Source organism: Hydra viridissima, unplaced genomic scaffold (genome assembly GCF_058129835.1).
Source record: "Hydra viridissima isolate aposymbiotic clone 2 unplaced genomic scaffold, HvirCarnegie_v1 scaffold_3, whole genome shotgun sequence".
In the NCBI taxonomy this organism is placed as follows: domain Eukaryota; kingdom Metazoa; phylum Cnidaria; class Hydrozoa; order Anthoathecata; family Hydridae; genus Hydra; species Hydra viridissima.
The window spans coordinates 6,278,885-6,423,063 of record NW_028324302.1 but is presented as its reverse complement, the minus strand read 5'-3'; the positions used below and the strand labels follow the sequence as shown (position 1 = coordinate 6,423,063).

Sequence of the window (144,179 nt, the reverse complement as noted above, 5' to 3'; positions counted from 1 at the left end):
ACTTAAGAGAAAGACTTCAAATCTTTATCCCGATATAACTGCGCAAGATAAATATTATTCAAGACAGTTCTCATATGAGGTGGCAAATTCGAAACAATCATGTACGTGGCTGAAATTTGATGTTTATTTCTTCCGGAACCAAGAGGATTAACTATTTCAAAAGAATCTTGATATAAAATCAGATGTAATGAATTTGGATGCTTCTGAAAAAAAGAGTTGTTTAAAAATGCTTCTCCATGAAATTAATCTGAATATACACAAGAAATTGGATTGATATTGGCCTGTTGAGAGATTAAAGAAACAAATTTTGAGTTTTGACTATTTCTTTTCAATGTTTCTTTTATTGGAACATAATATGCGTAGCATTCAAAACCATGTTCATTTCTTCCTTAAGAAACTTCTATAGGTAAAACAAAATTCATATTTTTTCTATGGTATTCTTTTCTGATATACGCTGATCTCAATAAGCCTTTGTCTTTTGAAAATCCAATTACAAATGGATCTTTCATTTTTACTGCTTGAATAATATTATGTACATCTTTTTCAGGAATGTAATTTGACAATTTCATGATTAATATTTTTTCAGTTTGATATTGACTTAACGTGCTCAGATTTAACATTTCAGTCACAAGAAACTGAACTGTCGTTGATGGAATATGATATTGGTATTGCAACTTTAGTAAATATAAACCAATGTTAGGAATCATATCATATTTTTATTCATATTATTAAATTCATTTGCGTCAATTTTTTCATCAATACTTAAATGGTTATGAGTAATTTCTGAAGATGAAATATTTATTTTATTTTGCTCAAACGCTACCTTGTGGATTTGATGATACCTGGATAAATGAGCAGTGAATGAAGACATAATTTTGTAACAGCGAGCTCATTCTTCATATGGGCATTTAATAGAAACCTTATCTTTAATATGTAGTTTTAAATGCACTATAAGTTGATTAAAAGGAAGTTCAACTTGGCAAGTCACAACTGAACATATTCCTATCTTTTCTATATTAACAAGGTTATTAATTGGTTTTGTAATATTGTTAACATCATGGATTCAATGTATTTAGGTAGTAAAAGCTTTTTGCATCCAATAATTCCGCATGGAATCTTATAAGCACTACTGTGTACACTGTAATGTTGTGCATAATACTGCAAAGAAGTAGTCTTAAACTGACATAAACTGCACAAAAGCATAATGACATATACAAATTAATTATATTATTCTGAAAATAGAAAAAATTTGAAAAACAAATCAGAAATATTATTTGCTAATGTTATTTTAATATAGAAATGTTTTACATTAATTATTTTTTATTTTCATTAAACAACATAAAAAATTATTAAAAAAAAGAAGAAAAAATATCTCTCAAACTATATTATATATAGTATATGTATAATATAGTTTGTAATATAGACTATATGTATAATATAGTCTATGTATAATCTCTCTCTATATTATAGAGAGATATAATATATTAGGGTGGGTCAAACGCCCCTAATTTTCGCAAGTCAATAGGCACTGTTTTCCGTGTGCTGTGGGTGTACTCTGTAATTAATAAAAAACAAAGTTTAACTCATTTACACAATTTTTAGACCGGTTTCTTAAAAATATGACCGGTTTTTACTATACCTTCAACTTGCCGGTCTGTTTATTTCATTAAGATCGCAAATATTTAAGACGCTTTTAAGCTTTATTAAAGTCGAAAAATTGATTTTTTCACAAAGAGAAAAATCAAAGAAAATTTTAATTTTTATTATTTTCCTGTTTTATGTTTTACTTTAGCAGAAAAAATAATATATCTACATTAACAGTAGAAACAAATATAATGTAATATTTAAAATAAAATGGGAAAAGATACAAGATCGAAACATAAAGTTTTGTTGATCAATGATACCATTACGATACTACCATCATCTCAATTGCCTACTGGAGAGCAAGTTCTGCAATATTTACATGGCAAGCTAATTAAAGCGAGAAAAGAAAAATTAAAATATAAACTCAGTGATATAGTTTCTTGCAAATTTCCCCATAGGAGTTTTGAAATTGGTTGCAATAACCCTGGAGGATGTAATTTTCTTAAAAGCACTTGTGTTGCTTCGTCACTGAAGTAAATCTGGAAAACAAGTTCAATTACAATAGTAGCTGATCAATATATTTGGTAAATATAGCAAATTTTAAATTTTGTAAACCAATAGCTTTTCATCATGCAAAATTTTTATCAAAAGCTACTGCATGACAATAGAACTGCTTACATTTGATTTAAAACAATTTGATATAATTAGTGCAGAAAAATAGTAACAGTTCATCAAGTTGCTGAGTTTACTGGGCTGTTTCATGCAAGAGGTTTCTGAAAGCACCATTAGCAGCCTCTTCTCCTTGCTTAGATTTATATGCAATCAGGGACATGATCAAATATGGGTCATTTAATAAAAGAATTTCAACTGCAGCAATTAAGAGTTTTAAAAATCATTTTTGGTTTCTTACAGAACGAAATGTTGTACTTGCTATATGCAACGAAATGCAATAACACAAGAGAAAAAATTACCAAAAAGTTATTTTTATACCCTAAACCTTCAAGAATAACATTGGGAAAATCATCTTTTCCAAACATTAACATAACAAAAGTTCCAGATTATGGGAACTGGTTGGACCTCAAAGTTGGATTCTAATTCAACAGCTAAGTATATCTGCAATAGAAACAGAATGGATGCAAGTTACTTCAAAGTAAGTTTTTCTCTTAATTGATTTAATTTATTAATTTTTTTAGCAAATAAAATAATTAAAAATGCATGTATATATTTTATTTTAGAGATTGGAATAATTTTTTAAGAACTCATAGAAAAGTTAACTGTAGTAAATGATTTTGCTGAGAGAGGAGTAAAACTTATCCAAGACTTTACACACATGTGCCAAGATGAGGATATAAAGCAATGTTTGATGCTTTCAATTTCAAGTCACAGACAAAAATTTTCAGCCAATACTAAAGACAAGTTGTCAAAAATTATTTAAAATGTGTTGTGTAATTATTACAATGTTTATGTGATTGTTAAATTGTAAAAAGTTATCTAATTTCATAAATTTATGTCAAGTCATAAATTTATGTCAAGTCATAAATTTATGTCAAGTCATAAATTTATGTCAAGTCATAAATTTATGTCAAGTCATAAATTTATGTCAAGTCATAAATTTATGTCAAGTCATAAATTTATGTCAAGTCATAAATTTATGTCAAGTCATAAATTTATGTCAAGTCATAAATTTATGTTAAGTTAATTGATAAAAGAAAATAGTTTTTAAAACGTGATTTTAAAGTAAAAATTTTAAAGAATTGTAACTTTTATTTTTAAATGTGCTAAAAAAAGCTTTCTAAACCCACAGATGTGCATAACTATGCATAACATAATAAGAAAACTATCCCTAATTGTATATATCTTCTGTTGTCGATGGCTAGATGTAAAGTCTAATATTACGTAAAAACCGGGTTTTTTTGGGAAACCAGGTCAAAGTTTTAAGATAAAAAAACTAACAAAATATTACCTAAAGCTGTCCTAATAGTTTCTATTTTGCTGAATTATTGTTTTAATTGATCACACCAATGTTCCTATTCACTACAACAAAAAAAAAACAAAAAAAAAATTAATTAAATTAAAAATTAATTAAAAAAAAATTAACTACTCATAAAATGACTTTTTGGGGCAAAAATAAACTTTTTGAGCCCGTTGAGCGGGGTCTAAAATTTGAGCAAATAAGTTAAATTTTGTTTCTAATTGATCATAGAGTACACCCACAGCACATGGAAAACAGTGCCTTTTGAATTTCAAAAATAAGGTGCGTTTGACCCACCCTAATATATATATATATATATGTCGCAACTAAATATTGTATGCGTGGTCAAGATCAGAGTGCGATCGCACGCCTTTCCCGACTAAGCCTGTATATATATATATATATATATATATATATATATATATATATATATATATATATATATATATATATATATATATATATATATATATTATTAATATAGTAAAAACTTTTCCTTAGTACTCTAAGGAAAAGTTTTTACTATATTAATAATATATATATATATTATTAATATAGTAAAAACTTTTCCTTAGTACTTAGTACGAAAAATAGAGTATCTACAATTTATTTATAAAATACTTAATAATATTTGCTAATTTATACACAAATTTCAAATTAGCAAATCTGCATATATATATATATATATATATATATATATATATATATATATATATATATATATATATATGCAGATATATATATATATATATATATATATATATATATATTAGAGCGTCCCAGCCGCCCCAACCTTTTGCAAAGTCGCTGTTCAAAATTTTGCAACTGTGTTTCATCATATATACACCGGAAATATATGTGTTTTTATGATTTTCAAAAAATTTAGCCAGCACAATCAAATTGAAGATTACGTTATATTATTGAATTTTCATCTTATTAGACTAAAATACAAATTAAAGGATGAAAAACGAAATATTTTCCATTGAATGATGTAATATGATGTACAATGTTCATTGTTTGTTATAAAAATCGAAACCTCATTTATCTATTTAATCATCAATCATCATCCAGTGCTAGGAACTGCGACTTCTCTTGAGAACAAGATGATAGTTTCCGCTGATCTGGAACTTTTTTTCGCGAACTTTCCACTACTTGGAGTACATCTTGAAACCTTTCTTCGTCAATTGTTACACCCAAGAAATCATGACTTTACTCCTCTTTATCATAGCTTTACTCTTTATCATAGCTTTACTCCTCTTTCAGCAGCTTCGTTGACTAATTGAAGACTTTAAACAATTGTCTTCAGTTCAAGAAAGTCGTCCAGTTTTGTCCATTCATTGGCTGGTGTTTGAAGAAACTCATAGGGAGCATTCACAATATTGAAAAACCTAGTTGATTAAGGGCCAATCAAATCACTCAGTGACTTAATCTCCGCTGAAATTGGTTTAAGTTTAGGCTTTCCGACGGATGCTCCAACACGATCTGTAGTACTTCCAGCACTTTCAAATTGGAGGAGCCGGAGCCTCATACTTTCTTTGTCTTAGTCAGATACCATTTGTGAGAAAAGAGCCAATGGAACAAGCTCTTCATTCATATACCAACTATGTCTGCTAAGAGCTTTTATTCCATTGCCAGCAATTATAGAATCATGGTATGCAAACTGTTTCAGTTTCTTGACTAAAATCAAATCGTTGACTGGGGCATCAGTTGCAAGTGGGCAATTAATCCACCATTGCACGTAGACACTTACTGCAAACACACAGAAACGTTCTAATTTCTTGATTTGATTTTTGGTTGCAACTTCTGAATTGGGAAACTGCTCAATTATCTTTCCGGACAATAATACAATTTTCATAGTGTACAGAAGTTTTGCCATCCATCTTGCTTTGTGCAATGCTCCAGGGTGCTTCATGCTAAACTTCTGAGGTTCGGATCCTTTTGTAACTAATAACAGGCTGAGTTCAATAAGTTCTTGGTAATTTCCTCGAGTGAAATTTAATGTTAGGAATTGATGGAAGCAACTTGTTAAGCTTTCTTGTTCCTTTTCAGTTGCTCTAGGAAGTTCAGGATAGTAAGAGTTTGCTTTATTAACTGGTGGAAGTTGTAAGTAGTGGCAAGAGCCACTACTTACAACTTCCACCAGTTAATAAAGCCAGATTAAAGCAAGTCTATTTAATCAATTAAAAAAATCTTTTTTTACAATGATGTTATACCTCATTCTCCAGGCAATAACATTTGAATTCTTGAGAATATCATGTGGGACAAATATGTGTTCACCAGATTTAATTTGCCTTTTGTGTCGCCGTTCAATTTCAGTGCAGGCTGAGCTGGGTCCAGCAGTCCCCCAACCGATTCATCACAAGAACTACTGGTTAACTCAAACTCATCAGTTTCTTTCAACATTATTGAATGGTCTCTTTTGGGAAAAGCTTTATCATAAGTTCTTTTCTGCATTTTCTCAACAACTTTTGAATGGGCTTTGTCAATTCCTGAATAAGATGTTTTCCTATCAGTTATCATGCTTTGCAGGAAAGCAATGTCTGCATCGATGGTTTCTTTTTCCTTTGTTGTTTTATGTCGTTTTTGAAGTTCCATATCTTGGAGAACAGATTTCTTATAAAATTTCATGGTAGCATCTAATGTTGACATAAATTTCTTGATTCCTGGGTTATCCAAATGTCTTCGATTTTCATTGTATTTCATTAACTTCGTAAATTCATTTTATTCTTCTTTAATTATTTTGCCAACGTTGTTTCTTCCACTTAATGGAGGGATATTTGACTTCAAATAATGCTTCAGGACATAATCAATTGTAAGAGATAATGCATCATTAAAGTTTAAACCCTTAAGGTTTGCAAGCAGGCCAAGAATTGCTTGCTTCTTTGTTGGTAGTTTATGTCCCTTAATTTCCTTGTCGTTGATATCAGGAGTGGTCCCTAATATCATTTTTATATATCGATCATTATGTCTAGTTTCCATTATGATACATTTATATTATATATTAATCATTAGTAATCTGAAAAATAATCAAAGTTAGTTAAATAACAATACTAAACAAAGATAAAATAAACATTCATAAGATATTATTACGAAAAATGCATATTTTTCACAGTATCAAACTTTATGTCGCTTTTGCTAACTCATATGTGATCAGATTGCAGAAAAAAATTAATAGCTGTTGTTTTTAGGCCCAAACGCCTTACCAAAAACTTGAACATATATATATATATATATATATATATATATATATATATATATATATATATATATATATATATATATATATATATATATATATTAACATATATATATTTTAATATTTGTATAAAATAATATATAATATTATTATATTTTATAAAAAATTATATTATAAATATTATATCTATAGTGAAATCCAACTTTTGATAAAAGCATTACAAATTTTTCAGTAAATAATCGAAGAAGAAGAAGATGCAATCGTCAACTTTTGTAAAATTTTCTATTTCTATTTGAAGCTAAATGTGTACCCAAAAATAAGTTTGAAAAATCATCACTTATGGCGGTTTAGCATGTTAAATATAACTTCAGTTACTAATACAACGGAAATTTCCGTATTTAAAAATTTAGCCGCAGATACGGAAAATTTCCGTACATAATATATCTGTACATCCCATGCATGGATATACGAATACTTTCCGTGCAAGTAACAGAATATTTTTCCGTTTTTTAACGGAAATTTTTAACAGTGTAAGCTTGAACTAAGAGAATCAGGCTAAAAATACACTGAGATTAGTCAATATTAAAACGAACAATGACACTAGATTAAAACTAAGAGAGTTAGGCTAGAAATACCCTTAAGAGAATCATAACCTAATCCGAAATCCGAAGTTTGAATTTTAAAACGAATGGTGACACATGTTTAGAACTAAGAACTTTAGGCTAGAATTGCACTATGGAATAACTTATTCCAAGTCAAAATATTAATATTAATGTGAATATGGACTCAATTCTAGAACATAGAGAATAAAGCTAGAAATACCTTTAGGAGATTCTTAATTCAATCAGAAATTTAATCAGAGCCATCCATTTTAAAAGAGATAAAAATATTAGGGATAACTTTGATGACTCTGAAGTATTAGGTAATATTGATTGAGGAAGGGCTGTTTATCAATCTTGTGAGTGTGCGGCATTGGGGCATAGAAACTTTTTCATCAGCATAAGTTTTTCATTTCTTCATCTGCTCAGTCTTGACCAAGCAATACAAAACTGTTTCCAGAAAAGAGAAAAGGAAATGATAAATATGAAAGAATACCTTTCATTATAGACATTAATTAAATCGAAAAAAAGAGATTAAACATATTATCTGGTTTTTAATTGTAATGATATAAGTCGTTTATTTAAAGGGGAGTTTCTTGGCAATTCTTTGTCGTTCAAAAAAAAGAAAAAAATATTTAAAACATTTTGATAAAAACTGAAACTTACATTATCATTAAACGATTTTCTTCGTTTCAAGTAATTAGTGATTTCAAAATAATAAATCCTGAATTCGAATTAAGATAGTATGCTCTGTGAAAATCAAATGCTGCCTCTTACACCTAAAGTATAACTTTTCGCGCCTTCGTCTTTGCAAATGCATCAATGACTCCAGAAAAATTAAACTTTCTTGCCAATAAAAAATTCAAAGGTTTTTTCTTGACTCACTGTGGAGCGCATGTAATTTTTGGCTAGTTTTAGTTTGCTGAACGATCAGCAATAGGAGCAAAAACTGAAAGTGAACAAAAACCTCGCAAGGCAATCATCTCATTTCCAAATATTTCATCATAATTTAATCCAGAAGTTTTGTTAAATAATTGAAATGGTGTTCAGCTCCAAGTTTTACAAAACCGATATAAAAAACAGGGTGTTTAATAACTTGTAAACGGAGTAAAATATCATAGCGTATGAAGGTTTGTTTTAAAGGTGGACAAATGCTCTAGCTAATTTATTCATGTGCAACACCCCGGGTGCCTTAAGAGCCTTAAAGAGGCCTTGTCTCCCCCCACCCTCCCCACCCCAATTAAAAACAGTTATGTAAATTTTTATGTGAAAAAAAGTTTTATTTTATGAAAAAATTGATTTGTTTTCGAGAACAATAAAAGTTGTTACCCGTCTTCTAAATCAACTGTTAGAGAATGGATTTGTGACTCTATATGCCATTTTTTGTTTCGTGAAAATTTCAAAGTTTCTTTTGAAAAATGAAAAGGAATAGGTCGACAATATCGAGTTGAAGAAGGACATTCGTTTTCGGAAATAATTTCTGCATCCTTCATAATACAATTTAGGGCCATCGAAGTAAAGCAAATGCTATTGTCGTACTTAATTGTGCGTTCGTCAAAGTCACGTGCCTATTTGAATTCACTATGCCCAGTGTAGTCATCAAATCCCCATTTGCAATAAATTTTCAAGTTTGTTACATGGTCTACTAAGTTAAGTCCCTGCACCAGTCTTTAGGAAGTGTGACCAAGCTGGCAATAGAACTTTGTTTCGGCCATGGTATCAGTAACGATTATGATAGCAAGATAACATTTAATGACTTTATGTACTTCAGAGATCCTTTAATTTCAGTTTGAAGTTTAAAACTAAAAGTTAGTTAAGGTACTCCTTTCAGAGCCTCAGCTATTTGGGGTAAGTACTTGGAAAAGGGACGCATATTGTTAACTTTTTCAGCCAACTTTGTCCAAGAAGTCCATGTGGAGATTAAAAGATGATACGCTTGAAGTCTTTGACCTTTTTTCTGAGACTCCTATACTTATTCGAAATGTTCTTTTAGAATCGGATAGTAAAGTGAGATTAGTTAAGTTGGTCTCAGAAAATTTCCATTTTGGGAACTTCCAATAGCTTCAGAGCGTCCACGGAAAGCCGAACCACACATTCTTAAGAATAAAATAATATCTAAAATGCGCTCCAAAAACTTCCATTATTATTCTGCTTCTGTAAGAATTTAAGCATTCAAAAGACAATCCATTGATGCATCCGTCTTCATTCAAAGCTCCTACTCCATGCCAGACCATGTAGCTATCTTTGTTAGCATTTGATCGTTCGTGTTCTGGTATTCGAGCGACGAGATTCAACCACTTCTTCCGAGTTCTCCACCCAGCTTTTGAAGCAAGGGCAAATTACAGATAAAATTAAGTTTCAGATATAAGTCAGCATAACAAACAGAACAGGGCTTTCTTTGTTCTGCTAAATACAAACAGTTCCATTAAAATTGTTTTCTACTCAATCATTTCCTTCTAATAACGGACATTAAAAATGATGGATTTTTTACATCACAAGACATTCGGGTCAAGATTTCCAAATTGTTTCCAATTCAATGTATCAAATGTTGAATGGATGTAATGAAAATATTTCAACCGGCCGAGCTGCCAAAGCCTCTCCCTGATTAACCTCAAGCGAGGGAGGTTTGACTTATCTTTGAAGAAGTCCAGTAATATGTCGTGACGAAAATTATTGTATATGTATGGCTTAGGTAATAAAAATAATTTACTCAAAGTAGTAGTCGAGTTTAAACTTGAATTCAAATTGTGAGGGCGTAATATTTTTGTGCTTAGAGCAGAGATGTGAGAGGCGGCATTTTCTAAGTGTGACGATTGTGGGGGCGGCAATTGTGTGAATGCACAGTCTAGAGATGTGTGAGAGGCGGGAATGTGTGAGGGTGGTAACAATTTTTAATAAAAATATAATTCATATTGTAACAGAAATAATATATGATAATACTTACCACTGTTTTTTTTTTTTTACTAAGTTATATTACTTAATAAATATTCTCAGCTATTATCTCATGAATATATTCTTTTTATAACATATACAAATAAATATATATTTATGCCGATAATAATATGCAAACAAATTCGGACTCGTCTCCCTAAAAAGAGAATCAACTTAAAATCTCTTCTCATAAAGATGATTTTCCACAAACATAATCTCCTAAGCAATTTTTCAAAATCCATGAGATTTTCTCAACCGTTCTTTTTATATGTCCGCAGATTTATCTTGAATCAGATGTTGTTCTAATATAGACAACTAATTTTCAAGTCCGTTTAGAATTATTATTTTAATTTCTGAACCATCGTTCTCTAAAACAGGTTTTACCAGTTATCTTTTCATTAGTGTTTGTCTTAAAATGGCTGCAGAATTTTCGCGAACTTTATTAATTGAAATATTATCAATTTATCATAGACGGTTCAATTGAATTTCTGGTCGTTTTTGCAAAAACAGTTTTAAACTTTAATGATGCGACTGATTTATATTTCATGGAACTGTACATGTGTCCACCTGGTGTTTTGAGTGTCTTACTCTTTTTTTTTTTGAGTTGGGTAAAACTTAGATATGATGTTTAAAATTTCCTTTGTTTTCCTTTCTCACCAAACTAATAATTCAAACGGGCTATAGCTTGACATCCATTCATGTTTTCACGCGCCAACAGGGTGGCACAAAAAAGGGACCAACTTTTGCTTTTAGAATATCTCTTGAGACCATTGTCACGAAAACTTCAAATACAAGTAAATGAAGGCTTAATTACTTGTCTTTGAACATCTGGCACCAGTGCAGTTCATTAGCATCCTGCCCGATTCTAGTTCCAGCCATATTTTGGTTGGAACCGAATTTCCTGCTTTGGTTCAAACTAGAATAGAGATCTCGATTTTGGCCATAAATTTAAATCAAAATGCTGCCAAAAATACAAACTCAAAAAGGATCAAATGCACATTCATCATCTAAAATAATAAAAGAAGTGTTAAGTGACTTTTTAGATTGTCGATTGGTTTCTCGAAGCCTCGAGTTTTGGAAAAACTATGAAAAATATGCTTCTCACAAAAAAATTGGAAAACTTTCTTTTATATCAAGAAAACCTTCTAATTTTTAAATTCCGATATTAATACCTTTTTTTGAGTATCGCGTTTCGTATATGTTGAAAATAAACGTAATGTTTATAAAAAATTGAAAACTTTTAAAATTGATTTGCATTCAATTTTTAATGATTTCTAAAGAAATTCTATAAACAAAATAGTGTAATTTTTTGAGCCACCCAGTATAGAGAATTCCAGCTAATTACAAACTTTTGTGTTAGTAAGTTATTGATATATTCATGTATGAAAAAACGAAAAGTACAATTGAATTTGTTTGGTTAGCTTCAATTTCATGGAAAAAAACTCAGAGAGAGCTGCACCTCTTTAATAGTGTAAGGTTTTAAATCATTGTAGTTGTCATTACGATCGTTTCTCTGTTGTGAGGCTGAACTGGTGCATGGAGAACACAATACCGCAACATCTAAGGATCATTTGAGAAGATAATTACAAATTTACGTTGGAATTTTCATTTATTTACTACCTATTCTTTTATTTTAGTAAGAAAGGGGAAGGGTGGGGGTGGGGGTGGCGGTGGGGGTGGGAGGAGAATCTTTTGATGTCACCTCAACTTGTGAAGTATTTGAAGTATTTTATAACATGTGATTTTCTTAATTAGTATTTTATACATTTTTGAAGAGCAGTTAAAATCTTTACATCAATCAATTGAATGAAAAGTATTATCCGTATTCATTTCGTAGAAGTTGCCCATTAGTGATAATCACTCTACTTTCACTTTTATAACTAAAAAAAGAATTTTTTTGAAACTTTTTTTTGTTCTAATTTTATTTTACTTCGAAATCAATGAATAAAAATAAGTTAAAATGTTAAGAAACATTCTCCTGAGGAGAGCAACTGGTTCAAGTGCGAAACTATTTCAACTCGTACTCCTCATTCCTAATTCTTTCATATTCTCCGTTTAGTCTTTTGCTTAACCTTACACTTCGTACTGTTTAAATTGTACATCCGTCATACAATGCAACCCACTGTAAATGGTAAAAATGAGTTTTAATGAAACACGTTTTATTGAGAAGCATGATTGATACCTTCTTTTTCTTCAAACTTTAATATCAACGCAAGGTGTTTAGAGGAAACTGTTTATGAGCGTTATAGCAAAACCTTTGCCACGCAAGAACATAGAAAGATGTCATTATGATCCTGTTGTTGTTGTAGCACTGACTAGGGACTGATCTGGTGGACCTGTAATTTTATGCAAATCTGTAATAGGACATTCAGTTAAGAAAACTTTCCTTTATTATATATTTAGTAATAATAGACAGTTGTCTCATCTGAATGTCCTAGAACGGAATATATGGAATATTTGAACGAAATATATTCCCAATTTATCATCCCGAATTTTTATTAATAATATTAGACTTTAATCCTGAAAGTTACACTCATTTAATGTAGTTAAACTGCTTTAGCAGTTTTAGCCTATGTTATTTATGAATTTTGTCTTATATCATTGATCAAGACACTCCTTTAAATTTTCTCTACTATTCCCATGACTCCATGTACAACAGAATGTAGCTTCAGTGCCATAAATATTCTAAAAAACCCTTTTGCGCAACAGAATCAAGGATGACCTTTCAAATTTTCAGTATTGCCTCTACTCATACTTTTTTTCACATTGTCTGTCCAACGGGACAATAATCCCAAACACACAAAGTAAAATCACTGTAGTTCAATGGCCTGCACAATTTCCTAGACCCAAATCTTATTGAAAATTTGTGTATACAATTTAATGATAAAGTGTATTGCATGGTAGGATCAGAAAGGCTGAGCAGTTGTGTCAGAACTTTTTACCTGCCTGGTGACAAATTAAGCAAGTTCAAATCAACCAACTTATCTAGCCTATGCCTTATAGATGTGTTAAAGGTGTAGAGGTTTTTATGAAAAATGGATATCCCATCAGTTCCTGATCTAATATTTTTTTGATGGTATAAACTAAAAAGTTCAATAGTTTTGGAGTTGAAATAAAAATCCTTTTCATGCATACATAACATACATTTCGTACATACAATACTACTAGAAAAGGAGAGTTCTGGGACAAAATCATTTTTTCATCTTTGTTGCGAAAATTTTGATAATCGCGGGGTGAAAATTTTCTGGGGCAAAAAAAATTTAAAAAAAAAAAAAAAATTTAAAAAAAAAAAAAATCAAAAAAAAATTCAAAAAAAATTCCGGTGACAAAACATTTTTTTTTCATGACGTGATAACGCGTATTGAAAAAACTTTAATTTTTGTAAAGGTGTTTAAATCTTGCCCGAAAAATTTCTTTTTTCACAAAATTAAATTTCAAAAAGGTTTAGAATTAGGCGTAATAATACGCTTGTCCGAGAAGAAGGTAAAAGCTTCCGGATTGACCGGCTTGAGCGTCGCCGGAGTTGAGCGTGACGACGAGTCTTCTTCCGGCTGCAACGCTGGGCATGGAATCTGCATTTGAAAAATTTCTGTAAAAGGAAATGGTTGTGGTGGATCCGATGGTGGAGTTGGATTGGTACAGCAGTCCCGTCGATGTGTTCTTGAACGAGGATATGTTTGATCCGTTCCACGAAGACAAATAAAAATCTTCCAATCCAGACGAGGAAAAGATGCATTTGCTGTCACCGCCATATCCAGAAAAAGTAGCGTAATTGTTTGAATTATAAGGTGTCCAAGAACTGAGAACGGTTCCGTTTCCAGGAGGCAAATTGCCGTCGTACATTCGGACTCTCGATTCCCAGCAGCTTCCAGAAGCTCCAACGATGTGCATCCTGATGCATTTTAGAAAAACTCCATTTCCTTTTCCATTTGTGTCCAGCAAAACATATTTGTTTCCGTAAGTGGTGCTTAAATATCTGAACGTCCTGCCGTACAATTTAACGGATGAAAGGAGAGGGGAGATGGAGGTGAATGTGGAAATGAAAGGCTGAATCCAGTAAGTGATGGAAGAGGTTTTTTGTTGATCAATTGGATGCTGATTTTTGTCCTGAACGGCATGTCAAGAGTAAAATATCCTCCCAACGAAGTGTTGCTTAAAACGTTGCATCCTTGCAAAGAATTGGCGTAAAAAGGGCCGCCGATAGGAAAAAAAAGCAAGTCGCAAGCAAGTCCAGTGTTGTCCACTCCTATTCTTTCCGTGGTTTCGGAATAATTTCCAACGTTAATTTCACCATCTGTAAATATTCGAATGAAAACATTTTCAGGAAAGTTTCCATTGAGGACCAACCATAACCTTCTCAGAACTCCAGGTCCGTCCGATTAAGTGAAAACTGTAAACGTGGCGGCTCCTGCCACAATTTGAGACTTTAATCCCAAGGACGAAAAGCTTGAATTTGGAACAAAACCTAAAAAGTTAGATCTTTGTAACAAAGTATCTGCGTAACTTTCCGTCGCCCCGTCTTGCGCGTTTGACGGATAAAGAACATTGATCAATTTGTGGGAACTTAAATCTAAGTCCGCAGTGATGGTGCTCGACCAGTCAGTTTTGATGCGCATGCTCGAGCTGACGTCGATGTACTTTTTTGTCGCGGCGTCATGAAGATTGGTCGGTTCGTTCAAATTGATCGCTTTGTGAAAATTCAAATCCAAGTCTGCGGTTCTAACAATAGTTCCGTCTGACGCATGCGTGTCCACGTAATTTTTTGTTGCTTCGTCGTGTGAGTTGGTAGGTTCTGCCAAATTGATTATTTTGTTTAAATTGAAATCTAAATTTGCAGTAATAGTGCTGGATCCGTCCGTTTTAATATAAACGTTGCTTGTTGAGTCTGCTGCAAGATTGTCGAAATAAACGCTGAATTCGCTTCTGTTGAATTTGTCAATCATTTTTTAAACGGGCGAAATTTTTTTAAAATTCAATTTGCAATCACCAAAGGGTGTTGACGACGTCTTGAAAGCTGTTTCCCTCTTCACATTTTTTCAAGACGTAAAGAGACAAGTGGCCGCAATAAGACGTGTTTCCAAATTGGACCCTTTCGCTGTTGTAAAAGACAAGGCTTTTTAAATAGTCGACGAGCTCGATGAGAGGGGGTTGAGCGTAAGAGTCAAAGCTGAACTTTGCGTCTCCGTCTTTGTACCAGCACACCCAATGAAATCCTCCCTTGCTCGAATCCCCCATGTTGATAATTCCGCATTCTTTTTTTCTCGGTTTTTTTGGCAATATGTCTCTGACAAAAACTCCACAAATGTTTTTTATTTTTAGTTTTTTTGCTGCTTCCATTAACTGAAAAGTGGACAAAGCCTCGTTTGGCAAATTAATTCCATGCGCCAATTGAAAATTGGTTAAAATTTTTTGCACATTTATTTTCTTGTTTCTCATTTTTTTATTTTATTTTTTTTTTTTTTTATTTTATTTTTTTAATTTTGTTTCTTCCTTTGTCACTTACCTTTGTTTTTTCCTTTGTCACTTACCTTTGTTTTTTCCTTTGTCACTTACCTTTGTTTTTTCCTTTGTCACTTACCTTTGTTTCTTCCTTTGTCACTTACCTTTGTTTTTTCCTTTGTCACTTACCTTTGTTTTTTCCTTTGTCACTTACCTTTGTTTTTTCCTTTGTCACTTACCTTTGTTTTTTCCTTTGTCACTTACCTTTGTTTTTTCCTTTGTCACTTACCTTTGTTTCTTCCTTTGTCACTTACCTTTGTTTTTTCCTTTGTCACTTACCTTTGTTTTTTCCTTTGTCACTTACCTTTGTTTTTTCCTTTGTCACTTACCTTTGTTTTTTCCTTTGTCACTTACCTTTGTTTTTTCCTTTGTCACTTACCTTTGTTTTTTCCTTTGTCACTTACCTTTGTTTCCTTTTGATTTGTAATACCGATAAGCCAACGTGTGAATTCCATCTTCCAAAATGATTCTTTTGTCGTCGTTGGAGCTGAGAGAGACTTTGTTGATTTCCTCCGTGTAAATGTTGTGCAAATTGGATCGGATGACGTTCATTTTGTTTACTTTTTCTTTTTTGGTTTCGAGACATTTTGTAATCGTCGTGGGTAATGTATTTTTCGACGACCTTTGTTTTGACACCTTTGCATTTTTTGCATTTTTTTTCTTGTTTTTCTTGATGTATTTTGTAAGAGTACAATTTTGACCGGAGGCCGACAAACTCTTCAACCTGTTTTCCTCCGGTTTCTTCTTTGAACATCCCAATGACCTTTTTGTTTAAGCCAACTTTGAACCCAACGCTTTGAACGGCCGGATGGCTTTTGCTAAAATCACTCGTGTCGAATTTGCTTTCCACATCGTCGGAAATGTCTTTGTAAAAATCGTCCGTTTTTATTTTGTAAACCAGCGAGTCCGTGTCCGTCATCAATAATTTTGCTTTTCCTGGATATTTTTTTCTAATGTAATCGTAGTGGAATTCAAACATTAAAGTTTTGCTCAAATCCAAAATGGACATTCCCAAATAAATTGGTTTGTTGAAAAAAAGATTTGTTCTATTAATGTGAACTGCGAGCAAGTTTTTGTCGAAAATCGTGTGCCGGGTGTAATTTGGTTTTGCCGATAATTTTATTGCTTCTTCCTTTTTTGTAACCAGTCTCACGTCCACTCGCTTTTCAATGTTTTCCATTGTTTTTCCAAACACCGAGTTGTTCATCAGCTTGAAAAATTCCTTCTCAAATTCGCTGGTGGCTTTTGTTCTTAAATCAGTATTTGGGTCAATGTACGGTTTCATCCAATCCCGTTGCTCAAATTTTATGCCTCTATGCACCTTTGAAACTTTCATTCCCAATCGTTCGTACAATTTTAGGTTTTCGCTGTAGAGGACATATTTCTTTTTGTCGTTTAAATTTGGAACGAGTTTTTCCACTTTTTCAATTTTCATTCTCTCAGGAGCCAAAGGGTAATCGTTGTGTTCGTCGTGAAGGCTTTCCGGATAATCCAAATCAACCTCCAAAATGCACGGAATCGATTTCCAATCGGACAGTTCGTCTTCGGACATCCATTCGAAACCGTGAGTGGGAAGAGGTTTGCACATAGCCCATCCGTACAAGTTGTTGGCGTCCAAGTATTGGATAAATTTAGACGGTTGGCTTGGATCGTTCGAGTCGCCCATGTATTTGCTGTTCGATTTTCCATGCCGGTTTGAAATAATGCTGATTCCTCCACTGGTTCCTTTTTGGACGATTCGAAGCATGTCAGGATCGCTTAACAATTCCAATTTTATATTTGTCATTTTCAAACAAGCGTCCCAAGCCATTCCGGGAGATGTGTATTACCAGGCGGGGTCGAGCTTGTAATTTTTCATGCAAACGTCCCTGAAATTTTCAAAGACATCCGCCAGAATCAAAACGTCTGACCGTTGTACAAATCGTGATAATAAAAGTTACTCGAAAAAATCAACTTTTTCAATACCGGTTTTGATCACGGGCATTTCATCAACTCTTAATCTGTCGGTGTTTATCATTTTTTAAAATGAGGAAAAAAAAATTTTATGTCATTTTTAATTCGTCAAAAAAATTCATGCAATCAAAAGTCCGCTCCCCATTTTGACGAGGTCTTGAATTCTGACACAGCTTTTTTCCTTGTTTTCAGTGGAATATAAATGAACACCCAGCGCTCTCACGTGCTTGTTGTAAAATTCTTTTCCTTTGTCCACCCACATTTTGACAAACTTTCTTTTTTCAAATATTTTTTTCAACGCTTCAGCCACTTCAAGACCCATTTTGCTTTTTAACGGAACGATCCATCCATACTTTGAAAACACGTCGATCACCGTGAGCAAATATTTTACGCTGTTGTTAAATTTTGAAAACGATTGCATGTCAACCAAATCGGCGGCCCATATTTCACCGATGTCATTTACAAACACTTTTCTTTTTTTGAAATGATGAATCACCGGTTTGTGAAGCTCCTCTGCAAGCTGATCCGTCCATTTTAAACTTGAAATTTTTTTTTTTTTGCAGAGACACCCAGTCCGAATATGGCTTTGGCTATGATGATTGGCGCGATAAGTTTTCTTTCGTTTATTTCTTTTTGAGTTGGGTTTGGAATGGAGTTCATTTCTTCAAGCATCTTTTGATCCGCCAAATTTCTGCTTTGAACGTCGTTTAAATATTTATAAGCCAAATCGTGGTGGTACGCTGCATTGTCCACTCGATCTACCGGTTTGCTCCACTCCTGGTACATGTCGATGGATGTGAGCCTTTTGTCCAGGTTTGTGCCAGGCCCTGCAAAATTCATTCTTGGAATGTACATTTCTCCAGGAAATTTTGCCTACGGAAGCTTTATTTTTTTTGAAAAATTGTTGATCGATTCAACCAAGTCTCCCCCTTTTGCCGTCGAAGAAAAAAACTTGCATTTGTCGTTCCGCAAGAGTCGCAAGTCCCTTTTATCATTTTTCTGTTGTTTTTTGAGATTTCGTTTCTCAAATGGATCGTTTCGGTTTTCCTTTTGCATTTAACGCAGTACATTTTTTTTATTTTAAAAAAAATATTTTTAAATTAAAAAAAAAATATTTTTAAATTAAAAAAATATATTTTTAAATTAAAAAAAAAATATTTTTAAATTAAAAAAAAAAAATGGCAATGATCGATTTGAGATGTATTATTGGAAAAAACAAAAGAAACAATAGCGAGCTTTTACCGAGAAGCATTCGAGGAATCATCGTTGGAAAATCTGGTTGCGGAAAAACAACGGTGATTCTCAATTTGTTGCTTCAGCCTGGATTGTTAAATTGAAACCATTTGCAAGTTTTTGGAAAATCTCTTTTCCAACCCGAGTACAAAATACTGAAAAGTTCGTTCGAAAAAAAATTACCAAAAAATATTATTCTCGATTTGCTCGTGATCAAGTTACAAAAAGAAATGGAAAAATTAAATTTAAACCATGAATACGTTATCAACAAAAAAATTATTCCGAAAACGAAAACGAAGTCATTTTTTCGAAACGGATGACGATGTGCCTGACCCTGCAGATCTCGATTTAACCAAAAAGAATTTAATGATCTTTGACGATTTGCTAAAGACCAAACAAAACAAGTGCGAAAATTATTACATGCGAGGAAGGCACTTCAACGTCGACTGCTTTTACCTCTCTCAAAATTATTTCATGCTCCCAAGACAAACAATCCGAGAAAACACCAATTTTATTTGCCTGTTTCCTCTAGATTCAAAAGTATGGACCACATTTATCGAGACCATGTTTCAAGCGACATGAAAAAAGAAGAGTTTCAAAAGTTTTGCGAATACTACTGGTCTGAACCTCACAGATATGCTGTAATCGATTTGTCTTCAGAAAAATACAATAGAAAATATCAAAGCGGACTTCACAATTTTTATTTTCGAAAATTAGACATTTAAAAAAAATTTCGTCCATTTAAAAAAATGTCAGGTATAATCATCAACGTGGATGGAAATTCCAACGTAATCATAACAGAATTTTTGGACAAAATCGTTTTTGAAAAAGGGAAAACTTATGAGATGGCTTTTCTCGGTCTGGAGACGTACAACAGCTTTCCAAACATCACCAGCAAAAACGATTCTTTCCGTTACAGCATGAACAACGGAGGCAATTGGGAAAATGTCGTCATTCCAGACGGGAGCTACGACATCATCGACATCAACAATTTCTTGCAAAAGTCCGTCTCAAACACAATCAAAAATTACGCGTCACAAAGTGCAAGCTACGTTGCCGCAAATAAAATCAGCTACTCCCCGGAAAACATTAAAATCGGATCCAACTCAAACACTTTAAAAATCCACCATCAAACTTGGCTTGAACTATTTGATGGACTTGAACGTGGAAAACAGCATCGCCTCGCTTTTGGGATTCACAAAAAGACAATTGGACTCCAATTCAGAATACGAGTCCGACGACATTTTCAGAATTTCAAGCGTCAACACGATCAGAATCATCAACAACAATATCGGGTCGGCGTACATCAACGGATCGCAATTAAATTGCATTTATTCCTTTTATCCAGACGTGGGTCCGGGTTTTAAAATCATCGAAAGACCCACCCATTTGGTTTACCTCCCTGTCAAAGTTCCAGAAATTTCCACGATGATCACACGCATCGTCGATCAAAACGGAAATTTAATCGACTTTCGCGGCGAGGACATCACGATCCGTTATCACATTCGAGAAGTGAAATAAATATTTTTTCCGGCATTTAAAAAATGAGCAAATATGTTAGTGTCAAATTAAATGTGTCTCAGGGTCAGATCAAAAAAATAAAAAAATCAATAATGGAAGGCAAACCCGTGAGCATAAGGATTTCAAGAGAGGATTTTGACGGAAACGATGTTTTGCTTGTGACGGAAAGTCAATATCGAAAAATTGTTGACGCTCTCCATCGAGGAGTTGGGGTCACCATTAAAATGAGCAAAACTCAAGTGGAACACAACGCAAATGTGAAAGGAGGATTTATTGGAGCTCTTTTGCCTTTAATAGGAATGCTTGCGGCTCGAGCCGCTCCAGTGGTTGCTAATGGCTTATTGGGTGGGGTTGCCTCTTCGCTCGGATACATTGTGATCAATAAAATTGCATGAAGAAGTGTCGTTTACGTCAAAAAAAAAAAAAGGAAATGGAATGAAAATGGGGACTCACAGAGAAACGGGCTGTTTTTAACACCTTGGGTCAAAGGAAGCTCAGTCAGAGATGGACTTTACGTCAAAAGCGGAAGAGGATATAAATCTATCGGCGCCGGATTGCTTCTCGGGCCAAACTCACCATTCTCAAGCGTCCCTTTTTTAAATTTAATTTTGTAAAAAAAATTTTTTTTGAGTTAAATAAATTTCTTAGCGTAATAAAATGAATGGCAAAACTAGAATCTTACGAAATGAGGACGGAAAAATTAGAAGTTTAAAAACACTTGACCGAATTGAATATTTAAAGAACAAAGGATTAGGATGGCGTGAAATTGAAAGGTACAAATTAATTCTCGAAGAAAAACAAGAACAAGAACAAGAACAAATAAAAAAAGAAATTTTTCGGGCAAGATTTAAACACCTTTACAAAAATTAAAAAGTTTTTTTCATTACGCGTTATCACGTCATGAAAAAAAAATGTTTTGTCACCGGAATTTTTTTTTTTTTAAAAAAATTTTTTTTTTGAAAATTTTTTTTTGCCCCAGAAAATTTTCACCCCGCGATTATCAAAATTTTCGCAACAAAGATGAAAAAATGATTTTGTCCCAGAACTCTCCTTTTCTAGTAGTTACAATAGAATGCGTTCTCTCTTTGGCGGACAGTATTTAGCAAACCTATTCGCTACCGACTGCGAGTTAACACTTACCAACCTTCTTTTGTTATCTACTCCGCATACGATTAACACCGTAGTATATTTATGTTCTATGAATCGATTGACAAAGCGAATGATAAATATTTAGATAAAATAACTTACTTTTAAATATATATTTCGTAGTTTTACATAACAATAACTTTATAAAAACTATTTTGCGTGGTGGAAATGTCGCTCGGCAGCAAACCTGTTGAAACCATTTTATTAGCAGTTTTTGTTCCAACTGAATACCTGGATCATTTTCTATGGCTACCAATATCTGAAGTGTTCTTTGGCCGAAATGCACAGCATCTAATTTATAAAAGCTGCTGAAATTTATTGATTAAAAAATACAATTTCATTTTAATTAACACCATATAAGATGAATTTTTCCTTTTATCAAGTTTGTCTAAAGTATTCATGACTCGAAGCCAAACGGTGAACAAATTTTACCTATATCCCTTTACTTTTTTTCCTCGTAAGATAATTACAAGCAAAATTATAAATTCGATATCCCTAATTTATTTTATTACGATACGGTTGTGATAAAATACAATAGTGACTATGACAAAAAAAAAAAAAAAAAAAAAAAACTTTTATTCAATAGCGTGAGGTCAAATAAGATAAAGGTTTTCTGTAAAAGGTACATCAATCTAATTGGAGTTCGAGCATTAGATGTGTCTTGCATAAATTAGAGCAACAATGGTTCCCACCGATATCATAAGCTCTAAATAGTTCAAAAATTGTTCACATTCTTTTTGGTTCAATAAAATGTCATAATATTCTCGAAAGTATTTTCCACTCACTAAGACAGATGACGTCAGTCCAATATTTAAAAACTAATTATGTACTTATGTATTACAAAAACTTATGTACTTATTTTTAAAAACCTTTTAAATAAGTAAAAATTTTGTACTTTTTCATGATTTTTCACTTCCAAGTGATAAAAAATTCAATAAATTCATTTCAGAAAATCAAATAATCTTATTTGATAACATTTTCAACGATTTTTTAATATTTTTTTCACAACACTTTATCGTGTGATAAAACATAATCAACATCTGGGAATCTGATGTCTAATTGTCTTCCTTTTTGAAATTCGGCACTTACACGAGGCACCCGGTTTCGTTAGAAATCCCTTGTAAAAATAATGAAAATAATTGCTTATAACAAAAAAATCCAATCAATTTTTAATGCAAATGTATCAATATGATTGAACGTCTGTGCAAAGTTTTGACTGAAACTCAATCATCTTCCATCAGTAAATGGAGATACATTTGACCGAGTAATTTATTTATTAATTTATTATATTTAATTAATTTATTTATTACAGCTGGGCATTCTTGCAAATTTGTTTTTGGATCTGTTTCGATTAATTGCGAAATTCTCCTCTAGCGAAAGTTATCTGTAGTTAGGTAAATTACTTTGCGGATGTTGAGACTCAAAGTGCATCAGTGAGCTCTTTGAAATATTAGTCGATTAGAAAACGCTTTGTGTGGTAATAACTAATTGAAATAAATCCTCATCAGTCACTTAGACTTTATAGTGACTATAGTACGTGAAGGTTGTTAATTTATGATTATATGGCTTGAAAGTTATGAATATTTTACTACGTTGCCTTTTTTCATAGCCTTTACGAGGTAGGGGTTGATTTTTCCGAAATAAGACAACTTTTGTCGAACAAAAATACAGTTTCATCTTTTTTTTTAAAGGAAAGAATAAAAAAGAAAAAAAAAATAAATAAAGTTAATATTACTACATATATAAAAAAACAGCATTTGAATGAATACATAACTGTTCATAATTTCTCCTGCACCAACATAAAGTATAAGAAAAAAAAGATAAAGAACGTAAGGAGAGAAAACATTTTGTGACATTCAGTGATAAGAAATTGTAAAAATATTTACAAACGATCGAGAACTTGAGGAAGTAAGTCAAAGCAAAAATAAAAACCTTTTTCAAATTTAAACAAAATTTAAACACAATCTTAATAAGTGTAGTAAAAATATTTATCTTCACACTTACACTGTACGGTTGTCAATCAATTTAACCTTATCGTTAGAGGAGAAATTATCGTAGGAAACCACGGGAGCATTTGGGTAAACTGGTGGGGCGCCTCCATAAGGCATATGCTGGTTGAAGATATAGGGCTGTTGTGGATGATAGCTTTGATTGGTCTGAGCATTTGCCATAAAAACCATAGCTGGAGGCTGTTGAACAACCATTCCAACAGAACCCTATAGAGGAGATTTGTTAAATTATTAGTTATTTAAATATTAGTTCTTACTTTTAATATTGTTTATTATTAGATCAATCTGAAATGTACAACTTTTATAGTAATGCCGTAAACACAATGGTTACCATGATAACTTACTATTGACAAAAAATACCTGTTCTGTGTTACAAAGTGCACAACAGCTGACATAAGAAGATATAAAAGCAACAAACCCACAAAAAGCCACACCAACTACTATTCCCAAAAGAAGAGGCTCAACAGATGACATTTCTTTGCAAGGGGCATTCACTTTAAAAGAAGAGCTTGTATATTATTCACTTTAAAAAGAACTTTTAAAATGTATAAATGTGTGTATGCACCCATGTATGTTTGTATGTTTTTTTGTTTTTTTGTTTGTTTGTTTGTTTGTTTGTTTGTTTGTTTGTTTGTATGTATGTATGTAATATATGTATGTATGTAATATATGTATGTATGTAATATATGTATGTATGTATGTATGTATGTATGTATGTATGTATGTATGTATGTATGTATGTATGTATGTATGTATGTATGTATGTATGTATGTATGTATGTATGTATGTATGTATGTATGTATGTATGTATGTATGTATGTATGTATGTATGTATGTATGTATGTATGTAGGGGAAGGTTGCCAATATTGTACCCCCTAAGACAAAACTTAAAAATGTAGGTAATCTACTTAGTGAAAACATGGATTTTCAATCAGATTTCATAATTTAGGGATTGTTTGTTGTAAAGATGTTAAAAAAACTCAAAATTTAAAAAGCGTTAAGTCTCGAAGAATCAAATTAAAAAAATAGCGCTACGAGTATAATTAAGGAAACTAGATCCTTAATTGTACCATTGTAATCCAATATTGTACCACTTTCTTGATTTCAATTACTTTACAGCTTTGCAAATATTTTATGATTTTAGATTTAAGGGATTTAAAGAACTGGTTAAAAGGAATGGTTTTTATAGAATCAGCAATTGGAAATATTCTGATATAACATAACATAACACCTAACTGCCCCTAATATAATGAAATGAAGTTTTTTATTTAACAAACTCTATGCAGTTTGAATTTTTTTTCTTCTGGAAAATGCCGAAAACAGGTATCACCACATATGGTACAATTTTTATTTAAATTGTATATTTACCAATGGGTTAGCTAAGATTAGATTAGAGGAGGAAGGTAGGTATTAAAGAAAGTAATACTAAATAATGCAAAACAATATATAATATATCTGTTTTAAAAACAACCACACTAAATATTGTAAAATAAAATACATAAAAACATTATTTTTGGCAAAAGTTTCAGATATATTGTGTCTGTTTGTGATTAACACCTGCACAGCCAACATGACACCAGCCTTGACATATTGGTAAAACTGAACTAGAGAGTGCATCTTTTTAAGGACTGCTTGTCAATACAAGAGTAATACTAAAATTTGCATGCCTTGAAGTACAATTTACGCAACTAATCTGACATTCAGTTTATTAAAAAATTTGACGACTAAAAATAAGATATTTTAAATTCTAAGTATTTATTTTGAATTTAGATAAATTATGCTTTAACATAAGTACACTGAACAAATCATATCTTCTGCTTTTTTAGTGAAATACGCTTAGCCATAAAAACTTAAAATAAGAAATCTTCAATAACAAATCAACAAGAGCTTATTCTGGGCTTAATGAAGTTGGATGACAAAAAAAAACAGTTGACTACTTAATTTCATTCAGCAAAGATAAAAAACAATTTAAAAAATTTCTTGTGGGTTGTAAAAATAACGAGTTATGTTAAAAGTACAATATAGGCATCGGTACAATATTAGCAACCTTACCCTATGTATGTATGTATGTATGTATGTATGTATGTATGTATGTATGTATGTATGTATGTATGTATGTATGTATGTATGTATGTATGTATGTATGTATGTATGTATGTATGTATGTATGTATGTATGTATGTATGTATGTATGTATGTATGTATGTATGTATGAATGTTTGTATGTATGTATGCAAGCATGTACATATGAATGGATGCATTTATTTAAATGATAGATACTTTAAAAAAAAAATATGTATTTTTTAAAACATTTTTTGTTGCAATTAGAATAAGCCCTTTGCTTTCAGAAACTATTTGAAAGTAAAGTTGCTCCTCGTCTTGAATGAGTTTTCTATTTCTTGCATAAATGCTACTTCTCCTTCAGCAATATCACTAGCCACACAAAGATTCTTGAAGAGTTCTTTTACTACCAAGTGACTTTGAGAATTATTTCACTGTCACAACAATATTTAAGAACTCTTTTGTGCCAAACGATTTTACTGTTTTCATAATATTTCTATTTGCAAAATCTTTAAGTTGCAAATGTTGGTTATTCTTTTGATCAACTTTTGATTGCACTATATGAATTTCAAGATAAAGTTTTTGGATCTTCACATAAATTACCTTACACATTACTCCTTAAACAACATTTTTCTCATAGCATAGCATAGACCCATAACTCCTCCAACAAATATCCTTTTTTAGTGTGGCCTTTGCAATTAGTGATTAATTATACTGTACCAAGTCCTTTATCAGGTGGAAGTTGTTGTTTGGAGTTCATAAGGCTAGTAATGCTGTAAACCAAACTTCTATGTAGATTGTCACAGTAAAAATGCAAACTTCTTCAGAATCCTTTTTCTTCATTGTATTTAGACCAAATTGTTTACTAAGCATGAACATTATCAGTAAGTAAACAAACTTTGACATCAAATGACAATGACTCTGTAGCACCAGATATCAAGTATTTCATTCCCCTGGCAGGTTCCTTGCAATAAAATTTAATTGATAGTTCTGATTATCATAAATACACAGAGGCAAAAATTGATAAAAATCAACAATACTATTTCCATTTCATTTGTTATCAAAAAGAGACTTGAGGGGTGATGATATACTGGCTAATCAATATTAGACCGATATAGCCAAAAGTGGACAAAAAGTAGTACATCAGCTTCAGATATAACTGTAGGCAAAGCTGCTTGAAATGCTTCACCTAAAGCATTTGGTATTTCAAAAGTATGTTGTCTGCATGAAAGCCAAAAAGGATTTTTATCACTTTAAGAGCACACATGGTCTGTTCTTGTTTCCTGTGTTTGCTATTGTTTATCATCTTGAAGTGTATACTAAGAGAAGATCTGGTTTCAGTTTAGGTGTAGATTAAGAGGATCTGGGTTCAATTAGTTGAAGTGCATACTGAGATGGTCTGAGTTGAAGTGTTTGAACATCAGATTTTTTAAAGTGAATAAAATAATTTGGCGAACTTATGCAAAAAAAGCATAGCTAAAGCAGTTTTTGCTTAGATTTTTTAACATCATAAAATACTCCAGCATCTAATGATTGGAGTATACTTGAAGGATGCAAATATACCAACCTGATGGGGCCTTTTTTTTTCTTACAAGGACACTTCTGATGCAAATCGTCATGCTTTTGCTTAAGTTTTTACTTTTAGAAGTAAACAAAAAGTATTCTAAACCAATATGCTACCACAACCATAGATTTAATGGATAAAATGAGTATAGTATTACGAGTAGGGGAAAGCCTCAATGAATGGGACAATTTTTGCAAAATGCTTTTTAAACGTAGATAAAATTGTTTAATATATATATTTAATTATGTTTGATAACCACCGACTCTTGCTCAATGATATAGTAAAACAAAAAAATTAGATTTGCATTTATACATACATACATACATACATACAACCACCGACTCTTGCTCAATGATATAGTAAAACAAAAAAATTAGATATACATACATACATACATACATACATACATACATACATACATACATACATACATACATACATACATACATTGGAAAAAAGAGAGTTTTATTGGAGCATGACATTTGTCCCATTCATTAAGTATGTCTCATTGAATGGGACAAACATAAAAGAATTAAAAATAAACGTATTTAATTCAATCATTTTTCAAATTATTTTGTTAATTGTAAATGTTGTTAAGTATATAGATACATACATAAAGACCACACAAAAAATATTTTTTAATCTAAACATTTTAGTTCTAATTAAATATCAATCAAAGCAGAACTTTCTCATTTTAGAATATTATATTGAGTTATTTTTATTTAAGTAAAATATTGCAGTATAAAAGTGTGTAAATAATACCCATTTGCCATGGGGATAAAAGTAAGGGACTGCAGCATCCCTCTGCTGAGCTGTAAATAATACTTTGTTAAATTCATTCAATAGGTAGTACTTTGTCCCATTCAATATGCGCATCACTTTATCCAAAAATGATTAGTCACACCAAAAACACCATTAATTAAGCTTGAATGTTATACTCACTGTAGTACTTTAGACTGCTATCTATTTAAGCATGGAATTTTATTTTCCGTAACTTCAAAAATTGCTGCAAAATCAGAAAAAAAAAAACATTTTTAAAAATTACTTATTAGATTCGAAAACACAATAACATCTATTGTCATTACGGTCATAGAGCAATAGAATGGATGAGTCAGCCAGTTGAGTTCTTGTTTTTATCACTCTTTGTTACAGGAATTTGAATATCTTTACATCGATGCTTTTATAAGAATTTGAGTTTGTCCCATTCAATAATCATCCCATTCGTTAAGGTTCTCCCCTATAGTAAGCTAATTAAACATGACAGATAGACAAAAAGCTCATTATAAATGTTGCTTAAGCATTTTAGCATATACATATACAAGGAAAAACCATTGTCTGTTGTTCAGGAATGTTACTGTTAAGAAACTTACTCTGATAGAACTTCACATTTTGATCGAAACAAAAACAAGAACCAATTAATGTAAAACACTCTGAGTTCAATTACCTGAAGTGTATATTGAGGTGGAATGGGTTGAGGTAGTTGACTATCAGATTGTCAAGTTAAAGGTGAATAAAATGTTTTAACAAACTTTTGTTCATTAATTTTGCTCATACTGAAAAAACCCATACTCAAAAAATGATCTGATAAACATGCCAACCTGATGGGTTTTTTTTTTTTTTTAATACTAGCTTGCTTCTAATGCAATTATCATGCTTCACTAAAAGCTTATATTTTTAGAAAGAAGTAAAAGATTTTTCAGACCAATATGCTCCACAAACATAGATTATATTGATACTATGAAATTTTAGTAGGCTAATTAAACATGTTAGATTGAGACAAATTCTTCATACATGCTATATAAGCACATTAGCATACAATCATACAAACAAAAGCCATATTGCATTGTTCAACAATGATATTTTTAGGCTCTAAAACTATATTATAACTTACTAGAATAAATATTCTTGAAATATTCACTTGGATCTGTACAAGTACAAGTATTAAGTAATGAAACACACTTATTTTCTTTAATCAGTGTGGCTAGAGGCATCCATACCACCAAAATTATAGCAACATATACTGTACATCCAATGGCAGCTAACATACCAATAATGTTAAAGATCAGAAATGCAACCATCTAAAAACAAAACAAATAAAATAAAAATCACATGTGGATGTATTGAGGGTGAAAATAAATTTACCATTGTGCATATTTAAGCTGTATTTTAACTTAAAAGAAAAACAACCCAAATATAAAGTAACAAGTGTAAAAAGTAAAAACAAGTGTAAAAAGTAAAAAGAAGTTTACTTTTTGACTTCCACTAAATTTACTTATTTTTTGACAATACATTAATTGTGCATGAAAATATTTGGCATCACATGCTAACATAGTAATTCCAGAAAAGGCTTATATAGTGAAATTTTAAAAATATTTGGTCTAAAAAGCAAACCATTCAACATGTTTTGATGAATTTTTGTTCTACTGGATTTGTTAACAAAGCAAAGAAGTCTGGATGACTGCAAATAAAAGACAGAAAGAAAAGACAAACTGCTATTTCATTTGTTAAAAGCTGAATATTCAAAAGTATGGTGATGAACCCTTTGTTTTTGTTATTGACAAGTTGTTAAAAAATATTTTTTTGGAAAAAACTAAGTAATTTAAACCTATATAAAAAATTTGAAAAACATTTGTTCTAAAAAAGCAAGCAATTCATTGAGTTTTGAAGCATTTCTTACATACAGAATGTCATTTGAATGCAGCAAATCTACTTGAAAAACATCTGGCAAACAAATATTTTTCTTGTAATTGTTTTGGTCCAACTCATCAAATTGAAGACATAATCGATGGAAATGGATAAAAAAACATTTTTAGAAGAGTGATGCTGGCACATGTAATTATATTCCAACAAGATAGTAATCCAAAACAATGATTAAAAGTTGTGGAGTTTTTTCAATCAAAAAAATTCAGTTCTTGAATGAACATCTCAAAACTTACACTTAAACTCTATCAAAAAATTTTAAAAATTGATTGCATAAAAAACATTGCTCAGCTAAAAGTTTTGATATTTTTAAATATGCACGTTCTTACAGTAATTGTATTTTTTGATGTAATATTAGTTATCATTTTGTCCTCATCTTACTTTAATCTATAAGTTATCCATTATGTAGGCAAAACTTTTGTAATTTAACATCTCTTTTTAATCAAAATGGTTTCATCTCTCTCTAATAAAAAATTGACAAAATAATTAAGAAGTTTGCTTGATTTGTTGCGAAGATATTCAAGTAAAATGTGATATTGTTAGTTATTTAATATTGTTAGTTAGTTTTTTATTGATGAATCTGATAATAAAAAAAAGATGCTTCAAGTAAAGAACTTTTAGTCAAAAGATACAAACTCTTGTATAGAAGAAAAGCATAACAAATATTTGGTAAAATTCAAGAACTTAGCATGATTCGTAGCAGTGTTATTCAAGAAAATGTGAAATACTGATACTAATTTAAAAACAATTTGGATTGCAAACTGTAGTAACTTAACTACAAAGCAAATCTACTTTAAATCATCTGGCAAAGAAACCATTAATATATAGTTTAGATAAGAATTGAATAAGAAAATAGATAAGAATTGAATGATTGAATAATAACAATAGCAATATAATAAGAATTAAAATGGAAGAGTTAAAGTTTTAAAGAAAGTACATTAAAGCAATTAATCTAAGTTAATGATATTTGGTTCTCATGGAGAAAAATGTCATAATATCACTGATTTTGATCAAATGTATCAACTGCTAAGCATGGTGGTAGAAAATGTAATGGTTTGGGGATGTTTTTTGTATACAACTCATAAAATCGAAGGCATAGTGGATTCAAAAGCATTTACAAAGATATGATGTTGGCAAACAGAATAGAAAAAGTGCCTAAGAGAAGGATCTTCCAACAAGATGATCCTAAACATCCATCAGAAGACTTGAAAGAGTTTTTTCAATCAAAAAAAAATTGAGTTCTTCAATCCCTACCTAAAAGTCTAGGCATAAATAGTATCAAATATTTATGAAAACCAATCAATAAACAAATTCCCAAAAAAATCCTTAAAAAAAAACAAAATTAATATTATTCAGGACACTTTGAAAAACATCATATATGTCATAAAAAAGCTTGTTAGTTCAAAACCAGCTCATTGTCAGACAGTGATTGATTCAAAAGGCTATGCAACACAATATTAAAAATTAATTAAATGAAATAATTCTCTTTTTGATAAAAATCATTAAAATTATTTGAAATTTTTTTGAAATTTTGATTGATATTTTTGCACCAAGATAATTTGAATTTTAAGTTTTCTATTACACAGAAAAATCTTTCATAATTTTTCATCTCATATTAATCAAATAACAAATTTAACAAATAATTTTTAAAAATTTCAAAAAGTAAGCTTCATTTATTACAGAGTTGTTCAAGAAAATGTAATTGCCAACATACTTTTGATTTCAACTGTCATCTAAACCACTAAGATATTAAACATTTTTTGTTGATAAAATTGAAGGTAAAACGATGCTTTAAGTAAAGAATTTAAATTAGAAGATACATTAATGAGAAATTTATGTTCAATTAATTCTAGTGTTGCTGTATAAAGCACTTTAAAGTCATATATTTAAATTTCATAGGTATAAGAAGAGCACCAGTTATCTAAAAATGAAGATATTTCATTTTCAAGTGTCCTTCTTTATGCATCAATTTAAAAAGTGATAACTTACTGCACATATATTTCTTGTACAAGCAGCTACTATGCCAAGAATTCCAGGAATAAACAGCTATAAACAATTATAAAGACTTCATTAAGAAAAATATTTCCCTCTATCTACTGTTATAAGAACATATACATATACATATATATATATATATATATATATATATATATATATATATATATATATATATATATATATATATATATATATATATATATATATATATATACATATACATATATACATATATATACATATACATACATACATACATACATACATACATACATATATATATATATATATATATATATATATATATATATATATATATATATATCTATATATATATATATATATATATCTATATCTATATCTATATCTATATCTATATCTATATCTATATCTATATCTATATATATATACATATATACATATATATACATATACATACATATATATATATATATATATATATATATATATATATATATGTTCTTTTAACAGCAGATAGAGGGAAAAAAGAGTGTTTAAAGTAAAACTCTGATTCTCCCTACAGGTAGGTGTTTAAAATTATAGCTGAATATATACAAAACTTGAAAACAGTTTTTAAAGCTTAAATGAAAATAAAAAAGTGTAAAAAAGTAAAGGCTTTACACATTTAAAACTACAGTGGAACTTGACAAAAATCCTTTAAAATTGTTTATAGAAGTTTTGAATATACAATTTCATTGTCTTTGTGAATCTTCATTATGATTTGCAGAGAAAAAAATTTCAAAAGAATTAACAAACATTAAATATATTTTCAAATCTGAAACATTTTTCATCTGAAAACAACTTTTCTCTAAATTTAAAGATAGAAGTATTGATTTTTTATAGAAATAATATAATGACAAATAGTAATAGTATATATGTATGATAAGTCTTACAGAGCATCCACCCCACCAGTATACTCCAAACTGTATGCCAGAGTCAGAAGAGCTTGAGATAGAGAAACTATCTGTTAGTTTAGAAGCCAAAACCCAACCACATACAGAAGATATTAGGCCAGAGATAAGGTAAACAAGGCCACACATTGCTATGGTTAATGCAAAACCTTTTTGAATTTGCCCCATTCTTTCGTCTAATAAAAGGAAGTATATATAACACTATAATACAACACACAAGACCTTTTTTTGCTTCTCTTTTTTTTTTGAGTTTAAACAATCTATACAATACAAATTTCATTGGAGTTTACAATATATATAATATATATAGATATTACATAAAATGTGAGGTTTTTAAATTTTTGTATCCAGTAAAAGATATAATATTTTATTATGTAAAAAAATAATGATGAATCAAGTTTTATTGAAAATTAATAAAAAGTACCACCCACTGGACTGAATTTTACCACCAATTTTAATTCTGTAAGGTTTGAGAAAAGATGAAGAAATCATGACTAAGAAAAAGTGCCAGAGATTACCAGATTAATGAGCTTATGCTTCTATTTTGACTGTAGGAAAGGTAAGAAAAAATGATAAGGTTTCCTAATCCTATCAAAAAACGTTAAATTGAGAACTGACTATAGGTATCTTTTACAACAAATTACAACATTAAAGTTGGTAAATTGAAAATGACTTAGCTAATAAAAAATTTAGACTCATTATTCAAAATTAATCACAACAGCCTCCAGATTGTTATCACTGTAGAAAGCGAAAAAAAAAATTCAATACGTCCCAAAATTAAGCATATTCTAGACTGTTTCAGGATTAAAACAAAATGCTTTTCTACCTTTGGAGCCCAAAAATTCAGATTGATCTTGGTTTGAAATTATTTACGCAATATACAGAGATTTGTCTTCACAAGTTTTATTTACACAAGATATAAACAGAATGTTATTAAGTCGGGCCGTTTTTTAACTCATTATGGCGATAAAATAAGTTGAAAAACGGACCGACTTATTAACAAACGGCCCGACTTATAATTTATTGAACACTTCTAAGAATCGTACATTTTTCTTAGAACTAAAACATTTTTATGAATAAAAACTAAAAATTTATGAATACATATATTTTTTTAAAAGTTAACACATTTGTTGAGCCTACACAAATTATTTTTAACTGGGGCGTTTAAAACAGAAGCACCAACACACAGTAATTCAGAAAGATAAAAAAACGGGAAAAATTATTTTACCATCATGGGCGTGTAAGAGATGGACGTGCAACATTTTTTTTTTTGCGAACAATTCTCGTTTTTTTTGCAAACCAATATTACAAATCTTTTGTTTTAAACAATAGAAATTTAATTATATTAAAGTCTATCGGATTCGTCGAAACTTTTTGGTCGTATCCAACCAGACGCATCAACTTCCATTTAGTTATTCAAGATAACAAGCAATAAAACCAAGTTTTAAGCTTAAATTATATAGATAGACGTTCTTGATATTTTCAGAAATAACGCTGAGGATGATATAGAAATTGAAATCATTTACTTAGCTACTTTAGTACATGTATAACTAGAGACATGATAATTAATCCAAAGTATCAACTGGTATTGTAGCTACCTGGAGCACAATGGTTTCTTGTCCAGAGAACTAGTCCATCTACTATATTGCTGTAGACTTACAGTTTGTAAATACTATAGAATTTTCTATTTTTGTGTTCAATAACAGAAATATATTGAGTTAAGGATATATAACTTATACATAAAATGAATATAAATACAATAAAGAAAAAATAATTTGTCACATTTTTAAAAGCTTTAGCAAAGCCAATTTATGGGAATCCGCAAGAATAACTAAGTATTTAATATTAATATATTACGATTTACCAGCTATATATATAAAATAATATTTATTAGTTTATATATAGCTGGTAAATCTTAATGTTAATTAAAACAAATCGGTTATTATGTGCTTTTTATGATAAATTAAATAATATATGAAATATAAAAAACGAAAACATGAGTTATCTGGCCGCATTTTGCAAGATAATTATAAATTCGAATGACTTTTTAAAAGACTTTGCTTTATCAAATGAATCATAAAAAAGCCCATTAGAAAATTCATCTACTAAAAAATAATGAATAGTGGAATATATTTAATGGAGGTTATAGAGTAATTGAGGCAAAAAACGGCGACATATCGGAAAAAAAACTAAAAAAATACACAAAATTAAGGCTGGTGAATGAAGGACCAAGAAATTGAATGAAACCAGGATCTTGACAAAAACTTTTATTTAAGCTTTTTTATATTTTGCTATACTTTTTTATTCATTTCAAAATTAACTTTACAGGTCTATTTTATCATTGACAGACTTTGTTTACACGAAAAAAGTTCCCAAATTTACAAAATATTCATCTTGAAAAAATGATGAAAATCTGTTCGTGCCGACAAATAATTTCCTTTACCTTGGTGTAATTTGTCTAGCAATTTGTCAACGCGTGAAATAATTACCTTATCTTGAATAGCCTTATTAAACAAATGCTATAAAAGTTTAAACTAACACCATGTGATCAGAGTTTCTGTTGGGTAGCCATTTTAATAGATTTTTTTGTTGATAGGTGAAAATTTAGAGTTAGTTGGAAACTCGCATGGCTTGCTGATTACTCTTTGATGTTAAACAATCAGTTGCACGTCCATCTCTTATACGTTTATGATAATCATAAAATAAAAACATGTGATACATTAATACAAGAACTTTTCGGTCAGAAATTCTAAATTTATTAGAGACAAGTTTCACGCGTACCTAAGACACGTACTACACGCGCGTACGCGATTCAGTGCCATTTATGTGCGCAAACAATAACTTAAATAAAAAATTTGGATTCCTCGATCTCAAATACCATATAAAACCACGTATAAAATATATACCACATATTTTTTAAATAAATTTTACGTGTATCTTAGGCGCGTACAACACACTGCGTAAGCTTGTTAGAGTCTTTAACGCGCACGAAGATTACAAACAAAACAATTTGGGTTCTTCAAACTAAAACGCGCTCATATACTTAAAACAATAAACGAGTTGGATTCAAAAAACCAAAATGCCGTATTATCTTATCTAACTATTCCATGACTAGGGATGGCAAAATCCCGGACATTCTCAATCCCGGGATTTCGTGATTGAGATATTTCTCCGCGGGAAATCCCGGGAAATCCTGGGATTAATTAGGAGAAGCATGTAAAGAACAAATTTTTAAGTACTCATTAAACACTGAAAGTTAATTAATTTATTAATAATACAATTATATTATGAATAAACTAATCATTTTTCATTTTTTAGTTCAGTAAAACAGTTCATTTACTAATTAACCTAAGTAGTTTAAATTATAAAATAATGCTTTAAAAAGATAACACAATATAAGTAAAAGTAATAAGAATATAAAGGAGTATACATGAACTATATTCATTTTTGAAAGTATACCTTAAAAAAATTAAAGATTTTTTGAGCATAAAAACCCAGCCGCTGAGAATGCTCGTTCGGACTCCACACTTATTGGCCGTATAGATAGCATATAACCATATGCTTTTTGAAGGTGATTACCTCTTGTAGCACCACTTTCAAATAACGACATTTCTCCTTGAATTTTAGAAGTTATACTTTTTACCCTTATAGGTAGTGTTTAAGCATCACTATCACCATTCACGTCTGTTTATGTAATTACATTTGCCGAGCTTAGACGCTTTTTCAGGTTTATTATAATTTTTTTATTTGGACACTTGTATTTGGTACAAAAACATCTGGGATTTTCGATAAAGTAACCTGGGCATTATGAAGATTATAAATTGTGCAGCTAAATGGTGTTCTCCTCTCTTTTATTTGGTGACTCAAAGCAGCGTACAATTTTTTTTCCAATTTCGGATTGTTGTTTTGTTTTATTTTGGACAACATAAACTCTAATGCAGTTTCAGCTGTAATTAAATTTGCGTCTCATCGAAAAAGTACCTCCACAGTTGCTTTAACGGGAGTCAAAAGTACCATTAAATCTGATACGGTTTGATATTCGTTTTCGTTCATCTTAATAGAATCATCAAAATTGGAATCCAATTCTAAATCTAGAAATGCTTTTTTAACACAATGTTTTAACTTGTCAAATCTTTCAAGCATAAACAGCAAACTGCTCCTTCGGGTTTTGCAATCCACGATTAAATAAATGACCTATCCAAACTCAATTTTTACGTACTTTTGTAAATAATTTTAATTTTTTGTTGGGGACCTTTTAAACATTTTTACAACTTTCCTGACTTTGGTTATGATAGGTCCAATAATTTGATGTTTAATATTAACCTCAGATGTTTCATTAATTAGCAAGAAATCGTTCGAATCTCCAGTACTATCTTCCTCTTCATAAACATGGTCGCTTTTATAATTATCATCTTCGTCTTCATCATCGTTATTTTATAAATTTTCAAAAACAGTGTTTTCATCATCTAAACTTTCATCAACTTCTTAGTGACTGGCGTCTTTTTTGTAAAGAACTGATATAACTGTCAGTTGTAGGGCGTGGGCAAAGCATAATTGTTGATCAATTTCTAGAATTTTTTCAAGTTTCTTTATAAGGCTTGCACCTTTTAGTTGTAATACCAATGATATCATCCTCAAGGTTTATTTTAAAGCTGTGGAGTCTTTCTTTTAGAAGTGAAACGCACTTTTCTGCTGGCACAGACCCTAAAATGCGAATCAAACCTAAGTTCCAATAGCTTTTCAACTCATGTACATTCACATTCATACATCTGCAGTTTCTAAAAGTAGTCCACTCCTCAAGTGTTAAGAAAAATTTAGAGCCTGTTGATATTTGATCAATTATTTCCTTTTTAACTTGCTTTTTAATCTGCTCGTAGTAGTCTAACACCATTTTTCTGATAGTATTACGTGACCTTGGGACATTTTTATATCCTCGTGCAACTAACCCGGCTCGTATATCAATGGAATTACAAACTGTACTAAATGATATACCATCTTTTGCTGCCATATGTGCCAACACTTCAGACAGATTTTCCTCTTTTTTCAATGTTGTTGAACAAAAGTTCGAGATTTTCAGCTTTTTATTTTGAGGTTCTTCTTCAAAATCTTTCGAATTTGAAGCTCTTTTGGATAAACTTAGTTGTTGCGATTGCAATGTTAATTTAAGTTTATGTTTAGACAATAAATGGGAATGTAGACCTTTTGTTGAACCACCAGCAATTTTCAATATTTTTTTGCATGCACTAACTTTGCACATGTCTGTTTCATCTGATCCTCTTAAGAAATGTCTCCATATCAGATTTGTGCTATTGAATTCAGCGTAGTTTGTCATGATATTTGCTTAAGTTAAATTTTTTTTTAAGTTCTAAAGTTCTTAAATTATTTCAACTTACGTTTCTTTAACAGATCTATAATTCTAACTGAATTTGTTACTATGAAAATGATTATCACTTTGAATTACTGCAAAAAAAGCTTATTTACTTAAAAATCCTTCTGTATTTTGAAAACTTCATTAATTTAAACCATTGTTGAAATATTTTGAGACTCACGCATAGATTTCGTCGCATAAGAATTGTTGGGTTCTATCTAACTTTTGATATTGTAAGAATTTAACTTTCAATTTTTCTTAGTTAATATGTTTTTATTGCTGTCATATTTTATAATTTAAACTATGACTCTTTTTGTTATTTATGTTTCATAATTAAACCGATAGTTTTATTTATAAACATTTAAAATTTTTTGTTTTTTATTATTAGAAATTGTTAATTAAAACTTTTATGAATAAATTCTTATAATATGAAAAAGGCAGATAGAACTCTTTAATTCTGCAACGATTTGGAATTAAAATGAAGCCGAAAATTCGAAATTAAATTAAATCATTGCAAAGAGAATTCAGCTATGAAACAAATATTTTACCAAAGATTATATTTACTAAACACTTTATAATGTACAAATAAGTTAATAACTTAATCCCTATTTATCTTTATTTTTCTTTTATTACATTCCCGAAATCCCGGGAAATCTTTGTGAAAAATTTCGGGATTACGGGATCAAAAATTTGTACGGAATCCAAGGATTTCGGAATTCCGGGATCCCGGGATTGCTATCCCTATCCATGACCAAAACAAAAAAAGAGAAAAAAATATTATTAGCAAAACACTTTGGAGACACCATATAAACCCCCTTTAAAGTGAAGTACACCTAACTTTCTACCACTCTCAGCAAATCGCGAGGTTAGATTATTTTGTTCTATCTCCTATTTTAAAAGTTGGGAGAAAATGAGTTATCAATTTTAGTAATTAATGATTACTTTTAAAATACGCTATATTTTAGAAATGTTTTTCTAAATAATTTGTTTAAACATAAAATACGTAAAGTATAAGTTATTATTTCTTTAAAAATTAAAGCTAAAATTTTAAATAATTTTTACTTTTAGAAAAAAATCAAAAACTTTCTCCCAACGTTTAAACTTGGAGATAGAACAAAATAATTCTAACCTCGCGAAATATTCTCAAAGAGTTTTGGTATTCAGTAAAAGTTTGCATCCTTGTCAGAGTACTCTGTTGAGGAGTTGAAACAAATGTTTCTGTCAGAACTACATCCTCACACAAGATAACATTTCTGTCTTTCATTCTTATTTTCATGAAGTAAAGGATAAACATCTGTATTCTGTATTATGAATGAATTTCAGATCATTTGATATTCATCGGAAAGATCGAACTGAGTTTTTTAGCTCTAGGCATCTTCAATCTTCATTGTTATCGGAAAACTAACCTCCATGGTTTTGACTTTGCCTAAACTTATAGCATTTATGACAAAAAAAAATCTTTCTTGTTAGGATCTTCAGATGCTTTTCTTATTGAAGCTAATACCAATTCTTCAAAAGAATTTTCAGCCAATCGGTAACTTTAAACAAGATAATATTTAATATTTAAGTGAGTGAACTACTTTTTGAATTGGTATGAATTAAATTGATGTACCTTAGATCTTTTGCTTCCCTCACTTAGATCTTCCCAGTCCTTGTTCTTTCTACCTGGACCAGCCGCAACGTCTTTTCTGTTAACTGTTCTTTCTTTATCCAACCAGATTGGCTAATGTTCCAGAAGTTTTGAGAAGGTTCTCGAATGTTTTAAAAACTTAGATTTAAACTTAGGTTAATTGAGATTTATCATTTTAGGTTCATCAATACTTCCATGGTCTAGACTTTCCAATCTACGAAACTCAAGTAGAAGAGCCTCAAGTACCCTATCATGATTAATTCCTAACTGTTGAATGGTAGGAACAAATGTATTTTCATGATGATAGTAAGCGACGAACGAAGTTATTCGTTATTTTGTATGAAAGTTTTGTTTTCAAACGTTTATTTCAGGCAGTCAGATTATGCAACATTTGGTTTTTGAGGTTTGAAATCTAGCATGATTTGTTTAAGCATGAGTTTTTGAAGGTTAGTTTTTAATTTATGACAAGTTACCTCTGTAGTGCTTATGTAGTATGAAAAAGGTGTGAAAAATAATTAATATGAAATTTTAAAGTTCACTTTTTTTAAAAGGTTATATACTAAATTGGGGCAAATTTGGACGACTGATTTTTTTTTCTGCTTTCATATATACCTATCAATGGGAAAATGTTAAAACTAGCATGGAATCTAGTGGAGTCTGGTGGAATCTGGTGGAATCTGGTGGAATCTGGTGGAATCTGGTGGAATCTGGTGGAATCTGGTGGAATCTGGTGGAATCTGGTGGAATCTGGTGGAATCTGGTGGAATCTGGTGGAATCTGGTGGAATCTGGTGGAATCTGGTGGAATCTGGTGGAATCTGGTGGAATCTGGTGGAATCTGGTGGAATCTGGTGGAATCTGGTGAAATCTGGTGGAATCTGGTGGAATCTGGTGGAATCTGGTGGAATCTAGTGGAATCTGAATAAAAAATAAAATAAAATTCAATATGAGACACTTTTTTTAAGATCTTAAGCCAGCCAAAGAAGAGTTTTCATTGATTTACAATCCTCTATAAGAGTTGCAGCTCCATTTTTAACTCCTGTATTACATGCAGTCGTATCAAAAACCTGGGCAACAATGTTGGCTTTGAGATCCCATTTCTCTAAGTCTTCCAAGATTCCTTTGCAAATAGAAAGTCCTGTACCAGACTGTATAGGTTTTATTGATAATATTTTTCCTTCTACTCAATTAGGAAAACTACTGACCAAAACAGTTAAATACTCAAACCTTTGCCCTGAGATTTTTTTTAAAAGTTTTCCATCCCACTGAATTGTCAAATAATATGATTTAATCTTGTTTTGAAATTCTGTTATTATTTTCCTTGCCATTACTTGCCTATTTAGCTTTCTTGATCTTCTTATAGTATTTATTGTAAAGCTAACATCGTCAGGTTTAACACCACCTGTATAAAATTAAAAAATGTATATTTCTTTTTAAATTTGTATACAATAATCTTGTTTATTTATTAATAAAAAACGAACCTAAAACTAGAATTGCAGAAATATTCATCATCAGCTGAGGATTTGATAACTTATTTCTATCAGGAGTTGCTGCTATCATTGGGTGAGAAATGAAGTTTTTTGGCAAAACCAGTGTGATATTATCTGATCCGGTATCTTTTTTTCTCCTTGCTGCTTTTTAGAAATATTAAATTCAGGATCACTTTTAGGAGAGTTTGGAGATGTAGAACTCATAGAATGACTAGATTTAGTGATATGAGAATATTCATCTGCGTCACTACTATAACCAACCAACTTAACAGTTCTTCATCATCTATTTTTCTTCTTTTTTTCTTTTTCAGTTGCCACCTGTTTCTTTTCTATTCTTTCTTTTTCTCTTCTAACATTAGAATATAGCAAGTTATCTTTTACACCAATTCCTCCAGTTTTTATTCCATTTTTAAGAGCTGTAAACCAGGCAATATCTTCATCTGCATCCTTAGCTGATCTGGTTTTTTTAATGGCATCTTTCCAACTAGGAGAACTAATATCAAAAATGCCATCTAATGATTGAATAAAGTTTTGTTCAAGTAAACTCTTCTTATTAGAAATCCTATTTTTAGATTTTGCAAGCAACCCCCATTTGTCATGTAGCCTTAAAATATTGTCAATACTGTACTTGTCTTGTTTATAAGGAATGCCAGCCTTATCCCAAAAGAGCTTGACTGATTTAATAGTAAGCAATGCAGCTAACTTAGATTTTGAAATGTTGCTTTGAGTGTGCAATGCCACCCTAACTTTAGTAAACTCTTCATAAGAGCTATCAATAACTTGCAATGGATGATGCAAATAATTTAAAACTTTAAATAAACTTTCAAAAACATAAAGTCATAACTTCAGTCTTAATACAGTATTAAGCCTAACCTGAAAAATTTATAAACATTTCTGGTAGTGGGCAAAGAGCTTGTTTTTAAATCTTCTAACGGATATCCAACCAACCATATTTCATTAGTTGACTTCAATACTTTCAAGTATTTCTTTTTTACCGACTTTTTTAATTTGGTTTTTTCAATGTCATTTTTCTTTGGTTTAATTAGTGACATTTTTTTTATCAAATTTTTACTTTGAATTACATAAACTGGAATTGAAAACAAGATAAGCATATTGTATTAACCACTTAATTATCTTAATTATATAGACAATAACCTGGCCGATAACAATAAATAGTCAGTAGTCAGTTGATACTTTTCCATACTTAAGGAATGCAAGATGGCGTGGTGTTTTTTTAATGTAAAGTGTTGTCTGAATATTTTTTCCCGTTCTAAAATTATTTCTTTGCGCATTTTCATAATGAGATGACATTATGAAAAAAAGGTTGTGAATGTCTTAGTTAATTTATTCTTTGTAGTTGTTCTTCAAACTATTGTCTACGTCCATTAAGTATTACTGTTGGTCCTCTTTCAATTATTTCATATCGTTTTTGTTTTTTAAGAGTTAATTTTTCTTCTAATGTAATTTCAAGTACAGAGGGTCTCCTTATAATAAGTTTAACTTTAATTTTCCCACCAGGTTCAGTGGGTTCTGTTATAATTATTTCAGACGGAGGCCTTTCAATTCTTCGACGTCGTTCAATAATATCATGTTCTTGGTTTCTTTCTCTATCATCACGGATTCTGTTTGCTCTCGTTTCATAATTTTCTCCTCGGATATGACTAATTATTAAATTTCGTCGCTCGTCCCTCGTTAATTCATAGTAATATTCAGGAAAACCATCTTCAGGATCAATAATATCTTCAGGATCAATAAGATCTTCTACATCACTCATCCTCATCATTTTTATAACAAGAAAAAATTTATTTAAGTCAATTCAATTTTTTTAAATCTTGACACACTTTCAGCATATTTTCTTCTTCGAAAAGTTTTTACCGTTTTTTAATTCTTTTCGCGTGAGAATTAAAAACTTATGAAACAAGATAATTGGTAAAAATTTCGCTTATTGAGTCGTATACATGTGCTTGACCCATTTCATCAAATCTAATCGTATACTTTCTTCCCCACTCGTCATGTGCAGTAAATTCGCATCCAGCCGCATGAATTTCTTTTTCTTCATCAAACAGATGCGCACAACCCATGGTATCAAATTCAATCACATACTTCCTCTCCATTTTTTTATTATAGTAAGAAATTTATTTAAGTCATTTTCAAAATTTTCTTTCATCTGTGCATTAAGCGTAATAATAGACTTGTCCTAGAAGAAGGTAAAAGCTTCCAGATTGATCGACTTGAGCATCACCAGAGTTGAGCGTGACAACGAGTCTTCTACCAGCTGCGACAGTAGGCATAGAATCTGCTTCTCCGAAATTTCTGTAAAAGGAGATGGTAGATGTAGAGCCGATGGATGAAGTGGATTGATACAGCAGTCCAGTCGATTTGTTGTTGAATGAAGTCACATTTGATCCGTTCCATGAGGATAAGTAAAAATCTTCTAATCCAGAAGAGGAAAAGAAGCATGTGCTGTCACCGTCATATCCTGGAAAATACGTGTAATTGTTGGTGTTGTACGGTGTCCAAGGAGTGAGAACAGTACCGTTACCTGGAGGTAAATTCCCATCGTACATTCGGACTCTAGATTCCCACCAGTTTCCAGAAGCTCCAATGATGTGCATCCTGATGTATTTCAACGACACACCATTTCCTTTTCCGTTGGTGTTCATCAAAACGTATTCGCTGCCGTAAGTGGTGTTCAAATATCGAAACGTTCTACAGTACAGCTTGAAAAGAGGGATGGTTGCAGGAATGGAAGCAAGTGTGGAAATGAACGGTTGAATCCAATACGTGATGGCAGTAGCATTTCTGTTGACGAGTTGAATGGAGACGTCGTTTCTGAAAGGCATGTCCAACGTGAAATATCCTCCCAAGGAAGTGGTGTTAAACATGTTGCATCCCTGCAAAGAGTTGGCGTAAAAAGCTCCTCCCAAAGGAGAAAAAAGCAAATCAGTAGCAAGTCCTGTTTGATCCACTCCAATTCCTTCCGTTGTTTCTACATAATTCCCTACATTGATTTCTCCGTCAGTGAAGATTCGAATAAAAACTTGACCGGGAATATTCGTGCCAGAGGTGCTGTATAAAGCCAGCCACAATCTTCTCAGCACACCAGATTTTCCAGAAAACGCAAACACAGGAGAAGTCGTTAACGCTGCTACCGTCTGAGACTTAAACCCTAAACTGGTAAAACTGGATCCTGGAACGTCACTGGTCAAACTCGATTTTTGCAACAACAAGTCTACATAATTCTTTGTTGCTCCGTCTTGCGCGTTGGTTGGATCAGTCACGTTGATCAATTTATGAGAATTTAAATCCAAGTCTGTTGTACCCACAGTCGTTCCACCTGACGCATGCGTGTCTACGTAATTTTTCGTAGCCGAATCTGAAGCTGATATAGGTTCAGCTAAATTAGTTAATTTGTGCGACGTCATGTTAATGTCGGTGTATGAAATAGTGTTGTAAGAGACTTTGGTGTCTACATACCCTTTTGTCGCTGCGTCTTTTAAAGCGGTGGGGTCGGAAACGTTGATCAACTTGTGTGAGTTCATGTCGATGATCCCTGTGATGGTGCTGGATCCGTCAGTTTTAACACATAGACTCGAGCTGACGTCGACGTAATTTTTAGTGGCAGCATCATGCAAATTGGTGGGTTCGTTCAAATTGATCGCCTTGTGAAAGTTCAAATCCAAATCTGCAGTTCCCACTACAGTTCCAGTACCACCTGCCACGTGATTGTCCACGTAATTTTTAGTAGCGGCATCGTGTGCGTTGGTGGGTTCACCCAGGTTGATGATTTTATGAGAGTTGTATTCCAAATCTGCAGTGATGGTGCTCGATCCGTCCGTTTTGATATAAACGTTGCTGGTTGAGTCTGATGCAAGATTATCAAAATAAACACTGAATTCGCCTCTGTTGAATTTGTCAATCATTTTTTAATGGGAAAAAATTTTTTAAATGGGTGAAACTTTTAAAAAATCACCAAAGGGTGTTGACAACGTCTTGAAAGCTGTCTCCCTCTTCGCATTTTTTCAAGACGTAAAGACACAAGTGTCCACAATAAGACGTGTTTCCAAATTGAACCCTTTCACTGTTGTAAAAGACAGGGCTTTTCAAATAGTCAACGAGCTCGACGAGAGGTGGCTGGGCGTAAGAGTCAAAGCTGAACTTTTCGTCTCCGTCTTTGAACCAACACACCCAATGAAACCCATCTGTGCTCGAATCCCCCGTGTTGACAATTCCGCATTCTTTTTTTCTAGGCTTTTTTGGTAACGCGTCTCTGACAAAAACTCCTCGAACGTTTTTTATTTTTAGTTTTTTTGCTGCTTCCATCAACTGAATAGTGGATAAAGCCTCGTTTGGTAAAACAATTCCCTCCACATTTATTTTTTTGTTTCTCATTTTTTTTATTTTGTTATTTTTTAAATCCTTCATTTTTGTTACTCGCCTTTATCACTTACCTTTTTGTCTCCGCGATTATCCCTCTGCACTCTTCGATCAACCTTTTTGACTTACCTGAAATTTCTTTGTTTTCCTCGATTATCTTTCTGCACTCTGCGATCAACCTTTTTACCTCTGTCTTTGGTTCTGGTTCTTCCTCTGCACCGTGTTCTTCCTCTGTCTCTGCCGATTTTTTTAATTTGTAGTGACCATAAGCCAACGTGTGTATTCCATCTTCCAAAATGATCCTTTTGTCGTCGTTAGAGCTGAGTGCGACTTTGTTGATTTCTTCGGTGTAGACATCGTGATGATGAGATCGTATGACGTTCATTTTTCTGAGCTGTTTTTCTTTAGTCATTAAGCATTCTTTATAATCTTGATGAGTGATGTGTTTTTTGACCACACAATTCTGAATTCCTTTGCATTTTTTCTCTTCTTTTTCAAGGATCTTGTAAGAGTAGAGCTTAGGACGAAGTCCAACAAACTCTTTAATTTGCTTACCGCCGGTTTCATCCTTAAACTTACCGATAACCTTTTTATTTTTAAACCCAACGTTAAATGCAAAGTTTTGAATGGCAGGATGATCTTTAGGAAAGTCGCTCGTGTCAAACTTGCTTTCAACGTCATTAGCAATGTCTTTGTAAAAGTCTTCCGTTTCTATTTCATAAAAGAGCGAGTCAGTATCAGTCATGAGTAATTTCAGCTTATCCCCGTATTTAGGTTTCATGTAGTCGTAGTGATGTTCATACATGAGGGTTTTGCTGATGTCTAGGATGCTCATTCCCAAGAAAACAGGTTTGTCGTAAAGAACAAATGTCTTTTCCATGTGAACCGCGATTAAGTTTTCATCAAAAATGGTGTTTCGTTTATATTTAATTTTTTTAGATAATTTTATAGCTTCTTTTCTCGTGGTAATGAGTCTAACATCAACGCGTTTTAGAATATTCTCCATGGTTTTCCCAAAGACAGAGTTGTTCATGAGTTTGAAAAATTCTTTATCAGATTCGTTTGTAGCTTCTTTTCTCTTATCGGTGTTGAGATCAATGTACTTTTTCATGAAAGGTTCTTCTTCAAAGGTGATACCTCGATGAATTTTAGTAGTGATCAACCCCATTCGTTCATAGAGTTTTAGGTTTTCATGGTGAATGACATATTTTTCCTTGTTGTTTAAATTGGGAACTAACTTTTCCACTTTTCCAATGAGCATTCTTTCAGGAGCTAAAGGGTAATCATTGTGTAAATCGTGAAGACTTTCAGGATAATCTAAATCGACTTCGAGAATGCAAGGCATGGATTTCCAATTTAAAAGTTCATCCTCAGTCATCCATCTAAATCCTCTAACTGGAAGAGGTTTGCTCATAGCATATCCATAAAGATTATTGGCGTCTAAATACTGAAGAAATTTCGAAGGTTCTGAAGGTTTATAATCATCACTCATGTATTTGTTGTTAGCAGTTCCATGTCGATTGGAGATCATGCAGATTCCACCGCGTATTCCTTTTCGAAACATGTTTAGCATATCAATATCGGTTATAAGCTCTATTACAACTTCAGTTTTCTTTAGCATAGCATCCCAAGCCAAACCAGGGGAGGTGTAATACCAAGCAGGATCAAGACTGTAATGTTTCATACAAGTGTCTCTAAAAGTTTCAAAGACATCTGCCAGTATCAACACATCCGACACGTTGTACAAATCGTGATAATCTCTGAACGTTTTGCATTGAAACGTGTTCCAAACCTTTTGCGCATGCGCGTATTCTTCATCGCTTATTCCCTCGTGTCTAAGTTTTGAGAAAAACGCTTCTTTTGGCGGTAATTGCGTTTCTTGAAATTTATCGAATCCGTCCACCCAATCGTAAGGGTACACGCCTTTTTTACAAAGCAAATTAAATTTTTCACCTTCAAAATGTAATGCAAGGCTTTTAAACTGCTCTGGCTTTAAATTTTTAGACAAAGTATCCAATCTGGAGGAAAGGAATTTAAAGCTGTCGATAAATCTCAATTCAATTTTTTTGTATTTTAGTTTTCCATCTTTTCCAATGTACTCTCCCACTTTGATTTTTTTCGAGAAGCTGATATATTTTTCTTCATTGTTGGGTATACAAGTGATCTTTCCACCTAATTTCTTGATGATCAAATGAGCGTCGTATCCAGACAAGTTATGAAAAACGACCGGGATGAATTTTGGAACTTGAAATTTTTTATTGCAATCGTCGTGAGCCGCTCCTCGATATTTTCCAGTAAAATGACAGTGATCGCGTACTTTGTCGTCTTTGAGATTTTTATTGCAAATGTGGCAAACTGTTGCGGATTTGAAATTATTTTCGTCCTCTTTTGTCAAAACCATCTTTTTTTTCTCGATTTTTCCAAAAAGTTCTTTTATTGCGCTTTCCAAACTTTCAACAAAAAATTGAGCAACATCGTTGTTCTCGCTAAACGATACGGAAATGACTGGATCGTGCTCTAAAACGGTTTCATCAAAACATTTGATGTAATAGGAAAAGGAACATGGAATGTGTCTTTGAAACTTTTTTGTGTAAGACTGGTTTGGGTTGGGAGCGCACGTGTCTATCGGCTTGATAAAGCTTTCAAAGTCAGCATATACGATAAATGGAACCCTCATTGACTTTCCGATGCCTTTAAACTGAAGAGTTGCACCCTTTTTAGGAAGTTCAATTCTCATTGGCGCGTTTTTGTAACAATCTTCTCGATGTTTTTGAAGCTTTTCTTCTTGATCATAACGTTGAAGACACCTTCTGCAAAAATGTTGTTTTCTTTTACCTTTTGATGCTGAGGAGCCGGCAAATCGACTGAAACTATTAATGAGACAGTAATGTTCTGTGTCTTCGTTTTTAATATACAGCAAATCAACATTATGCTTTCGATCGAGAAAGTCAGATACTTTCAAAGGGTTGGGTTTTTCATTTTCATACTCAAAAACGTTGATGCTAATGTCTGGATTATTTTTTTCAAACTTGTCAATATTATGGTAATTCACAGGAAACTCCATTCCTTCCCAATTCAGCTCTTTTGACTTTTCAATCAAGTCTTCATCAATTCTTTCGTTGTTTTTATTTTTCAGATTCAACGCTCTGGTAACTGACCATTTAAAGCATTGATTGACGTTGTTTTTCATGTTGATGATTGCCTTTTTGTCTTTTAGATCGTCAGTCAGCTCAATGTAGGAAGAAGCGCTGAGAGGTGTGTAATCGATAAAGTTTATATCCATTCTTAAAATCTTAGATAGGATACTATTGGAACCTAAAGCATTGGATTTGACACTACTTTCCAAGACTTTTTCTTCCATCTCACCCATGAGTTCTCTTACATCTGTAGCTGCTCGAATAATTTCCGAGCTGGATGAAAAGCTTGCTTCCCGAGTCACTTCTTCACCAGTCATGATGCTTACAGATTTCATTTCGCACGTTAAAATAATTCTTACTTTTGTATTCCTTTCTCCTTCCATGGTTTGAATGGCAGACTCTCTTACCAAATTAAAAAAGGATGCAATGTCTTGATATTGAGAAGAAGGCTCGTAAGAATATAACCTAACAGTACTACCCAACGCGTGTTCAGTCAACTTGAATTTTATTTTATAAGGCTTTGACACGGGCTGTTTATACACTGTTTTTAATACAAGTGATTTGATAGACTGTATCTTTTTATCGATTTGTTCCACTGATTCGCTTACCTTCTCCTTGACTACTTCAGGAACGTAGGGTTCTATCCATTTTTTAATATCATTAAACTTAGTTTTAACATACGACGCTACACTTTTTGCAGTTGTCGTCAGACTTGAAATAAATGAAGGTCTCGGTGGAATGACTGGTTTTGGTGTTATGGCAGGTGTTAAATCTAAAACCGGTTCATCAAGGATGTGTTTTTGCAAATGAATTGGTTTCGGAGCAATAGGAGGCTTTACCACAGGTCTTGGTGGAATGATCGCTGGTTTCGGAGCAATAGGAGGTTTTACCACAGGTCTTGGAGGTTGCAAAGCCATTATAAGTTCCCCCTTTCTCATTTTAGAATATCCTCTTATTTTTTGCTCTTTAGCAATTTCTTTTAATTCTTTCAACGTTTTGTTTTCCATTTTTATTATAGCAAGAAATTTATTTAACCCAAAATCATTTTTCTAATATTTTTATTTCTTTTCAATTCTCTGAAAAAAGAATTGAAAAAAGTTTTACATTTCTCACGGACTTTTTCTTTCTAGCTTTTCCGAATTTAAAATTTCAATCTTTATTCCATCTTCCACTTTTCCATTTCGACGTTCCAAATATCTCCATCCATGCCCTGTCTTTTTCATTGCTTTGTAAAGGGATTTGTATTCAGTCACTTCCCCGGTTTCCATATTGGTTGTTTTCACAGACACAGGTTTATTTCGAATTGAAGCAAGTCTCTCGTATTTTGGATCGATCGGTTTTTTTTCCGTTTTCTCATTTTTCATTTTTATTTCTTTTTTTGGTCGACCCACTGACCTGTGTTCTTTTACACCTTTCAAAAGCGAATCTTTACTTATTAGATTATTATCAATCGCAATCATCATCAAAGGCAACAATTTGTTTGAGGTTAATGTGATTCCATTTTCCATAAGCAAATTTTTCAGATAACTTTTTGTATATCTCATGTTTTATTTTTAAAAAGAAAAATATTTTTTTAAATCATTTTTGTTAAGAATCTCATGACGGTATTTCAAACCTAATAAACAACGTTCATGCTGGTTCCGTTGGAAACGAAATTAAGCAATTTGTCTGAAATGATCACTGCAAAAATAACGGTGTTTTCTGGAACTGCTGTTCGAAATTTGAGGTTGACCACCAATTCTGCCGTTTCAGAAACAACTCTTTCTTTTTGCTTGCTAATGTCTACAAAAAACAACGGAAACAAATTTTTATATTCAAGCAAAGACAAACCAGATTGACAAACAAGTTCGTTTGTACCATAATATTTATCGTCAAAAGAGAACGCGTCAGAATGAGCCATGGTAATTTTCTTTTCTCCAAAATTCAAATCGTAATTGTAATTTGGATATTTTATTCCATTGACGGTTACGAAAAAATTGCTGACATCACAATGGTTGAAAATGGCTGGATTTACAATTTGACTGGATTGCTTGTTTGTCTGAAGCCCAAACACGATATATCTCGGAACGCTTTTGTCCGTGATTCTTCCAAGGGTCCAAGTAAATTCTGTGAGACCAGCAGGAATGGCTTGTCTTTCGACTTTGTTTGACTTATAGGCCACTGGGACGGAAATTTTACTCGCCATTAATTTCAAGAATTCGGCTTTCTTCGAAACATCCAACTCAATTCTAGGCATAAAAAGTCTGAATTTTTTAATGTCGATCATTCCTGCGGCAACAGTCTCAGCTCTGTAAATGGCGTCGTCGTATTCTTTTTTTGTGAAGGTAATGGTGTGTCTGAATCCATAAACGACTTTGTCGTAAGTTTCGCAAAAACCAAAAATGTGTTTTAATGGTATCTTGAACGAAAATGCGCCAATGGATGTCGTGTCTGCAAACAAGTGGTCTCGCCTTACAACAAATCCTGAATTTCCGGTGGCGTTTGAAGTGTCTTTATACCACATTTGCTTCAAACCATCTGCAAGCTGAAAACCAAAAGGGTATTTCAACAATCCAAGCATGGCTGTTCCTTGACCTGGATACATAACCCTTTCCACTTGTTGTCCTGATAAATCATAGGTGGCATCGCTGAACAAATACATGATGGCGTTGTTTATCAGAGCAATGTTGTCTGTTGCTGTGTATGCAGTTCCATCCGCTTTTTTGAGAACCCCTTCAACGAGGATGTAAGCATCAGACGGAACTGTTTGCACAGATTGACAATCAATTTCAAAAACGATCGATCCTGAAGAATTTAAATCGAGGTTTGTTGGGAGGTACTCGAAAAAATCAACTTTTTCAATTCCAGTGTCATACTCTGGCATTTCATCAACTCTTAATCTATCGGTGTTTATCATTTTTAAAATGAGAAAAAAAAATTTATGTCATTTTTGATTTGTTAAAATAATCAAGCAATCAAAAGCCCGCTCCCCATTTTAACGAGATCTTGGATTCTAGCCGCGTTCTTTTTCGTCATTTTCTTTTTCACTTGAATGGAAGAACCAAACATTTTTTTATGCAGCTCTTCCATTGGATTAATATACGGATCAGTCTTTGCCGCTTCGTTTACAATCGTGGTGAGTATTTGGTTTGGATTTACTGTTCCTGTCTTGGCGTAAACTTTTTCAAGCGCTTTTTTTCCTTTGTCGATGGCAACGTCTTTAGCAGTGGATATAGCTGAAGAGGCTAATTCTTTTCCAGCAGATTTGGCGGCTGTGATTGCTTCTCTTCCAATTTCGCTTGCTGCTGCTTTTCTCAATAAATGAAGAGACGATCGTGAAGCATTTGTGGCTGCCATTCTCCTCAAAAAATTTTTAATCGCGTCCATGATTCCTCCACCTCCAACGACGTTCTTTTTAAAATATCTTCTGTTGTTCACAATGAGCATTTTTTTAAAATGAGAAAATATTTTTTTAGATCTGTTTTCACGACTCGATGTATTTTTGAATTGCTCTGTATTCTTCTTTGTTTATTTCCCCCTGTCTCAAAAGCTCGTCACAAATGGCAACGGCTTCGTTTCTCGATGCTATATTTCCAGCATGTCCTGCTGCGATGCTCAAGTTAAGCCTTTGCGTAAGCACATTTGGATCGCTCGGAAGAATGATCACTCCTCGACCTTTTCTTCCACTCGTTAGTGTGTAATTTTTTTTCCAAATGGGCGAAACAATCGTTTGCCACTTTTCAATTCTCGAAGCTTTTGGCAGGGTTGGTCTCCCTTCCTTCTCCATTGCATGCGTTTCAACGAGTATTTTTTCATAATTTTTCATGTCCTCGTCTGTTACCTTTGTTATATCAGGCTTGGATCTTGTGATCAATTCCCAAAAACCTGTCGTCCCCTCGTATTTTTCTCCATCAATAATGATGTCGTTATTATCGATAAAAATTTCTTTGTCTCCAATAAACATTTTTCCGCGTTCTTTTGCGTGAATTCCAAACACTCTGTCTGCATAAAATTTTTTGGCTGCATATTTAAATAAATATTCCAAAGCAATATTTCCAACATTCATTTTTCCAAAAGTTTTATCACTTTTTGGACTTTCAAAAGACGTTTCATTTTCTGGATAAGTCAAAGCCAGTGGAGTGTTTTCAACCTCTCTGTATGCAATGCTTTTTAGTTCGTTTTTTATATTTTCATTGCTCTCAATCAGAGGTTTAAAAAACTTGCTCAAATCAGTCTGATAATTTGCATCTGAAATGTTGGTGTTGAGACTCTCATTGTAAAGCTTTTCTCTATTAGCTCTATATTCTCTCAAAATCTCATCTCGCTTTTCAGGATCTTGTATTCTAAAAAAAGACATTTTTAGAATACGGAAAAAAAAACTTAAAACAAAAACTCGATTGCGTTTACGATTTCTTAAATCCGCACGCGGATTCATGGAAAAATCTTTAATTTTTCTTAGATTCTTTGAATCCATGGAAATCTACGATTTCTTGAACAAGTTGTTGAATGCTTTTATCGCGTCTTCTCTTCCTTTTTGGATCAACGACTCTTTAGTCAATTCGTCAATGACGCTTTTTGTCTTGGTTCGGACTTCTTCACTCATGACTTTGAATTTTTGAAGCTCGCTGAGAATGAGTTCGTACTCGGAATCACTCACAAATCCATCCATAAGAGATTTTGAAATGTGGTCACTAATCGTATTCAATTTTGACTCGGAAAGAACTTTCAATTTTTCGTGCTTTTCAGCCTTTAGCATCATTTTTTTGTTCTGATGATTTCCGAAAATGGATAAAGCTCCCAATACAACAGCAACCCCTTCACACGCAATCGAAACTGGAGTGGCAACGACGGTTGATAAAAGTGCAATCCCTGCAACCCCTAAACCAATGCATACCGTTTGCAATCCGTCGTCGGTGAAACGAATTATTTTTGCCGCTCGATGGTATTTTTTACTCAAAGCCATTCGTTTCACTTTTTCATTCTCTATTTCTTTTTGGATCTCGCTTATTTTTTGAAGTCGATATAAATGTCCTCCATCTGATGGTGCCGTTGGAAGAACTGGATAAATTTTTTCAGTGTTTTTTATTATTTCCATCTTTTTAACAAAGACACATTTTTTTAAATTCGAATCGATGTAGTTTATTTTACAAAGCTTTTCACCTTTTTTAACGGTGACTTCCTGGTTGTTATAATTGTGTATGGTCATAACTATGTCATCCACAGACTCGGAAAAAATAGCATCGTTTTTGAAATAATTCAATTGATTGCTTATTTTATTCATCAAAGTGACGACAGCAATTCCTTTGTCTAATTGTAAACCTACAGACAACGATATCTGCTTGTGAGATACAGGAGGAAATTTAATGTCTTGTTGAGCAAAAATCTCGTGCTGTCTGTAGGTGTTGAAATAGGTAGGATAATCCAACTTTTTCTTTGTTACAATAATGTTTTTCATATTTTTTCGTTCCAACTCTTTGATTCTATCCTCTAAATGACTCAGATGGAAATTAAAATTGTGAATCTCTGCTGAGGCGCTGTTTTTAAACAACTTGTGTGGGACATGCATTTTTTAATATGAAAATAAAATGTTTTAAGTCGTTTTATTTTCAGTTTTTTGTGCTTTTTACATTCCCTCGTCAGAATCCATTTCTCCCAAATCCAAGTTTTCACACATCATGATGCTATGAGGTAAAGATGCATTTTTTACGATGATGGCTTCGGACAGTTTAACTTGAATAGACACAATCGAAGGACCAATATACACCCCATCAATTCTAAGTGCTCCAATAGCGTAACATCGATTGATAAAACCATGTCCAGAAGATATGACCAAATTTTTATTATGACGTTCTCCTTTGACTCCATTTTTTATATCAAGAGCTGTTTTCTTTCTATGAAATGTAGAAGTAATGAATATTTCGTCTTCATTTTTAGTTATATACATTTTAGCATAAAACACTGGCGCTGCATCAGCATGGTCAGCTTTATATTTTAAAATACTCAATTCGTTAGAGTTAATTTGCTTTCTTCTTCCTCCTTTTTTAAGTTTGGATGACAATTTATCTACTTCACCTCTAATAAACAAAGTAATCTTTTCCATTGTGCTAATAAACTTTGCTTCTTCTTCAGTTTTACCCTTTTTAGCATCAAAGCAAACAAAGGACATGGAATATCCAGTCAATTTTTGTGTTATCGGATCTTTATTCTCACACACACCATACGAAAATAATGTAGGTGTTCGTAATACAAGAGGACCATCTCCAGTTGGATAAGAATATTTTACTGGCACTTTTTGATAGACTACTGGTTTTGTTGCTGCGTAAATTTCTCCAACTGATAATTTGCTCTCATCAAAATTTTCAATTGTAATAAAATTCATTTCTTTTATATAGAAAAGAAAATTATTTAACTCATTTTTTCAGAGAAATCAGTTCTTTATGATCTACCCACGAGTTGAATGAATCTGGATATCCAGACCATTTGACTAAGGATTTAACATAACATTATCATCATTTGAATTATTTTACTAATTATACCACAGTGTCTATGCAAGTTATTCATGTATGTTTCCAATTTCATATTTCCTCTATCCCATCGAAATTTCTGTTCCACTTCTAAAAAATCACTAACCAATACAATTTCAAAATAAAACATCTTTTCAAGGATATCATTCATATTATCTAAATTCACTGCTTCATACATACTACAACGTAATTCATTCAACATCAATTGGTATCTAGACATGAACATATCCAAGTCAATATGTTTCATGCATTCATACATATCATCTTCAAGCACATTTATTTTTTTAATCATCTTATTCATTATCTCATTCATTGTTGCATTCATTTTTTCTTACCGTGAATTTATTTAAGTCATTTCAAAAATTTTTTTTCTTGCCATACAAAACGACGCGTCTATTTTTGCAAACGTAACAATTCTTTATTATTCACCCACGAGTTGAATGAATCTGGATATCCAGACCATTTGACTAAAGATCTGTTCTTTTGCTTTCGAATGACTTTTTCAATTCTAAATATGTCTTGATTGGTCTTTTGCATTTCTTGTTCATAAAATGTACCTTTAATTTCTTCACCGTTAGCATCAACGATTTTATACGTGGGTGGATTCGTATGCTGAACATTTAACACGGTAAAAACCTCTTCAGTCCATCTCGGTGTATATCCCTTTTCAAAATGAGACTTCTTTTTTACGATCCTCACTTTGTCACCCATTAAGAATTTTGGTCCTGCTCTTTCTGTTTGCGTCTTTCCATTCAGGTTCATCCAAACCCTATATTTATTCTTTTTATCGCTAGCTTCCACTGGAGTCATTTTGATAGAAGAGTGTTTGGCGTTGTTATAATTTTTCACCATTTCATCTAATACGTCAATGTATTTATGAGTGTTGTTGGCTGAAAAATATTTAAACATTCTCTCTTTCATCGTTCTGTTCCATCGCTCGACAACAGAACTTTTTTCCTCGTTTTCAGTGGAGTATAATTGCACACCTAGAGCTTGTACATGCTTGTTATAAAACTCTTTACCTTTATCCACCCACATCTTTGTACACCTTCTCTCCTCAAATATTTTGCTTAGAGCGTTAGCTACATCAACTCCAGTTTTACTCTTTAACGGTACAATCCATCCATACTTTGAAAACACGTCGATCACCATGAGCAAATATTTTACGCCGTTGTTGAATTTTGAAAACGATTGCATGTCAACCAAATCTGCAGCCCATATTTCATCCATGTCGTTCACAAACACTTTTCTTCTTTTAAAATGATGAATGACTGGTTTATGAAGCTCGTTTGCAAGTTGATCCGTCCATTTCAGGTTCTCCGGTGCTTTTTTTTAGATCCTTCGGATACACCTAATCCGAATTTAGCTTTGGCTTTGATGATGGGTGTGATCAGTTTTCTTTCGTTTATCTCTTTTTGAGTGGGGTTTGGAATGGAGTTCATCTCTTCAAGCATCATTTGATCTGCCAAATTTCTGCTTTGAACGTCGTTTAAATATTTATAAGCTAAATCGTGATAGTATGCTGCATTGTCCACTCGGTCTACCGGTTTGCTCCACTCTTGATACATATCGGTGGATGTGAGTCTTTTGTCCAAGTTTGTGCCAGGTCCTGCAAAATTCATTCCTGGAATGTGCATTTCTCCTGGAAATTTTGCCCATGGAAGCTTTATTTTTTTTGAAAAATTGTTGATCGATTCCACCAAGTCTCCTCCTTTTGCCGTATGCGAAGATGATCCTTTGAGTGCATGCGAAGAAACAAACTTACATTTGGTCGTTCCGCAAACGTTGCAAGCCCCTTTGACTATATGCTTGTTGTTTTTTGTGATTTCGTTTCTCAAATGATTCGTTTCTGTTTTCCTTTTGCATTTAACACAGTACATTTTATTTTAAAAAAAATATTTTTAAACTAAAAATGGAAGTGTCTGATTTGTCATGGAATATTGGAAAAATCAAAAGAAACAACAACAAGCTTTTACCGAGAAGCATTCGAGGAATCATCGTTGGAAAATCTGGATGTGGAAAAACAACGTTGCTTCTCAATTTATTGCTCAGACCTGGATGGTTGGATTATAACCATTTGCAAGTTTTTGGAAAATCTCTTTTCCAACCCGAGTACAAAATACTAAAAAGTTCGTTCGAAAAAAAATTACTAAAAAAAATAATTCTCGACTTGTTCAAGGTACAAACCGAAATTGAAAAATTGAAACTAGACCCTGAATGCGTTATCAACGACCTTTCAAAAAATTTTTCCGAAACCGAGGGTAAGGAGTGTGAATTTTTTGAAACGGCTGACGATGTGCCTAATCCTGAAGATCTTGATTCATCCAAAAACAATTTAATGATCTTTGACGATTTGCAACTAACCAAACAAAACAAGTGTGAAAAATATTACATCAGAGGAAGACACTCTAACGTCGACTGCTTTTACCTCGCTCAAAATTATTTCATGCTCCCAAGACAAACGATCAGAGAAAACACCAATTTTATCTGTCTCTTTCCCCAAGACTTAAAAAACATTAACCACATTTATCAAGACCACGTTTCGAGCGATATGGGAAAAAAAGAGTTTGAAAAGTTTTGCAGACATTGTTGGTCTGAACCTCACGGATTTGCGGTGATTGATTTGTCTTCAAAAAAGGACAATGGAAAATATCGAAGCGGATTTGACACTTTTTATTTTCCAAAAGAAGCCATTTAAATACGCCTGAATCCGAAGGATTTAAAAAAAATGTTACATAATAAAATGTCAGGCATAATCATCGACGTGGATGGAAATTCCAACGTAATCATAACAGAATTTTTAGACAAAATCGTTTTTGAAAAAGGAAAAACTTATGAAATGGCTTTTCTAGGGCTTGAGACGTACAACAGCTTACCAAACATCACCAGCAAAAACAATTCTTTCCGGTATAGCATGAACAACGGAATCAATTGGGAAAATGTCGCCATTCCAGACGGGAGCTATGACATTAAAGACATTAACAATTATTTACAAAAGACCGTCTCAAACACAATAAAAAATTATGCATCTCAAAGCGCAAGCATCGTCACAACAAATAAAATCAGCTACTCTCCAGATAACATAAAAATCGGATCCAATTTAAACACTTTAAAATCAACCATCACACTTGGATTGAATTATATGATGGATTTGAATGTGGATAACAGCATCGCCTCACTTTTAGGATTCACAAAAAGACAATTGGATCCTAATTCCGAATATGAGTCTGACGATGTTGTTAGAATTTCAAGCATCAACACGATCAGAATCCTCAACAACGTCATCGGGTCGGCTTACATCAACGGCTCCCAACTCAATTGCATCTACTCTTTTTATTACATCAATATTTTTATATATTAATTTATACAAAAAAATTGAAATGTAAGATATTTTGAAAATACCCACTAAAAACCCGCTTTTTGCAGAAAAAATGAAATTCTTTGAATGTTTATTTTCGAAAAGAGCAATGATCAAAAAAATTTTTCTAAAAAATGTTAAGTACTATTTTGGGGTCAAGGCAGATCATAAGCTAGGGCTCTTTTCAAATTTTTGACATGACCTATTTTTGAACCACCCTAATATATATATATATATATATATATATATATATATATATATATATATATATATATATATATATTTATTTATACAGGGTGTGGCAGCGTCTCGCAAACTAATTTTTGGCAAGATTTTGTGATGTAAATAAAATTCTTTCGCGATTTGTTTTCGTTGGTTAAGGTTCAATGAGCGTCTTAGATTTGATTAAAAATATGAATTAAAAATATTTTAGTTAAAAGTTTTACAATGGAAACCAAAAGAACCATTGTTGAAGTGACTCGTTTATCTGGGGCGTCTAAAACTTCAATTTACAAAGTGTAAAAACGTGGCAGTGCTGAGAGAGCCCAAATGCCCTCTTCAGTGAACAAAAAAGCTGATAAAAAGTTCACAGAAAAGCTTAAAAAGCATGTTGAAAAGAATTCTATTATGTCCATCAAAAAAACAACAGTTTGTTCAATGTTGATGAGAGGACAGTCGGAAGAATTCTAAAAACACTTCGAAAAGCCAATGCGGGCCGACATACGTGCCAACTTTCGAAAGAAAGGCTAAAAACTTTGAGATTAGAGCAATCAAATAAGCATCTGTATTAACTGAAAAGCTATGCTTCGTCAACAGTTAAAGTTTTCTCAGATAAAAAACTTTTTAGCGTTGACTTCATGCTCAATAGGCGAAATGACAGATTCAGAGTACAAAAGGGTGCACCGCCTGAGGGTCACACCAAGCACCACTTGAGTGTCACACCAAGCACTCTCAGTCCATCATGATACTAGCAATCATTGGAGATGGAGATCTATATTAAAGAGAAAGAAAATGTTGCCTCTGATGTGTATATCAGCTTACTAAAACGTTATGTGATGCCATGGCTGAAGAAGACATTCCCAGAAAACAATTACATCTTACCACAGAACAATACACCTTGTCATAGGTCCAGAAAAACCCAACAATATCTTCAGAACTATATGGCTAATTTCTGGCGCAAACAATTTCGGCTACCATCCAGAGTAGTAGAGAAATGCCGATTCTGGGCCGTTTTCATTTTTAATATATTTTTGTGTGCTAACTTTTTTGCGTGCTACTTTTTTTTGCGTACTAAATTTTTTTGTGGGCATGTTACTTACCTATTTTTAAAAAATTTCCGTGTAAATTTCATGTAATTGGGATCTGTAATGTACCACAGTTGGCCTGAGCATGCTCAAAAAAAAATTTTTGTACCCAATTTTTTCACATTGTAGGTCTGAAAGGTGTTACTTTTCTCAACTCAAATCTGTTAAAATGAAAATGTTTGAACGGGGGTTTTTGAAAAAAAAAGTATTTTCCTTTTTATGAATTTTTTTATAAAAAAAACAACAACAACAAAAAAAACAAATTTATATACCTTATGTAAAAGTAAACATATATTTCAAATACAAGGAATGCTTACTTTATATACTTTATACAACATATATATAGTATTTTATTGGTACTATACATTGCAGTAAGAATATTATTATGATATCATTAAAAATAGTTAATACACTTATTACTATAACTGTTCTATACATCATACTGTCTACACCAACATTTATATAAAGTTATGTAATCTAACAAACCAAGTAAACTTTCATCTAGTCTTATGTCATTATTTTTAAATTTATTTATTATTTTTTAATAGAAAACAAACAAATTAATATTTTAAAAAATGAAACCAAAAGAACACAATGATTTCATAAAACTAGTGTGTCTTCTGTGTCTTTCTAAAGAAAAGAAAGGAAGCCCACAATTTAGGCTTATCAAACCAAGAGAGTATTGTAAAATAAGTATAGATTATGAAAGTATCATAAAAAATCATTGCTGGAAAGAATATAATTTTGGAAATAATACCCTGCCTAAAAAATTATGTCCTTCATGCAGAAGAAAACTCATCGAACTAGAGGAAAAAGATCCCAGATACAAACCATTTAGTTTTCTAACAAAATACGAAAGTAAGTAATATAAAAGTTTAAAAAATTAATGTATTTAATCTCAGATAACTTATACATTACTGTAACCTAGTAAAACACAGTATAGTTGTTATAAAGATTTATCTTTAGGCTTGAACACAAGAGTTATCAGAGGAGCCAGATACCAATGCTTTATATGTAAAAAAGGTCGCGAAGCTATTAATAGTAAAGAAAATAAGACTCACTTAGTGCCAAGTTTCATGCAAGTTAATAAAGAACTAGAAATAAATTTGGAAAGAGACCACCAGAAAGTCAGGCCGATCTGTATGTTCTGCTTTAAAGAAACAGAAAAAGGTTTGCTCATCCATGCAATAAAACACAGAGAAAGAAAAATTTGTCCAATTTATTACAGGCTGATTCACCTAAAACTAAAGGTGTAATAATTACATAATAATATTAATTATAATTTTATTATTTTTATTATATATATTAATTAAAAAGAAAAGAATTTTTAATTTATTTTAATAGAAAACTAAAATATTGTCATATATTTTGTAAAATTTTTTTTAGAAAGAGTTGTATCCTCTACTCTAAAACATATGGCTGGTAAAAGTGACAATAAAATCAAGCTAAAAACTTATGGCCGGAATAAATGTCTGGTTTATTTTACCAATACTGAAATTAAGAAGCCACACTTTGGTTTAGAAAAATTGAAAATGCTGCAAAATAAAATTCATGTTAGGCAAGAATTTAATATATAGTTTTTATTTTATGATTTATAAACCTATAAATTATATTTAAAGTTATAGCAAATCAAATAACTCAAAAATTATTTTTAGCGACAACAAAATGTTAGAGATTGCTAAGTTTCTTAGGTACGAGACCGGAGATAGAAATTCTGTTGCAAGCAACTACAGAGCTGCAAGAGTTACAGAAAACTCATTACTAGTTCCTTTATTCAGTTCTGAACTTTTAAATGTTTTCACAAAAGATAAAGTTGGAAATTCACATGAGGTAGTCTAATGTTTTATGAATGGTTATACATTGATTATTAATTTTATTGATTTAATCAAACAATAATTTTATAGTTTATTGAACAAGAGGTTCCTGGGGTAATTTGCAATGATGTAGAGAAACTGATATCTATGGTAATGAACCACAGGAAACTACTACCAAATGAGATTTATATTAAAGTGGGAATAGATGGTGGACAAGGCTTTTTAAAGTGTACTGCCTCTATAACATACAAGCCTGATGAAAAAGATCAGGAAACTCCTCAAAAGAGAATAAAATATTCAGAAGGCTATGAAAAAAAAGAATTTAAAGATTCCAGTGTTTTTAAAACCCTTATTCTAGCAATTGTACCTCACATGGATGAAAGTTATGTAAACTTAAGAATGCTTATTGAAAAGCTTAATATAGGATCTTTAGACTACTCATTGTCAAAAGATATTAAAGTTCAACTACAAATGGTTGGAAAGCAATGTGCATCTTCTAAACACCCGTGTCTATTCTGCGAAACTGAGATTCCTTTGTTGCCTAAAGCTAAGGCAAGCACAATCAGTTCTTTGCATAAATGGCACCAAAAATGGTTAGAAAATGGTTCTAAACTTAGTCAGGCCAAAAAATTTCAAAATAGCATTCATCCTCCTCTTGTTACAGGAGATCCTGAGAAAAAAATTGTTGAGATAATAAACATTCCTGGACTACATATTCTACTTGGTATTGTTGACAAAATTATTTCCGAAATTGAAAAAAATATGTTTAAGAACAAAGAAGATGGTTTTAACTTCATGTCAGTCTATCTTAAGTCCATTAATCTTGGCAGAGTATCGTATCAAGGACAACACAGACTTGAAGGAAATGCTTCGAATATATTTTTAAAAAAAGTTGATATTTTAAATAGATTTTTTTGTACACATGGTCTTGGTATTCATGGGGCCAAATGTATAAAGGCGCTAATATCTTTCAAAAAAGGTTATAGAAGGATGTTTTAGGAAAACATTGTGTAAAACTTACAAAAATGACATCAAAAAATTCTCAGATGACTACAGAAACTTAGGAGCCAGTGTAACAGTTAAAGTTCATATTGTTGAGCAACATATTGTAGAGTTCATTGACCTTAAAGGGGGCACATTTGGTAAGTGTTTTTTTGCAGGAAATATCTATTAGATAATATTGAATATTTAGTTAAATATGGACTATATTTTTGCGAAAACTTTATTTTATATTTAAACAAATTTAAAAAATCTTTAAATTATATTATATAAAAAAATATTTAGGCTTTGGTTATTGGACGGAGGAGGCGTTGGAAGCAGTACACCAGGATTTCAAGCAATTTTGGAACAAAAGAAAATTCGGGCACTATCATCCAAATTATTCTAAAACATTAAAGAATGCTGTTGCAGCATACAATATTACGCACTTTTAAAGTATGTATTAGAGTTATTTATGTAAATTATTTTTGATAAGTACTCAATAAGTCTATTTTGTGTTGTGGATATCGAAGCTTTTTAAATGAATAAACTTAAAAAAAACATAAATAAGATGTATAGTTTTTTTTAATAGTCGATAGCTCTGCAGACTTGATATAATGTACAAAACATTGTTATATATCTGTAATATTATGCACAAATATTCACTAATGACATTTCATATTTTGAGATTTTTCATTTATTATCAATATATGAACAATACTGTTATAGAATTACTAGCTTTAATTATAAATTAATGTTTTTTATTATTGATATTTAAATTCTTCTATTATATCTAAACATTTATGAAATATTAAAGACAGCATAGATAGCAATTCATGTTATTTTTTGTGCTTTTTACTGAGAAATTCTTAAAAAAGGAAAATACTTTTTTTTTCAAAAACCCCTTGTTAATTTTAACAGATTTGAGTTGAGAAAAGTAACACCTTTCAGACCTACTATGTGAGAAAATTGGGTACAAAAATTTTTTTTTGAGCATGCTCAGGCCCACTGTTTCGAATTTGCTTTCAACGCCATCAGCAATGTCTTTGTAAAAATCGTCCGTTTTGATTTCTTGAATGAGGGAGTCCGTGTCCTTCATGAGCAGCTTTGCTTTATCGGAGTTTTTGTTCCTGATGTAATCGTAACGGAATTCAAACATTAACGTTTTGTTCAAATCCAAGATGCACATTCCCAAATAAATGGGTTTGTTGTAAACCAGTTTTGTTTTTTTCATGTGCGCGGCGATTAATTTTTCATCGAAAATAGTGCGACTTTCGAAATTGGGCTTTTTAGACAATTTTTCAGCTTCTTCCTCTTTTGTCACCAGTCTGACGTCCACATGATTTTCAATGCTTTCCATGGTTTTTCCAAAGACTGAATTGTTCATTAGTTTGAAAAAGTCCTTTTCAAAGTCGTTGGTGGCAAGAGTTCTTAAATGGGTGTTGAGATCGATGTATTTTTTCAGCCAATCTCTTTTCTCAAATTTGATGCCTCTGTGCACGTTTGAAATTTTTAGTCATAATCGTTCATACAGTTTCAGGTTCTTATAATGGATGACATAATTCTTTTTGTCGTTCAAGTTTGGTACAAGCTTGTCCACTTTGTTTATGGTCATTCTTTCAGGAGCTAGAGGGTAATCGTTGTGCTCGTCATGAAGACTTTCAGAGTAGTCCAAATCTACCTCCAAAATGCACGGCAAAGATTTCCAATGGGAGAGCTCGTCTTCGCTCATCCATTCAAACCCGTGAGTGAGAAGAGGTTTGCACATGGCCCATCCGTACAAGTTGTTGGCGTCCAAGTACTGGATGAATGACGACTCTTTATCTGGGTCAAACGAATCCCCCATTTATTTGTTATTTGAAGTTCCTAACCGATTTGAAATTATGCTAATTCCACCGCGTCATTTCACATCAAACCATTTATGGCAATGCTCACACGCGTCATCTCACACGTCAAAACAATATTCACTTTTTATTTTTTTTCGCTCATGACTTTCATCGCTCCGTCTCTCGCCAAGTCTAAGAAGGCAGAGGCGTCTTGATAACTTACTTCAACGTTGTGAGAAAATTGCTTGGTGACCCAACTCGGTTGTTGCTTAGATCTAGAAAGTGCGACACCATTGCCGTTCCAGACACTGGAACGGCAATGGTGTCGCACTTTCTAGATCTAAGCATAAATGGAGCTTCCACTTTTGACTCGATAAGCTTGTAAAGGTTGTTGCTTCCCATAACAGAGGGACTGACATGAGGCATGAACAATGATACTTTGCTCAAGATTACTTTTCCTGCAGCTACTTCAGCGTTCTTTAAAATCGCATCAACGTCGCTCTTTCTCACAAGGGTCACGGTGTGCTTGAATCCGTAAAGAACTTTTCCGTAATCATCGCAAAAGCCAAAAATGTGATTCAAAGGAATGCAAAATGAAAATGTACCTTTATCAGCAGGCTTCTTAAAGATGTAATCTTGTCTTTGATTAAACCCGCTGTTATCTACAAGATCGGCAAGGGCAGTGGTGTCTTTTTGCCACAGCTGATTCATTCCTTCCGACACTTGGAACTCCACCGGATATTTCATGAAACCCAGCATGGTGGTGGCTTGACCCGGGCTGTATACGGTTTCCATCTCTTGATTCGACTACTGATATGAAATCTGACTGATCAGGTGGATGATGCCGTTGTATGCAAGAGAAACCGCATCCGCATCCGCATAGGAGGTCCCGTCTGCTTTTGTCAACCTTCCTTCGATCAAAAGGTACGCCTCAAAGGGATGCGTGAACAAATCTTGCTGCTCAATGTTGATTCTTATCTCCCCGGCTGTGTTTAAATTGGTGCTGACCGGTTCATATTCGTGAAATTCGTTTCTCTCAATTTCTTCATCAACGATGATTTCTTCTGTAATGTTTAAAATATCGGAATTTGCCATTTTTCTATACCAAAGAAAAAAAAAATTTTCAGGTTCTTATGCGATTTTTATCCCGCTTCCCATTTTCACCAGGTCTTGGATTCGGATGGCGTTTTTCCTGGACAGAGACCCTCCAAGAGAAGAATAATCGCTACTAATCTTTGGAGCTGCAACCATTCCTGAAATAATGTCTTTGCTTTTTTGAGTGAGCGGAGTCTTTTTAGGATTCGGAGTTCCAGTCTTGGCATACACTTTTTCTATCGCTTTTTTACCTTGATCAATAGCTACGTCTCTAGCAGTCGCAATCGCTGAAGAAGTCAACTCTTTACCAGCAGATTTTGCAGCTGTAATCGCTTCTCTTCCCAACTCGCTTTTTGCAATCTTACCAGCCAAAGTAGACGCTGCTCTCGACGCGCTCGATGCTGCTGCTCTTTTTAAAAAATGTCGCAACGTGTCCATGATTCCACTTCCTCCAACAACGTATTTCTTAACATATCTGTTTCTGTAAATGATCATTTTTTAAATACGCGAAAAAATTTTTTTTGACAGAACATTTCACCTCGATGACCTTCATCATTGATTTGTACTGTTTTTTGCTAATCACTTTTTATCTCAACAACTCATCGCAAATGCTCACAGCTTCATTTCTCGATCCCGTATTCCCAGCACGACAAGCAGCCACGCTCAATTCAAGCTTTTCCACCAACGCATTCGGATTCCTCGGAAGAATGATCACTCCTAAACCTTTCTTTCTCCTATCATAAGCTTTTTTCATGCGATCCTTATACTCATTATATTTTTCAATTCCCATCTTATCTTTCTCTTCTTCAATACGTGCCTTGCCTTCACGGTAATCCTTTTTTAACTGTTCCTTTCTTCTCCTCTTTTCATCTTCAGCACGCATTTGATCAAGCATTTGAAGATTGTAACTAGTAGGAGCTGAAATAGGATCTTCTTTCTCACCCTTTTGAGTTTTAAGCTCTTTTTCAATAGGGATGATGAATTGATTGTATTTTTCAATCTCTGCAGCTCTGGGTTTGTTATACCTCGCATCCGACTTTACGGCTTCACCTCTACTAAAATTTGCAAGTAATTAGCCACATCTTCTGCTGTCACGTCCTTTGAAATGTTCGAATTGGTCATGAGCTCCCAAAGACCTTTTGTTCCTTCATACTTTTCACCCCCAACAATCATATCGTTGCCTTCAAACATCACTCCCATTTTTCCAATCGTATATTGACCATCGTTTTTGCTCAATTCAAACTTGTTCTTAAAGCTTCTTTTAAATTTTGCTCTTGTGTCCAAATCAAACAAATGCTTCAAAGGATCATCGCCTTTAGGAAGAATAGACGACTCTTCTATTCCTGTTGATTCTAAAGGTGACTTGAAGCTATCTTGCTCAGCCTTGATGCTATTTTGCTCAGATTTAACTTCGTTTTTAACCTCGGATTTTATCTTATTGAGCATCTTTTCGTTGCTTTGGATGATCGGCTTAAACAGCTTTTCCACATCCGTCTGAAAATCCGCATCTAAAATGTTGTCGTTGATGCTGTTCTGATAAATCCTCTTTCTTCTGTCATTAATTTCTCTCACATTTTCATCCCTTTTGTTCGGGTCTTGTATTTTAAAAAAAGACATGGTTTTTAAAATACGATAGAAATTATTTTTCAGATCCCGACTACATCGCCGTTGGAAATCTACGATTTCTTAAACAAATTGTTGAACGCTTGAATGGCACCTTCTCGACCTTTTTGGATCAGTGTCTCTTTAGCCAATTCATCCATTCCGTTTTTGGTTTTGGATCGTATTTCCTCCGTCAACGCTTTATATTTTTGAAGCTCGCCAAGAATCAATTGAAACTCTGAATTGCTTATTTTTCCGTCCATCAACGCTTTTGAAATGTGCACGCTGATCGTGTTCAATTTTGATTCGGCCAACACTTTTATCTTTTCGTGCTTTTCCACTTTCAACGCCATCTTTTTGTTCACTTGACCTCCGACAATCGATAAAAAACTCATTCCAATAGCCACACCTTCACACGCAATCGCTGCTGGACTGGCAATAATGGTTGACAAAAGTCCAATTCCAGTCGCACCCAAAGCTATGCATAAGCCTTGCATCGTATTGTCCACATTTGAAATGATCCTGAAAACGCGATGGTACTTTTTGCTGAGATGAACTCTCTTTTTCCTCTTGTTGTCCATCTCTTTTTGGATTTCGCTTATTTTTTTAAGACGGTAAACGTGTCCTCCTTCATCTGCAGGAGCCGTTGGAAGAGTTGGGTATATTTCTTTGTAATTGTTATAATCCATTTTTTTATTAAGGAAAAATAAAAAAATTTCTTTTCCGTGGTCCCCGGAAAAATTAAAAGAAATTCACGAGGCAAAAATTTTCTTTCTTTTTAATCACGACGTCCTTGTCGCTTCTGTTATAAATTTCCATGACGACGTTATCTACCAATTCTGAAAAAAGCAAAAAGTGACTGAAATAATTCAACTTTAAATTTAAATCATGTCTCAAATTCACCAAAGCCATCCCGCTGTCCACTTTGATTACAAACATAAAAATAATCGTTTGCTTTGAAGAACGAATCAGCTTAATGTCTCTTTGAGCAAATATTTCGCATTTGGAACGCACCTTTCTAGGAGGATGAGCCAAATTTTCGTTAAAATAAACTGTGCCTTTCAACTTCTTCCCGTCATAATAAACGATTCTTCTCATCTTTTTAACAGTGAAGGAAACTTTTTTTGAGTGTGACGACGAGTCTTCTGTCGGCTGCGACGCTGGGCATGGAGTCAGACTCTGCAAAATTTCTGTAAAAGGAAATGGTGGTGGTGGATCCGATGGAGGATGTGGATTGGTACCACAGCTCTGACGATTTGTTGTTAAACGAGGTTGCGTTTATATCATTCCACGAAGACAAGTAAAAATCTTCCAATCCAGACGAGGAAAAGATACATTTGTTGTCGGCGTCGTAACCAGGAAAAGTGTTGTAGTTGTTTGCATTGTAAGGCGTCCATGGGCTGAGGACAGTGCCGTTGCCTGGAGGTAAATTTTTATCATACATTCGGACTCTAGATTCCCACCAGTTTCCAGAAGAGCCAATGATGTGCATCTGGATGTATTTTAGAAAAACTCCATTTCCATTTCCATGGGTGTTCAGCAAAACATATTCGTTTCCGTAAGTCTTTTGAAAATATCTGAACATCCTGCAGTACAATTTAACGGAAGAAAGGAGAGGAGGGATAGAGGTGAATGTGGAAATGAACGGTTGAATCCAGTAAGTGATGGCTGCAGCATTATTATTAACCAATTGGATGGTCAAGTTTGTTGTAAACGGCAAGTCGACGGTAAAATATCCTCCCAAGGAAGTGGTGCTTAAAACGTTGCATCCTTGCAAAGAGTTGAAGTAAGCTGGTCCACCGAGAGGGAAAAAGAGCAAGTCGCAAGCAAGAGCAGTGACGTCAACACCAACAGCGTCGGTGACCATTGAATAATTCCCCACTCTAGTTTCTCCGTCGGCCAATATTCGAATAAAGACTTGTCCAGGTACGTTTATTGTGGTTCCACTCAAAGCCAGCCATAATCTTCTCAGAATTCCAGGAGCGTCTACGTAGCTAAAGACTGGTGCGGTGGTCGATTCTGCTACAGTTTGCGATTTTAATCCCAAGGACGAAAAGCTTGAATTGGGAACAAATCCTAAAAAGTTGGATTTTTGTGACAAAGCGTCTATGTAACTTTTCGTCGCAGCGTCTTGCGCGTTTGAAAGATCAGAGACGTTAATCAAGTTATGCGAATTTAAATCCAAGTCCGCGGTGCCCACAGTAGTACCTCCAGACGCATGCGTGTCCGCGTAATTTTTCGAGGCTGAATCTGAGGATGAAGTAGGTTCTGCTAAATTGGTCAACTTGTGTGACGTCATGTTAAAGCCCGTGTAAAAGATATTGTTGTAAGCTACTTTTGTGACCACATACCGCTGCGTCTTTTAAAGCCGTTGGATCAGAGACGTTGATCAACTTGTGGGAATTTAAATCCAAGCTTCCAGTGATCGTGCTCGATCCGTCCACTTTAACATTCATGCTCAAACTGACGTCCACGTAATTTTTAGTGGCGGCGTCGTGAAGATTGGTCGGCTGCTTCAAATTGATCGCTTTGTGAAAATTTAAATCCAAGTCCGCTGTGCCAATCACCGTTCCTCCTCCTCCTGTCGAATGCGTGTCCACGTAATTTTTGGTGGCAGCATCGTGCGAAGTGGTCGGTTCTGCCAGGTTAATGATTTTGTGAGAGTTGAAATCCAAATCTGCAATGATGGTGCTGTTTCCATCTGTCCTGACATACAGATCGCTTGAAAGAGAGGTTGAATAAGGGTTGTATAAATAACGACCCAATTCTGATCTACCAAATTTGTCAATCATTTTTTATATGCCTCAGATTTAATTTTTTTTTACCACAAGGTATTAATGACGTCCTGAAAATTGTTTCCTTCATCCAATTTTTTCAAGACGTAAAGACACAAGTGACCGCAGTAAGAGGTATCACCAAACTGAACCCTGTCGCTGTTATAATAAACGGGACTCTTCAAATAGTCAACCAGTTCGACAAGAGGAGGTTAACCATAAGAATCAAAACTGCATTTCTTATCACCCTCTTTGTACCAACACACCCAATGAAATCCTCCCGTGCCTGATTCTCCCGTATTCACAATACCACATTCTTTTCTTCTCGGTTTTTTCGGCAATGTGTCTCTTTCAAAAACACCTCGAAAGTTTCTTTTTTCCAGCTTTTTAACATCCTCTATCAATTGAAAGTTGGTCAAAGCCTCATTTGGCAATTTTATTCCTTCGACGTTGATCATTTTTAAATTCGTGTAAAATTTAAAATTCACCTTGAAACACAAAGGGTTTCTTAAGCGTTGACATTTACTCCATTTTTCACCAAAAATTCAACCATTTTAACATGACCGTTTTTAGCAAACTTTAACGTCGTGTTACCGTATTTATCTTGCGCGTTGAACGCAGCTCCAATTTGCAACAAAAATTCAGCCATTTTAACATCACCTCTTTGAGATGCATAGTGCAACGGTGTCCGATTGTCTTCATTTTTTGCATTAACCTTGGCTCCTTTTTGCACCAAAGATTTTACAACTTTTTGATAACCTCTTATGGTTGCTATGTGCGACGGTGTCCAATTGTATTTATTTTGCGTATTGACCTCGGCTCTATTTTGTAACAAAAAATTGACAACACCTATGTGACCCCTTTCTGATGCCCAGTGAAGAGGTGTCTCATTGCAAATATCTTGTGCGTTGACCTCTGCTCCGTTTTCCAACAGCGATTGAACAACTCCAATGCTACCTTATTGACATGCCAAGTGCAAAGGTGTCAATGTGTTGTTGGTTTGTGCGTTGACGTATGCTCCTTTTTGCAACAGCGATTCTACATCGTCAATGTTACCGTTTTGAGATGCTGTGTGCAACGGTGGCTATTTATTTCATTTTTTGCAATAACCACTTCGGGAATTCTATTCATTTTTTATGAAAAAAGAATTTCTTTATATCATTTTTTTATTTTCACATCTCTTCGTCAGATTCAACCTCTCCCAAATCCAAATCGCTCATAATGTTTTGAACAGAAGGAGCATTTTTAGTGATGAATACTTCTGGAAGCTTTACTTGAATGGACTCGATCAGAGAGCAAATAAAAACACATTCAATTCTCAAAGAAGCAATAGCAAAACACCTTTGACGAAGATACCCCAATGGATCTGCTTTTACCATCTTTTTGTTCTCCTTTTTGCAAAACAAGGAAGTGATGCTCTTTTCTTTTGTATACAACTTTCCGAAAAATATGAGGGAAGCGTTTGGATTTTCAGATTTGTTTTTAAAAATGGACAAATACTCTGTCATTATTTTTTTCGTTCTTCCTCCTTTTTTCAACAAGGCTGTCTTAAGAATGACTTGCTCGCGAAGAAACTTTGTTATTTTTTCAGTCACCTACATAAACTTTTCTTCTTCTGAACTCTTTTTATCGTCATGAGCAACAAAAGACATGGAATATCCAGTCAGCTCTTTTGTCTTTGGATCAAAACTCTCAAACACACCCAAAGAATACAAAATGGGGGTTCTTAAAATAAAAGGACCTTTTCCATTGTCATACTCGTAATACAAAGGAATCTTTTGATACTGAATAGGTCTTGTGGCTGCGTAAATCTCCCCAGCTATTAATTTACTCTCGTCAAAATTCTCAATCGTCACGAAATTCATCTTTTTTAATGGAAAAGAAATTTTTTTTAGATCCTTTTTGGATCCGACACTTTGACCTGCTTCTTGACTTTATTTATTTTTCTTCTAGCATATTCAAACATATCTTCCAGCCGCATGTCACTTTTTTCAAAACGAATCCCTCCACACTTTATTTTCAACTCAAATTCTTCACATTGACGAATAATGGTAAAATCCAAATCATTTTCAAAGCTGTAAATCTTGTAATGGTACTTTTCTTCATAAGGCGAATAATAATACGACTCCTCGTAATCCTCCGTCTTAAGGTACTCATTTATAAAGGGCTCAAACAAAACCATTATCTTGCTCATTTTTAATGAACCTGAAAATTTTTTTCGGTAAGGAAATGACTAATGTCGCTCGAAAGCAAACTGATCAATTCTTTAATGTTCACCCACGAATTAAACGAGTCTGGATATCCCAACCATTTAACCAATGATCTGCTCTTGGTTTTGCAAACAATATTTTCTATTCTGAATATGCTCTGATGCGTCTTTTGCATCTCCTGCTCGTAAAAAGTGCCTTTTATCTCTTCACCGTTAGCATCAACGATTTTATACGTGGGCGGATCCGTATACTGAACTTTTGACACGGTAAAAACCTCTTCAGTCCATCTCGGCGTATACCCCTTTTCAAAACGAGACTTCTTTTTTGTGATCCGAACTTGATCACCCATAGAAAATTTTGGATGTTTTCTTTCTCTCTGTTTACCATTCAGGTTCATCCAGACCTTATTTTTATTCTTTTCATTGCTGGCTTCAACTGGAGTCATTTTAATGGAAAAGTGTCTTGTGCTGTTGTAATTTTTCACCATCTTACCTGATACGTCAATGTATTTATTGGTGTTGTTGGCTGAAAAATATTTAAACATCCTCTGTTTCATCGTTCTATTCCATCGCTCAACGACACAACTTTTTTCCTCGTTTTCAGTGGAATACAATTGAACACCCAACGCTTTCACGTGTTTGTCGTAAAATTCTTTTCCTTTATCTACTCACAATTTGACGCATTTTCTTTCACCAAAAATATTTTTCAACGATTCAGCCACTTCAAGACCTGTTTTGCTTTTTAACGGAACGATCCACCCATACTTTGAAAACACGTCGATCACCATGAGCAAATATTTTACTCCGTTGTTGAATTTTGAAAACGATTGCATGTCAACCAAATCTGCAGCCCATATTTCATCAATGTCGTTCACAATCACCCTTCTTCTTTTAAAATGGCGAATGATAGGTTTATGAAGCTCCTCTGCAAGCTGATCCGTCCATTTCAGAGGCATTTTTTTTTTTTAGATCTTTTAGATCCATGAAAATTCTTTAAATTTTTAGATGCTACACCCAATCCAAATTTAGCTTTGGCTTTGATAATGGGCTTGATAATATTTCTTTCGTTGATTTCTCTTTGAGTTGGGTTTGGAATGGAGTCCAATTCTTTAAGCAATATTTGAACTGCTAATTTCCTAAAGGCAGGGCCTTTGGAATGCATATAAGCCAAATCGTGGTGGTACGTTGCATTGTCCGATCGATCGACTGGTTTACTCCAAGGTTGATACTTTCCAGTTGGCGTGAGCCTTAGGTCCGTTTTTGTACCAGGTCCCGCAAAGTTCATCCCAGGAATGTGTATTTCTCCTGGAAATTTTGCCCACGGAAGCATAATATTACTCGTTAATTTATTCAAAGAATCCACCAAATCACCTCCTTTTGTTGTCGAAGAAAAAAACTTGCATTTGGTCGTTCCGCAAGAGTCGCAAGTACCTTTCAACATATTGTTGGTGTTTTTTGTCATCTCGTTTCTCAAATGACTGGTTTCAGTTTCTCTTTTGCATTTAACGCAGTACATTTTAAATAAAGAAAAACATTTTTTTTTCCTAGTACAAAATGGAAGTCATTGATTTGTCATGGAATATCGGAAAAACCAAAAGATACAACAACAAGCTTTTACCAAGAAGCATTCGAGGAATCATTGTCGGAAAATCCGGTTGCGGAAAAACAACCTTGCTGCTCAATTTACTGCATAGACCTGAATAGCTGGATTATAACAACTTACAGGTCTTTGGCAAATCCCTTTTCCAACCCGAATACAAAATACTCAAAAAAGCATTTGACAAGAAACTACCAAAAGAACTCATTCTCCAATTATTCAACATTCAAAGCAAAATTGAAAAGTTAAACTCCAGTCCTGAAGCCGTCATTGAAAAAACCTCTGAAAATTTGGAAGGAGAAACAGACATGGAGTGTCAATTTTTCGAAAATGAAGAAGACATGCCTGAACCAAATTCCTTAGACCCAACCAAAAATAATTTGATGATTTTTGACGACTTGCAACTCACCAGACAAAACACGTGCGAAAAATATTACATTTGAGGAAGATACTCCAACATCGACTGCTTTTACCTCGCTCAAAATTATTTCTTGCTCCCCAGACAAACCATCCGAGAAAATGCCAACTTTATTTGCCTCTTTCCTCAAGACGATAAAAATATTAACCACATTTATCAAGATCACGTTTCCAGCGACATGAAAAAGAAGAATTTAAAAAGTTTTGCAAATACTGCTGGTCTCAACCCCACGGATTTGCCGTCATTGATCTTTCCTCCAAAAAAGACCATGGAAAATACAGAAGCGGGTTGGACGATTTTTATTTTCCAAACGTATAAAAAAACATGTCTGGATTTTATTTACTTTCAAAATCGAAAAAAGATACACCCACCGTATCAAACAGCTCCATCAAAACATACTTTAAAAGACCCATCGAGCTGGATTTAAACAAACAGTACGAATTGACACTTGTGGGGCTCGAAACCTATTGAAGCTACCCCAACGTCACCTCTAAAAATAACGTTTTCAGATACAGCCCAAACGCTGGATCAAAAAGCTAGACCATCTACATTCAAGAAGGATCCTACGAAATTAACCAGCTAAACGAATACCTTCAAAATGAAATGCAAAAACAAACAGGAAGCTTGTACAGAGTAGACAGAGTCACCATTACAGCAAACGAGTCTTCGTTAAAAGCCGTATTGACTTTTGGAAAGACTACAGCAACGACAAAATACTGGGTTGATTTTAACGTGAATAACAGCATAGGTTCGCTACTCGGATTTGACAAAAACGAATACACCTACGTTGAAAAAAGAGAAGACCCTGTTGACCCTAATAAAGTCACAAGCGTCATCGACACCTACAAGTCTGAAAACATCGTAAGAATTGAAGAAACTGCAGTGATCCGAGTAACTAACGACATTATCGGCTCGTCTTATTTTGACGGTAAAACGACAAACGACATTTACTCCTTTTACCCACAAGTTGTACCCGGCGAAAAAATTGTTGAAAAGCCTTTTCACTTTATTTACCTTCCCATCGTTGTCAGCAAAATTTCAAGAATGGAAACGCAAATTATCGACCAAAATGTACACTTGATCGATTTTAGAGGGGAAGACATCATCGTCAGATACCACATCAGAGAAAGAATTTCCTCAACTCTACACGATCTTTTCTCCGGAAGCGCTTTCAGTCGGTGATTTGAAAAAATTTTTTTCTATTTCTATTAAAAATGTATCAAAAGATCAGACTAAATATTTCGAAAGGACAAGCTGACAAAATTAAAAAAGCAATTCAAAACGAAACCGAAGTCAGCATAAAACTCACTCATCAAGACTTGAACGGTGAACATATTCTCGCTGTCACTAAAACCCAATTGAACAAAATTGCAAAAGCCTACGACAATGGAAAAGGCGTCACGCTCACACTCAGCAAAAAACAACTCATGCACAACGCAAAAGTCGAAGGAGGTTTCATCGGAGCTTTACTCCCTTTTCTCGGAACGATCGTAAGCACTCTAGCCACAAAAGTTGTCCCTGCTCTTGTCACTGGTCTGCTTTTAGGTGTTGGAGCTTCTACCGGTTCTGCCATGCTCAACAAAATTGCTGGACGCGGAATAGTTTACTTGAGCAAAAACGGAAAAAGAATAAAATTAACCGCAGCTGGCTCTGGCCTATACCTAAGTCCTTGGAATAAAAATACTCAAGGCGATGGACTCTTCATTAAAATTGGAAAAGGCTACGAGCGTATTAGTTCTGGTGAAGACTAATTTTCCGGTTCTGGTTTACTGCTCGGACCCAATTCACCCTTCAATAGCATTCCCTTCTTAGGCGCCATGCTCTAAAAAATACACTTTTACCATACCCATTTCTCCTGTAGACGAAATCATCAACGTCTCTCCAACAAACACATCCAACACGCTAGCAAAAGAAACTATTTTTGAAACTCGATACAGCTGATCAGACTTACGCACCAAATCAAATTTCTTCTCATCCTCAGTTTCTTCTCCAAACTTAAAACTCTCAGAAGAAACACCGCTTGTCTCCATTGAAAATATCAACACCCCTTTCTCTAAAACCACTCTAAATTCCGAAGAAGGCTTTATCATCTTTCACATATCGCTAAACCTAGAAGCAAAAACTCTTCTTTTTGACCGAAAAGAATAACGCTCACTAAAATTCACGTTTTGAACGCTTCCCGTCGTCACCTTAATATTATACAAAAACTGGTCTAAAGATCTTACGGAGATTTCTAAACTTCCCGCATTCAAAATCGACAGTCAACTCGCTACCACTTTTCACCGTTTTAAACACCTTACTCACATAACTCTCAACACCCACATGCAACGATTCCCCAAAATCAAACACGTACTCGTCAAACTGATCTGCAAAAAGATCTACTTCAAACATTAAATTTATCGTTGTTTTTGTTTTCACACTTATTCCTTCTTTACTTATTCTCAAACACACCATCCTCATGTTATTGAACAAAAGATCAAACAACGCTTTCACTTCACCTGCATGCTTTGTTCTCTTTAAAAACATTTTTTAAAATAAGAAGAAAATAATTTTAAATCATTGCGCCTGGACGGTAAGAAATTTTTTTTTTGAATAAAAAGGAACAACATGTCTAACAAGAATTTTAAAACGACGCCATCTAACCCTCCCATATATAAGGGTATCAATGCGCTAAACCCGCATTCTACAGTAGTGATGAGCGGCTTGTAAATTCTTTTTCTGCTCTCAACCACTTCTTTCACAAGCTCATCCCTCTTGTTCGGGTCTTGTATTTTAAGAAAAGACATGGTTTTTAAAATACGCGGAAAAAAAATCTTAAACCCGATGAGATTGAAATTCTTGATATCAGTATAAAAATATTAATTATTCATTTCATAATCCGTTAAAAAAATCTTCAATTTTTTTTAATAAGTTGTTAAATGTATTTATCGCGTCCTCTCTTCCTTTATTTATCAAAGACTCTTTTGTGATTTTATCAATGTTGCATTTTGTTTTTGTCCGTATTTCATCCATCTAGGATTTAAATTTTTGAAGCTCGCTCAAAATCAATTCATGCTCTGAATTTTTCCATCCATCAGCACCTTTGAAATGAGGTTTCTTATGGTGTTCAATTTTGACTCTGCAAGAACTTTCAATTTTTTATGATTCTCCGCTTTTAATGCCAGTTTTTTGTTCACTTGACCTCCGACAATGGATAAAAACCCCACTCCAATAGCAATACCCTCGCACGCAATTGCTGCTGGAGTGGAATTAATGGTGGTTAAGAGTCCAATTCCCACAGTCCCCAATGCAATGCACAATACCTACATCGAGTTGTCCACATTCGAGATGATTCTGAAAGCGCGATGGTACTTTTTGCTAAGAGCCATTCTCTTTACCTTTTCATCCTCAATCTCTTTTTGTATCTCGTTTATTTTGAAGACGGTAAATATGCCCATCATCTGCTTGAGCCGTTGGAAGAGTCGGATACAGTTGATTTTCTTTATAACAATTATGCTCCATTTTATTAAGTAAAGGAAAAATAAATTTAAAAAAAATTTATTTTTTCATATATCTAAAAGAAATTAACAAATCATAAACTTTCTCCTTTTTTAATCCTCACGTCTGAATTGATGTTCTTAAAAATTTCCATGATGACATTATCCACCGACTCTGAAAGGATCAGACTGTGATTGAAATAATTTAGCCTTGACTTTATGCTCTCCCTCAAATTCACCAAGGCTATTCCTTCTTCAAGTTTAATTCCAAACATAAAAGCTATTTTCTGATGAGCAAGGCGATTTAGTTTAATGTCGCTTTGAGCAAATATTTCGTATTTAGAACGCGCTTTTCGAGGAGGATGATCTAAATTTCCATCGGTTGGTTTAATCCAACTTTTGTTGCTCTTTCTATCGCGATGAATTATTCTTCACACACTCAGTGAATCCATCTTTTTAACAAGAACCGAAAATTTCTTTAGATCTCTTTTTCAAATTGCTTAATCTTTTATTTCTTTTTGCTTGATATTCTTCATCCTCTCTTTGTTTTTCGATAATTGATTTATAAATTTCTCTCTCTTTCCATTTGAGTTGTCTTAAAATTCTTCCTTCTCGTGTGTGGAAAACGTGAATTTCCATTCTGCCTGTTTCGTTGTCGAATTTTTCAATGGAAAAAGTTTCTCGGATTGGAGATCTCATTTTTCACTTAGGAAGAAATTTGTTTAGATCCTTTTTAGATCCGTGGAAAAACTGCGATTTTTTAAGTCATTTTGCTCTTTTGGGTTTTTTAAACTTATGCATAATAATACACCTGTCCGAGGAGAAGGTAAAAGCTTCCGGAATGACCGACTTGAGCGTCACCGGAGTTGAGCGTGACGACAAGCCTTCTGCCAGCTGCGACGCTTGGCATGGAGTCAGCCTCTGCAAAATTTCTGTAAAAGGAGATGGTGGTGGTGGTGGAACCGATGGAAGAACCAGATTGATGCAGCAGTCCAGTCGATTTGTTGTTAAACGAGGATATGTTTGATCCGTTCCATGAGGACAACTAAAAATCTCCCAATCCGGATGAGGAGAAGATGCATTTGCTGTCGCCGTCATATCCAGAGAAGCTGGTGTATTTGTTTGTGCTGTATGGTGTCCAAGGACTGAGGACGGTGCCGTTTCAGGGAGGCAAACTTCCGTCATACATTCTGACTCTGGACTCCCACCAGTCTCCAGAGGTGCCGATGATGTGTGGTCTTATGTATTTCCGAAAAACGCCATTTTCTTTTCCTGCTGAATTGAGAAGCACATATTCGTTTCCATAATTGGTGTTGAGGTAGCTGAACGTTCACGAGTAAAGTTTAAAAAACGCTAAAGAGGGTGGGATGGTGGTAAATGTGGAAATGAAAGGTTGAATCCAGTAAGTGATTACGGAAGCATTTTTGTTGAACAATTGAATATGTCCGTCTGAATATGCAAAAACTGTAGTTGCGCTGGTTGATCCTCCTGCTAAAATTTGTGATTTTTGACCCAAGGATGAAAAGCTCGAATTTACAACAAGTCCTAAAAAGTTGGATTTTTGCGATGAGAAATCAGAATAACTTTTCGTCGCTCCATCTTGCGCGTTTTTGGGGTCGAGCACGTTAATCAATTTGGGCGAATTTAAATCCAAGTCTGCGGTACCCACTGAAGTTCCTCCTGAAGACGTAAGCGTGTCCACATAATTTTTCGTGGCAGAGTCTGAGGATGAAGTAGTCTCAGCAAGATTTGTCAATTTTTGCGCTGTTCTGTTAATGCCTGTGTAAAAGATATTGGGGTTAGCCACTATAGTGTCGACGTAGCTTTTTGTGGCTGCATCGCATAAATTGGTGGGATCAGAGACGTTTAGCAATTTGTGAGAATTCAAATCCAAGTCTCCCGTGATCGTGCTCGACCCGTCCACTTTGATATGCATGCTTGAGCTGACGTCTACGTAATTTTTAGTGGCAGCGTCATGAAGACTTGTCGGTTCGTTCAAATTAATCGCTTTATGGAAATTTAAATCCAAGTCCGACGAAGTTCCTCCTGACGAATGCGTGTCCACATAATTTTTCGTGGCGGCGTCATGCGACCTGGTCGGTTCTGCCAGGTTGATGATTTTGTGTGAATTGAGTTCAACGTCCGACGTGATGGTGCTATTTCCATCTGTTCTGACATACAGCTCACTTGAGAGATAGGTTGAATAAGGATTATATAAATACATTCCCAATTCTGTTCTTCCAAATTTATCAATCATTTTTATTTACGTCCGATTTTTTTTTTTTCACCACAGGGTGTTGACAACGTCTTGAAAGTCGTTTCCTTCATCCAATTTTTTCAAGACGTAAAGGCACAAATGACCGGAATAAGAAGTGTCACCAAACTGAATCCTTTCGCTGTTGTAAAAGACGGGGCTTTTTGAAATCCTTTGGTTTCCCTTAAAATTCGAAGAATTTTTCAAATACTCAACGAGCTTGACGAGAGGGAGTTGAGCATAAGAGTCAAAGCTGTATTTTTTGTCCCCGTCTTTTTACCAGCACACTCGATAAAAACCGTTCGTGCTCGAGTCTCCCGTTTTGACAATCCCGCATTCTTTTTTCCTTGGCTTTTTTGGCAATTCGTCTCTGACAAAAACGCCTATAAAGTTTTTTATTTTGAGTTTTTTTGCTGCCTTTATTAATTCAAAATTCGTCAAAGCCTCGTCAGGCAAAATAATTCCTTCCACATTAATCATTTTTAAATTCGCGCAAAAATTTAAAAATCACAAGTCATCATCAGATTCCACTTCTCCCAAATCCAAATCGTCACCCATAATGCTTTGAAAGGAAGGCGCATTTTTTATGATGACGACTTTTGGAAGCTTTACTTGGATGGATTCAATCTGCGAGCCGATAAAAACACCTTCAATTTTCAAAGAGGCGATGGCGAAGCACTTTTTCGAATGTATTCCAAAGATTTTGTTTTAACGAGCATTTTATTTTCCTTGACACACTTTTCTTCTTTTGTTCTCTTTTTGAAAAACGAAGAAGTAATATTTTTTCTTTTGTGAACAACTTTCCGAAAAACAAAGGAGCTCCAGATTCTTTGTGCTTGAAAATCGACAAATCTTCAGTGATTATTTTTTTTGTTCTTCCTCCTTTTTTTAACAAAGGCGTAATTTTGATGACTTGTTCGCGAAGAAATTTTGATATTTTTTCAGTTACTTCAATAAACTTTTCTTCTTCTGTAGTCATACCCTTTTTCTCGTCAAAAGCAACAAAAGACATGGAATATTCCGTAAGTTCTTTCGTTTCCAAGCTGCGGCTTTCAAACACACCCAGCGAGAATAAATGGGAAGTTCTTAAAACGACAGGACATTTTCCAGAGGAATAATCATAATACAGCGGAATTTTCTGATATTGAATTGGTTTTGTTGCTGAATAAATTTCTCCAACTGATAATTTGCTTTCGTCAAAATTTTCAATGGTGATAAATTTCATCTTTTTTAAAAGAAAAGAAAATTTTTTAGATCATTTTATTATCAGTCATATTTTTAACATTCAAATTAATATTGAAAAAATGAACGCGAGTCCTGAATCAGTCATTGAGGAGATCTCAAAACAATGGAGCGGAAAAAACTGACATGAAATGCCAATTTTTTGAACCAGCAGAAGACGTGCCTGAAGACCTTGACGCCACTAAAAATAATCTGATGATCTTTGACGATTTGCAATTGACCAAACAAAATAAATGCTAGAAATATTACATTCGAGGAAGGCATTCCATCGTCGACTGCTTCTATTTGGCTCAAAATTATTTCATGCTCCCCAGAAAAACCATCAGAGAAAATGCCAACTTTATTTGCCTTGTTCCACAGGATTAAAAACACGTCGACCACGTATATCGAGACCACTTCGCTGTCAACATGAAAAAAGAAGAGTTTAAAAAGTTTTGCAAGCATTGCTGGTCCCAACCCCACGGATTTGCCGTCATTGATTTGTCCTCCAAAAAGGATCTTGGAAAATATCGAAGCGGATTTGATGATTTTCCAAGTGTAAAAAAAACATGTCGGGATTTTATTTACTTGCAAAATTCAAAAATGATACACCCACAATAGGAAAACAGTTCAATCAAAACATACTTTGAAAGATCCATCGAGTTGGATTTGAACAGAAAGTATGAAATGGCGCTGGTGGGGCTCGAGACGTAGCGCAGTTATACAAACATCAACTCTAAAAATAACGTTTTTAGGTACAGTCCGAACGCTGGCACAAATAGTTACACCATTTACATTAAAGAAGGAGCTTATGAATTAAACGAGATTAACGATTATCTTCAAAATGAAATGAAAAAGCAAGTTGGAAATTTGTACAGATCGGACGGAGTGATTATTACGGCAAACGAGTCTACATTAAAATCTGAATTAACATTTGGAAAGCCAGGAACAACGACGAAATATTGGGTGGATATTAACGTGAATAATAGTTTAGCGTCACTCCTTGGATTTGACAAAAATGAATATACATACGTGGAGAAAAAAGAAGATCCTGCAAATCCTGATAAAGTGACAAGTTTTATCGACACCTACAAGTCTGAGAATATTGCGAGGATTGAAGAAACGTCGGTGCTCAGAGTGACAAACGACATCGGTTTGTCTCATTTGGATGGAAAAAGTACAAACGTCATTTATTCTTTTTATCCAGAGGTTAAGCCAGGTGCAAAAACTGTGGAAAACCCTTTTCACTTAATATACCTCCCTATTGTGGTGAGCAAAATTTCAAGAATGGAGACGCAAATTGTGGACCGAAATGGAAACTTGATCGATTTTAGAGGGGAAGACATCATTGTGAGATATCACATCAGAGAAAGAATATCCTCAGTGTTGTTCGACCTTTACACGAGCAGCGCTCTCGATCGGTGATCCTTAAAAATTCAAAGAATTTTTTTCTTTTGCTAAAAAATTGAACAATTATCAAAAGATTAGATTGAATATTTCACAAAGTTAAGCTGATAAAATAAAAAAAGCCATTAAAGAAGAGAACGATGTCAGTATAAGGCTGACTCATCACAATTTGGACGGGAATTACGTCCTGGCAGTCACAGTCTCAACTGAACAAAATTAAAAAAGCGTACGGCAATGGAACTGGTGTCACACTTAAACTAAGCAAAAGACAGTTAATCCACAACTCAAAAATGGAAGGAGGATTTATCGGTGCATGACTTCCCTTGTTAGGAATGCTCCGAAGCACTCTCGCAACAAAAGTCGTCCCAGCTCTCACCACAGGACTGCTTGCAGGCGTAGGCTCCTCTGCCGGTTCTGCCATGGTCGATATAATTGCAGGAAGAGGAGTTGTTTACATGAACAAGAATGGAAAAGGAATGAAATTGATCGCAGCAGTATCTGGCTTATTTTTAAGCCCTTGGTCTAAAAACACATCTGTCAATGGAGATGGACTGTAATTGAGAAGCGAAAAAGGATATGAATCCGTTGGATCAGGGTTATTGCTCGGACCCAATTCACCCTTTTCCAGCATTCCGTTTTTAAATTTAATTCTTTAGGTCTGAATAACCCATATTTTAAGAATTTTTTATTTGGCAAGAATCAAAAATTTAAAGAAAATACACTTTCACCATTCCAATCTCCCCCGTTGATGAAATCATAAGCGGTTTGTACACGATGAATACACATTTTGTCAGAGACATTTTCTTCTCCAAACTTAAAGCTTTCTGAAAAAATACCTTTAGTCTCCATTGAAAATATCAACATACCCCTCTCACGACTCACTCTAAATTCTGAAGTCGGTTTAATCATCTTACACATAACGCTAAATCTTGAAAACAAAATTCTCCTCTGAGACTGTAAGAAAAGAATAATGATCAAACAAAATCACGTTTTGAACCCTCTCCGTCACCACTTTAATACTGTACTCAAACTTGTCTGAAAATCTCACATCAATCATCAATCTACCCAAATCAACAATCGAAAGCGTCACCGTGCTGTCACTTTTCATCGTTTTAAACGCCTTGCTGATATAACTCTCAATACCCACATGCAACGGCTCTTCAAAATCAAACACATACTCCTCAAACTGATCAGCAAAAAGATCAACTTCAAACATCAAATTTATCGTCGTCTTTGTCTTCACATGAATTCCACCTTTGTCAATGCTTAAACTCATCATCTTCGTATTATTAAACAATAGATCAAACAGCGCTTTCAATTCACCTTAATGCTCTGTTCTCGCACGAAACATTTTTTAAAAATAAAAAATTCTTTTATGTCAATTCGCCCACGGACATTACAGATCCCATTTACATGAAATTTACACGGAAATTTAATAAAAAAAGGTAAGTAACATGCCCACAAAAAAAGTTACTAAAGTCATAAATTACCCGTGCTTGGAACTCAATGTCAAGGGACTATATAATCAGCGCCTGGGGGGCCTTGCGTCTGAGGCTTGAGGCAGTGATAAAAAAAAGGAGAATTAATGGAATGTTAAGGCGGCAAAAGCATATATCTTCAACTTTTCTTTTATTAATATTCCATGAATATACTTTTTTAGTGGTTTAGAAATTCATTTTGAAAAATGTTCTAAAAAGTACTTGCATATATTTATATATATATCTTAGGCCCCTGCGAATCAGAAGCTTATACATCGAATCGAATCTCAAATTAAATCACCTATATATTCGCGAATCGAATCGAATCTGGAATATTAAAAGTTACCTTAAATTTTTTTTTAACGAGTCATCACAAAATATTCTATGTTGCGTTAACATTTTATAGACTTCACATTTGAATTGGAGTGGTTCACCCAAAGTAAAAAGTAAAAACAAGCTGCGAAAAACTCCTTTTCGCGTGTGAGAAAATATCCCTCAAGAAACGATAAGATCTCTAATTGAGAGTATGTAATGGCGCTGTCAGGCTGTAATAACATCAAGAGATGGTAACACTAGTTATTGATAAGTCAAAAATGTTTCAGTTTTGACTGTATTAGTTTGCATAACAGTAATAATCATTTTACTTTATTTTGTTTAACAAACCATATTTTTGGTTTTAGTTCTTTTTTCACCATCCTCAAATACAATTTTATTATTACCATCAATTAAATGTATTCATGTGTTTTATTCTTAATACGTTTTCCTTAATATATGATAATATTGATGACAATTAAAATGAATCGAAATGTATAAGTGGTGCGTTAACTTATGTGTGTGTGTGTGTGTGTGTGTGTGTGTGTGTGTGTGTGTGTGTGTGTGTGTGTGTGAGTGTGTGTGTATGTGTGTGTGTGTGTGTGTGTGCGTGTATGAGTGTGTGGGTGAGTGGGTGTTAGGTGTGTGGGTGTGTGTGTATAAAATAAGTCTTTCAGAGCATCCGCCCCACCAATATCCTAAAAACTGCATGGTAGCACCCGAACAGCTTGTAATAACTCCAGAATAGCTCGTAATAGATCCATTACCAACAACGGATAGAAGTTCTAATTTGTTGATGAGATGCTCCGCAGTTTGGAGGGTTATTTTTAAGATTTTCTTAAAAGAAGTTTTTTCGACTAATAAAGCTTTAACAATAAAGTAAGATTTTATTTTGAACTTTATGATCAAAAGCTTGTATAAAATTGAAAAACACGTATTAAAAAGTTCTTGAACAATCTTTTAAACAAAAAGACATTATGTTTATTGAAACGTTTTGATTTGCTGATTGTAAGATGCAAAGTTTATTTACTAAGGATGTTTTTTTTCCTCTTTGGAAAATTGGTCACATGTGATAACATACCTTTAAAAAACTTGCTTATAAAATTGTTTTTTTGTAATCTAAATAGTTTAAACATGAAATTTTCGTTGATAGGAGCAATATAAAACAAGTGTACATTTTCAACAACTTTTTAAAAACTATGTTTCAATTTTTAACTATTAGAAAAGCTTAGAATGTGTAGAAAATTGTGACTTGAGGATGAGGAAATGTTGTTCCTCCACTCGATGTTGAAAATGCAACAGTAGAAGAAAACTCAGACGAAGAAGAGGCTGATGACGATCGTTTATCTGTTGTGAGGTTGAGCTAGTAGAGTGATATTTGGAACATTTTGAGCATTATTTTGTTGTCATTCCGTTAAAAAAACATTTTCTTTCTAAAACCATGATCTCACAAAATCTAGCGCTATTAATGGTTCAAAAACAAAAGAATATTTCGAACCAGTAAAAAGTTTACCACGACAATCTGTATAGCTATAGCTGTGCAGCTCTCTCTTTCATTTAAAATATTATGCATTATTTCAGCTTTACACAATTTGAATTGGCACCCACACCGTAAAGCCGAAAAATCACATAAGAAGATGGCTACAGATTCACATTAATTTTTAAATTTTTTTTTTGGAGAGGAGAAGTGGCCATTGTGATATCTCGAAATCAGTGTACCGTCTCTCTTTAACTTTTCTCCTTAGAATCTTATACATTTTTAAAGAAAAGTTAAAATTCTTACATCAATCGATTGAATGAAAAGTATTTTTCGCTTTCATTATTTTGAAATTGTCTACTTGCAGTACTTATACCTAAGTCAAAGATGCATTTACCTGCATTACTTCCTAAAAATGTAACTGAAATATTTTCACGCGCTCTTTCTTTTAATTTTTGCACATTATCTAGCTTGATTTCTTTCTGCACATTATCTAGCTTGATTACTTTAGTCACTTAAAGGTTACGTTCCTTTAAATGATAGATTAAAAAGTTATGAAACAGTATTGGCAGAAAAACATAGACTTCATCTTGCATAGAAAAATCGTGACTTATTTTTTAAGTTCTGAGTGACTCTTCGGAAGTAGGGCTGCCAATTGGAACTTTTTTTTAGAAGTTCAAACTTGAACATGTTCGAACTATTTGGGAAAAAAGTTCGAACATTTTTGAACTTTTTTTAATGTACTAAACACGCAAAATAAAAGAGTACAAGTTAAAAACAAAACCGTTTATTTATCTATTCATAAAACTGTTTATTTATAAAAACAAAACTGTTTATTATTGAGACCCGCTTCTCATTTTCACTACATTTAACTTGAAAAAATTGTCTATTTTAGAATAAACAACATCACTCAGTATTTTTAAGTGTTTGTTTTAAAAATGCTAATGCATCTAATGTATCATCCCGTAATGAGCTCCTTATTTTCTTAGCAAATAATCCTAGGCTAGAGAAAGCCCTTTCAGCCTCCACAGATGTCGGAGGAATAGTTTTAAGAGCATTAAAAAGCATTTCTAAATTTTTGGGTCTTGACTTGCTGGCTTCAAAAAGAGCCATTTCCTTTTTAATGAGGTTAGATCCAAGTTCACCTTTGTCTACTGTCATTTGAAATTCAGATGTTTTAATGAAACATTTAAGTTCTTGAGCTAAAGTCAATTTCATGTCAGCATTTTTCATATCATCAGTTATATCATTGTTATTGACTTCTCCATCAACATCAGATTCTTCCTCGCTAGACTGGAATAATCTTTGAATAAGATTGGTAGCAAAATTTGCTATAGAGTTTCTTTTTATTTTATTCCCAAACCGATCATCTTGATTCAAAACATCTGGGTTTGATAAACATTTCATTAGATGTATTAACTTTATGTTTCTCCTTTCAACAATTCTTTTTTCAAATTGCTGTTTTACAAGTTGACTAATTGGCGTGTTGGCTTCATCCAATTTTTTCCGGATGAATTGAATTATAATTTCAGAAGACAATAAATCAGCATCACGTTTGGAAAGTGCTTCAATAGCTAGTTTGAGCGGCTTAAGGGCAACACAAAGGTTATTAACTTTATTAAGTTCATTCTTAGAAAGAGGAAAATCGGTGTTTTTGCTAATTAAAGCTATTTTTATTTCTTTTTGGACTTCCAAAAACCGTTCTAACATAGCAATTGTGCTGCTCCACCTTGTCCTGGAGTCACAAATCAAAGCTTTCTCTTTTCCAAATGCTTTAACAATATTTGGCTGAAGATCATCATCATTTTTTACAGGTGATCTACGAAACATTTGTACCAATTTTCGAATTTTGGCCACCGGCTCTTGAAATTCAGTTTTCAATGAGGGCACCAAATTTTCAGTAGATATTTGAATTGTTTCAACATAATCAATCGAATTTTCATCTTCTTCCTCACTTTCACCACCATAATCTTCATTAACATCTTCAATTGAATCATTAACTTCAATAGTATCACCAACTTCAATAGTATCATCAACTTCAATGGCTTCACTAACTTCATTGTTATTACCAACTTCAATGGTATCACCAACTTCAATGGTATCAACAGGTTCATTGTCAAAATTATCGTTTGGTAGTGCAGCACTTTTTTTTTTAACAAGCACATCAATTACGCATAAATGGATAGCATGATTGTAACATATTTGATGTTCTGGTTTAGTGTCATAGCCAATTTTTTTCATCAAACTGGCTCCATCTGTAACAAAGGCAACAATATCTTTGTCTAAGTTTAAACCAAATGAATTAAGTTTTTTATTAATTGGTTCAATGGCTTGCGATGCTGGCATTGTGCCATGCACCCTTAACATTCCAAGAGATTGAAATCCTCCGTTATAATGAATATTCAAATTCATGTATCTCCTGTTTTTAACTGATGTGTACTCGTCAAATGTTAGGCTAAATTTTCCATTAGTTAAAATGACTTTTTGTAATGAAGCAATTACTTGTTTCTTGATTGTTTCAAAGTATTTCATCACTAAATCGCGAACAGTTTGATGACTTTTGGGCAAATTATATCCTTGAGCACGAAATGCTGATCGCAAAACTTGACTATTAGCAATGGTTGTAAAACTTATTCCATCAATATCAGTCAATCTGCTCAAGATTTCAGGTAAAGTTTTAATCCCAGAACTAAAAAAGTTTTCAATTCTTGGTATTTTAGGAACATGACTAATATCGAAAGCCTCAGAGGCCAAGGTATTACATTTAATAATGTCAATTTTATGTTTCGTTTTTAAGTGTCTAGTAATAGTGCTTGTTGTTGAGCCAGGAGTTTTTAATAAAACTTTACAAATTTTACATTTGGCTTGTTGCAGTTCTTGGGAAAATTCAAAATAATCCCAAACCTCAGATCTTTTGGATGTGCTAACGTCTTTGAAAGTAGCCATGTTTTATTTTTAATTAATGTTTTAATTTTTTAGGCATTTCTTCTTCTTTGGCGTAAAGTTTGAACGTTCGAACTTGAACATGTTCGAGCTAGCAGCCCTATTCGAAAGTCAACTTTACTTCAGAGTCAAATAAGCAACGAAAGTCATTAACAAGATCCCAATACCTCAATTGTATAAGAATCGCCAAATGAGTTTGATGATATAATGTTTCAGCCAGTCTACTTTACTATTTCTCTTTTCAATTTTCCTAACTTTTTCGGTCGTACTTCTTCTGCTCCCTTATCATCGCCATCATGATCATGATAATCATGATCATGATCATCATCATGATCATGATCATCATCATGATCATCATCATCATCATCATCATCATCATCATCATCCTCATCATCATCACCGGTTTCTCTTCTCCGTTTCATATTTCTTATATCTTTTGAAATTCCGCCCCAGGCCCCGTCTGGGATTAGGCCCCCAAATGTTAATGCAACTTATATTTTTTTTACTTCAGCCGGATTTTGTAATAGTCAACATTTTTGTTCTCTAATCATAATTGTTTACAACAAAAATGAACTTGAAACATGATTGTATCTGCTTGCCAAGATAATAAACATCTACAGCAAACAAACCAAGATGTAAGAAATTGAAATGACATCTTGGCCAATTGGAACCACCGTGACTGTTTTGGAGGCCCTCCGCGAAGCTTCCTCCCCCACACCCGCGATTACTAATAAATAGATTCGCCCGCCCTACCTACGAGTCTATGGTTCATGATGGTTCAGGCAGACTGACGGATGTTTATGTTGTTTCGTTAATGTGATTAATATACTCTTTCATTCAGTACCTCAATAATTCGAGAGCAAATCACGTCTTTAGTTCGTCATCACCAAGTTACATGGTAAGTTATAATTTTATTCCTGCATATAGGCCTAACAAGGCTGCGTGAGAAGATTTTAGTAGAAGAAATTGTAACCTATGCCCATCAGTTTTCAGAAACTTTCAATAATGTAGAGGAGGAAGAAATGCTGCCTGAAGTAAAGAGGCTAAGAAGGCATCTGAAGGCTTCTGGCATCAAATTAGACATTGCAGCTGCATGGACATCCTTGAAAATGCTTCAGTTTATCATTGAAATGGACTTTCGTGAATCGTTGCCAAACGTGACTGAAGCTCTTAAACTGTCTCTAACTATATGTGTGTCCGTGGCTTCTTGTGAGAGGAGTTTTTCAAAATTGAAATTAATTAAAAACTAAATCTCCGCTCTACAATGAGCCAGTCTCGTTTGACGAGCTTGGCCATAATATCAGTAGAAAACGAAATTGCAAAACATGTGATATTTTATGAGTTAATCAAACGATTTGCAGAAGTCAAGGCTTGCAAGAAAGCATTTTAATGTGTTTCTAGAGGTAACTCTTTGCTGTAAATCTGTTTTTTTTACTGTACATTGTACATCATTGTATTATCATTTAAAATAAATAATCAAAACAAATGTTTTAATCATTAGTGTACATAAATGAATTTCTATAAGTGATAAAATGGCGTTAATGGATATATATATATATATATATATATATATATATATATATATATATATATATATATATATATATTGTATATATATGTATATATATATATATATATATAAAAACATATAAGTTGATAGATAATGATAAAGATGGTGTTTGCTAATTTTTGTTTATTACAAACGTTTTCAAGAAAGTGGAGAAAGATAATGTGTTATACATGCATTAATGTAGTCTATATATATATATATATATATATATATATATATATATATATATATATATATATATATATATATATATATATATATATATATATATATTTGTATATATATGTATATATATATATATATATATATAAAAACATATAAGTTGATAGATAATGATAAAGATGGTGTTTGCTAATTTTTGTTTATTACAAACGTTTTCAAGAAAGTGGAGAAAGATAATGTGTTATACATGCATTAATGTAGTCTATATATATATATATATATATATATATATATATATATATATATATATATATATATATATATATATATATATATATATATATATATATATATATTTGTATATATATGTATATATATATATATATATATATAAAAACATATAAGTTGATAGATAATGATAAAGATGGTGTTTGCTAATTTTTGTTTATTACAAACGTTTTCAAGAAAGTGGAGAAAGATAATGTGTTATACATGCATTAATGTAGTCTATATATATATATATATATATATATATATATATATATATATATATATATATATATATATATATATATATATATATATATATATATATATATATATATTAGGGCTGTCCAAAAAAAATTTTTTTTTCAGATTTGATTGCATAGTTGTTTATTTTGTGCCATTTGACATAGTAATTAACTGTGCAAAAAATCTTTCCAATCAGATAATGTTTAGGGGGTGCTCAATGACCATAAAGTTTTACGAAAAATGTGAAAAACATGGAAAAAGTAACAAAGTTCCACAAATTTCTAAAACCCGGTTAATTAGATTTTTCAGATTTAATCAGTTTTAATTATCTCTAAATATTAATTTCTGAATACAAATTACAATCCACATCCACTTTAGACTGGTTTATTAGCAGAGAAATTAATGAAATAAAATACTGCAATACGACTAAAGTTCTGCGGTATTTGTTATATCAGAATTTTTCCAAAATAAAACACTAGGATTTTTGAGTCTTTGTCATTGATTAAAATACGAATTATAAACAAAAAAACATATGAGCAATTAACATTTAATTATCGTAATGTTATAGTTCGTGCAATGTTAATGCTAGCGAGGACTATAACTCTTCAGAGTACACTTTCTGGCATCTGGCACTCGCTTTCTGTGATCCTCAACCACCTGAATTAACCTCTGCATCTCAGATTCATTCCTTGTAATCGATTCATTAAACATCGACATTAAAGCCACAGATCGTTCGGCAGCATCATTTACTACTTTCAATGAATATACTAAATTTTTTCCTTCTTGGTATTCTGGGGAATCATTCCAGGTAGCTGGATCGTTGTTGAACAGAAAATCAATATCAACCTTCATTGACCGCAACGCACTTGCTGAAACTGATGTCACCAGCATGTCCAGAGATTTCTTTTCTAGACTTTCAATGTTCTTTAATTTGATCAACCTTTCAGACCAGTTCTCACCGTGAAATTTCATTTTGGAAATCATTTTTCGCTTCTCTTCCGTTTGAAGTTTGTTTGAAAACAAAGCTAGTGGGACCAATTCTGGTGAAAGGTACCACAAATGGTTTTGAAAGTTCTTGACTGCTGCTTCGGAAATCGTTTTATTCACAACTGCAAACTGCTTAAGTTGCTGAAACAGAAACAAGTCATTTACTGGAGCATCGCTGGCATTTGTGCATGATATCCAAGATTTTACATAAACCAGACAAGCAAATAAGCAAAATTCACAGAGATTTTTTTCCTCTTTTGTGGTCAACTTGAACTCTTCACGAAATAAATAAATCTTAAAACAATAAATAACCTTGGCCATCCAGCGAGCCATGTGATAAGCACCAGGGATCTTGAAATGATAATTTTTCTCTTCTTGATCAGGCAGTTTTCCAAGTATTAACAGACAGAGATCCATGATTTCTTTGTAGTCATCCCTTGGCATTTTAACATGCAGGTTTTCTTTGAGGAATGCAATCACTTCATTTTGTAGTTCTTGCACCAGGGGTATTTTCATTCGAATGTCATCCAGAGGTTTAAAATTTCCTTGATTAACTTTGGGCCAATATTGCTGAAATCTCTGGAAAAGAGGTATGTTGGGACCAGATGATGGTCCAAATAGTGATCCAAACACTCCTGCTACTATGATCTCATGAACATGGTGTCTGCAAGCGAAATATAACAAATTTCTACCTATATGTTTCTCTAGAACTACACATGCACCATTTTTGGAGCCAGTGTTAGAGGCTGTAGTATCAAAACTCATTCCAATAACATCACCAATTATGTCCCAGAAATTAAGCAGATGAATAACTGCTTTTGCTTGGGCTTCTCCAGTTCCAGCTGATAGTTTTGCTATTCCAAGTATTTTGTCAACATTGTGACCTGTCACACCTACAGATAGCCGGTCAACATTTGCTTTAGGGGCTGCAGAATTTGTACGATCTATCATCAGTTTGCCATCCCAGTGGACGATTAATGGTGGTTTGTCCAAATCGCAGAATTCAGTTCGAACAGTGGCTTCAATATTTGATCGATGATAGGTTCGTTTTCTACGGACTGTAGAACGTGACAATGATCCATCATCGAGGTTCTGTCCACCAGCCCTTGCAATTGCTGCTGCTAGTATAGTAAATTTTGTGTCAGATAGATTAATTCTGTCTAATGTTGATGAAACATCAGGCGAGTCAAGAATTGTATCTAAGATACATTGTCGTTTTGGAGTACTTGCTAAACTTGATTCAGCTGACCCTGAAGAACTTGCTTTACTGACTTGTTGTCTGTAATAAACAGGGATTTCTATCTCAAAATCTCTATCAACCATTTTGTCATTATCAACAGCATCGTTATCGTTGTCATCACTATAACTTTCGTCATGTAAAGGTTCAATAACAGGAACTATTGCACTCGCACCAGATTGTCTTTGCTCTTCTTTTAGCTTTCGTTCTCTCTCTGCTTGTTTCCTTGCTTCATTTCTTTCTTCTAATTTTGAAAGTTCTTTGTCCTCTCCAAACATCACCATTTTTCTCTGACATCTCTGATCCAATAAAAATTCTTTATCTTCTTCAATTCTGATCATAGTTTCAGCATCCTTGTGGGCAATGTCAAAAAGTAGGCCAATGGTGTCTGTAAATGATTTCTCTCTCGATTTCTGAGAATCTGACAATCTGGATTTATTTTTTTTTATTAATTTAAATTCCTGGACTAAAGTTTTCAACTTTAAGACTACATTCAGATGAAATGCTGTCGGAATACGGGCTTTATTCCAAATATAATCAGTTCATCAACAGTTGTTTTAAGACTTTCAGGCACTGACTTTTTGGTTGAATTAAGATGATAAAAAAATGTTTTTAAAACATCAGATGTTAAGGGAAGAACTTTATCTGGAAGATTTGGCTCTGGTTGTCCAATTAAAAAGATTTTGGTTTGAAGTCGTGTAGAGATAGCAACACGAGATGATGCTGCCATTTCAATGATAACTGAAATATTATGAGAAAATCAAAACTCAATACCATATTATACAAACTTATCATTCAGTTGTTGGTTTATGCAGCTGCAGCAATATATTATAATAATTATTACTAAAGAAATTAAATAAATATTTTCAAATTAGAAATTATTATTATCTGCACTTAATAACAAACAATACACTACCAGACTACCATGCTAGTTTTCTGTAATAGGTTACTAAGGTTAGGTACTATCAAAATATTAATACATTTGTTGTCAAACTGAAATTCCAAATAAAAATAATATTTATACTTGTAAACCTTTTTATTCTGTTTGAACAAATTCTAAATTGAGTTAAATAATAGTATTAAAATTATGAATACAAATTTTAACAAAATGATATAAACACAGTTGTTTTAAACACTAGCAGACATTTTTTAGTCTGGTGCCCTGATGACAGTTAATCTGCTGCACTTTAATTAATCTATATAGCACGCAATCAGACAATATTTCAGTGGAAAAAATCTAACTAACCAGGTTCTAGAAATTTTTGGAACTTTGGAACTTTTTACACGTTTTTGACGTTTTTCGTAAAACTTTATGGTCATTGAGCACCCCCTAAACATTATCTGATTGGAAAGATTTTTTCCACAGTCAATTACTATGTCAAATGGCACAAAATAAACAACTATGCATTCAAATCCGAGAAAAAATTTTTTTTCCTGTGTTCACATGAACAGCCCTAATATATATATATATATATATATATATATATATATATATATATATATATATATATATATATATATATATATATATATATATATATATATATATATATATATATATATATATATATATATATATATATATAGGCCCCATTACTAAGTGCCGCCCTAGGCCCCAGAACATGTTGGTACGCCACTGGTTTTTAGTATGTGTCATCTAGAATCAATAAATAATTTACGACTTTTCAATCTCAAATACATTTTAGCGACGCAATCCGCAGCAGAAAGTTACCCACCCACTGAGACTTCCTTATGGTTTCCTAAAAGAAAAGATAATTAAATATTTACTATTTAAAACAAAATTATTTAAAATATAACTTTAATGGGTATCCTTTTTTGTTGAAGTTTAACGCTCTTGAGAGTAGATTTGATTTATTTTAAAGTTTTAAATAAAATATTTACCTTCAGTTTAAGCTCCGCTCTAAAACCAAAATCTAGAAATATTTCCAGAATTTAAACGAAGTACCGAACGCTGGTGCAACTATTTTATCTGTGCCAAGTTAAAAATTTATGTACTACTTAATGAACTTAAATTTTAATGCCTTTCAATGTTTGAGTTCTGAGAAAAATGCAAAATTCTCAGAAGCATTTAATAAAAGAATGCAAAAATGGGTTGAAAAATAGTTCAATTCGACAGCGCTCTTTGCATGTAGACTTTTCAATCATCGAGAATGTAAGTTTGCATATTTGTACTACTTATTGTGTAAATAAATAATTCTGAGCCAAAATCAATCAAAAATTTTGGGCTTCATAGGAAGTAAAATATTTTGTTTTTATCCTGAATCAGTCTAGAACATGCTTAACTTAGGAACTTATCAAACTTTTTTCTCGGTTTCTAAAGTAATAACAATCTGGAGGCAGTTGTGATCAAATTTGATCAATGAATGCAAACTTCTCATTTGCTAAGTCATCTTCAATTAACCAGTTTATATATTGAAGTTTGTTGTAAAAGATGATGATCAGTTTGGAAAGCCTATTCTAGATTCAAAATACAAGCATAAGTTTATCAATCTTAGAACTGCTGGCGCTTTTCCTTAGTCACTATAACTAGGTCTCTTCTTAAATCCAACTCCTATAAGTCATTTTCATTTATAACTTTTAATTATGATTATTCAAAATAACAAATTATAAACTGTTATGAGTTTTCAAGACTTAAATTTTTTGGTTTAGGCAGGGAATTATAATGTAATTTGTACAATCAAAGTGAATGTGACCACAATTTTTCTGAAATAACATTTAAATTTACTGTAAATAATGTAAACAAGTAGTTTTTATAAAAGGTTTAAAACTTTTATGAACTCTATTTAATTTTTTTGAAAATGATAATTGGGTTTCAATTTTGTTTTTGATACCAAAAATGTGCTAAGATACATCAAAAGGTCAAATAACTGTTAATGGATCTTAATCTGATTTCGGTTTTATTAAACATTAAGTAGTTTTTTTGTCATCAATAGAAGCAAAGTTTACAACACAATTTCACATTGACAATTCATCACTTTAAATTTTGTCTGACACAGGTTTTTGGCTCTGAATTTGTGCAAAATGAATCATAAGTTGTTAAAGGAAACTATATATTATTTGAACTTAAGACTTGAGATACACATTATACTATTAATAAATATGAGAAATAAATTTAAACCTTAACAGATTTAAACAAGCATTAAGATCTTTTAATGTTTTAAGTAACTTCCTCTCTTAGTTAATCATTCTCATAGCTCACCTGAACAGATGCATCAGTCACACGTTAATTGAGTAGTTGTGCAGTTGGTTATTAATTTTTCTACATGATGCATATGTTTAATTTTTTTATAACTTACAAAAAACAACAAAAGGTTTTATGTGTTGTATTACAGTGTTATTTATCATTACTTTTATTAGACTAAAGTATGGGGCAAATTCAAAATGGCTTTGCATTAACCATAACAATATGTGGAGTTGTTTACCTTGTCTCCAGCCTAATATCTTTTACATGTGGATGGCTTTTGGTTTCTAAATTAACAGATCATTACTATTTTACAACTGCTTCAAATGATAGGATCCATTTTGGAGTATACTGGTGGGGTGGATGCTCTGTAAGACTTAATTTACTTACATATTCTCTAAGGCATTAGTTTTATCAAAAAGCTGCTTTACTATCATTTTCCCATTTGAGAAAAAAGTTGCTTTATGATAAAAAACATTTCAGATAAGCAAATAGATTTAAATTAAATTGATGCTTTTTAATTTTTTTTCCCTATAAAGCTTGCTTATGGATTTACAAAGATGATGAAAATGTTTATTCTAAACTTAAACATTTTAAAAGGTTTTTTGTCAAGTTTTTTGTTGTAATTTTAAATTTCAAGTTTTTTGCTGTAATTTTAAATGTCAAGTTTTTTGCTGTAATTTTAAATATCAAGTTTTTTACTGTAATTTTAAATGTCAAGTTTTTTGCTGTAATTTTAAATGTGTAAAACATAAGTTTTTAACTTTGAAAGTATTAAAATATGAATAATTCTGAACATAACTTATATCTTGATTTATTTTGCTGTTTTTTTGTTTTTGCTTTAGCTTTAAATCTGATTAACATTTTCAGTATTTTCAGCTGTTATTTTAAGCATTCAACTGCAAGAGATTTTTGATTTTAACTTAAGCACTTTTTTTTTACCATTAGAAAAGTATTCCTAAACATTTTATAGTGGATAGAGGAAATATTTTTTCAAAGCATTTTTTTCTAAATGCAATTTTATTCATTGTTTATAGTTGTTTATTCCTGGAATCCTTGGTATAATAGCTGCTTGTACAAAAAGTATATGTGCAGTAAGTTTTAATTTTTTAAATTGCTGCTTAAAGAAGGTTCATACTTAACATGAAATATCTTCATTTTTAAATAACCAATGTTTTCCTTATGTACATGAATTTCAAATATATGACTTTAAAGTATTTTACATAGCAAAACTGGAATTACTTGAACAGCACACTTTTATCAGAAAGTCATAAATTTCTCACTAATGCATCTTCTGGCTAAAAATTCTCTACTTCAAGCATCTATATTTCTTCAGTTTCATCAATAAAAAATGTTAAATACTAATAATTGAATTAACTAACTAGCTCAAAAGTATGTAGACAATCATATTTTCTTGAATAACTCTGCAATGAATCAAGCTAACTTCTTGAAATGTTATTAATTGATTAACATGAGAAGTGAAATTATAATTTTTTTGCCCACATAATGGAAAACTTAAGTTTTATAAGTATTTTGGTGTCAAAATATTAATTAATATTTCAACAATATATATATATATATATATATATATATATATATATATATATATATATATATATATATATATATATATATATATATATATATATACTGAGTTTTATCAAAATGTGAGTTTTCAATTTAACTAATGCCTACTAATGAATTGCATAGCCTTTTGAATCAAATACTGCCAGACAATGAGCTGGTGTTGAATTAACAAGCTTAATGATGACATTATCTTTGATGTTTTTTCGAGTGTCCTGAATAATATTAAATTTTTGGCTAACTTCAAAGATGTCTTACTCCATCAAAGCTAAGTTTCTTAAACTTAGATAAATTGCTTCAGAGTACTTTTGACCGTTGTTGTGAGTTCTGTGATTTAGGCTTTCTTGCAAACTCAACTCAAGTTTTTCAATTCTTAACTATTATTAATGGCTTTTTTGCCGGAGGTCTTCAAATAAGATTTGCTACATTCAAACAATATTTTGTATTTGATTTACTAAAGTTTGCACTGCATATGGTTTTGAAATCAGCATTTATAGACTGCATTCAATCATGGATAAGCTTTTAACAAATGAAATAGCAGTTTGTCTTTTCTTTCTCTCTTTTATTTGCAGTCATCCAGACTTCTTTGCTTTGTGAACAGATCCAGTAGAACAAAAATGCATCAAAACATGTTGAATGGTTTGCTTTTTTAGACCAAATATTTTTCAAATTTCACTATATAGGTCTTTCCTGGAATTGCTATGTTAGCATGTGATGCCAAATATTTTCATGCACAAATAATATATTGTTTACTCAAGTTTATCTAAAGAAATGTTTAAAAAACTTGTTGATAAAAGTACACTGAAAGGGTCATCAACATACTCTTGAATTATGAGTTTTCTGTTATGTAAGTAAATCTTTTAGTAATTTAGCATCTCATTAAATAAAGTGGTTAAATCTCTTACTAACAGCATAACAAATAGTTCATGAAAATTTCAACAATTTATCTTAATTTGTTGTAAAATTATTCAAGAAAATGTGATCATTAAAATACTTTTGAATGCTTATGTAAGTTATGTCAAATTAAATACCACAAATATTTTTGTTTTTTGAAATTACTGCTTCAATAGGGATTCAATTATTAGGGCCAAAAATAAAGTGCAATCACTCATCAAATACTGTTGAAAGCTAAAATATTATCTTAACATTGTTATTAAGACTAAATTAAATCATGCTAACTTATGAAGATAATATTACCCATTATATCAATCAAATACTGTCTGTTTGATTAATGATTGAATGTTTCTTCAAATCCTGAATTTTTAAGTAAAACTTTTTATACAATGGGTTATTATTTTGCTAGTAGACTGATGATAAATCTATATTTTAAAGAAACTTGGAAGCTAAAAAAATTTCTTTAAAATTTGAATTTTTTTTCTCCTTTCTACTTTTTGCATTTTTTTTTTGTTTGTTTTTTGTTGTTGTTGTTTGTTGTTGTTTTTTTCACTTTGCTTCTTTGTACTATTTATTGTATCTAATAAAATGTTTTAAGTGAATATACAACTGAAATATATTTGCAAAATGACAATTTTTATTTCATCCTGCATACATTCACATGTGATTTTAATTTACTTCATTTGTTTTGTATTTAGATGCTTGCGTTTCTGATCTTTAACATTCTTGGTATGTCAGCTGCTATTGGATGCAGTGTATATGTTGCCAGAATTTTGATAGTATGGGTGCCACTAGCCACACTGATTAAAGAACATAACTGTGTTACATTAAGTGATACTTGTTCTTGTTTTGATGTGTCTGAAATGAATTACTATTACAGTAAGTTGCCTTATAATTTTAGAGCCTAAAAATATCATTCTTTAATATTTTATATATGAATAATGGTTTTTCCTTTTAAATGTGTATGTTAATATGATTATGTACCATATTAATAGTATAATATATTTTAAGTTTGTGCAAATCTTTCATGTTTAATTAGTTCCCTAAAATGTTTATAATACCATAAAAAATGGTAGTACAAATTTTTTAAAAGTTTGTACAATACAAATTTTGATTTTGAATCATAATGTTATTACATACATAGATTAGATTACATTGCATTACATTGAATTGCATTGTATTACATTGAATTGAATTGCATTACTTTACATACATTACATACATACATCTATTATCTATACATCTATATATCCATACAACCCTCACACAAAATGGAAAATAATCGTACTTTTGTTTTTAACATTTTTACTTGCTTAATGTCATCTTAGTAAATGTTAGAATAAAATGTTTTGTACCAGTTCTTTCTAAAATGAATAATATACAAGCTCTTCTTTTAAAGTATCTGCCACTTGCCAAGAAATTTCATCTATTGAAACTCTTCTTTTTGCGATAATAATTAGTGTGGCTTTTTCTGCATTTGTTGCTTTAATATCTTCTTATGTCAGCTGTTGTGCACTTTGCAATACAGAACAGGTATTTTTTGTTAATAGTAAGTTATCATGGCATCCATGTTTTTCACAGCAGTATTGTAAAAGTTGTACATTTCAGATCGCTTATTTATTTAAAAAAATCATTAATATTTAAAGTAAGACCTATTGATCTATTGACTGATCTCTTTACAGGGTTCTCCCAGAATAGTTATTCAACAACCTCCAGCTATGGTTGTTATGGCAAACACTCAAATAAATCAAAGCTATCAAATTCAGCCGCAACAGCCCTATTACCTCATTTAGCTTATGCATTATGGAGGCGGGGCATCAATTTACCCACATGCTCCCGTGACTATCTACGATAAGTTCTCCTCTAACGAGAAGGTGAATTTGATTGACAACCGTATTGTATAATCTTGTAAATATTGTAAATAACTTAACTCATTTGGATAGTATTTAAATTAGTTTAAGTTTGAAAAAAAGTTAATGTTTGTTTTAGACTTGCCTCATGTGATTCTTGGTCGTTTCTAAGTATTTGAAAAGTTAGTTATCACTCAACATTTTAAAATTTTTCTCTCCCTAAGCTCTTTATCATTATTATTTTTATTTTTTTCTAACAAAATACGAACAGTTATGTAATCAAATGCGATTTTTCTATTTATGTAGTAATATTAAAAAAAAATTTTTTTTTAAGTCTTTACTCAAAGAAAAAAAAAGCAAATCATATTTTCATAACAAAGGTACACTTATTTCGAAAAAATCAACCGCTACCTTGTAAAGGCTTTGATCAATGGTAACATGGTCAAATATTCACACCTTTTTTATTCATACAACCGCAAATTAACAATTTTCTAGACCTATAATTATAAGACAAGTCAAAGGGGCTGATCATGGGGATTTATTTCAATCAGTTATTTCAACTCAAAGCGAACGCTTTGTTAACAAGATTTCTTGAGAATGAGTTTTTGAATCGACAAACATTCCAAAAAGCTCGCTGAAGCATTTAATTTTAGGCTCAACCTTAACTAACTGTAGATAAGTTTGACTTGTGAAGAATCTATAAATAAATTACTCGGTCCGAGTAATTTATAGATTTTTCACAAGTAAAACAAACAGTGACTCGAACTCACACCTCTTCTATTATTAAATCTCCATTTACTAATAGAAGAGGTGTGAGTTCGAGTCACAACTTGAAATTACGCAGGTGTTTGGATATGCTGATAGGGCACATTTGTATTAAGATTGATTGAAATATTCTGGCCAAAAGTTAAATGACACCAGTGCTAGAATTATTAGTATCCCTAGAAGCAATAGGGTTAAGTCGAATGTTCTCAGGTGATACAGTTTCTGGCACTTCGTTTAAGTCTATTTGAGTTCTATCAAAACTCATATTTGCATTTGACTGAATGCATTTTGTTTCAGTGTTAACAGTTAATAACAATAAAGAGTTGCTGCCGTTAAATGATATGGTAAATGATGAAGTAACCGCATCAGGTTCTAGATTTAATGTTAACTTTTGTTGTTGTCTAGATTTAATGTTAACTTTTGTTGTTCTTCAACTACTGTAGCAAAATATTTTTGAAAAAGTTGTATGATAAATGTCATTAAAATCATCATGAAATTAGTTAGGTTAATTTTATGTTACTTCATATTCCATTGTATAGCATAATTGTCCAATAATATACATAAACTGAAGTTATCAGCTTATTTAAATAATAAAAGATATAAATTGTCAGGTAGAGATTTGTAATTAAAAAAAGAAAGACAAACATTTTTTAACTCTTGGCTTTGAGAAACAAACAAAAAACTTAACTGTCTAAAAAGTATATAAATTACTTATTCCTGATTGATTATTTGATATAATCTGATTTTTTGGTGCTGGACTATCATTTGTCAATGATAGTGCAAAGTCAGTCAAAGAAAAGATCTGTGGAATGAAGGGGCAGATGCCAGTTTCTTCAAATCCTTTTCTTGCAATGCAAGTTGTTACTGGTTGGTCATATGCATGTCTTACGAGTGCAGGAATCGGTGCTTCAGTGATTGGTCAGCCTGGGTGATTTACCATCCAGTTATCACAAGCTTGACTGTAGTAAATTTTGAATGGTGAAAAGAAGGTAACATCCAGAGGCTGTATCATATGGGTGACATGTAGTGGCAATGTTAACATTAAAATTGAATGTTTTCTACAGTATTCAATGGCTACAAAAAGCTTATGTGTGATTTATGGTTATCCATAATTAACAAAACAGGATCTACAGTTGTTGCTTTTGTGTGAGAAGCAAAGTGTTTTAGACAATCTACGAAAATTTGCTGCGTCATCAAACCTGTCTTACGGGCAAATCTAACTGAATCAGGTGGAGAATTGTCTAGAAAATCATACCGCATATTTTTTTGTCAAAAAATAAAAACCGGAGGTATGTAAATTTCAACAGCATCCATGCTACAAACTATGGTTACGGTTTTTTCTCTTTCAGTAGAAACAACTTTACCCGCTCTTTTAATGCCTTTGACAGAAAATGCTTTTGCGATTTTTGTTGATACAGTAGGTACCCCACTTTCATCAGCATTGATGATTCTTGAAGGTAAAATTTATGCGTTCTCAAAAGGTCTTAAAGTAAATCAAGAAATATTCAGTCAAGACCAACAATTTTTAAGTCCCTGTTAAAATTATGTTGAACATTATTAAATTCTGCAAATTCAAATTTTCTGAGCTGCACTTAGATCATACAAAAAAAACCTTTTTACTCAACTTGATTAAATATTCTGCATGTAATTTTTCCATTTCCAATAAAAATATAGGAAGAAAGCTTCCATTGCTGATCGGAAACTGATCAGAAGACTTTTAAAGGTAACGTCTCAGTATTGCCAAAATTTATAGCAGCTTGGTTCTTGCTGCAAGCTTTGGAATTGTAAACTTTAATAGAGAGAGACGTATTTAGCATTGTCCAGTTTTAATTGGCACCTCTGCTTGTAGTTGTGAAATAGTTTCGAACCATTTTAATAACTACAAATATAAGTTATTAGAAAATATACTAGATTTTTTTTTAAATGAAAACCTTATATATATATATATATATATATATATATATATATATATATATATATATATATATATATATATATATATATATATATATATATATATATATATATATATATATATATATATATATATATATATATATATATATATATATATATATATATATATATATATATATATATATATATATATATATATATATATATTGTAAGGGCGGCGCTTTTAATAAATATTTTGTATTAGTGGTGTTATGGTTGGCTCTCTGTTGTTCATTATGTTTATAAAATACAAATAATAGTCACTTTTTCCTTAATAAAAACGACCAAAATTTCTGTTTATTCTTCTTCAATCTAAAAGCTTTTTTTGATTTCCATTTAATTCTTTACTTCTTCTGATTTTCAAAATTTTCTCTTTTGTTCACTTATAAAACTTCTCTTTTGTTCACTTATAAAACTTCTTGTTTATCCAAATATTTTCTATCACAAAAATCTCTCATTCTTTAAAATTCTTCTTTAAAGCTTTCTTAAAAACTCTTTTTTATTTCTTTTTACAACTCTATCTTCCTCTCTTTCTGCCCTTCTCCTTCTTCTCAAAAATCTATTTTCTTTTGAGCTTTTATATTTTTTGGTTCTATTCGCTTTATAATTTACTTACATGACAGGTTGATGAACCACCTTGTGTACGTCTTTTCTCTATCTTTGTTTTTAATTTTTGTTCTTTTTGCTTTATCATTTAATTATATGGCAGGTTAATGAGTCATCGCGTGTAAGTCTATTCCGATATATATATATATATATATATATATATATATATATATATATATATATATATATATATATATATATACAAAATGCATAATAAAAATAGACATGCATAAATAATAATATTCAAACATAATTAATTTAAATTAACTTTAAAATAACTTTTATGTTTTTATTACTATAAGTTAAACCAACTTTGTTGGCATCAAAATTTAAATTAAACAAAACAAGAGGCAGCGTTTATACAGTTTATAATAAAACATGTACTTCGGCAAAAAGACTACCGAGTCATCTTGTCCCATACATCTTGCCCAAAGGCTACACAATCTTCAAAATGATTCAGAACTATACATAAAAAAAGTTATCATAGCTTAATATTACTTGTATGGCTTCCAAATTGAACAAACTGAATGAGATATTCTTGCTGACCTTTAGCTGATGATGCAATGATGAAGTCAAATGCAAGTGAATAAATTTTTTTTTTTAACATCGGAAAAACCTTATTGATACTTATCTTTCATCCTGAAACTAATATTTATAAAGAAAGCATAAATAAATTTAGTCAATATAATCTACATTGCTCTTATTTGACCCCATGTTCCTCTATATTGCTCTAATTTTAATATTTCTTAGTCCATGGCTTCTTCTAACTAGATTTTAATATAGAGCTGATGCCATCTCTCGTAGTGAATGGAATATATTTTTGAAAAGATTATGACTTTTTGAAGCAAAATATATTGAATAATTTTCAAATTAATTAAAATCTTTGATGTCAGTAGGAATTATTATTGCTCTAATTCATGTAAGACACCCCTTATGTTTGAACCACCTTATGATTGAAATAACTTTTACAGAAAACCTATATCTTATCTAACCGGACCAGGCCCGGATTAAGGTCTACAGTGCCCATAGGCTGTAAAAAATTTGGTGCCCCCAATTAAAAATTTTTTTTTTACATATTTCTCTACTCGATACTTGAATAAATAAAACTTTATTTTAGGTTTATTAGCCACATCAATATGTACATGTATATAATACCTATGTGAAAACAAATAAAAACATAAAATTAGAATTAAGCAAAATATATTTTAGATATATAAAAATATAAAATAATCATATTACAAAATGTAACAAACCATTATTTTATACTTTTCTTTTTCTTGCTTTTTGATGGGCAAATGTGTTAATAGTATCATTAAAATCTAATTTTTCAACCAATTCTGCTTCAATGCTAAATATTGCTAATGCATTCAGTCTTTCCTCCTTCATGGTTGACCTCAAGTAGGATTTTACTCTTTTAAGTACAGAAAAAGCTCTTTCGCCTGAGCAGTTTGAAACTGCTGTACTAAGGTACATACGCATAACTACTTCTAAATTTGGAAACATACACTCTAATTCTTTGGTCTTGATGTACTTATACATAGAGAAAACAGATTTTACATTTTTATCCGTGGAAATTAATTTTGAAAAAAGAATACACTCATCTATAAGTAAGCTTGAGTTTTCAACATCATCAATAAAATATTTTGCCAAAGTTTCACATGTGTTCCTTATAACAATAGAACTCGGTGTTTTATACAATGTGGGTATACACCCATAAATATCTGATATTTTTTCATAAGCTTGTCTTCTTGAACTAAGTTGACATTTAAGTGTATCAATGATCACATAATATACATTTCTAACAAAATCTATTTTCCCTGTGATTTCTGTGAGAGGTTGAGATCTTGATTCATCAGCCATAGCCTAAAAAAAAAATAGTTTTTAATGTTGTTAATGTTTATGACTTTTTTCAAATTATTTTATGTGTACTTTAAAATTAATAAGTTAAACATACCTTTCTCTTTTTTTTCTCTTGGAATCTTTGGCATACTCCGAACAATCAGTAATTTCTACAGCCTTATTTTCAAAAACATCAAAATCATCTCTGATCTGTACCAAGTAATTTTCAAGGCCATTATATAGGTCTAATACTGTATGAAGATCAATGTCAGTTGATTGTAATTTTTTATTTGTAGCATTAAAACTAAAATCATATTAAACTTTATATTAATTTATTTATCTATTAAGCTGACCCAAATAAAATAAAATAAATGAAAGCATAATTTATTATTTAAAAATAATTAATTTATAGAGTGAAAAATACCTGTTTAATATTGAATTCCATATGCATATCATTAAACCAGTTTCTAAAGTTTTTAATCTTGCAAGCAACCCATTAGCTTCTACTTTATATACAGCTTTTTCTTTCTGATTATCAACTATACTATGCAAAGCTTCAATTATAAATGCATAGGAATTAAATAAAGCATGGCAAGCATCAAAACGAGCACTCCAGCGAGTTACTGATAAATTTTTTACACAAAGATTTTTCTTCAAATATGTTTTTAAAATGTCCCAACGTGCAGTAGAACTAGAAAAAAAATTGTATAGTTCCTGGAGAAGCATAAAAAATGAAGTAGCAGAATTACAACTTTCTGCTGCACACGTTCCGACCAAGTTAAGAGAATGTGCAGAACATGGTACATACTCTGCAAATGAATTAAAACTTTTAATCCTTGACTGCAATCCAGAATACTGACCTGACATATTTCTCGCATTGTCGTAGCTCTGGCCAGGACAATTTTCAATTGGTATATTGTGTGAATTAAGAAAATCTGTTACAACATTGCTCATTTCTTCAGATTTATGACCACTGTTTGGAATGAATATTAAAAATCTTTCTGCAGGTACACCACTAGGTAAAACATATCTTAATGCAATAACAAGTTGATCGACGTTTGCTATAGTAGGTGTAGAATCAACAATTAAAGAATAATACTTAGCTGCTTTTAATTCTTTTAATATAATTTTAATTATATCATTCTTCATCAAAAGTAAAAGTTCTTCATAGATTGTGGATGATAAATAAGACGGAGTTCCTTTCCCTCTATTCCCATATTTTTCTATATGTTGAGCAATAAAAGGGTCAAATTTAGCAAGTAACTCTAACGTTCTCAAAAAGTTCCTATTGTTAATTTTGTTAAATTGTTCATTATCACCTCTGAATGATAAACCTTTTGCACAGAGAAATTTAATTACTTCAACAATTCGATGAAGAACAGCTTTCCAGTAATTCATTTCATCAGTCACTTGTGTTGCCAATTGAGTGTCAATTCTACCTGCATCACTTTGTAATGTAATAAAACTTAATGTATTGTTTTTATGTGCCAAAGAATTTTCGTGCCTGGAAATAAGTTAATGTCCATTTTTCCAATCATTAAATCCAGCATCTCCCAGTTGAGTACTGCATCCAAATAATTTGCATGGAGCACAAAATAATACAAATTTTGAAATTGAATAAACAAGCCATTTCCGTGAAACATTTTCTACGTTTTTTCGATTTTTCGTAAAGATTGATTTACTACAATAACGATCATAATCAGAATAAGATCGTTTTGATGAGGTTAAATCTGCATCAATGTTCTGATCATATCCAAATTTTGCAATATAATTATGACATATATTACTATTTGTCCAATCTGCTGGATCTTTAAAATTATTTGTATTATTCTGCGTAAGAGGATTAGGAATGACATTTAGCTCAGATTTTTCTGATTCCTCATTTACATCAACAACTGATTGATCTAAAGAAGACGCAGTACATTGAATAGAAGTAGAAGTAGTAGAACAATTATTAGTAATAGTTATATCATTTGAAGATTCTAGTTTATTATCTTCAACACAACTAGAGGTAATGTTATTTATTTGTTTGAAAAAATTATTTAACCTAGGTATTTTACTAAGTAAAATCACTTCTTTTTCTTTTTTAAAAATTACACGCTTTCTCGCTTGGGCTCCACTAATATGTCGTTTCTGATCCATTTTTACATAAATATCGAACACTAAACTAAATATAAAACGCACTACTCGCACTAAAGTAAAACCTTTATAATTTAAATTTACAAGTTACAATAGTGTTAACAAAACATACGTACGATCAAACGGAGGAATTTTCGATGCACGTGACACGTGTATACGAAATACTAATACTATTTAATATTTTATAAAATCATTTAAAATATTTTAAATAAAAAAAAATATTTAAAAAAAAATTATTTTATAAATTAAAGATGGTCATAAATTGGGTAAAATAGTATAAATACTATTTTACCCAATTTATGAACATCGGCGGCGAGCTACGACAAATATATATAAGTAAACGCACTGGCATTGTCTGCCGTCTGCGGCTCCACATATGTTATCGGTGTGCTACCGGTTCTACGGAAAAATAACAATCTAAAAATAAAACGAGGTTTAGAAGACCGTACGACAAAACGCATTGATTATTACTATTTCAAATTTCCGATATTATTTAAATAAAAATAACATCAGGATAGTATTGTGCTTATTGTCAATAATTATTTTACAGATTGTACAATTTTTCTAGTTTAAAAAAAAAAAAAAAAAGGATAGTATGTAGTGCCCGTGCCCCTAAATCCGTGGTTGTGTAGGCTGAAGCCTACACTGCTTACGCCTTAATCCGGGCCTGAACCGGACGCTACTTTCTAAAAGTTTTTGTTTATCATTATCACAACTGTATTATATTTCGAAGATATATTAAAATAAGATATGAACAAGAAATTGGAAATTTGATCTAAAGTATCTCACAAAAAAAAGAAGTTGAGAAGCAAACTTGGCGTTTGCCTTCGAGTCATAAATACTTCAGATTAATTTGATGAAACTAAAAATTCATCTGATATGGTGTCAGTTGAAAATATAGATTTCGAACAATTGTATTTTAATGTCAGTTAAATTAATGAAGATCAAGAATTCAATATAGATGTAGATCAAAACAAACAATAATAAAGATGTGATGGATAATATAAGTGATGAAGTTATTAACGTTGCTTCCGTTACTGACAATTTTTAACGCCTTTTGCCGTGTGGAATATAATTTTGCAGGCACGGTTAGCGTGGATCACGATAATGCCATCCTAACTGACCCACTTATATGGAGTGATAGCGTACACATCAAGGTACGCTCTGATGCAAATTTTGAAATCATTTTATTTTGTCCGCGGAAATTAACTTCATTTGAATCTTCGAATTGAGTGAAATTTTGACTTCATAGTGCTCCAATAAAAACACCGATAGAATGAGAACCACTCTATGTAATTTGATAAATTCGGTGCAAATGTTGCTTATAGCCACACTAATCTTTGGATAAAATTTCAGTTGGATTGGTTCATGGGTTACGGATTTATGGCACTTTTAGTTTAAATTTTGTTACTTTTTTGCTACTTATACCTCAAAACATTACCGATTACTGTGATATTTGGTTACTATTTACAAAACTATGGTTACATGAGTGTTCTACTATGTAATACCAACAATTTTTATTATAATTGTTTAATTGCTACATGTACCGTTTTCATTTTATTGACCGAAATATTTGTTTGCTAAAAAGCGTGGTTTGACTTGGCTAATACATAGCGTAAAAGTCTCGGCATTTCCTAAGGTATAAGCTACTGCCAAAGTGCAAATAAACCCTAAAAAAAAGTGCAAAACCTGGTCGTCTGTTAACATATTTTTATTGACTCTTGAAACCTTCTTAAATAGATTTACTTTCAAAATTAAGTGATAAAATAACTATTAAAACCCTTTTTTTTTTACATTATATTACCATTAAATAGCATCTGATAATGTTTTTTGATTTTCTCCACAAAAAATTTATTAATAAATAGTTCAATATACTCTTTAGTAAAAATACTCTACAATACTATTTGAAATGTAATATCAAAATTAACAACTTTTAAATTAACAGCATTTAAGGATTAAGTTGGTTAAAATGTGGTAGAAGACGGTGTGAATTTTAGGTGTTACGCTTGCAACAGTTATCATTAAGTAGCACCTTTTAAAACTTTCAATTCTTTCAGCAAGATCCGGCTGTAGGATGAATTCAAAGCAAGCTTTGACAATCAAATTGAAACTTTTAAATGCTTCAATTATGTGAAAGATATTAGGAGCAAAGTTTGTATCAGCAAGGTGCTGCAGCACATCCGCATTTTTAAGAAGCTTTCTGCATTCGTTTCAATCGAACTGGCCCCCATAATATGTGCTAAGTTGAATGCGGAGGGAAGCTGGCCACTTAACAGCTTCTATTCAAGCAGCTTTAATGATCTTGAAAAGATGACTGACAACTGCTAAAAGGAGATACAATTCCATCGGTGGGATGATTTCCAAAATCAGAAGATTGTCAGGCCCGCTGATGATTGGCTTTCGAATGACATTGCCGAACAGCTTTGCATTATCAACAACCCCACAAGATTGCTTAAAAGACTCGAGGCTAGATTGGATTAAGCTCAGTGTTCGCAAGTTTCCAGATTCAGTAAAACACTTGGATTTGAAGTCACACCATGTGCAAGGGTGCATACTTAAATGGGTTTGAAGACCACAAATTGAATTTACAACTTTCATATCACAAGCCTAAATTAGTTTAAGTTCAATATTGAACAAATCTGGTCATTAATTAATTTGCATTAATTAGTGACCAGATTTGTTCAATATTGAAGTGAGTTTCTGGCAAATCTTCTGATACCGCAACAAGAATTTGTCTCTTGACTCCAGTGTCTTTACCAGTTCTTTGAGTGAGAGATTGTTTTTGTGGCGGTGAGCTGATTTCATCCCTGAACGCAGTATTCACAATGCTTAGACAAAACTTGAGAAAACCTTTGCCACCATCAATTCCAAGCTAAACAAAATAGCCACCAGAAATTTTGCGAGATTGAAGAACACGATTCACAAGACTTGATAAATCATTGCAATGAGCAACAACCCGAACTGTACCAGAATCTCCTTTTCGGTCGGTGATTTTTAAGTCACTGCAGGTAAAGAAATCACTTAAGTGTTGACCTGCTCTTCGGAAATTCTTTTAAAAACTTGGCTCTTCCATCTTGCTGCTTGATGTTTGGTTTATAGCTTTAATGATAGTTCTTTTCAATTAAAATGACATCTTAAAAATGTTCTTTTGGTGTCAGTAGTTTTGCAATCACGTTGAAAAATTTCCTCTAAAAACCTTACACTGGTAGTAAAGTTTGACGGAAAAGAAGCTAGCAATCATGTTTCTCAACAAAACGTGTTTCAATAAAATTCATTCTTATTAAACGTTTGACGTATGAACAATTCAAGCAATACGAGGTATAAGATTAAGAGTAAGATTAAACAAAGTATATGAAGTTAGAAATGAGGAGCACGAGTTACAGTCTAAGCATACACACGGGAGGGCATACAGGGGATGGGAGGTTTACAGTCAATTACGTCGAGAAAAAGAACCATTAAAGAAAGAGGAAGAGTTATAAACAATATTACGTTTAATTTGATAAACTTTTATTGATAATGATATTAAGGGAAAAGATTTATTAGAATTAAAAGAAGTTTTTATTAGAATTAAAAGAAGAAATATAGCGTGCTAGGAAAAAATACGTGCATAGTATAATTGCCTCAGAGTGCTACCATTACACTGAGCCAGGAGGCCTCCTCACACCCTTATACACCTAAGCCTTCTAAGCTCCAAACCTTTAACACTCTTAACTCTAGTATTGATAATTAAACAAAGCAATAAATTGCTCAAATTAAATATTAAACGCAAAAAAACTTGAGAAGACTCCTTACGGCCATTCTGTTAACAGGAATCTATGCAGATGAAGTATGCTGCTATAGATTTTTAAAAACTCGGAAGTCCATTTGACCAAAATTCGTGAAGTTTTGTTAACACAACAATGTTGAAAATTATAATATAACTTTTAACATCAAGTTGAAATCATGGCCAAAAAATCATGGCCAAGTGCTTACCATGCTAAAAATTACAACACGAGCCCACAGGCTTGAAAAAGCACCATTCTTTTTTTTTTCGGAAATATATTTCCGAATAATAATTGTGTAATAATTGTGTTAATTAATAGTAAAATATAATAATAAAAATAATAATTGTGTTAATTGTGCAAAAAAAAAAGAATGTAATAAATGTAATTCCGAAAATATATTTATTTATATATTTCCGAAATAAAAAAGAATGGTGCTTTTTCAAGCCATCGGGCTCTTGTTGTAATTTTTAGCATGGTAAGCACTTGGCCATGTGAATAAAACGAAAGACACACATCCTAAACAAAAAGAGAAGAAAAAAATCCTTATTTTTTATTTGTGAAAGTGTATCAAAAGTAAAAAAGAGTAAGCAAAAATTAGCTGATTCTGCAAGATTTAGTTGCATCATACTGACATTTGGTAGAAAGTTCTTTTTTATCCTAACACTCAGGAACAATCGAGAATATCGTTATCGACACTCGGTTAATGACCTAAATCTTCCATTTTCAAGAAGTGTAACTGAGAAAAAGAGTTCAAACATGCTATCAACTTTAAAAAAATCTAGAGGTTTCCTCCATACTGTCTGTTACAAAGCTTTCTTTCCAAGTTCTTTAGCCGATTTTCAAAACGTTATTTTAAAAAGAGCATATGCGTAAGTAACTAACACATTTTGTCCATGTTGTAATCACAGTATAAATGGCTATAGCTAGCTTAAAAATTGTACACCTAAAATTTAGTTCCTATCTCTGAAGTATTTGTTTGTAAGAAAGTTTACTAATATAAGTAAGGTAAACTTTGAGCTGAATAAAGTTGCAATAAACACTGAACTTATTTAGTGTTGTATATTGGTAGTTACCTTAGCTTTAAAAGTAGTTTCATATATTACATATATTATATCTGTGCATTTTGACCTATCTTAGAAAAAACTTTTTCTAAATCAAACCCTTTTAACTTTTCACCAATTATTTTTTATATAGCTCGGTACAAGGAAATGTTATTGGAATTGATCTTGGAACTACAAACTCATGTGTTGCTGTCATGGAAGGGTCAGCTCCACGAGTGATAGAAAACTCTGAAGGCTCTCGTACAACTCCATCTGTTATTGCATTTTTACCTGATGGTGAAAGACTAGTTGGGGCACCTGCAAAACGGCAGGTAGATAAAATGATTGATGAAGTTTCAGATGTTTTTGTTTTAAAGAGAGATCTTACTGATTATTCCAAAGTTTGAGTAGTTAGTAGCTATGTAAAAGTAGTAAATTATACATTTTCAATTTGTTATATTTTATGGGGAATTTACCTTAGCATTTTTGCATCGATGTAATGGTTCTGTAATTTGTAAAATCTACTTTTAATTAGGAAATTGTTATTTCTTTAATGTTAACATAAACTTTATTTGTTTGTATATTTTTTAACATTCTATACTGTTGCAAGTAATTTTGTTTAATTTCAGGCTGTGACCAACTCCCAAAACACCTTGTATGCCACTAAACGCTACATCGGAAGAAGATTTGATGATCCTGAAGTCCAGAAAGACATGTATGCTAAACTTTTTCTTAAATTCAATCATTCCTAAAATTTACCTCAGGAAGGATGTTTATATTTTTTAAATAAATCTTATTTACAACAGCACTGACACTGATTTATTTGCAGTGTACATTGTCGACTATAACTGTGTTACCTTTTCAAAAAACTACGGTCCAATGATGAGTTGGGTTGTTACTATATATGATACAGTGACTTTTTACATATATAAATGGGTTTGCCTGGGATTTAAAAGTTCCTTTAACCTGCAATTATGTTTTCTTACTGTTCCTTTCAGCTAAAAATTTGTTTTCTTGGTCATGAGTTTTTTTTTTGAGTAAAATCTGAGATTTCATTGTAGATAGTATTAACTTCACTTGGCACTATTGTTTTTACTGGTTATTTAGCATAAGTTCTCTATTTAACTGTATCTTGGATAGAGTTAAGTTTGGTCTGACCACAAGGCTCAGTGTAGTGAAAGCCCTGACCAATAGTTGTGCTCTTCTTGATGTTTCTGGATCACACACTTTTGGCTACACAATATTTTCTAAAGAACACCAGGCCTGTAATCTTCCTGTTTGTAAATTATCAGACATTTTCTCTGCTTCATACTGAATCACTTATTCCTGAGTTGTCCATGGTAAAGGAGGATTTTGTCCCAAAAATTATCAACTATCCCAGAATCTTCAATTTAGAAATTGTCAATTTGGCTTACTTTTAAATTATGAAAGTTTTGATTTTACCTAAGGTACAGTGTGGAAAAGTGTCATAGTTTCACTACATTGACAAATAATAAATACCTGATATAATGATAAATTAAGTGATTTGGTTAATGTAAAAAGTAAATTTTAATTTTTAGAAAATATTTTTCAAAGATTTTTAACCATAGAGCATTATGTGGTCAATACAATAAATGATAATTCAAGGAATCATAAATGCTTTTTTTTTTTTAATATATATATAGATAGATAGATAGATAGATATAGATATAGATATAGATATAGATATACATAAAAAGTTTCATTCTATAAATAAATTTTTGAGACCTTTTACAGTCAGAAGAATTTCTCTAATATTTTTTAATCAACTTTTTATTTTTATTATTTTTTTTTTTTAGAAAAAATGTTCCGTACAAGTTAGTGAAAGCATCAAATGGAGATGTTTGGTTTCAAGCCCATGGTAAAACCTATTCACCAAGTCAAACAGGAGCTTTTGTTTTAACCAAAATGAAGGAGACTGCAGGTAGTATCACTTTTATTGACCTTAACTATTTTTTTTCTGTGGTTTTTATCTAGTGTAGTTTTAAACATACATAACTTCTTCATTTCACTAACCTTGTTTATTCAGATTAAGGTTTACAAATCAGTTATGACACTTTAAGTAATGAAATGTAAAAGAAACTTTCTATTCTACAATTCTATGCTTTAAAATAAATACTCAATTCCCTCTCTCTACCCTTAGCCATTTTAAAAGTTAAATTTTAAAAAATGATGAAGTTAAACAGGCATTAATTTTTTTCTTTTTTAGAAAGTTATTTGGGCACTACTGTTAAAAATGCTGTTATTACAGTGCCAGCATATTTCAATGACTCTCAAAGACAAGTAAAATCATCATAACATAACTTTTATTGTAATTAAAATCCTTGTAAATATATATATATATATATATATAAAGTTCAATCTAATTTATCCTTTCAGGCTACAAAAGATGCTGGACAAATTGCTGGCTTGAATGTTCTTCGAGTAATTAATGAGCCCACTGCTGCAGCTCTTGCATTTGGAATGGAAAGAAGTGATGATAAAATGTATGATTTTTTTTTTTTTTTAACCAAGCATTAAAAGGTTTCATAGATTCACTGCTAGTGGACTAATCACTTACTCCACCATTATAAAGTAGTCTTTTGTTTTAGGTTTCATCTGTCTGTTTTACACATTTTTCATAGATAAGAGTTTTTTTAGGTTGAAATAACCCAACCCTAACCCAATTATTAAGACAACAATAAATATTTTACAGTGTTACACTGAGCATCTATCAAATTTTTTTCCCTGTTCAAAATGAATGTTCTACTTGCTTTTACTATATCCATGCAGTTATTACATTGTTATATATTAATTTACATATGAGAAGCAGTTGCTTTTTTTATATTATGTAAATAATAGAAAACATCAGATTTATTAAATCTCTTTTTCTTAATTCAACTCAAGGTTAATTGATTATCAGATTGAAATTTAGTATGCGCTTGTTAAGTCTAAATTTTCCCTTGTTGGACACATTAGGAACTAGGGTGATATTTTTGTGGTTTTACTGATTTATCATAGCACTAGGTAGATTATCGAAAAAGCTGGTACCTTTGTTGAATTCCAAGTAGACCTGCTTTGGTGAATTCCAAATATAGCACTTATTTACATTTTGTCATCAAAGCTTTTAATCATTTATCATAAGTTTTATCAATTTCAAAAATTCAATCAAGTTAACTTAAAGGTAGTGATGATGGAAATAAAAACACTTACTTGTTTTACCCCCTCCCTCCTCCCTCCTCCTTCCCTCCTCCTTCCCTCCCTCCCTCCCTCCTTCCCTCCCTCCCTCCCTTCTTCCCTCCCTCCCTCCCTCCTTCCCTCCCTCCTCCCACCCTCCTCCTCCCTCCTTCTCCCTCCTCCCTCCCTCCTCCTCCCTCCTTCTCCCTCCTCCCTCCCTCCTCCTCCCTCCTTCTCCCTCCTCCCTCCCTCCTCCTCCCTCCTTCTCCCTCCTCCCTACTCCCCTTAGAAGAATCAGATGTTCTCAAATTACACAAGTATATCCAAGTAATACTTAAAGTTACCACTATTTGAATTCTTTAAAGTCATCAAATCTCCACTTTCAGTTGTTGCTTTTCTTGCATTCTGAAGAATAAAGTTGATAAAAAAGTTGATTGAAGTATGTTGTCACTCTCTCTGTTAAAATTTGTTGGGGAAAGCATAAGTTTACAGTTTGCTTTAAACATTTACTTGTAGAGTTACATTTTATTAACAATTGTAATGGTTTTGAGATTTTTTTAATAAGATCTGATTGTTTTGTTTTTTTTGTTTTTTTTTTTTTTAATTCACTTATTGCAAGAAATTAGCCTAGCTTACTATCAAGTAGGACAGCCCTAAACAAAGTTATCAGGCTCTTTATATTAACTATCAGCAATTAGCTTTATATTTGTCTCTCAACTTGAACAAGAGCTTTTAACTTATTTGCTGCTTCTTTGAAATATACTTACAATTGTCATATTATGTCTGGTCCTCAAAGATGTTATAAATTATTGTAATTTCTGCAGCAGGTTCTTGCACTTTTTCTCAAGTTTTAGAAAAGTTCGGCACCTTTTGTGATTGAAGGCATTTAAAGATCACACCATGTTATAAAGAAAATGCAAACATTATTAAAAAGTCATTAATATAACCACCGAAGAGAAAGATGCATTAGCTCTTTCTCATTTATTTTGTTTACATGCTTTATATCATACCACTCTTTTCATATATAAAGTCTTGGCATACCGAATATAACAATTATTTATTAGAGGTGACCTGAACTTTTTAGAAAAAAAGACAAAATGTGGAAATAACTGGATCTGCTTCAGCCAAAGTAGATGAAATTATGAGTAAAGTTTCTAAAGGGATCACTATGTTTCCCTGAACATGTAAAATTTATCTAGAAAAACTTGCAGTTCAATCTTATTCTCCAAACATTTCTTCAACTCTCCATATTCACAAAGAAAGATTATAAAGTGTCTGCACTTTCTTACTGTTGTAGGATAGTTTTCTTTTTCTGCTCTCTTTCCTTGCTCTCAAAACCTTGAGAATTGAATAATTTTGTGCAAATCTTGTATTTCAGGATTTATAGTGGACTCTGATGAAACACTTTAAGATGTTTTGAATGAATATTAAAATGATGAATTTTCTATACAAGAAATCATCTAATTGTAATCCAAAGAATATGTTAGTATACACAAAAAAGTATTGTAACATTCTTTAAAAAATTATATTTAAAATGCAAACTGGTAGTTCATAATTATCTTTGTCAGAAATATTCTTCTTTTATCTAATCTCATTGAATTGCAACAATTTTATGAATCAATTTTTAATAACGAAATAACCTGAAGACCATCTCTAAAGTTTTGTCTGGTTTTTCTCAATTCTTAACAAAAAATTTTCACTTATATCTAAAACTCTGTGCGAATTTTAAAAAATGTGTCACAAAATAAAATATTCAAAACTGAGCAAATCTAAGCGCAGTTTTTAGAATCTGCATATGATCTTATAAAGCAAGATGTGCATAATAGATTTTTTTAAACATTTTTTAGTATTGCTGTTTATGATCTTGGAGGTGGAACGTTTGATGTTTCTCTTTTGGAAATTCATAAAGGTGTTTTTGAAGTCAAGTCCACTAATGGGGACACTTACTTAGGTGGTGAAGACTTTGATATGGCTCTATTGGAATATCTTATTAAAGAATTTCAGAGAGATGTAAGATTTACTCCCGTAATAACTGTCTGTGACTGAGTTTTTGTGTATTACTAACATTTTTGTTATTTACTAACATTTTTGTTATTTACTTATGCTTATTAAAATTTGATAAACATCTTAAATTCATAAAAAGATGCTTATTATACATTAATTTGAGCTTCTTTATTTTGATGGTTCTAATTGATGTTGCTAATATTTTAAGACTGGTATTGATATTAAAAAAGATAACATGGCACTTCAACGTCTACGTGAGGCTGCTGAAAAAGCAAAGTGTGAATTATCCTCATCTCAGCAAACAGATATAAATCTTCCTTATTTAACCATGGATGCTACTGGTCCTAAACACATGAATCTTAAACTGACACGTGCAAAACTGGAACAACTTGTTAATCATTTAATTCAAAAAACAGTTGAGCCATGTAAGAAAGCTATTAAAGATGCTGGTGTCAGTAGAGGAGAAATTGGGGAAGTTCTTTTAGTTGGAGGAATGTCAAGAATGCCTAAGGTATTAGTTTTTAAGAATACTAATTCGCATTCAAACAATCTTTTTATTTACACTATATTCCTTCTACTGTATTAAGTTACTTCTTTTTTGACTTGTGAGCCACCTGTAAATGCAAATTTTGAAATAAGTTTGGCAATCAAAAACAATGCTTTTGTAAATATTTTTTTGTAAATAATTTGTAATTTTTTTGAAATTTTTTCATTTGTGAATATTACTAAATTTAAAAATTTATTGAAAATTAAAACTGGACACATCAAAGAAACTTCTCAACATCCTAAAGAAAGTTTCACCTTTTCCAATTAAAACCCCCCACAATCTCAATGGCCTATTTGATCCATTACTCTTCAAATCTAACTGCAGAGTATTTTTTAATCTTAAAGATCTGCCCTCCTGAGAACAATGCTTAAATATGGGGTACCAGTGCATACCTCTTAGAGAACCAAAAAGTAACTAAATGACAACAACGATTGGTCCTAGGAAATATAGCCTCCCAGCTCACCAATCCCTCTATTATTCCTTGCATTTTTCAACCGATAATTTTTGTCCTAAAAATCATTGCTTTTATGTTAATGATATATAAGAGTTGTTCTACCTCTTTCTACTGAAAACCATACTTAAATGTTATGTAATTCTTTGAATAAAAGCAAATTCAATTTTTTTTAAAAAAATTGACTTAAAGAATAAAAAATAATCTTTTAACCCAAGAAAATGTTTATGTGTAAAGAATTGGTTGTATTTCTTTTATATTTTAACTTTACTAGCTTGTCTATCTAGTTCTGTTAGGAATTACTCAAAATTTTGTATCAATTTTGCTGAACAGAATTACAATCTGAAAACTGAATTGATTTTTGCAAATGGTAACTTTGTTTCTTTATTTTAATTGCTTTTTTTTTTATGCTTTTTCCTAAGGTGCAATCTTTAGTTGAAGAGATATTTGGACGTAAGCCAAGTAAAGCTGTTAATCCTGATGAAGCAGTTGCTATTGGTGCAGCTATTCAAGGCGGTGTTTTAGCTGGTGAAGTAAAAGATATCCTTCTTCTTGATGTAACTCCACTTTCGTTAGGTATAGAAACTTTAGGTGGAGTCATGACCAAACTAATAAACAGAAACACTACCATTCCTACAAAAAAAAGTCAGGTTTTCTCAACTGCTGCAGATGGACAGACACAAGTTGAAATTAAGTGTTACCAAGGAGAGCGAGAAATGGCAGCAAATAATAAATTACTCGGACAATTTTCATTAGTTGGAATTCCACCAGCACCAAGAGGTGTTCCTCAAATAGAAGTTACATTTGATATAGATGCTAACGGTATTGTAAATGTCTCTGCTCGTGACAAGGGAACTGGTAAAGAACAACAAAGTGAGTCTCATGTAAAAAAGAAAATAATTTCAAACCCTTTTCTATGTGACTATTTTTGATTATATATTTGATAATATTGAATTTTTCAGTCGTTATTCAATCAAGTGGAGGCTTAAGCAAAGAAGATATTGAGAAAATGGTACGTCAAGCTGAACAGTTTGCTGAAGAAGATAAAAAGAAAAAAGAAATAGTTGAGACAGCAAACCAGGCAGAAAGTGTTATTCATGATACTGAATCTAAGATGGAAGAATATAAAGATCAATTACCTAAAGATGAGGTATGTCATATTGAGTTGTTAGTTAAGCTAGCTCTTTTTCGCTTCCTACTTAACAGTTCTTCATAAAAACTATTTATGCATAACCATATCAATGTTTTTAAAATAATTTTTTCATTTAAAGTACGAAGAACTAAAGACTGAAATTGCAAATGTGAGAAAAGTTTTAGAAAAAAAAGACGAAATTAAATCTGCAGATGAACTCAGAGAGTCATTCCAAAAATTGCAGCAAAAATCACTTAAACTTTTTGAGATGGTCTATAAAAAGGTGACAGTTATAACGAAATATAGAATTAATATCAATAAGTTCTTTTTTAATTTTATTTCTTTAACATTGTTATTTTTTATTTAGATGGCATCTGACAGAGAAAGTAGTTCCTCGTCTTCTAGTGAAAGCGGAAATAAACAAAGCTAAACTTTGAAGCGGTTGTTTCACGCTTCATAACTTTGCTATTTAAATCTCGACGGCAATCCTTGAAAAATAGGGATCGTTTTTATCTGCAGAAGCATAAGCAATTGAAATGAAATGAAACTCTCTTGGTCTTTGTAATGACGACGAAACGAATTTTAAAGTATATTAATTTTTGTTGTGAAGCTGAAACTTCGTCACCTTTTTGTGTGATTTTGCAGGAAAATTAATATTTAAATAATTCTTTTTTCAATTCGTGACTCATTGATGAAGTCTCGATAATGACTTGTTTTTAAAGTATTTTTAGTTTTAGAACCAAATACGTTATATTTCGGAAATACTGCAGACAGCTACCACCTTAGTTATTTCGGGTATTACCCGAATTAAAATATAATTTAAGTAATCACCCGATTGATTATAATATCCGATATTTGCCCGAAATAGAAATACCTGAAATAGTTCAACTAAATTTTTTTATTACATTACAAATGACAAAAAAAAGTGAAATATGAATATTTGGACTAAAGGAGTTCAATGAGCAAAATTAAAAGTAGCCTGTCCATTTTAAACCTGAAATTTCATCCAGTAATTTACTGTTCTCTCATGAACCACTAGCTGCTCCATTTTGCTAACGCTCAAATTTGTTCTCCTTACAGTGTAAATGTTCCCTGCTCTTGAAAGCACTCTTTCAGATGGGGCTGGGATAGCCAGAGTCTGCCTAGCGAGCCTTGCAAGCATAGAGTATTTGCCTGCATTGACTTTCTAAAAATTCAAATTATATACTTTTTTTAGCAGGTCCATCCCTAAGGTATTTGTATACCTCCTTTATTATTTTGTAACTAACGTCCCTCCTTTATATATGTTGCTCCATATCTCTGCGTGTGATGATTGTCCCACAAAGAAGCCATCAAACTATCGACATCCGAAAAGTCTGTATCATCTATGTTTTGGGATGAGATTTCATATGTTGTAGATTGCAGTGTGAGGTCTCTGTCAACAAGGTCCTTCAGTGTGTTCTTAAGGTTTTTCCTTGGAAGATCAAAATGGTCCAGTCTTTCTGTCATTGCTCCTATTGCTTGGAGATCCAAGTAGAGGGCCACAGTATACTCCATCTGTACAGTTTCACAATATGGGAATCTATCAAAAGCAACCTGACTGGTGGGTAGTTCCGTATTTCGGGTAGTTCCAATGATCGAGTAAATAAATAGGGAAGCGTATTAAAACATGTTACCCGATTTAACTACTCGAACAGTCTATAAACAGAAGGTCTCAACGTAAAAAAATTAATATGAATAAAATAAGAACATAGTACAAAATAAGAAGGCCTCAAACCGGCCTTAAAATAGAAATAAATAAAGTATAAAAAAAAGATTAAAATAAAACTTATATATATATAATTTCATAGAAAAGGCCTTCAAATGGTCATAACTAGATTAATAAAGAGGAGATCTTAAAATAGATAAATAAAAAAATAAAACTATTTTACATACTTTAAAGAAAGTTTATGGAAAATGCATGAGATATCCGATTTTATTAGCTGACTAGCGAGTAGTTCTGAAATACAGATAGTTCCAATTATTGGGTAACAAAAGCAGGTAGCGTATTAAATGAAATATAAATAAAATTTTTTTACTTCTATATTTAGGAGGTAATTGTACAAAGTTAAAGAAAAAAGCTGTTGAGAATTGAGTATTAATTACACCTACTCCATGTAAGTATTAATTTTTAGTTAATTACATGGAGTAGGTGGAATTAATAATTGCATGGAGTATAAGTTTCTCCCACTCCATGTACTTATTAATTTTTAATTAATCAAAAATTAATACTTACATAGAGTAGGTGTAACTATAAAATAGAAATAAAAGTGATATTATCTCTAGGGGTGTACCATATGCGACCGCAAACTTCATAATAAGTTTGATGGTTTCAAAATAAATGTTCCTTTGTTACTTTTATGCATATGGTTTGTTAGTGTTAATGCAAAAATCTTCAAATTAAAATATAAATGCAAAAAATAGCTAAAAAGTTGAGCAGTAAAAATAAACCCATTGTTGACCTTGCCATGAATGGCACCACCCCCTAAGACATTGCCAAGATGCTAAGTAAGCTTTGGAGTACTGCCTACACTTTAAATAAACGTCTTTAAATGACTGGTTGTGGTAAGAGGAAATCTGGTATGGTTGGAAGAAGTCAGTTCGAAATTCTCAGTTAATCAAGACTGTCTAGGGTTGATTTTCTTTTAATTTAGTACGGTCAATTAGGAAAATGACTAAATAGTTATCTGTCAGTGAGCACACCATCGGATTTGTGGTCAGGAAAGATCTGGTTTCCACAAGTTCTAAAGAAAAAATGTTTGAAATATCAAAGAAACTTTTGAGCCTCCTGAAGAAGAGACCAAAGGCTCCTCTTCTCAAATGAGAAATTGTTTACTACTGATTCTTAATCAAACAGTGGAACCAATAGTTTTTTAATAGTCATTAACCAGTCCAGGCTGTCTTAGAGAATGTAAAGTACACATTTAAGACCAAACGTCCAGCTTTAGTTATTGTATTTGGCCGATTTCTAATAAAGATCTCAAATGCCTTCAGTCTTCATCAAACCTGGTCAGAAAGTCAACACCAAATCAAATCCTGAATAACCATGTCAAACCCTGGATTGATGTCCACTACTCTCCAGATTACAATATTTTGTTCCAGCAAGATGGAGCACATTCACATACATCCCTGAAGACCCAGAGGTGGATCAAGAAGAACCTAAAAAAATAATGGCCTGAAGAGTTATGGTCCCCTGGATTTCCAGAAATGTCTCCTCTTGATTATTCATTCTGGGCGTATGTGGAGTCAAGGGGTTGTTAACTATCTGGAGACTACTATCGTGAAGGAGTGGAACAAGATCCTATAGGTCTTTATCTAGACCAACTGTTCGAGGTTCAGGAGTCAAAGGGAAGCTGTGACTGATGCTGAGGGAGGATTTATTATGTAAAATTTAATTCTAAACACTTTTTATTTTACATTAATTTTTGTCAAAAAACGATTTTTTTTACGAAGCTTGCGGTCGCATATTGCAAATATTGACAGAAATTTAAGATGGTAAATGACACCAAGGTTATATCTGGAGTCCTAATAATTTTGTGTTTATCAATTAAACAGTGCATAATCTGAATTTATTTTTATAGCAATTTCATTAAATTTTTACAAACCCAGGCCTGTTGGAGAAGAGCAATCGCTGCTTATTTAAGCTCCTCTGTTTATTAAAAAGTTTTGATGTACTTGAGAGTTATTTGTGTTGTGAAAGTATTTCCTGCATTCTATAAAACTATTAGTAAAAATAATTTCTTTCTGCATGAGTAAAACTTGACTTTTTAAAATTGAATAACGCGTTGCTTTCAAATTTATTTAATTGTTGTTGTGTAAGCTCAGTGACAAAATTTTTGTTTCTATCCAATTCATAACATATCATACCGAATATCAGTTTGAAAACAAGAAAATAAAAATACTATAGTAAAAAGAAAATTGCGAAAGGCATAGGGCCTTTTGCAGAGTTTTTCGGGCTGCAACCCTATTTGCCCCTCTTTAGAAGACAAATTCCACAAAGAGGAGTATTACCAATATAACTCTAACTATGGTATTGAAAATTCTAAGTATTACGATATTTGTTTCGCATGACGTTTTGCAAAGGTTTTTAGATTATCCAAATTTTGATAACGGTAATTACAAAAAACCTTATTGTCGCTAATTTTACAGCCTTATCTCAAGCTTTGAATTATTGAATGATCAAGTTTTGATTTCGCATAAATTATATGACGTCAATAAATTAATAAGAGAAATATTGTGTTATTCCGAAGATCAGGTTTTCTTATCGGGTTTTGTCAGTGTTATTTGGTCAAAATTGAGGATTATCATTAGTTACTCTCCACTATGAATGAAGAAATAATTTCAGATTTAAAAATTAAAATGACAGGTAAAAAAGCAAGAAGATATTCAGAGCCAGATGGTACTAGACGAGTTGTTCGGCAACCTGAAGAAATTTTAAGAGACGTTAGAGGTTTAAAACTTCGTCAACGAGTTTCTTTGGTTCTTGGTGACGAACTATTCAAAGAAGAACTGGAAGATTCTATTAGAAGAACTTCTGCTAATGGAATGCCACGTTTTAATAACATTCGTAATTATCAAGATATTTTGCTTCCTGTAATTCAACCAAGTTTAGCATCTGTTGGGAGAGGATATGGAAATGCCTCACCAGTTGTGTTGCCTATAAATGATATTAGAGGAGAAAATACTATGAAGTATAGTAAATCAAATAAGTCTCTCAGATGCAAACTTGCTGCAGTTTATCGTCTGATAGACATGTTCGGCTGGTCAGAGGCTATATACAACCATGTTTCGGTGTGTATATTATTTGTTTTTGCTTTATAAAAGTATGTATGTATGTATGTATGTATGTATGTATGTATGTATGTATGTATGTATGTATGTATGTATGTATGTATATGTTTATTTATCTGTTTCTAATGTGTTTTTCACCTCTGTGTGTAATAAGTTTATAATTCAATAATTAGTAATTGGTCTAAATGGTACATTAAAGTAAGGCAGATGTTATACTATTAATGCATATTTACATAACATGATGAAAAATATTATGTTACAATTAACTTTAAATATTTGATATATTATATTTTTTGCCATAATGTTGTATTTTAATTTTCAGGTGCGTGATAAAAATGAATTTTTACTGAATCCATTTGGATTAATGTTTAATGAAGTTACTGCATCTTCATTAGTTACTTGTGATTTGAATGGTGATATTATAGAGAGTGGAAGTACAGGACTGTGTAAGGGATTCAATACTATGCCAAATTAATCTATGCCAAAATAATAAAAGCCGAAAAAAAAAATTAAGATTTTGTATACATCTATGTATTTTTATTTGTATGTGCATATGTATAGAAAATTCTAATAACTTTACTTTCTTATTTATTGTCTTTAATCATTGGTTTATAGACATAAATAAAGCTGGATTCATCCTTCATTCTGCAATTCATGAGGCGAGACCAGATATAATGTGTGTTATACACATTCATACTGCAGATGTTGTTGCTGTGAGTTTTTATTTTATAACCCTATCAAGTTGAAATAAAAAACAAATTTTATACTGTAAAAAAATTCTTTTGAAATTCAAAAATATAAGTGTTAGTTAATTACTATTTAAGGTTATATTGCTAATTATTGTTGCTTCTCACAAATGTTCCTTATTAGGATGCTTTAAGATATCAAAGTTATTCTTTTATTCTTGTGTATGATGTTGTTGTTAATAAGTGTTGATTAACATGAAAATAAATTTCCAATAATGAATGTAAATTTAGTTAAAAAAAAGTTATTTTTTAGATTTGCTTTTTTTTTTTTTTTACCATTATTATTCAGTAATTGGTTTAAATATCTAAATTTGTTAATAAAAATTTTTTTTTATTTTTGATTTAACTGAGACTTCTTTTATTCCATAGATTTTTTTTTTTTAATAACTTATCTTATGCAGATGTTTTCATATATTATATCATTCCTGGTTTTTTATTCTAAGAAGTATTATTTTAACAAAGTCTTTTTCAGGTTGGTTAATAAGCTATTGGTTAGGGTTAGCTAACAAAGCATTATGTTGTTAAATAATTGCCTTATTCAATCTATATTGTATTATTTCAATAGAATGTCTTTTTGGGTGATCTAATATTATACTTTTAGCTAAAGAATCACAATGACTTTTTCTCTTTAATTAAATTAGTAGCAATATAAAAGGTTTTTTGTTTAGGTATCTGCTATGAAATGTGGTTTTCTAAGGTTGAGTCAAGAGTCATTGATTGTGAGTATTAATTATTGTATGGTTATCTTAGACACCAAATTTCTTAACAGTTTCCTTAGTGATAAGTACCTATGGTTTAATTTTGATATATGTTTTTTTTTTTTGATTTAAAAAGTTTATAATCCAATCAATTTTTTTTATTCAATGTTTAATTGTGATAGCTTCTCCTCTCTTTCTCCTCTCTTTCTCTCTCCCTACAGCATCTTGCAATTTACTTTGTATTTCATAGGTTTTATCCTTGGTAGACAACTATACAACCATATCCCATCTCTTTTAGTATTTACTGCCTCATTCTCTTTTAGTAAAGTTTCTTATGACTCTAAAACCTCTTGATAAATATTTCTTGTTTTTGGCTTAAGAATCTGGAATTTGATATTGGAAAAATAAATTTATTCCGCAGATTACAAATTTCAGTTTTCATTCACTTGCTGAGGAAGTTTTTTCAATAAACTTGTATTTATGTTTTGGTTGCAGTTACATATAATTAAGTAGAATTTACTTTGTTTTTTGATATAATTGGAAATGTTTTTTAATATGGTTATGAATGTTTTTTGATATGGTTGGAAATATTTTTTGATATCATTATAAATGTTTTTTGATATGGTTGGAAATGTTTTTTTGACAATTGCTAAAATAACATTTTTGAGCTTAATGTGTAAAAGTTCATCCAAAATTTGACACCTTAATATAAAAGCAAATAAGATAAGTTAAAATAGCCATACCCCAGATACATTATCTTTTAAAAAAAAAAATTGCTAGGATGATTAATCATTATTTTACTTCAAAAGTTTTTACTTCTGTTTATAAAACTCAATTTTTAAAAGTTTTATCTTGGTCCTGTAGGTTGGTGGTGTTTCATACCATGACTACTATGGCATTCTTATTGATGATACTGAAAAAGCCAGCATCAAGGAAGATTTAGGACCAAAAAACATGGTATGATTCTATTATTTTATGTAGTAACATGATTTTGAAATAAAAAGTACATATTTGGCATTTCCTTAACTTCCTGGGCTGCAATGTAAAATACAAAGTTTTACATATAAAGTTTTTTTTTTCAACTTTCTTAGTACTGTACTTGTGCTTTTAAAACTTGATTGATTTTTTAGACCATTAACATCTCATAGTGAAAAGCAGTATTCTCTAGCAATAAATATTTTTAATGCATGTATATAAAATTTTGAAAACCTTCTTTTAGTGGGGTCATGACTATTTTTTTTAGTATTGAAAATATAAAAGTTTTAGCATTTTTTAAAAAACTATTTCTGTTTTGCTTCTTGTAATACTGGCATAAGAAAGTCATAGCATTTAATTTTATCATCATTTACTCTGCTTATTAAGAAATTATATTTATGCTCAAGTTTCAAATGTTGCATGTTTTCAAATTATTTAAGTGAAGAATGTCAAATAAAATTGAAGTTAAATTTAAACTTAGGTATATTCTGTAGTATATAGTAACATGCTAGAAGTAATGTTAATGTTGCTAATTTGAAACAAATCATTTTGAATATCTATAGTTTTAAGTTAGTAATATATATTGTTTCTGGAAGAAGTGTAATTATTCCTATATTTTGAAATAAAAAAGAGCTTTATTAAGTGGTTTTAACAAATTACAAAAGAATATTATATTAGCATTTATTTGGTTGCTTACATATTAATTTTTTAAGTCTTTCTTTGTATTTAGTTTGTATAAACAACAGAGCCTCATCTTTTTATTTGTGCATTATAAATTTTATCTTTTTTTTTAAAAAAAAAGACATTGTTTCTTCGAAACCATGGTGTTGCTGTGTGTGGGACTTCAATTGAAAATGCATTCCATCGACTTTGCACTCTAATGGAAGCTTGTGCTTCACAGGTGACAGTTTTTATCCATAACTTAATTTGTTTTTTGAGCTTTTTATTAAATTTCAGTCAAAAGATCAAAAATTGATCAAAGAATACAAACTTCCTGTCTTTTCTAATTTTGCTTACATTTGGTCTGTTCAAAAGGTCTTAGGAATTTACCAATATTTTTTATTAGATAGTAAAAACATAAGAAAGCATGCTATTTTCATGTAGTTTAATCTCCATCACACCTTCTAACATCTTTACAATAGTCATACTAATGTATTAGTTCCAATTCAAATTGATTAGTTGGTAGTGACCTGAACCACTGCAGCTAAAGTCAAGTTGTTGGAGGGACCTCTCATAATCTTTAAACACCCATCTGTCTCATTGGTTTAGATCAGGGCTATAGGCCAATTTATGGATCAATTTGACATGTCATAAAATGATTTTATGATTTTTTATGATTTTCTGTGTGCGGAAGAAATTAAGGAGGCTACGCTGCAGTGGTTTAGGTCACTACCAACAGATCAATTTGCAACAGAACTAAAATGTTTGCATGACTATTGTAAAGATGCCATAAGATGTGATAGAGACTACATTACATGTAAGTTACCTGCATTCTTATATTATTATTATGTAGTAAAAAATGTTGGTAAATTCCTTATACTTATTAAATAGGAACTAAACTAAATTAATTCTCCCTCCTTCATTATTTCATATTTTGGTACCTATTATCTGTTATTTTAGTTGTTATTAATACTAGTGCCATAGTGATTTAAAGTGACCAATATTTTTTTGGTACCTACCACCATAAAAATTTCCCTCTCTTTGGGCACCTGGAACATGACTTAAAATTGACATTGTATCTGTGTTAAAATGCTATAAAACACATTACTATAGTGCATTACTCTAGTGTAATGGAAGTTCCATAATCTTCTACTTCATCAAACATCATTAATTTAATTTTTCATTTTTATTTGTTTGGAAAGTCTGTGTCAATTTTTTTTTGTGTCATCGTTTTTTCCTCTTATACATTATAAATGTTAAAAAAATTGTTGTGCAACAAAAAATAACTGTTTCATGAGAATGGTGCTCAGTGCCTTGACACTCATGGCACCCCACTTGCTACAGTCCTGATGAACACCTATTTCAGTACTTTTTAATTTTTATTTTGATACCCATAATTTTAGTTTTGTATTTATTACTTGCAGGTAAAAGCTATGTCTATTGGCCTTGAAAACTTGAATATTATTAGTGAAGAGGCTTATGAAAAAGTTCAGAAAATTTCAGAGAACAATGAAAAAAGCTTGTTTTATGGAGAAGGAAAATACCAAATGGCACTAGATGAATATCACTTTGAGGCTCATATGCGTTTGTTAGATTCACAAGTAACTCACTAATTCAATTTTGAATATAATGTATGATTAGGTTTATGCTTTAGTGTAGAGTTTTTTTTCTTTCTTTTGTTACTTTAAAAAACTCAAGATGTAACTCATTTTACTCAAGTTTTTTTAAATTCAGGGTTATAGAACTGGTTATACTTACCACATGCCTGATGTATTCATTTCTGGTAAATCAGCTAAAAAGATGCCAGATTCCTGTCTTCCTCCTCAAGCCACATCTGACAGGGATATGCCTTACCATGTTTATTATGATTTTCAAGAAAGCAAAACACGAAGTCCTTCACTAGGAATGGGAAACACTCATCGAAATAAAATGAAGTGGCTGAATAGTCCAGTTTTAGCCACACAATATATAAAGGAACCTCGGGAGTGTGTAGGTTTCTACTTGATTTATTTTATGATAAACTGTTTAATGAAGGTTTAAAAAATTTTATTTCAATCTGTGCTTTTAGAAGACTCCAGTATTGAATGATAATTCTCCCAAAATAAATTTGGCTCAAAGTGATGATCCGAATGATAGCAGAGAAGAGTTTAGTGCAAACCAAAATGATCTTAGCGGAAGCTTTGTAGAAGAAATTAATCCTGATATTGTAACAACAAAACATGAACCAGTAAAGATGGTTGAAAACCTAACAAGTTCTACAGGGGAAATAAATGGAAGTGCGGCAGTTTTAAATGTGACGCCTTCAAAAAATGAGCTTGGTAACGCAGATAAATCCCTAACTCCACTTAGTCCTTCGAGTGAATCTGGATCTGTCCAAAGCAATCTTGATGGAAAATCTTCCCAAAAAGTAAAGAAGCAAAAAAGTTTTAAGAAGACGCTGATGAAAAAACTGCATATCAAAGAAGATAAAACGAAATAACGTCACATGGTTCCGCTTTTCTAATAAAAAAGTAACAAGTTTTCGTTTGTTTTTTTTTTTTGTTTTTTTTTTGGATGTCTTAAATATCTTTCTATTTGTGCAAAAAAAAATTTGTTTATATTTTTAAAATTAAACTTTATTTAAGTCTTATCAGAGGAAAAGACGATGTATGCTATTTTTTATCTGCTTTGATCTGTCTTAACAGATGTTTTATGTACAGTATTCATTCAGTTTTTTCAGTTTTAACATTTTAATCTGATTTTGTGTGTACGAATAGTGCACTGATTTTATCTTGACTTTTTAACGAACACTTTTATTTTTCGTACCTAGATTTTCTATTTTCTTTTTTTCTTCAGTGCTCATGATCATATTTATATTTTTTAGTGTGGCTGAAATAATTTTTTAGTTTATGACATAATGAATATTATGGCGTAAAATACTTAACTATCCTCAAATCGGAAAATATTTATTCGACGTCACAGAAGTGTGTTAAAGTATTTTCATCATTTGAGCTTTTAAGTGTTTTTGTTGTGCTTTTTAGGGTGCGTTTAGGGTATATAACAGACCGATGTATCTGGGCCCAAATTTTAGAAAGATAATCTTTTTTAGTTATGTCTTTCAAATTCTATTTTAAATGAAGTTCAAGACGTTTCTAACAATTTTAGAAACAGTCGATAAAAACGTTTAGGAAATAATTTACACACTTCATTACTGCTGTGTGAGTTATTACTTCATGTAATTTGTTCTTCCATTCGCTTCTCTAATGATTTTCGTTATATATTTTTAATTTTTTTAACCGATAATTTGATGATAGTTAAAAATCTTTAGTCGTTGACTTGTCTTTGATTAACTTTTTAAAAGAAGTAAACGAAGCCTTTTCTGCCTAGTTTCACTAAGAGTAACGGCATGTATGTGGTATTTATATTGTAGTATCAAAAATACAAATATTTAATAAGAAAAATCGCTTTTACTTTTTGTATTTTTTTTTTTTTTTTTTTTTTTTTTCTTTGTAGTGTATTTTTTTTAAAGTGTAGCAAGTTTAAAAGTAAAGTTTTAAGGTGATGGGTTCAACTTAAAATTTTACTTTTAAACTTACCATGTCAAAAAGGAAGCAAGTCTCACAGAAGTTTAGTTTTTCGGCGAACTTGAAAAAAGCAGATAGCATTCCAGCAAGTTTTTGGATTTACTTTTTTTTTTGTCATAGTTTTTTTGGCGGTACTCGGTGCAAGCTTAAGCTAAAAAGTTATTATTTTTAAACCGAGTAGGAAGATCAAACTATTTCATTTGTTTTTAAAATTAAGCTGGTCTTAACATATGCAATTAAGAAATTTTTCTGTCATTTCGTAGTTTTATTTTACAAATAAAACGTTTAAATTGCCCTTAAAGAAATTTGTTACTGTGCTTGTTTTCCCAGAAAACCATTTTGATTTGATTTTTTAACAGCGTTCAGTAATACGCAAAATATTTTAGCCTACTTTTAAGGCCAAACTTTTAAATCTTTTTTCTGGGTCCCAACAGCTTCGTTACATTAACCCAGCATGAAAAAAGAATTTTTAGTTCAAAAAAGTTCAGATTGAACAATATTTAAGGTTCCTCTATAGCAAAACACAGACAAAAACACCTGGCTTTTTGGAGCCTCTTAATTCAGAAAAAAAAAAAATTTGTAACAAGTAGAAACCATTATCATCTTTTTGTAATAATTGCGAAACAGTCTACTATTAACATAAAAATTAATGACAAATACTAAAAAAAACTTAAAAATAGGGAGGGTGGATGTGTGTGTGTGTGTATGTGTGAATAAAATAAATGTATGAGGTAATATGTTTACTTTTAAATAAAAACACTCAATAAGGACAGGACTTAGTTAGGTCACACCACGGTACATTTATGTAAAAATATAAATACTAAAACATCCGCTTTTTTATTCCATAAAATGTATAACTTGGTTATTTTAACTAGATATCTTGTTAGTTAAAATAACGAAGTTTTTTTCTCTAAATGTTTATTTTGTATAATGTATAACTTGGTTATTTTAACTAGATATCTTGTTAGTTAAAATAACGAAGTTTTTTTCTCTAAATGTTTATTTTGTATATAAGAAATTTGTCATTTCTTAAATTAGGACTTTCTTAAAGCACTTTAAAGGACTTTGTAAGGTCACACCACGGCAACTACATACATTTTTGTTTAGTCACACCACGGTAACAACTATTTTGCTAAAACAATCTTATAACTGGTTAATAAATGAATGTAAATGAATTTTATGTACATAAAAATCTATATATAGACTAAAGAGATGCTTTACATGTTTCTAAGTTGTTGCTCTAAAAAATCTTGTAAATTAGTTTGTCTCTCAATCTATGAATAGCTTAAGCCTGAGTCATTGTTTATCTAGAAAACGACCTTAGTTTTATCAAAATGCGCTCAAATCCAATGTTTCTGTATTTTGGTGAAAATCAACTTAAAAGTTTTTCAAATGTTTTTAAATTCAATCATTTGATTTATCAGCAAAACTTTCTTTTGAAAAAAAGGAAAGTGTTGCTGATAAATCAAATGATTTACTTTAAAGTTCCTTACTTACAAAATAATGCTTACTTACAAAAAATATGCTTGGAAAAGTTAATCAAACCAAAAATCCAAAATCACGTATAATTAAAAAAACCTCATTAAGTTTCCAATTTTGCTTCAGTTTTTGTTTGTGGATCTTAAGAGATTTCTGATATTTCAAAAAATGCGTTACAAAACTTAACTACCTGTTTATATAACTGCCTTAAAACCATCCAACATTCCCACCTGGTCCCACAAGTGGGTTAAGTTCTTAAATATGCGGTAACCATATTTTTGTAGATACCGAAAAAAAAACCTACTGGCATTAAAGAATACTTAAAAAGGTCAAAGTTTCTGGAATAATTTGGTTTCATCTCCCAATTGGATAACTATGAGAGTAATGACAAATGTAACGTGTAAAAAATACTCTTAAATTTTCCTTTAGAAAACCTGAACCCCGAAAGTTTTCTCTTTATGTTCAAAGCATTTTCATAGCCTTGCTCTCAGATGTTATTCATGTTCAGTCCTTAGGACATGATTTCTTGCTTCAGTCCAGAAAAAAGACTTTCTCTTATTCTACTCTCTATATGTGTAAATAAGCTGTTCACATACACTGTTAATATACCGTCTTAAACATATTTGAGGCCAATAAACATTTGTTCTTGATGACTTTTATCTAGAGTACAGTCACGAATTACAGCAAAATGCTTTTCATATTTTATTCGCTCAATAATACTTTTAAACCTTGTATATATATATATATATTTATATATATATATATATATATATTTATATATATATATGTATATATATATGCATATATATACATATATATATGTATGTATATATATATATATATATGTATATATATACATATATATACATATATATGTATATATAAACGCTTCAATTTTGAAAAAACCCAAATATCAAATTTTATTTACTTTTAAAATAACATATCACAGACATTTATAAACAGCCATTTCAGAGCATAGTGCTCATATATATATATATATACATATATACATATACATATGTATACACCTTGTACAGAAAGTTTAAACGCACTTGTATTTTTAACGTGTATAATTCTTTTAAGAAATGATAACCCGATAAATTGATGAGATGTGGTCCGCATTTTTTATGTTTATTTATTCTAAAGGTTTAATTTATCGATTTGGAGAAAAATATATATATAAGGATAACATAAAGAAGGTGGAGGGTGATGAGAAAGTTAACGGAGTCCTTTCAATTTTTTGAAATAAAGTTTAAATGGACTTTGATTGGAAAACTCGTAACTCTTGTTAATTGATTAATTTTTTCTTGCAGTCTTTCGCATTTTCATCACTCAAAAGCCTGCTATCGTTAGCATACTGTATTTTCATCTTTATTCTTATCTTATTTTGCAAAAAAACTGCGTAAATTAATTAATTTCCTCGAAATTTCCATAAAAAATTACGAGAACCATCGACTATATTACGATCCTTTCCCGTTAAATTGTTATAAAATTTCGAAACTGAACATTCTTACGATAACTACTATCAAAGATTTTTCTAAAAACCCATTCGTTGCTAAAGTCCTTTTAAAGAATATTACACACACACATTAAAACAGTTTCACTTTTAATGAAGTTGCCATAAAAATGTTCAGAATTTTAAACTATGTAAAAAATTTGTTTTTACATGCATCTTCTAACAACAATCACAACTTGTCATTTGACTGCCTTTGGTTTCTTACAAGAAGGGTCATCGTATTAACTGCTTTCATCATCAATCTCTTCCTCTGAATCCGAGACCTTAGTGTTTCCTTTCTCTTACGAGTCATCAATTGGAACCTGACCACCCTCGTTGAACTTACCTAAACATCGCCATTTAAAGGATTTTGACATGTTAATGACACCAGGAATGTAGAAATTTAGTTGAAAAAAATGTAGGTAAATTTTGTAACTCACGAATATTTACGTTTATAAATTGTAAATAACGATTAAAATACAAATAACAAAAAATAAATTTCATTATCAATATCTCAATAAATTCAGTAAACTCAACGATACTAATTACTTTAAAAACCCTTTTTTAAAAATGAGAATTGATCTAGTTATGTGGAGCACAATTTTTTAAACAAATTAAATTACATAAAAAACTCCATTTATAAAAAGACCCATATCGTTATTTACGAACTTTAACGCAAATTATTTACGGAAGTTTCGTAACTGACCTAAGATACAAATTATTACGATTGAATTGTACAATTAATTCTGTTAGTTAGAAAATGATCGTAAATTACGAATCAAATAATGACGTTTTTTACGCAAAATGCAATTAATTTAATCGATTTTGTGAAATTCAAAATTTTCCTCGTTCGCGATTAAACTGACGCAACTTCGTTTAATCGCAATCGTAAGTCTCTTCTCTAGATTAAAAATAATGCTATAAAACGTTACATTTTCTATAGTTTTTTACTAATTAAAGTAAGGAATTCTTCTCGAGTACTTGGATTATGACGAAATATTCCCAAAATGCAAGTTGTTACTGTTGACGCCCCTGGTTTTTGAATTCCTCTCATGATCGTATACATGTGACTGAAAAATATAAAAATTAAAACATTAAACAACGCGTTCAAATTTTTTATTTTAAAAAGCACAAGGAACAGCCTTAAATCTTGGGAAGAAATAAAACCATTACGTAAACACTTCATTTTTGTCGTAGGTTCTTACCAAGCTTCAATGACAACCCCTACTCCTACTGGTTTGATTGCTTTTAATAAAGCCATTCCAATTTCTTTGGTAAGTCGCTCTTGAACTATAAGATAAATGTAATATCAAAATTAGGACTAAACAAAAATCAGCCTGAGGATGTAATTAAAGTAGATGAATCGTGTACGCCTATTGAGTTGAAGCAACTGGTTTTAAATCTGGTAGGATGATTTGGTATGAAATGCATGCAGCTAAAAATCTGAAATCCTATTTTTTATATTATAAAAAACTGGATTTTTCCACCTCAGCGAAATAAATTACACCAATATTTCTGGTTTCGAAAAACTTTGAATTAAAAAGAAACTATTTAAATTATTAAGAAATTGCAATTCTACGAAGTCCAGTTCCCTCAAGACCAAAATCAAGGAAAATGTTTTTATTACATTTTTACTTTACCTGATGTGAAGAAATAAATAGTAAAAAACATTAAATATTTTTGCAGTAAAAATACTTTAAAACGCAACTCCAGAAAGAAAAAATAAATTCGTGCGAAGACTATTTATAAACCAACCTTGAAGCCTTCGACTAAACATTTCCGCAATTCTAAATTTAAAAAATGACATTAACAACAACGGGAACACTTGCCCTGATGCTTTTTTTTGACTAGGGTTTGGCCTTTGAAAATAAAAATGACCTCCATTTTATCTCTATCGTATTTAATTTACGCATGTCGCTCATACAAAACATAATGTTGCTGTCCTAATTCTTTACTAGTAGGGCAGTTCCACGAAAACATAAAAGAAAGTATCTTTTCAAATGTACTATATACTTCATTAATACATAATAAATAAGTTCACAATTCATATATAAATCAGATATCTATGATGTATACTCTAAATGTTACATCCGGTACCAAAATGTAACAAAAAGTTTATAATTTCAATTCCAATAAATTTTTAAAGAGAGAGCAGTTTCCTTTGTTAGTTCACTAAAGGTTGTTTGGATTAAAAAAATCATTTCAATAAATACTGTAATATCAAATAAACTGCGGTACCGGATGTAACCTTCAAAAAGAACAGCTTAAAAGTAAAAAATGCTCAATCTGACTAGTGTTCAAGTTAAACGATAGAGACAGAAAGAGTATTAAAGTGGATACAAGCAGAGAGAAAGGGCCATTAATTTGATTTAGAGTTGTGGAAATGGCACTTAAATTGCCCATTTCTCTCTTTGCTTTCCACTTTAATACTAATTCACTCTACACTTCTCAATCTTTAAGTAAAGCTTGAAAACGCACATAAGTCTCTTCCGAAAGTCCTAAGAAAAAGAAAATAACTTGTTTCAGTTGTTGCAAAAGCAGAGGGCTTAACTATAAATAATTTAACACCAAAGCCAATATCCAAGGAAGCCCTTATTGATGAAATTATGGTCATTTTATTTTATTGCAGTGATGATGTGTCCTATCAAATGCTCGAAGAGAAAGGTTGTGTAGAGATTTGAAAGAACACTAAGGAGGGTTCGGAAAGTAAAAGTCATGGTTTGAAAAGTGCAAGCCAGGTATATGCTCATGCCACGTAGTCATACTCACGGTCTATTTTTGCAGACCCATGCTTTTGTAATGATTGGCGAATCAAAATTTTGTGAGCTCAGACCTTCTCATGTTAAATTCAATAACAAAGTACCACAGAATGTGTGTGTTTGTATTTACCGTGAGAATGTTCGCCTTCATCTTTCAATGCTACAAGTACATTCTCAGCCCAGTGCATCATTTTCGGATTTTCTCGCCCAGATTACTTGTAATTAAACCAAAAAGAACGTATGGATCGTGAATGTGTTTTGAATAAACACAAATCAGATGAATAGGTTCCTGAAAGAGTTAATTTAGTGGTTACTATATTCAATTGACAGTAGTAGATATGAGAAGGCAAAGAACATATGCACACTTAACGGTGTGTTTTCGAAACTAAAAGACGTGGTAAAACAGTTTTGTGGGCACACGTATGTAAAAAGGAAACAGGCTTTGGGATTTAAACAAGCAAAGCAAAACGTAAATGGTTCAACAGCTGTCATCAAGGTTGATTTTGCTGAAAATTAAAACTTTTTTAAACAGGATGAGATTCAGAATGCTCATTTGACATATCAACAATGCGTAATTTTCACTTCGTACACATGGAAAAGCGAGTATCATCGTCTCAAATACATTATTCCACACAAAAATCGCTGTATTTGTATTCATGAGCTGAATATTGCAAAATATTATAGAAAATTCTCCAGGCATTACATCAGTGCAGACACTTTCGGATAAAGCCGCTAGCCAACTTAAACAGAAATACTTATTCTGCAGTCTGACTCAAAGAATTATTTAATATTGACTTGATATGGAACTTTTTTCCTTCAAGCCATGGAAAAGGAACTATTGATGGGATTGGGGTCATGGCAAAGAGATCAGTTTGGAGAGTTTTAAAAACTTGAAGAAAGGCATTAAAACTCATACAGGTGCGACTCAATCAGGAATATCATCAAGTTTTGTTTAGTTAAATCATTTTTACTCATTATTTAAGTTTATTTAAAATTTGTATTGCACTATAGTAACAATGCATATATGTAAAAATTGATTGTCAGCAGGTTTTTATCAGATATTAGAATTATTCATCCTCAAATATTACATCCGGCACCAAATTGTTATTTGCGGCACCATTTTTCTTTGGTAAATAAAACAAAAACAGAAAGATTGTCTGATGATTGCATTGCTGCATTGATAGTACTAATTGTGATTACCTTATTCAGATTTTCTCAACTTCTAGCACTTAACTGAAATTTTACAATAAAACAAAAAAGAATTCAAATAAAGAAATTTTTAGAGTTACATCCGGTAAATTAAGGGTCGTCCTTTGTAAATAAATGCATCAATCGAATCGAAAATTTAGAGATAACTACTTTTCATATTTTAAATGCATTTTCGTGAAAATATATAAAAATAGTAACTCATAACAGATATATTTCAATTTATAAAGCTCAATATGTGTTTCGTCTGGCACCATGGAATTCCCAAGTAGTTAAGGTAAATATTTACGAATTTACCTTTTTGTTCCACTGATGAAATGAAGGAACATTTTTCGCTTTCAAGAGTTGTGTCTCTTAGTAGAGCCTTGTTTAAAATATTGTTTGTTGGATTATGTTTTGTGTCGAATTGCATTGTAATCAAATTTTAGAGACGTTTCTATATTTTCTGATTTTAAATATTTTTTCGACGATATCTTTTTTGTGTTTCTATAAATTTTTTTTCTAACAAATGACATTTGAAGATCATGTGGTAATTAAGTGTCCAACCAAATTTGAAACAGAAGTATTACTCTCCGCACTCGGTTTCAACTGCAGAAAAACTGATTTCATATTATAAGAGTATTTTTTACAAAATTAAAAATTGATATTGTAGATTATATTTTTAGCACCAATCGAATTTTATGTTAAAAGTTCAATTAAATTGATAGAATTTAAATTTTGAAGTGAGCCGATTCCCTGACCACTTTTGTCAGTAAGACATCCATGATCAGTAAGAAAGGAAATATGAAAACATGTTAATTATCTTAGCTATACTAATCATGTGAAAAAAAAAAGCATGTGTTGAGCAGCTGCTGTTTAAAAAAAACAAAAAAATTTACGCCTCCTAAACTCTTGTATAAAGAATTTTATATATTTTTTAAAAAAAACGATAATATCAAGTACATTAGTCAAATTTTTAAAATCAATAAACAAAAAAACTAATTTAACTACTTTTCTTCAAATTTTTATGAATATTAGTAAAGAGTTGACCAACCCATTTAACTAAGGACGAACTTTGAAAATTATCCCTTTTCATTTTTGAGGTGATGACATATTAGGATTATCACTTCAAAAATGATAATAGGTGTAGATAATAAGCAATTCGGCTACCGTTTCACTGTTTGACTAGAAATTATGTAGACATGGTTTGTCAGGATATTAAAAGTTAAAACCACTTGGAAAGAACCTATAAAGATGTATCCTTTCGCATGTTCTTTTTTGCTCTAAGTTTTTTAAAATATAATCACGCTAAATGATTTTAAAATATTTTGATCGGCTTGAATTAAATAAATGTAACAAGGAGTAAAAATAATTACCCATTTTTTACATTCAACCCCCAGTTGACTTCAAATATCATTTATAAATATATATTTTTCAACCTTCTAAACTTTCGAATAGTTACTGTTTATACCGCTGTTACCTTGCAATCTTACTGATTCCAATAACTTTCTTGTTCGGCAGGTATATAACATGTGCCTAAATGTAAGAACTCAAATTTAAATAATGTAATAAAGAGGTGGCTTTATTTAAGCTTAACTAGATTGCAATCTGTATCATTTTGATTTTTTATGGATGTTTAGTTGGTAGAAAAAGATATTCCTGTTGTGTATTGCAATGCCATTGAAGAGCCTGTAGCAATGGTACTTCATCACAGAAGTCAAGGAACAAATGATGTTGATATTAAATTAGGTGTAGATGAATGGCAGGGATTACTTAGAGCTACTCCGTCAATCACCCTGAAACCAGAGTTAAAAAATAATAAAATTCTAGAGAAACTGAGTAAGTTTGACGTATATTCGTGCAAAAATTTTAAATATTCAAGTGTCCACAAAACTATTATATTGACCATTTTACCTTCATTGAACGAAAAATACCAAAACTTGCGGTTAATTTTCGATAAGTTAAACATTTCATCCTTAGATTACACAGCATCTAAAGATCTAAAGGCTTTGCTTCAAAAGGCTGAAAAACAAACTACATCATCAAAGCACCCTTGTCCGTATTGCATGACGTCATTTCCTGACTTTCAAAAAGCTGATCATTATACTCTAGAATCTTTGTGTAGATTGTACGACCAACAGATGGCTGATGGTGCAAATTTTTTTTTTTTTAAAAAAAAAAGTACGCAAATGTTGTTAATCCTCCTTGTTAACAGGCGACAAAAATAATAAAAATACTAGAACTTGTAAAAATTCCTTGTAAAAATTACAAAATTTAAAAAAAAATTTATTCGGAAACAAGGAGTGAGGGTTACAGTTTGTTAACCAATATCTGTCTAAGATAAACATCTGTAGAGTGTCCTACCAAGGACAGCATAGTGTGGAAGGCAATGCTTGCATGAAGTTGCTTAAGAACAAGGGCAGGGAAAATTTAATTGCAATTTAATTGTTTAAAAATATACTACCAATTAATTAATTGCAATTATTATTCAGTGCAATCAATTAATTGCAATTTTTGAACAGTTCAATCAATTTTTCCAATTAATTGCAATTAATTATTGGTTTTTAAAAATGTCTAAAAATTTTAAAAACAGAACATAAAATTATCATTTTTTATTAAATACCATACTTAAAAGATTAATATTGTTGGGTTATTACTTTAAATATATACATGCAATCATTACATATATATATTTAAAGTAATAACGTACTTTAAACTGGAATTGTACATTACATTGTAATGTATAATTCCAGTTTAAAGTACGTCTTTACTAAGAGCTCATAAAAAATAAATTGAAAACCAAAACTTATTTGAAGAGTAAGTCACTAAAACAATCAGTTATTTTCATTATTCATCATAATATCTGAGAGCATTTTCCTGTCCCAAAATCGTTTGTTAACACACAAAAACATTTGCATTTCAAGATTGGATGGAAGTATATTATGTCTCAAATGGCCAATTGCGTAATCTGCAGCACTGAAAAATCTTTCCGCAATATTTGACGTTGGCACCAGAAACTTGCAATTCACATATCTTGAATCCGAAGACATTTTTTCTAATTTTCTTTTCTTTAGCAGCTTAGAAGCAAAGTCCAAATCATGATCAATACTAACTGGCGTGATCTCAGATTGCTTTAGAAGTTTATTTACACTTTCCTTTTCATTTAAAAATAGTTCGTGCTCTCTGTTGTCCAATATTTTAACTAGCGCACTTTCAAATGTTTTAGAATGAATAATATCTGCATTTGAAGATAAATAGGTAACCATATTAATATCGTGTCTAATTATTTCATTAAATAAAATTCTTACTTCTGAAATGTCAATTGATTCTCTTTGAAGTGCAATGGTTACTGAGTTAAATTTTTGTAGAGTCTCGTTTAGCAACTGAAGATCATTTTCTTCCCTGGCAGACAACATGTAATCTATTAGCTCGGGCATTTTATCAAAGTTCCCTTGGGTGAAAAATGGCTTAAGACGAAAATATCGTTTATCATTTCTGAAGTACTTGACCATCGTGTTGTGTTTCTTTGAATAGCACAAAGAGAAGTCAACAAACGGAGTTTTCCGGCTAGCTTTAAATTTTTGAATTTACCCATAAGCATATTTGTCTAATCGATGATATGTTTACATTTGAGTAAAAACATTTCCATAGCCAAGTTGAACCTGTGAGAGGTACATCCTATTAATGGAACATTGCACAGATTTGCAAGGGCCTTATTTGTTTCACAGTTGTCACCTATTAAAGATGTTACGTTAGTCATATTTTTGCGAAGAATATTTTGAAGAACCCATGATAAATATTCAAAGTGGGCTTTTGCTGTAAACTCTGTTTCATTTCCTATAGGTGAAAAGGCAATTAATGCAGTACTGTACTCATTTTCACTGGCATTATTAGGATATGATACAAACAATGCCACATAGCGCGTACTTCCGTTTGACCATCCATCAAAAATAATTGCAAAATTTTCTGGAACTATGTTAGCAATTTCTACTTCAACCTTTTTAGTCAGCAAATTCATGTACTTTTTCATGGTTTTTATGGAAATATTTTCTAATTTAGAGTATTTTTGCGTGAGAGAGTTTTCTACAAATGAAAATGGTTTAAGGCCACAAGTCACCCATTCTATCCATGAATACATATTGTCGGCACTCTTTGGTATTATTGGTCCTGGAATATGAGTAAAACCACTAAACTGTGTAATCGGCTGTTGTGTTGAAGTTGAAGAAGTATTATATTCTATATATTCTGGATGCATACTTTTAACATGATTAAATAAATTGGTCCATCCTGTCCCAGTTTTCTGGCGTAGTTTTTTTCCGCACTTACAGGTCCAATTACTGTCATTAGCTTCATCTTTCTTGAAGTAAATATTCACTATTTCTTTTGTATTCATTGTTAGCGAGATTTATAAAAATCCTAAAAAGGATTTTATTACTTTATGTGCACATATAAACATAATTAATAGCACAATTGAAATGAAAATGCGTATACATGCGTATTATTGGTTATGCGTCAATCTATCCTTAACCTTATATGCGTATACAGCCCGAAATATTTATACATGCGTTTTATTGGTTATGCGTCATTCTATCTTTAACTTTTTATGGTTAAAAACAGTGCTAAACTAAAAATTACATAAAAGTATAATATAATCTCGGTAAATAATATTAATGGCAAAATTATCAATTAATTGCAATTCTTACCCAATTAATTAATTGGTTTAAAAAATATTTTCAATCAATTAATTGGTATTAAAAATTTTTCAATCAATTAATTGCAATCAAGTAATTGCAATTAATTGTTTGCCCAATTAATTTTTCCCCGCCCTTGCTTAAGAACATAGATAGCTTTGAACTGCTTTTTCAGGAGTCTAGTCTTGAAGTTTCCGCTGCCAAATACATTAAGGTACTTAGAAATTTTGAAATAATAGTTCATGGTTGTTTTGGAAAACCATTAAGCTCCACACATATCAAAGATTTAAAGGAGTTCTTTACGAGATATAGAAATCTAAGGTCAACAATTCTTTTGAAGGTACGCATAGTTGAGCATCATATTATTGAATTCATCGACATAAAAGGTGGGGTCTTCGGTATGATAAATAACTTTTAAACTTGATAATTAATTTATCTAAAATGATTTATAATAATAGTAATTAAATTCTCTATTTTAACAGTTAAAATGTAAAATTTGCATAAATTACAATGAATATTTATTAAACTAGATCAAAGTTCATTCACAGATTTCAAATTACATCAAAGAAATGTTTTTCATTTAAAAATTAAGACCATTTTAAGTTTTTTCAGGGGTAATTGGAAGTATTTTTAAGTATTGCATGATTATAAATCTTAAACGAAAAGAGATTTTTCGATAAAATTTGAAATCTGTCAATGAATTTTGATCTAGTTTATAATAGAACAAAAAAAAATTTATGATTAAAGGAGACGTAG

General features: G+C 31.9%; 10 protein-coding genes and 3 pseudogenes across 15 annotated transcripts; 6 read left to right on the top strand and 7 right to left on the bottom strand.

Moving 5' to 3' along the window:
* The first annotated feature begins 1,854 nt into the window (after positions 1–1,854).
* Positions 1,855–3,019, top strand: LOC149890765 (uncharacterized; annotated as a pseudogene).
* A 20,265-nt stretch (positions 3,020–23,284) lies between these two features.
* On the bottom strand, positions 23,285–33,867 carry LOC149890764 (uncharacterized). Of its 2 annotated transcripts, XM_090082159.1 has the most exons (6): positions 33,727–33,867; positions 32,883–33,076; positions 31,960–32,016; positions 29,162–29,348; positions 24,004–24,137; positions 23,285–23,850 (listed from the first exon to the last, which is right to left on the bottom strand). In XM_090082159.1, exons 2-6 carry the CDS (start codon positions 33,066–33,068, stop codon positions 23,635–23,637), a joined length of 780 nt encoding a protein of 259 aa, XP_089938285.1. In that variant the 5' UTR covers positions 33,069–33,076; positions 33,727–33,867; the 3' UTR covers positions 23,285–23,634. The 2 variants fall into 2 exon arrangements, 1 of the variants encoding a protein (XP_089938285.1); XR_016450804.1 differs by lacking the exons at positions 23,285–23,850; positions 24,004–24,137 and adding an exon at positions 25,698–27,273 and having other exon boundaries at positions 28,869–29,348.
* Positions 33,868–40,865: 6,998 nt separating this feature from the next.
* LOC149890763 (uncharacterized) lies at positions 40,866–41,591 on the bottom strand (annotated as a pseudogene).
* A 75-nt stretch (positions 41,592–41,666) lies between these two features.
* On the bottom strand, positions 41,667–42,439 carry LOC149890762 (uncharacterized). Its single transcript, XM_090081966.1, has 2 exons — positions 42,259–42,439; positions 41,667–42,178 (listed from the first exon to the last, which is right to left on the bottom strand). Exons 1-2 carry the CDS (start codon positions 42,437–42,439, stop codon positions 41,667–41,669), a joined length of 693 nt encoding a protein of 230 aa, XP_089938092.1.
* A 7,908-nt stretch (positions 42,440–50,347) lies between these two features.
* On the bottom strand, positions 50,348–51,797 carry LOC149890761 (uncharacterized). Its single transcript, XM_090081965.1, has 2 exons — positions 50,916–51,797; positions 50,348–50,428 (listed from the first exon to the last, which is right to left on the bottom strand). The coding sequence occupies exons 1-2, from the start codon at positions 51,795–51,797 to the stop codon at positions 50,348–50,350; spliced, it is 963 nt and encodes a 320-aa protein (XP_089938091.1).
* Positions 51,798–60,594: 8,797 nt separating this feature from the next.
* Positions 60,595–63,385, top strand: LOC145187139 (uncharacterized). 2 transcript variants are annotated; one of them, XM_090082550.1, is made up of 6 exons: positions 60,595–60,924; positions 61,033–61,316; positions 61,453–61,624; positions 61,722–61,896; positions 61,971–63,022; positions 63,165–63,385. In XM_090082550.1, exons 3-5 carry the CDS (start codon positions 61,482–61,484, stop codon positions 62,877–62,879), a joined length of 1,227 nt encoding a protein of 408 aa, XP_089938676.1. In that variant the 5' UTR covers positions 60,595–60,924; positions 61,033–61,316; positions 61,453–61,481; the 3' UTR covers positions 62,880–63,022; positions 63,165–63,385. The 2 variants fall into 2 exon arrangements, with proteins under 2 accessions (XP_089938676.1, XP_089938678.1); XM_090082552.1 differs by having other exon boundaries at positions 60,923–61,316.
* Positions 63,386–91,688: 28,303 nt separating this feature from the next.
* On the bottom strand, positions 91,689–93,904 carry LOC149890760 (uncharacterized). The gene has a single exon (XM_090081663.1). It carries the CDS (start codon positions 93,755–93,757, stop codon positions 91,778–91,780), a length of 1,980 nt encoding a protein of 659 aa, XP_089937789.1. The 5' UTR covers positions 93,758–93,904; the 3' UTR covers positions 91,689–91,777.
* Positions 93,905–95,266: 1,362 nt separating this feature from the next.
* LOC149890759 (uncharacterized) lies at positions 95,267–101,084 on the top strand. Of its 2 annotated transcripts, XM_090081681.1 has the most exons (6): positions 95,267–95,589; positions 96,795–96,988; positions 97,656–97,712; positions 99,795–99,975; positions 100,496–100,629; positions 100,779–101,084. In XM_090081681.1, the coding sequence occupies exons 2-6, from the start codon at positions 96,803–96,805 to the stop codon at positions 100,887–100,889; spliced, it is 669 nt and encodes a 222-aa protein (XP_089937807.1). In that variant the 5' UTR covers positions 95,267–95,589; positions 96,795–96,802; the 3' UTR covers positions 100,890–101,084. The 2 variants fall into 2 exon arrangements, with proteins under 2 accessions (XP_089937807.1, XP_089937808.1); XM_090081682.1 differs by lacking the exon at positions 100,496–100,629 and having other exon boundaries at positions 95,282–95,589.
* Positions 101,085–101,853: 769 nt separating this feature from the next.
* LOC149890758 (uncharacterized) lies at positions 101,854–103,021 on the bottom strand (annotated as a pseudogene).
* A 2,512-nt stretch (positions 103,022–105,533) lies between these two features.
* Positions 105,534–108,345, bottom strand: LOC149890757 (zinc finger MYM-type protein 1-like). 2 transcript variants are annotated; one of them, XM_090081670.1, is made up of 3 exons: positions 106,537–108,327; positions 106,224–106,416; positions 105,534–106,136 (listed from the first exon to the last, which is right to left on the bottom strand). In XM_090081670.1, the coding sequence occupies exons 1-3, from the start codon at positions 107,508–107,510 to the stop codon at positions 105,534–105,536; spliced, it is 1,770 nt and encodes a 589-aa protein (XP_089937796.1). In that variant the 5' UTR covers positions 107,511–108,327. The 2 variants fall into 2 exon arrangements, with proteins under 2 accessions (XP_089937796.1, XP_089937795.1); XM_090081669.1 differs by having other exon boundaries at positions 105,876–106,136; positions 106,228–106,416; positions 106,537–108,345.
* A 4,201-nt stretch (positions 108,346–112,546) lies between these two features.
* LOC145200088 (stress-70 protein, mitochondrial-like) lies at positions 112,547–121,025 on the top strand. The gene is made up of 12 exons (XM_090081662.1): positions 112,547–112,884; positions 113,210–113,387; positions 113,685–113,770; positions 114,873–114,997; positions 115,283–115,356; positions 115,453–115,559; positions 118,077–118,239; positions 118,442–118,744; positions 119,654–120,104; positions 120,194–120,381; positions 120,503–120,646; positions 120,731–121,025. The coding sequence occupies exons 1-12, from the start codon at positions 112,772–112,774 to the stop codon at positions 120,791–120,793; spliced, it is 1,995 nt and encodes a 664-aa protein (XP_089937788.1). The 5' UTR covers positions 112,547–112,771; the 3' UTR covers positions 120,794–121,025.
* Positions 121,026–124,301: 3,276 nt separating this feature from the next.
* Positions 124,302–131,700, top strand: LOC145202323 (alpha-adducin-like). Of its 2 annotated transcripts, none has more exons than XM_080075220.2 (9): positions 124,302–125,172; positions 125,495–125,618; positions 125,788–125,885; positions 126,587–126,637; positions 127,481–127,573; positions 128,394–128,492; positions 129,676–129,852; positions 129,986–130,240; positions 130,320–131,700. In XM_080075220.2, the coding sequence occupies exons 1-9, from the start codon at positions 124,705–124,707 to the stop codon at positions 130,728–130,730; spliced, it is 1,776 nt and encodes a 591-aa protein (XP_079931346.2). In that variant the 5' UTR covers positions 124,302–124,704; the 3' UTR covers positions 130,731–131,700. The 2 variants fall into 2 exon arrangements, with proteins under 2 accessions (XP_079931346.2, XP_089937790.1); XM_090081664.1 differs by having other exon boundaries at positions 124,604–125,172; positions 130,323–131,700.
* Positions 131,701–139,261: 7,561 nt separating this feature from the next.
* Positions 139,262–140,960, top strand: LOC149890756 (uncharacterized). Its single transcript, XM_090081963.1, has 3 exons — positions 139,262–139,282; positions 140,373–140,571; positions 140,713–140,960. The coding sequence occupies exons 1-3, from the start codon at positions 139,262–139,264 to the stop codon at positions 140,958–140,960; spliced, it is 468 nt and encodes a 155-aa protein (XP_089938089.1).
* Positions 140,961–144,179: the final 3,219 nt, after the last annotated feature.

Bases quoted from the DNA above. Each gene is read 5' to 3' on its own strand.
- LOC145200088 (XM_090081662.1), top strand. From the start codon at position 112,772: ATGCTATCAACTTTAAAAAAATCTAGAGGTTTCCTCCATACTGTCTGT. The intron at 115,560-118,076 runs GTATGATTTTTT...AACATTTTTTAG, and splicing joins GAAAGAAGTGATGATAAAAT to TATTGCTGTTTATGATCTTG. The intron at 118,240-118,441 runs GTAAGATTTACT...TAATATTTTAAG, and splicing joins TTAAAGAATTTCAGAGAGAT to ACTGGTATTGATATTAAAAA.
- LOC149890757 (XM_090081670.1), bottom strand. From the start codon at position 107,510: ATGAATTACTGGAAAGCTGTTCTTCATCGAATTGTTGAAGTAATTAAA. The intron at 106,417-106,536 runs GTATTTTTCACT...ATATGATTTTAG, and splicing joins TGGAATTCAATATTAAACAG to TTTTAATGCTACAAATAAAA. The intron at 106,137-106,223 runs GTTTAACTTATT...TTTTTTTTTTAG, and splicing joins GAAAAAAAAGAGAAAGGTAT to GCTATGGCTGATGAATCAAG.
- LOC149890756 (XM_090081963.1), top strand. From the start codon at position 139,262: ATGACATTTGAAGATCATGTG. The intron at 139,283-140,372 runs GTAATTAAGTGT...ATGGATGTTTAG, and splicing joins TGACATTTGAAGATCATGTG to TTGGTAGAAAAAGATATTCC. The intron at 140,572-140,712 runs GTAAGTTTGACG...TTTCATCCTTAG, and splicing joins TAAAATTCTAGAGAAACTGA to ATTACACAGCATCTAAAGAT.
- LOC149890761 (XM_090081965.1), bottom strand. From the start codon at position 51,797: ATGATAAACACCGATAGATTAAGAGTTGATGAAATGCCAGAGTATGAC. The intron at 50,429-50,915 runs GTAAATCCAGCC...ATATACAAAAAG, and splicing joins ACAAGCAATCCAGTCAAATT to TTATCTGAAAAATTTGCTTA.
- LOC145187139 (XM_090082550.1), top strand. From the start codon at position 61,482: ATGGCTGGTAAAAGTGACAATAAAATCAAGCTAAAAACTTATGGCCGG. The intron at 61,625-61,721 runs GCAAGAATTTAA...AATTATTTTTAG, and splicing joins CAAAATAAAATTCATGTTAG to CGACAACAAAATGTTAGAGA. The intron at 61,897-61,970 runs GTAGTCTAATGT...ATAATTTTATAG, and splicing joins AAGTTGGAAATTCACATGAG to TTTATTGAACAAGAGGTTCC.
- LOC149890762 (XM_090081966.1), bottom strand. From the start codon at position 42,439: ATGTCACTAATTAAACCAAAGAAAAATGACATTGAAAAAACCAAATTA. The intron at 42,179-42,258 runs TAGGCTTAATAC...ATTATTTGCATC, and splicing joins TGTTTATAAATTTTTCAGGT to ATCCATTGCAAGTTATTGAT.
- LOC149890760 (XM_090081663.1), bottom strand. From the start codon at position 93,757: ATGATCAGAATTGAAGAAGATAAAGAATTTTTATTGGATCAGAGATGT.
- LOC145202323 (XM_080075220.2), top strand. From the start codon at position 124,705: ATGAATGAAGAAATAATTTCAGATTTAAAAATTAAAATGACAGGTAAA. The intron at 127,574-128,393 runs GTATGATTCTAT...TTAAAAAAAAAG, and splicing joins ATTTAGGACCAAAAAACATG to ACATTGTTTCTTCGAAACCA. The intron at 130,241-130,319 runs GTAGGTTTCTAC...CTGTGCTTTTAG, and splicing joins TAAAGGAACCTCGGGAGTGT to AAGACTCCAGTATTGAATGA.
- LOC149890764 (XM_090082159.1), bottom strand. From the start codon at position 33,068: ATGGGGCAAATTCAAAAAGGTTTTGCATTAACCATAGCAATGTGTGGC. The intron at 29,349-31,959 runs GTAAGTTATCAC...TTTTGTTTTTAG, and splicing joins GTACAAGAAATATATGTGCA to ATGGTTGCATTTCTGATCTT. The intron at 23,851-24,003 runs GTATTTTTTGTC...TCTCCTCTATAG, and splicing joins CACTTTGTAACACAGAACAG to GGTTCTGTTGGAATGGTTGT.
- LOC149890759 (XM_090081681.1), top strand. From the start codon at position 96,803: ATGGGGCAAATTCAAAATGGCTTTGCATTAACCATAACAATATGTGGA. The intron at 96,989-97,655 runs GTAAGACTTAAT...CATTGTTTATAG, and splicing joins ACTGGTGGGGTGGATGCTCT to TTGTTTATTCCTGGAATCCT. The intron at 97,713-99,794 runs GTAAGTTTTAAT...TTTTGTATTTAG, and splicing joins GTACAAAAAGTATATGTGCA to ATGCTTGCGTTTCTGATCTT.